The sequence below is a fragment of the Diadema setosum genome, chromosome 9, assembly GCF_964275005.1.
Source record: "Diadema setosum chromosome 9, eeDiaSeto1, whole genome shotgun sequence".
In the NCBI taxonomy this organism is placed as follows: Eukaryota; Metazoa; Echinodermata; class Echinoidea; order Diadematoida; family Diadematidae; genus Diadema; species Diadema setosum.
This window is the reverse complement of record NC_092693.1, coordinates 7,058,767-7,202,945: the sequence shown is the minus strand read 5'-3', so window position 1 is coordinate 7,202,945 and position 144,179 is coordinate 7,058,767. Positions and strand designations below refer to the sequence as shown.

The 144,179-nt window shown below is 37.5% G+C and overlaps 3 protein-coding genes across 5 annotated transcripts in view; all 3 read right to left on the bottom strand.

Moving 5' to 3' along the window:
• Positions 1-50,148, bottom strand: part of LOC140233116 (guanine nucleotide-binding protein G(o) subunit alpha-like) — a 50,443-nt gene extending 295 nt beyond the window's left edge. The window contains exons 1-9 of one of the 3 annotated variants that reach the window (XM_072313231.1): positions 50,009-50,148; positions 43,180-43,322; positions 39,468-39,510; positions 26,565-26,706; positions 18,934-19,094; positions 9,141-9,269; positions 6,799-6,928; positions 3,854-4,007; positions 1-1,888 (exon numbers count right to left, since the gene is read on the bottom strand). The exon at positions 1-1,888 is cut by the window's left edge and continues 295 nt beyond it. In XM_072313231.1, the coding sequence (XP_072169332.1) occupies positions 1,701-1,888; positions 3,854-4,007; positions 6,799-6,928; positions 9,141-9,269; positions 18,934-19,094; positions 26,565-26,706; positions 39,468-39,510; positions 43,180-43,297 (1,065 nt within the window). In that variant the 5' untranslated portion in view covers positions 43,298-43,322; positions 50,009-50,148 and the 3' untranslated portion in view covers positions 1-1,700. Of the gene's footprint in view, positions 1,889-3,853; positions 4,008-6,798; positions 6,929-9,140; positions 9,270-18,933; positions 19,095-26,564; positions 26,707-39,467; positions 39,511-43,179; positions 43,323-43,564; positions 44,262-49,777; positions 49,898-50,008 lie in introns of those variants that run through there. The other 2 variants (XM_072313232.1, XM_072313233.1) reach the window with 2 other exon arrangements.
• Positions 50,149-64,197: 14,049 nt separating this feature from the next.
• On the bottom strand, positions 64,198-92,532 carry LOC140232632 (uncharacterized). Its single transcript, XM_072312733.1, has 9 exons — positions 90,607-92,532; positions 84,311-84,412; positions 81,859-81,926; positions 75,063-75,125; positions 74,306-74,436; positions 72,826-72,834; positions 67,889-67,934; positions 66,027-66,095; positions 64,198-65,422 (listed from the first exon to the last, which is right to left on the bottom strand). Exons 1-9 carry the CDS (start codon positions 92,459-92,461, stop codon positions 64,817-64,819), a joined length of 2,949 nt encoding a protein of 982 aa, XP_072168834.1. The 5' UTR covers positions 92,462-92,532; the 3' UTR covers positions 64,198-64,816.
• Positions 92,533-103,626: 11,094 nt separating this feature from the next.
• Positions 103,627-129,059, bottom strand: LOC140232542 (deoxynucleoside triphosphate triphosphohydrolase SAMHD1-like). The gene is made up of 16 exons (XM_072312639.1): positions 128,871-129,059; positions 123,514-123,686; positions 122,987-123,053; positions 122,522-122,600; positions 121,698-121,858; positions 119,321-119,436; positions 118,380-118,450; positions 115,679-115,825; positions 113,317-113,538; positions 111,804-111,895; positions 110,966-111,025; positions 109,950-110,145; positions 108,112-108,204; positions 107,411-107,515; positions 105,368-105,505; positions 103,627-104,445 (listed from the first exon to the last, which is right to left on the bottom strand). Exons 2-16 carry the CDS (start codon positions 123,671-123,673, stop codon positions 104,329-104,331), a joined length of 1,824 nt encoding a protein of 607 aa, XP_072168740.1. The 5' UTR covers positions 123,674-123,686; positions 128,871-129,059; the 3' UTR covers positions 103,627-104,328.
• Between the last annotated feature and the right edge of the window lie 15,120 nt (positions 129,060-144,179).

Sequence of the window (144,179 nt, the reverse complement as noted above, 5' to 3'; positions counted from 1 at the left end):
AGATTCGTTTGTGTAAATGCACGTTGCCGAGTGAGTGAGTGCTATTGTGTAGTGATATCGTAATTTTCGTAACGTGGCCAATGTCACGTACATCCACAACAGAGTGATTTCATTTAGAAAAAAAAAAAGTTTAAGAGCAACAAACAACGCTACATATTTTAAAGATACCTAGAAATTGAAAAGTTTTATATCCAGACTGCAAAACACGCGCATTGCTGATTCGACTGATACCGCGCTTTGCTGCCGAGGATGAAATTTTAGATGAGTAAAATATCTTTGATGTAACCTTTTTCGGTCACAGGAATGTGCAGTTCATATAAAATCAACAATACAACAGCAACATTTATGATTGAGTTGATTAAAAAACATATTCACTACGTTGATATTGATATAATACAGGAAGGGTGGATTAAAATGAAAGGAAGAAAACAAGTTATCAATATAAAATTGAAGTCATGACCAACTACAGTTTTTTTTTATAAGAATCATGTGATAAGTGTAGCAGCAACAGAAAAAAAAAATATGAACAAATATGACCTATCGTACATCCATCCCATTGCAATATGCACCATACGAAATAGCTGACTTCATTGGTACACAATGTGTGTATACAATTATAACAACACCAACACTTATAATATGACCCAGCCACTCAACAAATAAATGTGTTTTTTTTTTCTTTAAATCTTTAACCATCAAGTTCTTGGTCCAATACTACGCTACGGTCGAAGTTTAAAGCTGTCTTGTTGCCAGTCATGACGTAAAATGAGGTCAAGTCGAACGAAGTTGGTTTGGAATCTAGCTCTTTACAGCTCTTTCGTGTCGGAACTGGAGTGGTCCTAGAGAATCAACTTAAAGTCCCCTGGTCGATGCGAGAGTTAAGTTCTCTCAAAGTCGGTGTACGTGGCGCCAGATCGTGACGCCAAGGTGAGGTGAGGTGGTACACCAGTACATAACATGTCAATACGTTCAGTGATCTCCATAGAAGGCGTTAAACGTTAAAAGTCGTAGCAAAATATATACACATTTCTGTCCATGAGATCGTACGACATGACGTCATAGTGTGACGCATGGATATGCTTATAGAAACAATGTTACAAAAGGTTGTACGCTATTTACCCATGAAGTCGCAGGCCCAATCACCAAAAACGAGTAGAGCGTCGTTTCATGGAGGCTTGCTAGTATCATGCTTCGTTTTCGCTCGTGAGGCTTTCATCGCGAGATGATACGGAACGCAGAGGTAACACGTGATCAGTATTAGCCAATCAAAGTATGGGACAGGTGAGTAACAGTTCTTTCCTCGCATTTTTTAATACTATCCTTTGTGTCAAGCTGGGGCGACTGACAGTTGCCAACAACGTTGTTTACACGAAGCAAACACTCGTACATTCCATGTATCCAGACACGATCAAATGTATCACATCCATGTCTCCATTTAGATTCCTCGCACCTGATTAAACTGCGTTATGGTGCTGATTTCTCCTTGGAATTATTATGAAAGACGGATGTTTGCACCTGTCTCCGTTATGTGCACCATCTCCAGAAGCAGGAGCGACTGGGTAGAGTGATAGCTGCATTCTCTCCGCTAACCTTTCCATTGGCCGAAGGAAAACAAAACAACAAAAAACATGATAAAGAACACTGGATGAAAGGCTGGCACAACTCACGAGCAAGCCACCACGGATGTCTACCTACTAGTCTCAGTACAAGCCACACCCTCGTAGATTGTTGGCTATTATCGTGTCAGTGACGGCATCAAATACAAATTGGATATTGTTGGTGTCCGTTGCACAGGTCATATGCGTATAGATTTCCTTGTTGGCGCTTTTGTTCAGGGCTTCGAATTGTAACTGGATGTATCCCGCAGCAGGTAGATACTCGTTAGCACCTGTAAGGACATTGCAAAGGGATTAAGAGAGGATGCTTCTAATGACATGTGTGGGAAACTGGAGTAAAGGCCCGTTTACATCCAGGGTTTACATCGAGCACGATACGAGAAACGGGCCGAGTTTTTGATATAGTGCGCCAAAAGGAATCATGGAATTTTGTTACAAAATTAATCTTTTGCTGTTGATTTTGTTGCTCTTGATTTTGACATAATTTATATGAATAACATTTTGGGTGAATTTGTACCGAATTATTACTGATTCTTTTTTAACAGAACCAGACATGGTTCCTTTTGGCGCACCACAGCAAAAACCCAGACCGTTGCCCGTACCTTGCTCGGTGTAAACGCGCCATAAGGGTGGGTAAGGAAAAATAACATGATCGGCAGGGTAGAATATCGTGTCAGTTATTAATTGTAATTTCTGTTAAGAACCATAACAATATCACATATTTTCTTACAGAAATTAATCTTGTTACATTTTGTAAACATTTTGAAAACATACATTTTCGACTATATTGGCACACTTGGGTCAATTCTTATATTCAACAATAACGACACAGATAAACAAACCTTTCTCTTAAAAATGCTTGACTATACATTTCAGTAAAGCTGACGGTAATATTGGAACATTTTTTTTTTTCAGCTACCTGCTGAATGAAAGATAACAACTTACTTGACTGACCTGAGGTTAAGACAACGATGAAGGGGGTTAAAGAAAAACAGTTAGGACATAAAAGTTGATGGAAACCAATCAAAGGTTTTGGCAGGGCTCATGCGAATGGAAAATTCCGGTTTCATTTCCAAAAAGATTAAAGGAGACTTTAGCACTTGAACGTCTATAAATTGGTTATAGAGGGTTTCAGAATTTACAATCATTGCGATGATGAATGGCAATGTCTCAAAATTCACAAAAGTCACAATAAAGGAGAATGATGACATATAATAGCAGCTTCACATAAGAATACCTGATTGGCTGCATGCTCATGAAAGCAGAACGAAAGAAAGCGAGCATGCATTCTACACAGGTTAAGTTGTTGAGCAAGTGGTATGGTAATGAATTACATTGCTATATTACTGGGATATGTGAGCCTCCTATGTCATCATCCTTTTTCATTGTAATTTGTGTCCGTGAGTTATTCCTTTTAAGGGTAAGGGTATTGGTTTATCTGCTCAAGGATCATAATAGATTCCACATATCTATACATGGCACTTTCGATTTTTACAACACAATGTGAAATTAGGAAAATCGTTTGGAATATCCTTTTAGCAAGGGACCCTGTCGTCTAGTGGTCACCCGAGCATCGCAAATTCACCTTCTGCATGCTAACTGAGAAGAACATAAACACATATATTCTCACGAGATAGAACTCGAAACAGACAGCGCCTTTTTGCATTTACAGAAAGTTTTTGGAATAGATCACCCACGAAAGTCAACCTCCTTTAGTGCACAGAACAGAATTCGGTTGTTTACTCTCAGTGCATCACGGTGTTCTATGCATCAGAGTTATGATGCGACAGTATCTATATACACCGTTCATATATTGATATGAATATATATATATATATATATATATATATATATATATATATATATATATGAAGAGTTCATTTGCAAAAGGGGGTAGATCCACTTTTAGTACTTTGGAGAAAAATTGGTTTGTTTGTGAAAATTTGTACACAAGTGTATGAAGAATCTAAATCTAATTCTGCGATAATTTCTATTCAAACAGCTGTCTGGAGTTGAAATTTTCAGTGTAACTAACTCAAATGGAATTCTGTGCAGTGATGCTAATAACTAAATTTTCATCAAAAATGGATCTAGCCCCTTTTGCAAATAAGCTCTTCATATATATATATATAGCCTCGCAGACACACACACACCCAAGTACTAATACGAGATAGAATATATATATATATATATATATATATATATATATATATATATATTCAGCGCTTGTTTCTTACCGGTGTATTCTGGAAAGCAGATGACAAGGGGCGACTTTTGGATCTTCTCCTCGAACAGGTCCTTCTTGTTTAGGAAGAGGATGATGGAGGTATCGGTGAACCACTTGTTGTTGCAGATGGAATCGAACAGCTTCAGGCTTTCTTGCATACGATTCTTCGCGGGAAATGAGGGAGCAAAGTGCAGACGGGAAGATAGTAAATATCAGCATGCACTTTCCTTTTTAACACCCCTATCAGGCAAGTAAGCACACGCTTTCTTTCACTCTCTCTCTCCCACACACACACACACACACACACACACACACACACATACATATATATATATATATATATATATATATATATATATATATATATTGGAATTAAAGTGTGTAATATATGATATTAATGATTTTTTTCTCAGATTATTCAACATATCAATTTTCAGTTGTCTATCTTACATTCGGTTGTTCGAAGTTTATTAAAGAATTCTGATGAATTTCAGGTTTTATTGTCTTCTCTAAATCATGAATTCATTTTTATTGCTGTGTCGGAAATTTGGTTTACTTCCTCAACTTCAATTGAAATATATGGTATCTATGCATATGTTATTCAAGTATGCTGACAAAACTGAACAGGTGGCGGTATCGCCCTGTATGTAGAAGAAAAGATGTTGAATGTGAAATCACTGTAAATTTGTCAACTGCTGGTAATGATTTTGATTTGACTGGTCAATCAAATAAACTGCATGCACACGCCGTTTTAACTCTCAGTAAAAAAGTAACAACTTTTTCAAGTTTTTACTTCTCATAGAATATTTGGTGAAAGGTTGATGTATCTAATACCATATGAAAGGTAATTTAATTGGCTATCAGCCTAGTAGGTCAATAAAAAGGGAAACTTTACGCAAGAGTGAACACATTTACATTCCTCTTCCAAGGCGCAAAAGTAAAAATTGCAACAACAACAAAAAAAGATGAAGGATTTGTCATTCTTGCGTAAGTGCTCTTCCATGTAGCAATAAACAATAAAAAGATTAACACAATAAAAAACGTAAATTAAGTTGTAAGAATAAATTTATAATCTCTATCAATAACAGATCAATAAAAACTGAAAGATAATGGAAGAAAATGAAGAATCTTCTGTCAAATTCAAATTCAAATGAATTAAGAGAAGAAGCAATATAAAAAAATGGTAGGAATTTGAATTAATTTCTCAAATTAGGAAAATTGTAAATAATATTTGGTTCGTGAATTTGTCTCATGAATTCTTAAATTACTAAATTAAACAATGAAATAAAGATATTCTGTTCATTTATTCAATTTTGTGCCCTTACTGTCTACTCATTCGAGATCTGAGTTGACAGAAAATTCTTATTTTCCCTCTTAAGCACGTTTTCCATTTAAATTTGATTTTGTTTTAGATTATAGAGAGATAAAGGGAATGAAAACTTATTTTTGCTATTTCATCTTGTCTCTCATTGTGTTAAACTTGTCTTTTGTTATCATTGTTATCTTGAAGGGCATTTGCAAATGAAAGACAAGATGTCAATTTTTGTAATTTTTACTTTTATGCCTTGGAGGACAAAAATGAATGTGTTCACTAATGCTTAAAGTTTTCCTTTGTGTGACCTATTAGGTTGATAGCCAATGTTATTACGTGTAATATGGTATATCCAATAATACATATGATTGTTAACGTTTTCTAAACCAATGAATAAAGACCCCTAAATATACACCCGTTGTTAGATATGTCTGGCATGTAAGCTGGACACTTGCTGAACAACTTTTATTACTTGTTCTACATGCGTGATCCTTTTCTCCCATGGGTTGACATTAGTCTAGATAGATTTACTGTTGTAAATACACGCGTGCGCATACACACGCTCACGCACCCACCCACCCACCCACACACACACACACACATATATACACATACGGCAAGTTATCCAGTTAAATGTTTGCTTTAAACACAGTCATGTTTCTAGCGAAGACGGAACTACTACAACTGATTAATTTAGGATTACACACTCAACACAATGGAAATCAACACGTTCACGGATTAAAAAAGAAAAGAAAAGAATGTTTTGAACTGTCGTTCATTGCCCCTTTAGCTACATTTCAATACCGACAAGTATACCGGATATTAAGAATTTCCCTAGCCGTCAATTCAATGCATTCACCGCCTGAGGGGTAGCGAAGGGAACAATAGATGCGGCTTATCTGCCGCATACATGATATAAACACATCCATGTACTATACGTAATGTATAAAAAGTGCAAATATACATAAACGTGTGTGTAACTCTGTGTGTGTCTGTGTGTATGTGAGGGTGTGTGTGTGTGTGTGTGTGTTGCAAGTAGACGTGTCTGCTTTAAGAAGTGGTGCAGTTTTATTTCTGACTAACTGCATCTACAGGTCCAATCGGTAAAAAAGAAAAGATATTATAATCATGTCACAGGTCAATAACGAAATACATTACTGTTATACACATTTTGTCTACAAAAAGCCCGATAGACAATACAGAATCAGTTTCAATGCTACATTAGATCCAAGAGAATTTTTCCATGATTCTTTTGAAACAGCAAAAATATATTTCTTTTTACAAACTAGAGGAAACATGACGTCCCATGTTTTCTAAATCATGAAACATGGCGAGGGAAGTTGTGATAATAATCATATGGTCCATGCGTTGCGTCATGGTTAAGGTTTAGTCAAGGCCATGATTTACAATGATACATTCTTTATTGATATTTTGACTTGGCAAAGGACATGTATATCTTTTCCTTTTCTTTCTTTTTTTTTTTTTTTTTTGAGGAGCCATGAGCACCGAAAGATGGACCTGTGCGCTATACCAGCAGCCACTATTATTATAATTATAATCATTATTATTATTATTATTATTATTAGTAGTAGTAGTAGTAGTAGTATTGTTGTTCTTGTTTTTGTTGTTGTTGTTGTTCTTACCGTTACGTCATCCTCCAACAGTCGCTGGTCGTAGCCGCTGAGGGCGACACAGAATATGATTGCAGTGACGTCTTCGAAACAGTGTATCCACTTTTTCCTTTCCGACCTTTGGCCCCCGACGTCAAATAACCTGGAATATGAAAGTTGGTCAGTTTCTGAATGATGGAATAAACTCACTCCAATACAACACACAGATCCGAAAGGCACGACTTCCCCCAGTGCGTACCCTTCCTCTTCATTGCGCAATGTACATGATCACGTGATTTACGAAGTGGGCGGTAGGCGGACTAACAATAAGATTATCGTTAAGATGACTCAGTCTGAATCTATTGCGCATCAGATAATTGAAAAAGAAGTTACATGCATTGAAGACATTTCAAAAGTCAGAACACCTGTAGTCACTATTAGTACGCATAAAGCATTCATGGCATAAAAGCAGTAAAAACACTTCAAAGAATCCATTACCGTCTGAATTTAAAAAAAAAAAGTGTTAGCGTCCTTGAAAAATACACGCCTCAAAAAAAAAAAAAATGTGCTAAATTTGTTGCACTTTTTTGTTGAAACTAGTAATGGCGACGCTATGCCACCACCGGTCTATATTGTATTTTCTCCCAATGAATACAGTGTATAATACATCTTGACAAAAAATTGCGAGACGAAAGTTTTACTTGACTGGCAAGAAATTGAAGTGACATTATACTTATGGGTTTGAAGGCACAACCCCCAAAATGTATTAGTTCAACGTACATTCCTTGAACCTAATTTCATTTGAATTTGACCCTTCACCTTTGACCCCATGGCCAACACAGCTCTCTTCCAAAACTCACTATCAAATATGATATAAACACATATTCTCGTGACGATACTTTGAACCATTTTACAAAATACGGGGAAAATAATGATTTTTAATGCATTTTACTTGACCTTTCACTGCATGGTTCAAATCTTTGCATACCAAGCTCAATCACGTGTATACACTTTAATAGTCACTGCCTACAATGAAAAAAGACGTGTAATTTCATTATTAGATAGTAGCATTTTAGTCTGACCTTCGACCCTCGACTTTCGACCCCATGATCCAAAATTTCAAAGAATCATTGTCAAACAATACATGTATATTAATAAGTTTCATGATGATAACTTGAAACATTTCACGAGAAAGGGACAAAAAAGTGAAATTTCATCATTTTCACTTGACCTTTGACCTTATGGCCCAAAACTTTGTCTAATGAATGTTTATATGGTATAATATATGATGAGGTAATTTTGTGACAATACCTCTAGGCATTGCAGAGGCATGGAAGTAGGGAGGGTACTAAAATTTTAGACTTGACCGTAACCTTTAAACTTTGATACTGACAGCGTGCGCCCACAATGATAGGAACACGTTCGTCCAGTCATACAAGGTTAAATTATGCCAAGATTCATCTGAATACCTCAAACGGTTCTAAGTTGAGTCGCCCACAAAATCGATAAGGACGGACGGACAACTCGAAAACATTACGAATCCAGCAAAACTTTTACGGCGAAAGTATGAAAAATAACGTCTTAAGGTGAGGAGACGTAGTCAAAAGCTGTTGATAGGGTATACGAATTGTACTACTTTGTTACTGCGTTACTTTTATTTTGAAACAAAGTAAAATTGTCCAATTTACGGTGAAGAGAAATAGTCAAAACCTGTTAACAAGAATTGGACTTGCGCTTTAATGTTGAAATTAGGTAGCAATGTCCAAAAGTGGAGATAATTAGTCAAAAGCTGTTAAAAGGGGTTCATCTATATCTGCTTATCAAATGTGACAAACACTTGGGCTTTTATAATAATTTTGGTTACTGACCTCCTCTTATTTTTTTTAATAGCCAATAATTCTCAGGCCATGCACAAAACACATCAATATTGAACAGATTGATGATCTTACAATATAGGTTAAGGCTCCAACCAACTTTTAATACTTTTTGCTGGCTAGCTTTCGTCCCCTCCTGTGGACTTCCTCAGGCCAAGTGGTTACACCGTTTCTCTTGCACTGCCTAATTGTAAAACACACACACACACACACACACACACACACACACACACACAAACTACACGTTGGCAGAAGCCTTAAACTGTTATTTTGTGATCATCCCCCACTGATTAAAGTTTTCTGTATCAGGTTGATGATCTGCTCTTGATGAATTGCAAAGCAATGGCCTCATATCGAACTTTTGTGTCACAAAGCATCTTCTTTTAAGAATAAAGAATTAGAAAATACATGTGTATTTATTTAGAAAATTCAGGTGTATTACATCCCTACTGATGAGTATGTGCTTGTTTTCCCCCAAAATCACTGTATTGTAAAACTTACCTGAAGTGAAGATTTTTGAAAGTGAAATGTGTTTCTACGATTCCTGTAGTCTTTACTCGAGTCCTCAGGATATCCTGTTCATTGGGAAGGTAGTCTGGTGAACCAATTCTATCAAGATTATCTAGAAAACTGGGAGAAACATAAAAATGAAAAGCATTAACTGACAGGCATCATATTCCGGCTTCGGCATCTCGCATGTTTTTTTTTGTGTTTTTTTTTTTCTGAATCATCGGCATAAGATAAATATTAGTGAAGTCATTTTTTATGCACAAAATAGAACCTACAGCCATATCTATATTTCCTCCTATCCTACCATCATGATTCCAAAATGCACCTTGTATGCAAAATACATATGTTTCTCTTTTGTTTTGTTTTGTTTGTTTTAGCGAGGCCCTGTATACTAGCGACATGCCAAAGTTCTATGATTTACAACTTCGTATATTTTTTATGCGATCGTGGCACGCTAGAATGTCGTAAACAGACAACGAAAGAGGAACAGCCACATACAAACGGTTCAATTAGTTCACGTGATATCAAATATCACAACTAAACCATCTGCCGTGTCTGTACGAAAACCATTTCCTTTCACTATGAAAAGAAAACACTACGATAAATTTCCTTTCCCCAGAACCACACAATAACATGGAGGTTAATGCTTATTGTGTCTGGTGTTTGTCGTGAGTGGATGATGGTAAAGAAATGAATTACAAAAATGTTATCTGCAACGAATTTGTAAAATAATTGCGTGTGCCTATCAGAAAAGCTTTGCTTAGAATGTCACCAAGTAGACAGGGGTACACCAGCAACAAATCTGTTCAGTAATGACGGTTTGTCAGTACCCCAAATTCTTTCAAAGAAACATCATTGCTTTCAAAAGTCTCTACTGCATTCAGGAAAAAGTCACAGATCGATCATGAGAGACCTGCATTTAACACTTCAAGAAATACAGCTGCATTTGAATCTCTATGTATGTCCTAAAACCATCCCTACTCTCTTTATGTGTTTATCCCTGTGTGTATGACTGGTGAATAGAGGAGCTACTTGTTTCTGCAACTCGTCAAACGGCCCATGATTTTATTCGACAATTCCATAATTATGCAGGGGAAGCGCAGGAAACAAAACTCCGTCCTAGGTGAATATCTCACAGAAAAATGTGCGTCTGTCCTGTGTCTCATCAATAGAAGCGTGCAAGAAACCCTTTCCGACAAACTATCGCGTGAATTCCTATACTGCAAAGCATCTTAGGATTGACGTCATAAAGAGTGCCGTGACGTCATGTGGAAAGATTATCGCCATTTAGAGCGTTCTTCTCTGTTATGGCGCGATTTCTTCGGCAGGTGACGGCAACGAGAGGGGAAAGTTGATTAAAAAACGAGAAATTCGAGCCATGCGGATGTTAATCTTCTTTGTGCACGGGTGTTAACCTTAGCGCATGGCGCATTTTCTGTATATGACAGCCCATGGTGAATTTACGGCTCTTCGTTAATTCTTTAGATGACAGCATCAGAAAGACTGTTTTACAAATCACTGGACGGTCCTTAAAATTAAAAAAGAGAGAGAAAATATGAAAGGCATACTCTCCCATCAAAATCTGCTTCATCACGCCATAACCTCTCTCCGAATCAAATAGGATATCGCTTTTTTTTTTTTTTTGAGGACTTGCTTGGAATGCATTTGATATTAGAGATTCCAAGCCATTGTGGTCTTAAAATCGTCGGAAAAGGTATCATAGTGACATAACCATTACCATTCAAGCGCATATACGTTGATATGGAATTAGTGTCAAAATTTGTTCTGTTCAATCTTGAAATCAGAATATATCAACTAAAGATTGAACTTGATAAAGTGCTACTTTAAAATGATCAATGAAATATAAAACATGAACAATTCTTTCTGAGCCTTAAATTTCTAGTCTATTTCTCACTAAATTTCTTACAAACTTGTGAGACTCTTCTATATAGAAAACGAAGAGATAAAAAACGGATGAGAGAGGAGACGAATATGATGAAGCAATATTGTATATTAATCTACGACCAAGTGAATTACGGTTCCTTCTACAAGAGTTACTGGTATCTGAATAGATGACATCGTGTATAGACTCAATATTGAATTGCACTTGTTTGTCTAAGTTCCTCTATTTGTATTATGTTATTCTACCAATGTTTTACATGCAATGTACATACTTTGTGAAATCAATTGTGATTCATAATTTTACTGAATGAAATGTAGATTCCATTAAATCAATCAATCATCATCATTATTATTCAGGATAATTTTACACCCATCAGTTTTAATCTATCCATCATATAATAATCTGTGCATGTATATCCACTTTGGTCACTATATAAAGTCAAGAACGGAAGAAAACAGGCCTTTGTACTGATCTTTGACAGAGTCTTAGAATATCTTCAACATTACAAGTTATTCAAAGATAAACATGAATTTAATGAACTCCACTTCTTTATCCTTTTTACACTTGCTGAGGACGTTACAGGTAAAATACGTATACTATTCTGGGTAAGTGTTACGCCATGTTTGTTAAATTATTTGTGCAACTAGGATATCTGAAATTAAGTTATGTATGTATATATATATATATATATATATATATACACATGTATATATATATATATATATATATATGTATATATATATACATATATAAACATGTATATATATACATGTATGTATGTATATATATATATATATATATATATATATATATATGTACATATACATGTACATGTATAAAGACGTAGTTTTCATATTGAACTACGGTTGTGAATCAATACTTTCTTGGACTCCGAGCAGAAACTTATTGCTTATATATATATATACATGCATGTATAGTAATTCCTTTACGTGGTCCTGTTTATCTACTTGCTCAGAATATTTCAGCTAAAATTTGCACTATTCTGGAAAAGCAACCGCACACATACTTTTTTTTGTACTTGTATATGAATGTATGTACGTACGATTGAATGTTGCACTTATTGTATATATATATATATATATATATATATATATATATATACAGTTGAACCTCTCGTATCCGGACAATTCGGGACCGGGGCTCATCCGAATAAGGGATTTGGCCGGATACGGGAGACTCAATGCTTTATACATGTACATATATACATACACATGTACTGATGTAGCCCATGTAGTACCACATGTAGTAATATGTATACTGCAACCTTTTCATTGTTACATTTGGGGATGTTTGGGGATGTTAAAATGTCTGAAGGTAAGCAATTTGGAAGGAAATTTGATGTAATGTATGTTAATCATGTTGGAAGTAATATGTAATTCATGTGTGTTTGTGTAGGAGTTCTCAAGGAGTTGGGAATCCCCCTTTCCTCCCGTAATTATAAAAAAAAAAAAAAAAAAAAAAATCACGGCGAGATTGCGTCCGTATGATAGAGAGATCCGGATAAAGGGAGACCGGATAAGAGAGGTTCAACTGTATACATATATGTCTATACTCATTTATCTATATTTATATACATAATATATAATAAAGATTTATTCATAAAACTTAAATTCTTTTTATACATAACATTAAACATAAAAGCACAATCATGTTAAAATGAATATAAATATCATTAAAAGCCCTGTATACGATACGCAGGTCCCTATAATGACAATGTGTACGCGTTCATGTCAATGACGCAATATAAGGAAAAATAAAACGGGTCTCTTATTTCGTAGTAGTATATATCCCAGCATCAGGTACCTTCCTATACGAACGTTTCTGGCAGAGGAAATAAGCATTTTTCTATCAGAATTTACTAAAGACATCTCTCGTTTTTTAGCCACACAGCTTCAGACAGCTGGTCTGTCGGGTAGAGCCAGGAGTTCATCTCTTGGCGAGGCGAAAAAAACAAAACAAATAAAGAAACATCAGTTCTGTCTCGAGGCGAGGCTACAAAGTGCGACACGACATACATAATGTCTTGTGTTTATATGATGCTCTTGCGTTTGCGACGAACTTACTAGTTTGTTTGGGTTTTTTTACGACATGAAGAGCACTTGACTTCTGTTAACTTCAGCATAGCGCGAAGTAGTGACGTCACAAATAAATGTCTTAACTATATGAGGACATAGCAAATACAGTGATGTTTCTCTCTTTACTTCTGAAATCATAATGTATGGCATTTAAGCTCCCTCTGTTCATCGAAAAAAAAAATTCAGAAAGCTCTAAGACTGCGTCTTTATTTTTTCCCCAAAGAAATGAATGACTTGGTTAATGCTAGTTTAAATTTCATGAGTGTCATGCACAAAAATTTTCAAATTGGATATAGTAGTTCTACTTCGCGTTTACTCTAGTTCGGAGTAATGTACAGCGCTTTGAGCCAATGGGAATGGTGCAAAAGTACTAACTGTAATTATGCATCATGTATACATATGTCATGATACACATAATCACTATCATGTAGGCCTACGTATATTGTGTATGCCCGTGTGTGTCGATATAACTATGTAAACGTAATCCTAGATAATACGCAGGTGTGTGTTTGAGTTTGCATGTGGAGTACAGAGCATTAGCACAGTACAGATGTGTGTCACCAACAAATAATAGGCCTACTCCGTTATGCTTTGCTGAGTTCTGAGTTTATCGATCTATGCAATGCTGCGACAAGAGCTTTGAATTACGATTGATATACTTTGAGGAGTCAACAATCCATTCACATTATTCTCAATTTATGAAATCAATTAGAAGTATGCGTGACATAAAACATTTCTATGCATACCTACATAATATGAATGGATCTATCTACACGTGGACACACACACACACACACACACATATATATATATATATATATATACACTTGGTGATTCTATCCTTCTATGAAGAGTGCTCGATATCCTCAAAGGAAGAGCTTTAGACAGAAGTATTGGAACAAGTTCACTCGGTTGACAGCAGGTTCATCCGTATTTATTGCTACTCGGAGTTTCATGCAACCTCCATGAGGCGCAATCATCAGGCCTGATGATTGCGCCTCATGGAGGTTGCATGAAACTTCGAGTAGCAATAAATACGGATGAACCTGCTGTCAACCAAGTGAACTTGTTCCAATACTTCTGTCTATATATATATATATATATATATATATATATATATATATATATATACATATCATTAGTACATAAATTAGCATATTCAAAGGCATTTGACATGTTTATTCGTATGATACTAATCCCTTTAAAGTGTGTTTATTGTTAGGTAAACATGGGGGAAGAGCAAAACATGGCTGCATTACTATTAAAAAAAAGACTCTCCGTGACTATCGTGAAGGTCAACAAAACACAACACATCACACACAAAGACATATACAGACACACACTCTCACACGTTTGATATCATGTATCAATATGATCATATATATATATATATATATATATATACATATATACATATATATATAAATATATATATATATATATATACATATATACATATATATATATATATATAATATATATATATATATATATATATATATATATATATTATATACATACACTAATCTGTACTGTGCAAATGTTCTGTTTGTACTCCACCTGCAAACATAAACACACACCTGCGTATTTCAACGTTTATAGTTTATTCACACACACACGGGCACACACGGGTACGTGTGATAATGATTATGTGTATCATGACTGTATGTACGCAGTATAATAAATGATCGACAAAAAAAAAACCCCTCACAAACATAACAAAGAGAAACAAGATGACATTTAGATGACTGTGTTCCAGTAGGTGTGCATAATATAATTTGTAATTCATCTATGAAATTATGTATATCTCTCAGATTCCATAATCATAATATCAAGTATGATTTGAGCTCAGTCGTCCTGTTGGTGTGAAAAAAGTAAATAATCAGTATGCAACATAACATGTTCGACAAGCGTGCTCCAATTTGATATTGGCGCATCTTCGTCTTCGCTTGTCTTGCTCAACGCTTCGACACTTAGGCGTGATATGTTGATATTTGTGTGATGCCCTTTCCTGCATGCCTCTAGCACGTACGCTGTGGCGTCGGCCAGCGAGAAATGACAGTGTATGAGTCACTGCGCCGTTCGTTCGTGAGCGCGTTTTCTAGCTTTCGGGTCAGGCTGAGGTTGAATTTCGCGGAGCCGCCGCATTATTTAAGACATTCATATTACGTGATTTCCAGTGCTTCGCTGCCATGCGGAATACATGACCAGCGACACAAAGGCACGCCACGCGGCGTGAATTTCGGGTTTAGGTCCTATTGCATTACCATAGCATTTTTTTTTTCTCTTTCCTCTCTCTCTTTCTGTCTCTCTTTCTCGTATTTATCTTTTTTTTTTTTTTTCAGGCGAACATTTTCACCGAGGTGCGGAAGTGAAGTGCTGATTGTCGGTGAATATTCAATCATTAATTTCAGACCCGTCGACAGCAGGGAGAGAAACCTACAGGTCTATGACACCATGGAAAACATGCTTCAGACGTCAGACAGATGGCAACTAACTGCCCATAAAACTCCATTAGACCCAACTCGGCTTGTCATTATACAACATACTGTGGGAAGCTGTCATGTCTCTCTCCCTCTCTTAGCACCAGACCTATTTTGGTTTGACAAGTTTTAGTGAATTGAATTCATCATTTTATACTACCTTCGTATTTTCCAAAAGCATACAAATTTACATAGAAATATTAGAATAGATATTGATGATACGATACGAAGGGGAAGGACCAAAGATATTAAAATAATGTGTGATTTGACAGACATGCATGGTACATCTTGAACACACACACACACACACACACACACACAAACATCGTTACATGTAAGTGGCAGAATGTTTCATACAAACAATGAAGTATAAGGGCCTACACGTATCTTTTGTGAATCAATTCGTGGTAACTGGTATGCCATTTGATTATCAACAGATATCTGTTATAACTTCACCTCAGGATTACAATCCGTTAATGTTATCAAATATAATATCAATTTGTGCTTTGCTGCATTAATTATCTTTTAAAAGACTTGTACGATTCCAATCGGTGTCTTTTTACAAGGCCGAAGGGGGATCAGAACGAACGATTATTGCAGCTGTACAAAATGCTTAATAAACAATTTTACTGCTAAAAAGGAATCATTGTCTAATACATTACATTTCATTACAATATCTCTCGTTGAAAACCATAAAGCCATCCCAATGGTATCGCTGAAGAAGTTGAAATCAACCATAATGTAACCATATGGGACCTTATATGAATGTACTCCTTTAAAATTTGTGTTTACGTGTGACTCTATTTCTCTACATAATCTGTTCAGTATCAAACAGCATATTAATGTGTGATATGAACCAAATGTAAATATAGATATATACAATGTTCTTCTACATAACAGAAAATGAATAAAACTCATTGAAATCAATTAGGATTTTGGCATGACTCAAGGCGGAATTATGGACCCTTGTGATAAAACAACGCTGCGAAGTTTAGTTTCGGTACATCAATACGTATAGGTTATATCTAATTGGCTGCATTTCTCATATCACCATCTTTTGCTTCTTTATATTTTGTGACATAGATAGCCTCAATGACAGAATGAATACATACATCGATTTCTTTTTCAAGCCTGTTTGTGGGTGTGGCTGTTTGTATTTGGGCCTAATCATAAGAATGGTATAGAAACATTGGAATAATTCTTTATTGCACGTTTGACGTATATTGATCGCACGACATTCATATCTACAGAAGATGACGTTTTGTATACGCTAGGGAGGGTCGGGCAACGCGATTACAATGGTGAGGAAAACATGTCTTGCTGTGTTGTATTCTGTGGCAGTAAATTTCTTTTTCCTTTCAGGAGTAAAATAGTAATCACACTTTAAGAAAGTAATAATAACCAGGAGATTAAGGTGTGGTGTTTGACATATAAACAGCGAGCATAATAAACCGTTTCCTCACCCTGTAAGTGACGTCCATTCAACATGCAAATTCTACGTCAAGGCAACGCCTATATGAAAACAACATATACCGCTCTAAAATCTTCCGCTCGCATTACGTAAACATAAACCCTACACTTTTAGGTATGGGATTTTGAAATCTGTGTGTTTTTGAACCTGAGCAGATTAACTATAATTTTACCTCTATTATTTTGGTTTTTTTTTTTCCTGATATGTTTCGGGTGGGGGGGGGGGGGCAGGGGCTGTGTGTGTTTTGATTTTTGTTTCTAAGTAGACGCTGCATGTCTCTATCTTTTTTTCCGAAAGATGGAATGATTTATCGCGGGATGTACTTACTACATGATCACTGCATGGCTGGCTTGAGTTGTGTTTTCATTGCACGGTGAACATAAATTCCATACATGTTATACAAGTGTCTCTATTCGTGTAGACATACATGGTACATGTATATCAAAAGCCAAGTGTCTATCACTGTCCAGTATCTTACTGCTATGCTGAAATGCATAGCTGCAAATATAGATCCATATGTATTCATCCATCTGTATATGCATGTATATATCTGTATTTTCATTTTTGAAGCGCCATGAGCACTGAAAGGTGGACCTGTGCGCTATACAAGTAGCCACTATTATTATCATTATATGTCGTGTAAAGACTGGATAATACGAATGATGGTCCATTTCTGAAGATTGTCTAGATTGTTTCTAGAAACCTCAGCGGAGCTTCATTATGGGATTTTGTTAGCATCGTTTCACACAAAGGAGGCTGCATTTTGTTTATACATGGGTGATGTACAAAACGAAAAATAATCACTATTTTATTCAGCAAAATACAACTTATATACTATAACACCGTTCAGCAATGGACGATTCACTATTAACATATTAAGTCAACTGTGCATATAAAAAAAAAAACCTTCAAAATGACCGTGTATATTATATAGAATTGCTGTGGTGATCTACTTGTCAATTCAGTCAAAGACAATAATAATGCAAGGGATGTGCTGAATTCATTCATTCATTTCTAAAATTCTTTTGTTTTAAAAAAAAAAGTCATTACAAAAAAGTTATCTACAAGTATAACATCACGTTTTGCGTTACAAGAACACACCATTAAAAAAAAGGTTGGGAAGAGGATGTAGTTATGAAAACAAGACACCGCATCTATACAGTATAACCAATGGTGTCTATAGATCGCGCAAAGTACGAAATAGACGATGTTCGATATCATAATACGGAAGACGTATATAAGTGTATACTTGTCAATACTCTTAATATAGATCAAACGATAATCTAGGGTTTCACCATAATTTTGCAGTTATTTTGTTGTTATTGTTGTTGCTGTTATTTTGTTCTCTCTTTTTTTTGGGGGGGGGGGGTGGGGTCCCTCACTTTCAGGACAGTCTTCTGTTTAACTGTCAGTACATTATTTGCCTACCCAAAGTTGCCATAATGAAATCTCTGGGATAGTATAGCAACATAAAAAAGATGTACATAGACCTCGATGGGCATTCCTTTTTGATGGCCATGATCATTATAAACTAAGGAGGTGGTACATTTAATAAGCCATATAAAACTATACTAATTTATGTCCAGGGCGTTGACTATAGACCATCTAATATACAAAGCTTCTGAAGTGAGCTATAATGCTCCTCAGGGTAGAATTCCAGAGGAAGTGGATAAAACCAGGGCATGCATGCTTGACCGATCCGGCTGAAGGGTTCTGGTTGTCGTTTCTATGTTTCTTATGTATTTATTCATTTATTTTTGCTGTCTTTGTTGTTGTGTTTGTTTACATTGTTGTTACTTCAAAGTAAAGAAACATAAGGTAGGTTACTTACTATTTGGCTGAATCGTTGAGTTGATATTCCCGAGCTCTGCTGAAAATCTCTTGGAGCCCGCTGTCTGACCACAGTCTTTGGAGAGCTGATGTAAGTGCCGGAGTGTACGGCTCAGAATCCTGAAGTTTGCTGACTGTATCATAGACCAGTTTGGCGTCCTCCTGCAAAGTTTAAAAAATAGCACCAGAGGTAACTTTTATCGCCTAATGGAACTTCATGTGTGTGTGTATGGGGTGGGGGTGTTTGTTTGTTCTCGTTGCTTTTTTTTTTTAGTATACAAACTTCGTTCCCTTTGTCGTATTCTCCTCTTTCTGCTTAATACCTCGTGCATTTGGCATTGTTTTTGTAAAGTACTGTTGGTCTTCACTGAAAAATTGCAAACCTAGCTTCTTCCTGCCCTTTTTTTATGTTCCTTAATTGTGAAGTCCAAAGTATCTGTTTGTTCGTTTGTTTGTTATGTATATGTATGATTTTGTTTCGGTTGCTGAATGAAATGTCTGAATTGTGTGCTGATTGTGCACTACAAAACAAGCAGAGTATCCAAACCCAACGGGCGATATAAAAATATGGAACCAGCCTATTCAGTTATATTCGGGCCATTTTCATAGAGACTACAACATGAAGTAAGAAAACAAAACAACTACCCGGTACAGGTTGGTAGAAGCCTAAATCTCCTATTGTACGATCTACCCAACTGATGAAAGTTTTCTGCATCATCATTGTATTTCTTTGTGAGAACTTCAGAGATCATTGGTTTCCGGGTAACAGGTAAAGTATAAGTAAAATGATTTTATATCGGCATTACAACAACACATCCAAAAAACTTTCCACAGAGACAAGAAGTTCCATCATCAAAACCCATGTATTTATGTCTTAATCCCTCTATACCATTGTTAACATTGCTCTAAAATCCCGAAAGTTTTTCTTTGTTTGCTTCATTTTCCATCTGAGAAGATGACTGAATATGGCCCATATTCAGCTGCACTAGCTGGTCTTCCATTGGGTCCAGCTGGATGTGTGGCGGGAGCACTTTACAGGGTTATGCACCCTGCTCTTTGCGATTAATGAATGAACGATCCGAGGCGAGTTTTTTACGTGCACAGGAGTTGTGAATCGTTCCACACACGGAACCGTTATTTTATAATGTTCTATCCGAGGTTTGCCTCTTACTAGAATCAAGATGTTTTCAATTTCAAAATCGAGCCTGTGAGAAGCATCCGCAATTGCGAGCAGCAGGAAAATAATTTGTACAGTTTGAAACATGATCTTCATAGTGCATGGCGCTTCCATTCCATAATGTATTCAAGAGATTTATCACTCCAGGGTCAAGCTCACATTTTCATACAGTAAATACCAGAACAAAGCTACATGACGCAGCAGCGGCACTTTGTTCGTGCAGACTATAATGTATGCGGCAGGATACTACGACATAGAAAAACAAGCACAGATAATCGGATAAACTTTTTACTCTCGACCTCACGTAAAATGCTGATGTATCAATTTATACAAATCTGTATACATTTCACGTTTCGCCAGTTAACTGAACACAAATGCATCGGGAGTGAAATGGATTTTATGAGTTGGGAAACAGTGTGAAAAAAAGGTGCCGCACTCGATTAGCATTAAAGGATTTCTCTTCTGGTTGTTATTTCTTCATCACGACTATATTTAGTAATGTCATAACGTTATGAGTTAAAGTTGGGAGAAAAATAAAGTTCAAGGTCAAATCCCCATAAAGCTTTTATGAACACACTGATTCTCTGATACAATGAAATAATACAATAACCTATTAAAATAATAATTACTGTATGTCAAGAAAATTGATCTTATATTCTCCTTTAGGGAGGGAATGCACATCCTCAAAAATCTGACTCCAAAACAGTAACTATAGGCCCTTTATCTTTAATGAATATTTAAACATACATGAGTATACTCAAGACGCGATATGATAAACTTATAAATAGCCTTGTTTAATGTATTGTACTTAACTTAAGCCGTGCAATATTTGAGAAAACCACGTTGAAACACCAATCTGTGATACACGAAAGTTATACCACCATAATAACCATGACTAAATTCCGAATCAAAATGATCGTGGTCCTAATTGCAGCAGCTTTCTTAGAACTTAAGTTGTATTTTTTTTCCCTTTTTTTTTTTTGCCTGTAGCATGCAGAAAAGACGTTTGACGTCGCAGAACGTCCTTCTACAGTGTTTACGTTCCATTGGTCAGGAACGCAGCATCCAAATTCGTGACAGTTTGTTCATAAAAAACAACAACAAATCATAATGGAATAAAACTGAATGATAAATGTTGATATTTAATTTCCAATGCGTCCCTTAAAAACAAAAACGAAAAACTATACATCGCATTGAAGTTCGTTTAAAGTATCGATGAGTCAGCTTCTCCGCTTCAAATTGAGAATGATTGCGGTACTTTAAGCGAACGCCGGTTTGACAAACGTCATTATTCACCCAGTATTGATTGTGCTTTTTCACCTTCAGTTTCTCTTCAGACATATGACGTCACGTGAACGTTCACAAATACTACACAACGTCTCCGTGCTCGACGTCACTAAGGGATGAGTTGAAGATGACGTCAAGATGTTTACATCGTCATGAGATGACCTGAATACTTGTGCAGGACAGCACCTGCAGTATACTTTCTCCAAAACTGAAAACAAAAAACAACACGAAGAGCTGATTTTCTTTTGCAAATTTGAAATACTTTCTTGCCGCTTTCTGCAAATTTGCAGATGCGAAGATATGTCTACCTTGCGACGTTCGCTAATGTAGGGCTTTTTGCTCAACACAGAGCCTGGCTGCCCGCATCCTTGATGAACTTTCCGCATTGCTTACACGTTCGTACAGGGGGGAAACGGCGAGCTAAATATATCCGCGGTCATTTATCAGTGTGCAGTAAAGTCTGCATCGTTGATAGATGACCTACTACACAGAGGATCGTGTGTGTAAGTGGGTGTGTGAGTGTACGTGTGTATATGTTAGCTTACGACCATACCACTGTGTGAATGTGCGCACGCGTGTGCGCACACACATACAGGTTGCATGCCCACAAACGCACGCTCGGAAAACAAAAAAAAAAAGACACAAGCAGCAAACACACTGACATAGACACACATGCAAACAGAAGGACCAAGAACACACAGACTCACACTACACACATACAGGCGAACACACACACACAGACACCAGAGCTGGTTATTTCTGGCGAGCATTAATGACGAGCCTAGCCAACTCACGATGAAAGCGAAGGTGTGGTTACACACGGCGCTATTCTTGACGCAGAGCAAACATGGCGACCATCGATCGTCTGCTGTGTACACAGTGCATAAAGACGAATGAGATTGAAAATAAGATGGTACTTAATAATCGCTGAAATGGATCGTTTGACATATTTTTTTTCTGAAGGTCATTGATGTTTACGTGATGTGTATTTGAGAAATAAGATGTGTTAGCTATACGTGGTAAATTGCGCCGGTTTTGGATTTTATCTCGTCATGCATTGATTTTCGACATTTAAACAAGCAACGGTGAATTTTAGGCGCTGACTGAAGAGATCTGTTGTTGTCTTTGTCTCTAGGCATTCTACGGTGAAAGAAGCATCCCACCTCTACATAATTTGTATTTTGTTTTACTGGGCTCCACAAAACCATCCGTAAAATGAACTTGAGCTTTAAAAATACAAAACGCTTGAAACACGAAATTGTACAGCTTTGTTATGAGTTGTACCAGCTTAGAGACATGACTGCAAATTCATGCAGGCATCTCTGAGTACGGACAGAGCAGAGACCAATACTTAGTAATACGCGGAGTAAAATACATCATCATCTGAAACAGCATGCCGCATATAGCCACGACACATCGCATGATTCAGAGATAATTCGCAATTCAAGCACAATCATTCGGAAAAAACTGCAAGGTATGACTAAAGTGTGTATGATGACCACTTCCTGCATATGGGACAATGTGTGTGCGAATGTGTACGAGTAGGTGCCTACATCCCTCTCCTTTACCATCGTCACAAAGTCAGCATTGGTTTCGTAAACGAAGTGATGTACAACGCAATGCCCATGTCCACTAACCTTGATGGGCCAAAATGTTCAACATAATAACAACTTACTTGGCCAAAATATTGCATCCAATTCACGAATGGAATAGTCAGTGACTGCATTCTTGTTTCTTCTAGTCAATTGTCACTCAAAAATATGAAACGACTCTAATCATCACTACATAATAATGTAGGGCAAACATCTATTTCTTTGTTTTTACATGATGAATTACTTATTCTTCTTTATTAGATTATCTTTCTTCTTTTAGTGTTGTTTCATATCAGAAGGTTGATTTGCAATCATTTCATAAATCAGTTTTAAATCAGAATCTTAATTCTTTTTCACTACAGCCTCTACATTTTCAAGTAGAAACACGAGGAGCACGAACATATTGTTTGCAAAGACACACACAGTCTAGTATTCTCTTCGCCAAAACGACACATGACTCACATACACACATACGCGCATACACGCACAAATTATGTGCACATACCGTTTTATTATGCAAACACCACGTACACATGCACATCCAACTACACTCACATACACATACACACATAAACATTTACAATCACAAGATTTATATGGATATGAATCTACACAAATACTCTACTAAAGAGCTGCACATCCATACACGCACCCTAACTTACCCTCGTATCATGCTCTTTTCTACTCATTACTTCCCCCCCCCCCCCATATATACAATTTAGCATGATTTGCAATAAAAAGTTGACCATAATTGTGTATTCTTTTCAGACGCCTTCATAAAAATCAAGTTCCCGCGCTTAAGATGTCCGTCTTCATTTATTTTGTTCATGATAATTTGATCGAATTATCTTTAACATTGCTCGTGTATTACTATAATTCAAGAATACTGTATATCTATATCTATATCTATATATATATATATATATATATATATATATATACCAATGTACTTTTTTCCCAATCTACACCAGTAATTATTTTGGAAGGCGGTTTTTTTTTTTGTTTTGTTTTTTTGTAACGTTGCATTGACTTTGCATTATTTTACACTGCATATGAACACCAAATGTTATATATTGACATCATTCTATATAGAAGAACATCTAGATGTATTGTAAATAATTGAGCGTAACGAAAGAACGTTCGTTCAAAGTATTCATAGGCTAGTATAACGGTTGCTTAGGTATGCAGCTGCAGTACGTATCAACGTTCAAATCTGTGTACCCGGGAATAGGAAAAAAAAAAGACGAACAATCCGGACAGGATGACTTTCTTTATACTACTTTAATTAGGCAGAGAAAGGCCCTATCAATGAGATATATAAAGTTGAAAATCATGCAACTTGTATAGATATGGGACCACGGGTAAATTTGCTATCATGACTTTGTAATCATATTAGCTGCACCATTCAGAATGACTAAAGATGAGTTACAGGCAGGACATGTTACTTGTACACAGGCGACTAGTTAGATAGGGAAAAAGGTTCGGTGCATTATGAACAAAATAAATTGCGCGATACCAATTACCGACAATCTTTGTTACATGAACCTTCAGCTGATACATGATTTCACGTCTCTGATCAAAGAAAGTTTCGGTTTCCTTTAGGGTCTTTTAATTTACTGCCATGACTATAAAAGTAATGGTTAATGAACATCACTTAATTTTCATGGCACATATTATGTCGCGCTTATGAAGACTCATTTGTCGTAGTCTCAAAATCTCAGCCACTCTCAATGTGTCCAAATTATCTCAGGGGTGGTTACACATCATCATTGTAACGTGCAAACATAATTCTAAACTTTGCAAACTTACAAGTGTGGATATGCAGACTATACTGGAATAACCTCCATACATTAATATCAAAACAAGATTAATAAAGATAATTGTCATGTATCCCAACAGCAGGATTCTACCCTCTGAGACACTCGAGTCAATGACTCTCAATCTATAGCCGACTTTTTCACATCCATCACAATATATCAATTAAGTCCAAGTCATTAGTCAACGACAAGCGATGTAAGGCACATGAATTGCGCAACCAATCATATGCATTATGAATCATTCAGAAGCCTATACTTCCGGTAGGACATAAAATGGAGGTCCCGTGTTTGGGAGAGTCAAAACCTATATACGCAAGTAAAAGATCCCGCTTTATCCATTCATCACAAAGGGTAGGGTATACAACCCGGTGAAGTGATCCGCCCAAGACACTCACAACTGGACCTGGCAGACTCAGCTATAGTACAGCTGAATATGGGCTATTCAGCCATCTTGTCAGATGGAAATTGAAAACAACAAGAACAACTCTTGACAGCGAGCCTAAGGTAGTCATGGTTTAGCATTCTCTGATTTACCACAACTATAATCCCACCAAGCTTTGAAACATATTTCACGTTCTCATTCCACCGTCATTTTCTATAACTTTTTGTATTCCATGAACAGTCCAATATACCTGACCACTTTTAAAATGGTTTCATTGAAGAGTGAAATACTAATCGAGGTGGAGCTTCTTCGTTACAGGAGTTTCAGGAAAATCAGACAAAAGTTATTAATTTTTGAAGTTTCATTGCCGTCATCGCTTCATGGATGAGAAGATTACTACAGCTTGTGATGTCATGTGTAGAAAATATATTGAAAATATTGAGAAAAATTCAACATATTTTCATTTTTCTTGCATGATGAAAGAGCAATTGACTTGCCTGTTTCAGAAGGTAGGGGAATGATATTATGAGCCTTATAATACGTCAGTAACAAGTTGAGGAAATGCGTACATTACTTTTTCCCTAAAAAAATGAAATCTGTGGAATTCTCTTTATATTTTCCGTCTATCATTCTATATGCAAGTGATATCATAAACTGTCGTAGTCTTCTCATCCGCAGTGACTGCGCAGAAACTTTTAAAATTCATAATACAACTTTTGAACAGATTGTCTGAGCTTCCTCCAGTTTTCACATATGGTATGTGTTCTACTGATACTGCTGCATTCACTCAATTCACATGCATATGAAGATGAACTTGTCCCTTAATTTAAACAAGAACAACCAGGGCCCCATTACATAGAAAGTTGATATGATAGCAACTCTTGCTGGAATGGCAGTTGTCATGGTAACGACAAAAATCTAGCTTCCTGACTGGCTGTTGCTGTGGGAGGTTGCCACTTCAGAAAGAGTTGTTATCCTAACATCTTTTATGAAATGGGGCCAGAAGATTCTTGGGTAAGTTAGGGTTCTCCGTTTGCTCTCGATACGAGTGGTCTTACTAGAATACTGGCGGTCCAAATATTTGTACATAAGATTATATATTATAGGCCTATAATATGTATATATATATATATATATATATATATATATATATATATATATATACGTATATAATCATATACACCTGTATGTATATAAATACATGTATATATATATATATATATATATATTATATACGTATATAATTTATGTATATATATATATATATTTATATACATATATATAATTATATATAAATATATATATATATAATGATAATAACATATATTGCTGTGTGTGTGTGTGTGTGTGTGTGTAGACAAAGATGTTTAAACCTACCTCTCTTTCTCCCTCTTCAAAGTCTGTGCCAAACTTCTCTCTGGCCCGAAGCATCGACACCATAGATTGCAATGTGTTGCTGTAGACAATTGGCCTGTAGATCTTTGAATCTTCAGCCGTGAATCCCTCTTCGTGTATAATCCTGCGTGGGGATAGAACAAGAGAAAACACAATACGTCATTTACTTCCATTCATTTCCATGGGGAATCTGTTATACTCAAGGTTCATGACAGTCTGAAGTTTTGATCGGGAGAGGGTTAAGCAGTGAGTCTATAAGTCTGTTTGTGTTAGCTGCTAAATCACTTCATTCATAGTACATTCACAAGTATATTTTTTCCAATGTTATTTATTTTAATTCCATTCAAATCGTAACACGCCTCAACTTTGATAAATCCCCATGCAAACAAAGACGCACTGTCACCTTTTTTTTTCGAAAATAAATCCTACATTGGATAGTCCCATGATGCCTCTAAACTATTTCATTCCTCAGATCTTGCTTTGCGGAAAATACAGACACACACACACACACACACACACACACACAAACCCACACACATACACACACACTCACACAATCATTAGTATTCATATATCAATAGGTGTGCTGTGTGTGCGTGTCGTTTTTATTTCTTTGCTGATGAACCCGCACAGACACTCTCATGTCATCAAAAGACGGCTCCCATTAAGAGGAAAATCACATTATTGAGCAAGTTTGAGTTCATCGGGAGTGTATCTGTCTCTATGGTTTTTCTAAAAATATGCCTTGTTGACCTGTAAAACTATTAGATTAGGTATACAGGAGCGTTTTCTCGGTGTCATAGTAACCTCGAATATCTTATGCAATCGAGGAACAATCATCTATGATAATAATGGCGATATTTACGGCAAAACAATATCTATCAATGAACGCGCAATCCCAAAACAATTTAGCATAATTATCATAACAAGTCTCACTTCTAAGCTTCCAAACGAAGAATGTAATACTATACAGAGCTAATTTGTCTCGAGAATAAATCCATTTAGATATGTGCCATGCATGATGCCTCCACAAATGAACTGAAAAAATACATAATTCATGGTCTCCGCCGATGGCAAAGCTTGCTTTGAGGAAGATGTAAGTCAAAAATATGGGTGAGAAGTCGAAAGGTATATTGTACTGCTCTTGATAGCAAGTGCTTTGATTGCTGTAACCTTATACATCCTAGTCTACTTGAGTGCAATATGATGGTATAGAATTTTACACGTTTATGAGAACGTAATGAGAGAACGTTTATGAGAGCATAATTATTTATAATTATGCATGTGAATTTATACAAAGAAAAAAAAGTAAAATCTTACAGTAAGGATACATTACAATGGTTGGTAAAGTAACGAAAGTGAAACATACACACACACACACACACACACACACACACACACACAATTATAATGTGTTTTACTATTCTAAAATAAAACATGTATGGGGGTGACATGAATTGTGTATACAGTCGAGATTCACATATTTGCCTTGAAAACAGCCTGTGGGATGGTAGCCATGCATGGCGACTCCATCCCACACGCTGTTTTCACGTGATTTCTGAGACTCCCGCTATTTTTGGTGCACCCATGGACAAAGATGATTTTTTTCCTTCTCCCATGTCTCCCTTATGATGGTATACAGATATCTATTAGTAAACAGTACGAAAACAAACCCGTATGCTTCTCACTAACGAATGCATATTGCTGACAAAACTTCGGTGTTGGTAACTTCAGCAATATGTAGGGTTATTACCATTTTCATCGTCACACCCGGTGTCATAATGTATATAGGCCCTATATATATATATATATATATATATATATATATATATATATATACATACATACATATATACATAGTACCCATGGTAAACAGTAGGTGTTCATATACATGCATGCGCACGCCACATAAGATTGAAAGATATACACGCATTAACTGATACATTATGACGAATATTAATTTCTCTAGAGAGATAGACGAGTGCTCACGTGAACGCACAAGGTGATACACATCTTCGCTCTGTGCTATATCATTAAGGATTAAGACGACCCATAATATAAATACAAACAAAAAGAGATGAGAGTACCTTTGAAAGATTATGTTTGTATGCCATTTTCCCTTTCTAGACATTGATCTCATCTTGGCAGAAGAGAGCGAGATTGTCGGCGGAAAAGGGCGAGATTGTTGGCGGAAAGTGCGAGGGTGTGGGCGTACTGGCTCCCGAGGATTAACTCCGTCATTATTATCGGCAAACTGTTTGTAAACAATTCCACATTGGCATTTAGCCCTGGTGGTCTACAGAGGGTTAATCACGGATGTATGTGTTCATTTAGGGACCACTGCATCCACCTGCCGCATGCTATGCTTACTTCGTCTCGCAGAGAAAGCCGTTAGGACCACCCATTACCTCACACATCGCCAAACGCTCGTTGGAAACGCGCCTATCCATACAATACTATAAACACACGAAAAAGAAAAGAAAAGAAAAAGAAAGGAAATCCACTATCCTTACAAGCCACCTTATGGGGCATTTTAAGGGAGCGCAAAAGACAGTAAGACTGGAATTTGGATATCTTGGCGGAGGGCTGTTGAAATCATATCGCTTCTTTCAGTACCATATAAGGAAGGGTACATGTATCTATAATGTCACATGATTTAGAGTGTCAAGTATACACAACAGAAAGCTCTCTGAGGTCAAAATCGTGAAAGTGGAAGCACTATTATTATCTATTTTTCTGCAGGCACACCCACACATAAAAACGATATATACATATTTTATATATATATATATATATATATATATATATATATATATATATATATCAGTGTGTACAACTCTAAAGAAGATCATGTCTTACAGTTTTTGTTTCTTTGGTTGGTTGGTTGTTGTGTTTTTTTGTTTTTTTTTTTGTTGTGTTTTTTTTGTTGTTGTTTTTTTTTTGCTTATTTAAACAACTGACGAATGTAAAGTTTCATTTGAACGTCAAGAAATGTAAGTGTGAACTCTTTACGAGTTGATTACGTCAGATAATAGTATCATTACATTATTGTCGGAGACCATACATTGAAGTTCAAGTTTAAGCCTTTCTTTCACTCCGCAAAGTACTTCTTTCTAAGTTCTACATGATTTTTATATGTACCTAAACATCCAAATACATTGCTTACCTAATTCGTACGACCTATTAAATACATATATCTATCTTAAGATATGAATTTCGCAGTAATCATTCACAGTTGATATTTACGATTTCTTGATATAGTAGTATTGAGTAGCAGACCAACATTATTAAACAGAGATGTTCCAAGAGCAGTCAATTGACAAGGAATTCTTTGAATACAAAGAAATAACAACAATGATAAGATGCAAGGGGGAGGAGAACAGCGATGAAATGCGAGTTGGAAGATAATATCAAGCACATCATAATAGAAACGCGCGCACACTGTATAAAGAATATGAAAATACCCCAGGAAAATATGACGAATGCTTAGGAGGGAGAAAAGAACGAATTCCGGAGAAAAGCGGAAATGAAAGACAGAAGAACGGAATAGAAAAGACGGTAGGTTGTTGCAGCACGCCTAAAGGGTACAGCGTCGAAGGCTGTCAATACAAAAGTGATGTTCAGCGCGCGGGCTCCGTCACTACGCTTCTCTTTTCGGGACTGTGTGGGCGATAGGTCATTCATGACACACACTGCTCTCATACACAAACACGCGCGGCCAACACACACCAACACCAAACTCGTGATGACGTTTATGAGCAATGCATAAATTAATAGAAAAAAAGCCGGCCAGCGTTGCAAATATGATTCATTCCACTATTCATCTCGATGTTGCCGGAGCTTACATGAACAAAGTAAAGCTCTTCGCAGATGGATGGATAGCATTATGGTGAAGTTATTGGAAGATCGTCAGGCCATAAGTTAAAAGCTGATATAAGAGGGGGGGGGGGGGATTCAAACAAGTTGAATGCCCATTTCGCATTGCCGCCTTGTAGACCCTATATTCTAATGAAATGCTCATAAAACTCTTGGCCATACTTCTTTACTCTAGCTTTAGCAACATGTGAATAAAAAAAAAAAAACATTCAAGCTGTGCCTAGACTTGCTGGTAGGCCATACATTATTCTTTCTTTCTATATTATTTCATAGTGCTTTTTATTAGGGCCTTCTGGTGCCACAGAAGAATCATTGATTTCGAAATCGAGAGAGTGATAAATCATCACCATGCCTGTACATTTTATGTGCACAACAAACGCTGCAGGTTTTAAGCCGTCATTTCCATCCATCCACTAATGGACGTATTCACTGCAAAACCGCAGGATTAGAATATGAGGATTTATCGAACTTGTGCGCCTGCGCCGTTTTCAAGAATATACCCGTATTGCATTGCACTGGGCAGCATATTTTCTACCAATGTTTCCTCCAGCGAGTGCTGCAAGACCCACAACACAGCTATTGATCTCACTCCGCCGATGAGCAGGGGTGGCTCCGCTAAATTTGACCTTGTGAAATATTTTTGCATCGATGCGATGATACATTCGTCCGCCCCCCCCCCAAAAAAAAAAGAAACAAAGAGATTAAATCAGAGCTCCATTCGCCCTCTTTGTTTTCTACGTGGCCTAATGGTCGCTGTATTTGATGCCATATGGAGCATCGATTTTTTTTTTTTTTTTTTGGGGGGGGGGTTGAAGTTTGATTAGAATAGTTAGGGCCAGCAGTAAAAGGTCGGAAAGGGTCAAGTTCATTTGAATACAACACTTTGCAACTACAATCGCATCTCCCTATGTTCAATATGATTATGTAATACTCACCGTCATTAGATCATACTAAAGGTTTCTAATTTCAAATTGTTATACTCTGCTGGCAAAGCACCGTGGAAAACAACAATGTATTCTGAATGTAATTAATCATTTGGATGGACTAAAGTCATTGCCTGCTATCATAAATCTTTCATGGAGGTAATGCACTCATTGAAATGACGTTATTTATGATTGTTCCGATTCATGTTTAACCTTAATATCATGCACTATACTTATAGTTTCCTAAAAGCTTCTCGAATTTGCCGACAAAGGAAGGCGAAAAAAAGTGTTGATTCTTATACATTCTTTTCATCATTGGTTTGTATTGTTTCGTCTCTGTTGGGAGATAGCTTTTTCCCCCCTCATTCCACATTAAAGTTAAAACCGCCCAACTGATCGTAACCCTTGATGCAGTTTCTTAAACTCAAGATTTTCTTTTAGAACCATAATGCAAAGTATAAACGTTCTTCGTACATTTCATGGCAAAGCAAAAAATAATCAGGACCCCAGAAAAAAAAACCACACAACATAAAGCGTAGGCCTATATACATACACATTCCCTTTAGGTATATATAAAGATATATATATAATTTATATATATATATATATATATATATATATATATATATATATTATTATATATATATATATATATAATATATTATATATATATATATATATATGTATATATCTTGTATATCCTATCATATAAATATATATTATATATTTCTTTTTTTAAGGAAAACCCCGAGTATCATTTCATATTAGCAACGTTATGTATCTCTGATGTGAAGATGAAAACATCTGCAGCAGTACGTCGTATCCTACAATGGGCTATACATGCCTACCGGTATTTATCAATCAGTCTTGCACGCTAACCTTTGATAATGACTAGCAAACTATGTTTATAGAGACGGCTTGAAAAAAACAAAACACACACACACAAGAATTATTTCACCTCCTGTTTGTGAGTTCTTTGTCTTTGTCGCTCGTTTCTTTTGGCACGATTTGTTTTCATTATCTGATAGTGTACTAATGTTCGCAACTCCTCTCACTTGAGCGAAGGCAAAGTCATTATGAGAGTTGCATTAATAAGACGGATGATGTAAGAAGACAAGTTACACAATGCAGGCCAAAATGATAGCAATTAAGGTATCTATTTTGATTGCAAACTGTTGTAGGCCCTTGAGAGCGATTTCGATCACCCTGTTAAACAATCAGTCATTTTTAATAGCTTTGGCTATTTTCCCTAAACAAGCTCGAGAATTCCCTCGGGTAACACGAATAGTTATCATTGTCTCTAAATAGGCATGAGCATCATCCTCTTTTGGTTGGCAATTTAGAAGGGGTGTCATTAGGATGAAGTCATGATCTTATTGAAACTTTGGTGTTTTTACGGGCCTTTAGCCGTAAATTCGCCAGTCTCCAGAAATGAAAAGTCGTGTTGTAAACAAATGCTAGGTTGTTTCCAACTTGGTCACTCTTTTCCTGAATAAGAAGTTATTTTGGAGACGAAATTCTATTTTCATCCTCGTCATTCATATTTTTTTTTAAGACTTAGGAAACGAGAGAGTTTCCAGAGATATATTATGAATTCAAGGACTCATTATCGGACTTTCGAGGTTAGCACGCACACAGTCATAGGCCTAAATATTCTGTTTTGTTCAGCACCCGTGCTTCTTCATCCTAATGTTAACATCAATGCATGTCTATTTCAATCTCTTGAACTTTATAAGGTAACATCTTCCTTCTCATTTTCCATCAATTTTATAAAATCCTAAAGAGGAGTTGAAAACAATGCTGTCGTAAATGTCGACTGGGACTGGTCGAGTCAAATGATTCTGTAGTGGCAAAAGAAAGGGCTGTATTACTTACTTGTCATCATAGACTCAAATAGTGTTGTTCTTGTGTATAACTGGCGTTTGAAGCTATCCCATTCGTTTCGTAGGTCGCTTTGTAGAACGTTCACGATTCTTGGTGTTATTAGTTAAGGGTCACTTGAAATGAATCATCATTTTGTTTGTATTGTAGTGATGAGATATAAAGGACAGTCCCCGAGACAAATAGCGCTTAAACTGAAGAAGCAATACCCTGGGTGAATATTAAGTAAGACCACGCTGTCGTTATTATTCCTTGCAAAGGATCGCTCAAATTCAGTAACTTCGGATCAAAGTAAATCACAATCACCTTCTCTAAATAGTCGAGGTCTGTAATGTGCATTAGTCGTGGTGTTTCCGCTCATTACGAGCCTTGACCAGTAAAGCAAGACGCGCCATCACCAAATTTGGAAAGCTCGCCAGTAAGGGAAGCAAGGCCATCAGTCTAAAGTCGTCGGACTTTCACCCTCCGACAAGATGCTAGAACTATCTCCAAGTAAACTGTCGCTGGCGAGGAATCCACGGTCAGTTTGAATTCTTTTCTTTGCTGATTGTGCATGACGCGTAACTTTTTTGTTACAACACAATGTTGAAGACGGTCGCAGGTCTATTGTAAGATAATCAACTTAATGGGGAAACGTGGTGACAATAAAACTTAAACTGGGAATATGTATGAGTCGTTTCTTTCTCTGAAGTCTTACAAAGATACAAACATCTCAATACATGACGATACAGCTGCACATTAATTTTTCGGTTGGAAGATATAATGTACTTTTGCTAACCGACAAGACCATTAATTTGCACATCGTGAATATTAGTGTTTTATTCGGGAAAGCTATGTATATACGCGGTATTCAGGGAGTTAAGAATATGTAACATTTTACCCATGTTGACGTGTGCGTCATGTAATATTCAACTGCCAAACATATCTTGCTTTTAATAACTCTAACTAAAAAACACATCTACCAGCGAAACGCATCACATTTTTTTAATGACGAAACGTTTCAAACAAAGCGATAAAATATACCTCACGTCAAATAGGATGGTAGAAATGTTTGAAAGTGTAAGGACACATTCCGTGAGAATGCCGTATTTCGATTGGCACGTTGTGAATGGTGTAAAAATTATGAAGGATTGTATCATACAGATTATATTTTTTCGAGCAAAAACATCATGTATAATAATCGCAGTGTGCTTCGGCCTAAAGAAAAATGGTCCTTTCTTGCTGGGGACGTTTCGGGCCAACCTGTAAATGTTTATCAGTTATCATATTGCCCATTCTTACAGCATGTTAGGGCCTATACTAATTTTGTCAAGGTGCGTCAAACATTAAATATTATATATATATATAAACATATATATATATATATATATGTGTGTGTGTGTGTGTGTGTGTAAATATTCATTTTATCTCAATTACTGTACCGGACATTACATGACTTGTAAACGGAAGGAATATTATTTATTGCGTGCTTTCCGTTTCTTTATACCGTGGCGAGGATAAGAAACTGGGCAGGAAATGATATCCATATGATCATAAATTTAAGACAGGATGAACAGAATGTTACCATTAGTTTTGTAGTCTCGACGCAATGACTGCTACTAGAGTTGTTTTCATTGTAATTATATCCTTCACCATTGTGTCCTGTGTGGTCTTTATGCCCATGCGTTCTTAAATCTCTTCACTAAATTTATTTATCTCTGCATGGTTGTCTTCCGAATCACATAAGAGCCTAAAAAATATTTGTTTTTGTTTTTTTCAATTCCTTGTCAATATTCATCGTTGTATTGTAAGCAACATTGTGTAAACCAAAGCATTTGGGTACTTATGACATCACACCACACGATGATAGCTATACATGTACTTATGTTCATCACCGTTACACTGGAAAGGGTATATGCGTGTATACCCCTGACGACATTCCGCGAGCTTTGGATTATGTGCAATATGTATATACAGCACGCTTACTAATCTACTAAAAGCCTTAGAAGTGTGAGCTCTGTATAGAAGCGGATCGATATGATTATTGATCCACTCTTTGAATTATTGTTTGCCCACAACTTGTGGCGGGCAAACATAGCACATCGTACATGCTGCCTGCGGAAATGTGAAACTGGGAGCAAATATTGACAGGGAAATAAGAGGAATACAAAAAATAAACTCCTATCTAATCGTTGAGAATTCAACTCGAGCAAATTGGCAACACAACAGAGGTTACATTTTCAACAGAGGGACAGAATCAATGTAAAGCAGATATTTGAAGAAGTCTCAAGCTTGCAATAAAAAATTCAACAATCGAAACCAATTTACAGTTCAATGACTGGAAAAAAAATAACACCTACATGTAATTTACCGAATCACAGATTTGTCTTTTTTTTTTCATTGAACGAATTCGTCTAACTCAGTAATCTGTTTAATGACTTCTCGAAGTGTGGTTTCAGTGCCCCAGCGAGGAACTTCAGATGATAGTATTGTGGTACTATTGAATACTTTGAATTATTGAATTAATGATAAGTTTGAATCGTTTTGAAAACATTAAATGATTGTTTTGCTCTGCATCTCGTGACTTTTCTTTGTGGCTCGTGATTTTGAACTATAGCAGTGTGTAACGCCTGAACTATACTCGCAGCATGAAGGTAATCAAACAGCTTACCAAATGGATATTAACATAGTTGGATTAGTTGCGTAGTGAAGTACGAGATTCCTTGAATAATCCCCCCCCCCCACACACACACACACAGAATTGAAAATTTTGGTCATATTCGTGTTACATTTGTTACAGCCATATAAACGTGGTTATATTGAACATCGCATTCGGTATAGCAGCTTTCATATTAACGCCGATTACTGCCTGAAAAAAAATGGAACAGTTCTGGTTCAGGAATAATTATGTCACTGAAGATTGGAGTCCCTGTTGTATTATCGAAATTGGCCTGTACCAACGAAACTGGCTGCATTTTCATGTTGAGATGTATCCACACTGTGAAGGAAGGTGTGACAATGTGGCAAACTGTATTTTCTCTCTGATTACAGGATCACCGGGTCGACTTACTAGGGCATGTCGTTTCTCTATATATTATTACCAGGCTGTGATGCACTGGAAACAGTGTTTTATTCCTATTTCAATAATTTGCGGCAGTGTGACATCAACGCAGTATAATCCTGATAATTCCACTTTAAAAGTATACAAATGTTGAAGCCTTTCTCCTTGCAGCTTCTATAGAGTCTGTGCAAAAATAAGGGTGTCCACAATGCTAAAAAAGAATTTCCAATGGCAAAAGTTTGGGGTTTTGTTTGTTTGATTGTTTGTTTGTTTGTTTTTGCCATTGTGCAGTGTGACGAGGTGGTCCCTGCCTGCTTCTGTAATATAGAAGACAGCGGAACATAATATGGTCCCTGCCTGCTTCTGTAATATAGAAGACAGTGGAACACATAGAGTTGTGTTATTTCCAAGAGTATAACATTTCTTGGGCACCACTCTCACGGCTGAGTATATCATGTTCTTCCAACTGAAATTCTGACTGAATTGATATGCTATTCGATACCCATCCCGCCCCCCCCCCCCCCCACAAAAAAAAAAGAAACAGAAAACAATCCAGAACACTCTTCATCCCTACATAGCAATAACTAGATGTGATGCAGAATGCCAGTAAAACTTAGATTAAATCTTGACAACCTTTCGACATAATGAATAAGTAATCAATAAAAAAAACATTTCGCTTATAAGCGTACGTCAACCTCATGTTGGAGCTGATTTTGATGAATGAGGTAAAATCATGCCAACAGAATAGTGAAAGTTTAAGCAATATCAAACTATCGATAAATAGAAAATTACGGACTTCCCAGAAATCACATGTCTACACGAAACAAGGATATCATTCGCAGTCATACATTGTATATGCAAATTATAGAGATAATGATGAGATAATGATGGCATGACCTCACAAGACTGCCATTCTTCTACATAATTATGTACATGATCTTCACATTTCCATTTTTGATGTGAACTAACGAAGACTTTGAGATGATATCACCAGTGATCACTCGTATCAAATAGTTGCAGAGTGTCAATGATCTAGCAGTGCGGACTTCGCAGATGGAAGGGGTCGAAGTTATCGATTTGCTAACAAACAAATGATTTTATAATATCTGTATGTTCAGTCTACTAGTATTGGGTAAGTTGTTATTACATGATCACCATGTGTAATTTACATATCATACGTAATTACGTATGATGTCTCCTAAAGCATGCTGACATTTGAAATTTTCTAACTTTTCAATTTTTCGTCTGATTTTTACGAAACCATACTGTTCCCACCCTTTCAGCACTTTACTTTCTTACTATAGAGTTAACTTTAATATGGAATGGAATTTCTCTTTAATGGGGTGGTATGGAAGGTCACTGACATCTACGAGGTTTGCCCTTGATGCAAACTGTCGGTGCGCACTTGAATCCGAAACGGGGAAGGAATCGAGCCCGATGCATTCCATCTTGGATTGGATAACGACTCCCAATTTGCACAAGGAACAGACTTCGTTTCGTACTCATTAAATGATTAGTGCAGTCGATCCAAGGGGTGCACACAGGGTCTATACGTCATGTAATACCGCATCATGGTTAAGTATCGCATGACGTTCATTAAAGGGTTTTTATATAACCAACTGTTTCATACAGGTAGAGAAACAGACTTAATTCTTTCAGAAGAAACTTACATTGAAAAATATATACATGTTGCTTGAAGTAACTTGAAGAACATGGTGAAGTAAATGAAAGTGAAAGGTTTACTGTAGCACCATGTTTAGGTAGTCCTTGTCTCTTACATGTAAATGTGCACATGATACTAACAGGTTCTTATATTTGATCATACATAATTAATACAATGCAGTATCACAGCAACTACAGGACGTACTAGTACATGACATATACACATCCATAATCATACATACTAGTACATGACATAAATTTTTGAATTTTGTTCGCTGATATACGCGTTAAGACTTCAACTACAAAGAAAAACACGTAATTACGCTCACGCCTCTCCCGATCAACAGACACGAGACAGAAAATGGACCCTGTCAAATCCTGGAATACAAACATTGGCTGATGTTCACAATAATTCAATGTATATCGTTCCACGAGCGTGGGCGTTCGTTTTCTTTCGTCATCGACACGTGGTGCGATGCGCCAGTCCTAATTCCGTATGGTAATCAACATTAATTAGAGTATCAACTCGTATTTGCTAGAAGCAGTTGTGATATCTGTACATACAAAGTAATATGTATATGTATATAATACATTCACTCACATCGATATACAAATAAGATATACACGTAAATGTGTGTATGCAAATACAAATGTATATAATTATGTACAATGTATGTATAAATGTGTGTAAAATATCTGTGTGTGTGCGTGTGTGTGTGTGTGGTTAAGTGTGTAATTTCTGCGAAATTCTTTATGTCTCTATTTATTTAATTTGAATTGATTATATTGTGGAGCCGATTAAATATAGGGCCGCAAAACATCTCAGCGGAGTGAATAAAAACACATCACACGTAAAATTAGATGAATGTGATTGATTACTAGTATTATGACTTGGTGACATTACAATTCCTGCATTATCCACCATGACACAAAATTCAGGGAAGAGAAAAGGGTCCCATCAGATGTCTTCATCTATTGTTCCTGACATAGCATCTACATCAATTCGTATTTAGCACTGCACAGATGGACGTAAAAAAAGTTATCGTTAGCTTTACTCAAAATCAACTATAACGACATAATGATTATATAAAATGGGAAATAGATCCATTTCGCCGGGTGATATTTTTGTATCGATACGATATACCGATAGTAACAGTTTGGGTGTATGCTACCTGCACGCTGAATGCGTGTATGCCTATACGCAAGGACACTTTTCTAATGACAAATTAATCATGAGCGTACCACTATTTGGATTTAGTCAGTGAAAATTTGATATAGCCTTTTTTTTCTGCTTATGTAAAATTATTGTAAATCATTCCAGTAATAAGACATGCCTACTTCTCTCTCTCTCTCCCTCTGTATCTTTCCCTATATACATATGATATATATATATATATATATATATATATATATATATATCATGTGTGTGTGTGAGAGTGAGTGAGTTATAGATTCTCATTTTTGTTTACTGATAACGTCATGTGAATGAAATACAGTACTTACTTCATCTGTTTGACTATCGTACTCTTTCCAGATTCCCCTGCACCTGTATAGTGGGGGAAAAAAGAAAGAAAAATATACATAATGTGCGTGCATATGTTTGTCACTTACACAGTATAATAAGTATATCATTGTTTAACACTGTCACAAATATCTTTGTCACATCATATCAGAAAAATGCCCCTATAAAGAATCAATCGCTACATCATAAACGATCATCGAATTTCACTTTGAAACAAACATTTGTGAATGTAATACATTTGCTGAACATCTGATTTGTATACTACGAGTAGTGTGCAGAAAACTGATAACATATAACATCTGATTTGAATGCTACGAGTAGTGTGCACAAATAACATATAACTTATACATCTTCAGCTTATGCAACGTGAACAGAAAAACAAACTCTGTGCATTTGAATTAACTAATAGCGTGCGGCACACTGGTGACAAAATTCCACATTCTACGGGGATGTCAGTATAGACTAACGGATATGACGGCATACGATTGGCAAGAGCCGCTTCGTTTCGTAGTTTCTTAATAAACTGCTTTAATAACTGCAACAATTAACAAAACACAAAACACTACTACCCGTTACATGACGCAGTTATTCTGAATATTGCTCTTAGAATAAACTTTTTTCATGTAAATCCTCTTGCGTTCAGGCAAACAAATATTTTCATGCAGTTCTAGTACAGTTTTTTTAATCATACCCGACCAGCAATATTGTCACATTTTGCAATTCACTTTGCTGTCGCTGTTATGTCTTGATGCTATGTCGTCTTGTTGATTTTGAGCTCTTTAGCCTTCGTTGTATAATGACATATTTAGCAGTATGAAAATATGACAGCCTTGGAAAAGAGAAATGTTCTTTGATTTTGAAAGCATGAATTTTTACAAGCTGATTCAATTTTGTTGCTATCGTGATTACTATTTTATACATATGGGCTATAAGCATAATTATATATAGTCATCTTTATTGAAAACATTCTGTTGTATACATTATTAGAACACGAATTTTCATCATGAGTAAGGTAGATTTTCATGAGTAAGGAAGATTTTCGTGAAGATGGATGAAGTGGTAAATCAAAATTCCTCATATCACCCTAAACTCTCAATAACGAAAATGTCTAGTTTGGATGTGACGAGAGAACATTGATCTAAGTATACATTCATGATCGCTGTATTATAACTTCGGTGGCTTCCGAGACCTACATTCGGTATTTGGAGAAACCTTATAACTATACATAGAGTCATTTGGATACTGTTGTCCCTCAAAATAACACCATACACGACAGTATTTGAGTGATCTGGAAGGCATATCAACAAGATCGTTTCGTTTCCTGAAAATATGTTGAAAATTTAATATTTTTTTTTTTCAAGTGAGATGGAGGGGCAAAATGGATGGCGGGGACTGAAGGTTGGATTCACAATTAGTACTGACTTCTTATTGATGTTTCATCTACCCATCCATAATTATGCTGAAGCCACGTCAACATCGCCCACTGAGGCGAAATTAATAAGACTTTCTGTGCAGTAAAAGAATAACACTGGCAGCAGGAACTGCAGTAAATCAGAAAACCAACTCTAAAGGAAGTGTTGTTGGCATATTTCGTGACCAAGAACTTGGCCAATTTAAATCTAGGTGGTTTGAAAATAAGCTTTCCATGGCACGGCCAGGATACGGAACAGGATCTCGTACAAGTTTCAATGTATGTCTCCTAATCATCTTTTATTTGCGTTATTTTATTTGTATTCTTTGTAGCTATCATCCTGCATCAGGGCTGGCCTATTTAGTTGTATCTTTTTCCACAGGCGCAGTTTTAATGGATTTATATACCATGAAAATACATGGAATATAATATTATGTTCATTAATTACACAAATCAGTTCTGTCAGTTAAATATACAACTAACGAGTGAATCAAACCAGAAGAATGTATATCATGAAGACAGAATATCAAATCAAGTAAAATTCTAAAGCCTTGCAACATCTTTTTTTTTTTTTTTTTGATTAAGTATGAAGGGACGTGCAATTGTGAACATTACCAGGGAGTGCATTGCACAAGATAGAAACGTATCGTAAATGATTTTCTGTTATACTCCATCCTTGGATGGAGTGTTTGGAGGGAACAGTTTATTGAATATTGATTTCTATATGGTGATGCGACGCTATATTTTGTTTACCAGTGTTAAAAATAGGTTGGTACCAAATGATGGTGAATTTTACAAGGAAGAGAACACAATATTGGTATTTAACACGCTCTTCCACTGATTACCATTTAGTGTGGGCAACAAGTTGCACATCATCACAATGTTATAACATTGATATATTATGTGTATATACATATTGTAAATTGTACATATAACGTACAGATATATAGACATATTTTCATACTATTAATTCTACGTCACTGAACTAGGTATGTTAAAGAGTAATTTTTAGATAAATACCTTCAAATTGAGTGAGCCGTCTCATCGTACATGGAATTAAGAACATTACATATATATATATATATATATATATATATATACTTTTCCACGTATTGGCAGTAATAGTAATAGAAATAGTAAAAGTCACGATAGAAGAATGCATTAAATGCTAATTGGTTTATATTGAAAATCTAAATTTTCGGAGGCCTCCTCCTTCGTCAGGGATGAAAGTGTCTATCTTATATATATATATATATATATATATATATTCATAATACAATATTCATATACACATATACGCACTCATAAATGTATTATATACGTCTGTGTGCTTGTGTCTGTATGTATGTATGTATGTATGTAGAAGGATCTTGACATTCAGAGGAATTCATTTATCTTTGGAAAAGAAGAAGAGTATTGCGGAAATGTTTGCTGAAGCAAAAATCCATGCATGGGGCGATAGCTAAAAGGGAAATATATCCAGTTACGGTATATAGTTAATAATCAGTATCATTAAGCAGCCGTTTTATTGTACTAACGCATGTACTAATAGCCTTCGATTGCCGTTTCCAAAATGTCATTTTTTTTCTATATCAATTATCTTCTAATTGGCCCATATGGACAATGTTACCACAGTGAAAGGTTGCTTTTATCATTCCCTCATTCCGTTTTCAGGATCGCCCAATTAGATAATTTGCTCGATACCGACTATTCACCGCCAGAATCATGATGGCGTGACGAAGGTCGAGAGTGATATAGTACCCGAGATAGTGATTAGTGTTGCATTATGCGTGAAGGGTTAGGAGAGCGGACCTGGATTTGCAGGTTATAGTATATAAAACAAAACACACGAGTTGCCTACCACGGCCGAATGGATGCTAGAGTAACGTTAGCTATGCATGACCGAGTGTAACGTTTCGATGCATGAACGGGTGGTTGAAGATGCTTTCTCGCTAACGAGTAATTAAATTCCATGGAGCAACATTGCAGAAAGGGATATTGCTACTAAAAAGGAGGAACGAAACAGATGTTAATGGGGGATGCGGTAACTCAGTGGAAGAACGGCTACTTCGTGTCATCAGCCACTCGTAATGGATAATGGTGGAAGATATGCACCAGGTAACGAGTGCCCATTATTTATGGTGACTGACTATAGGAGCTGCTGTGTAAAGTGATACATATCCAACACACACACCGAGGATTATCTGCGATCATGATGCCCACGAGGATATGCAAGGAGTGGTGACAATGATGGAAAATTATTTGACAGTCTTGGTGCTTACCTAGCAGAAGGAGCTTGACATCCCTGGCAGCTTGAAGTCCATCTTCTTTTAAGTTTTTGTCGATCTGTTTACTTCTTTCCTGCGCCTGTCGATCCTCAGCGCTCATGGCACAACCCATGTTTACCCGTTATCCCAAGGCACGGCTGCCAAGACAAAGTAAAACACAACTCGTCTTTAAAAGATACACCTGTTTTACCACACACAAAAAAAAATATATGAAAAAAAAAATCCAAAATGAGTGTTATTGTACATGCACGGGAGTTAGCTTTTTTTTTTCGTACTCGGGCGTGCCGAGTTGGAATGACGTGTATGTATATTGGGTGCGTGCGTTATCCCCAATCCTGTGTGCTGGTTTTTACACACACAAACCTACACACATACACACGCTGTTGAATAGAGCAGGGCTTGGTTGTGCTGCTCTCTCTCCCCTGGTGACGTATACACACTCTCAATTAGGTCGGACGTAGTATAGTAGTGGCTGCCAACACACGGCTGCTTACAACAATGGCGGCTGCGTGGAGCGCAAAATGTCTAAGTGGGACATTCACTTCTCACACGGCAGCATGTACCGCTCTCCCCTATCGCCCGTAGATGTAGAACTCTCGCCGTATGAAGCTGTCCAGATGGAAAGCTTTTACACCCATTCTGCGTAGATCCATAGAATCCAAACGTAGTCCAGAGATGCGGGACGCGTTAAGATGCTCTGTAAACGAATCAAACTGGTGGTTTGCATAGACGCGGGTTGGAGAAAATAAAATAATCAATGGCAAAGCAGTGCGTGGCACTCCCACCCAGCGAGCCCAGTGCGCAACGGATGGCGGTCATGTGGCATACGGCACTACCAACACGTTCTCTGCCGTCATAGACATTGTCGTCTGGTCAATGCCGAAAGACACTGGTCACAGTATGAAGGCATGGTTTACTCGTCGACAAAAATAGTCGTAATGTAGCGAAAGTTTGTGCAAATAAATCCATTGATTATCCAACACGATTGCTGTGAATAGATCCTAAGATCGTAACTCCACCACCTGTATCGCTGAAGAGGGAGTTGAGGGGTTTGATACTCGTTTGCCTTCACACAGGCTGGTAATCACGGAATATATCTGTGATAAGCCTAGCCAATTAATCAGCCTGCATCAGGTGGCTCGCATTCTCCCCTCTACGTATCCAAGCCACGAATCGGCAGCTTTGTTTCACATCCACTCCCGCGGAAACTCGATTGTAGTCTGGATTCTTCCACAAACGGTGTAAAGAGCCCCGAGGACCGAAGCGCGTGATGAGATGGCGGGAAAACAAGTCGAGCCTGCTTCGTCGCGTGGACACGGCTGCTCGACCGCTTTTGGCTCCGAGCTCGAATCTGTTTCACGCGCCGCGCTTCGAGCTAAGCCTAGCTCCGGCCACGCCAAAGCCCTCTCTACTCCCGTGCCCGTTCAGCGGTAAAGAATCTCATTACGATGCGTTTCATCTCATTCCCTCCAATTTATCTTCCATGCGAGATAATCTTATGCAAATGGAGCAACCCGGGTTGAAACTGGCTATTCGCGCCGTGAGTGGAAGGTGGACGTGCCGTACGCCAATCACTACAAAATAGCACACTGCACACACACACACGAGTATATCGCACGGCGTTGGGAATAGTAGATCATGCACAACACAAACAGGAGCGCAAGCCGGTGGAGAAAGATGCGTCGCTTCACTCTATGTACCGTAGCTTTTAGTGTAGGAATTAATATTAACATAAGATTTTAATACGGGTCTTCTCAAATTAGATTTCCTTCATCCCTCGTTTCGCGTGTACATCGCATTGAACCGAGAACATAAGTGCAACCACGTGGGGGCGCTATTCATCTCATATTTGGTTAAAGATTAGTGTTTTCGGGTACGTTTTCCTTCATGGGTATCATTCCACACGTCTATATTATATAAATATACTTTGCCTTGGTAGTTTCTGGTTTGAACTGCGGTGCCTGCAAAATAGTACTTTCTTGGAGGCACTGAGCCATTTAGATTTGACCAGAAACTCGAAACTAGGCAGGATGTATTTGTTTTCTATTTGGGATCAAAAATTTAAACAAAAGAAGGGGAAAGTATAAAACGAGAAGTCGTGAGGTGGATCCGATGTTGTGGATGGATCCTCAAGTGACCGTACGAAGCTGCAGGGTGTGATGTCATTATTGCTTTGTTACATTTACAGAGTGGCCTTACGAAGCAGCGCGCGTTGTCAGGAATGCTTTGTGATGTCACAATTACTTCGTTATATTTCACAAAGTGGTCGTAAGAAGCAACGCACAATGCTACAAATGCTTTGTGATGTCACAATTACTTTGTTACATTTCACAAAGTGGCCGTACGAAGCTAGCAGCGCGCGATGTCAGAATTGCTTTGTGATGTCACAATTATTTGTGACATCAATTCACAAATAGTGCACTATTTGGAAAATGTCGTCATAAACGTCAAACAGGCCAACAATCTGAAATAGTTTAAAATATATCACGTGAAGGCTCTTTCAACCGATCCCTAGATTAGTTTTTATCCAAAATATAATACAAATATCATTCGCGTAGTCGGTGGTAGTGCAATGCTATGATATTTTGCGAAAAAAAAAGCATTTATCATCTTTATATTTATTGCAACAGCTTGTCCAATAGTAGTGTTGTTGTTGTTGTTTTAAAGAACGAAAGAAGAGAGAGAGAAAAATGGGGCCCTATACAAATAATTTGCCCCAGACAGCACTTAACATAAAACAAACCTTATAAATCTTAGAGAGATATAAACAAGAATATTAGATATATACCATAATATATACCATAATATATACCATATGAGAGGCTTTAAGTCCAAGTCGCATTCACTATATAGAAATCGATCGGGCGTGAAGGACGGTAGAGCAAAACAGAAGAAAATACAATTTAAGGGTTTTGCTATCTCCGCTAATAGTCGAAAGGAATTCAAAGTGCATCTTTACAACACAACAAAGGCCATAAAGATCTCCAGTATCAACTTTAACTGTTTAAAGGTTCATTAACGCTTCAAGTTGCTCGCTGATAATGATAAAAAGATAATGCAAAGATTTCCCACGAGCCATCTTCTCGACGAAAGATCAACTCCCCCTCCCCCTGGCGTCGAATCAATTAGGACCTATCATAATTATGATTATTACAACAACGGATTTATACAATCAGTGCAGCGAGAGGCTATCAACGATGCCAAACAAGAGTGGTACTTTGTGAATTTCAGGATAAGAGCTTTTTAACTAGGCTTGTTTCAAGTGTTCCCTTTGTCCACTGAAATCGATACCAATTTCAGTTTATTAAATTGCATTAGCTTTGGTCGAATATCCTACTGCACAAGGATGAATCATGAACGCGAGGTCATTAAATGGTGCAAAATATGGTTTTAAATGACACATTGCATCGAATATCCTCGAGTCACGTTTCACCTCAACGTATATCTCAGCTGTACAGGCACTGTGTATCGTAGCCATGCAAAGTTTTCTGTATCTTGGCGGTTTTCCAACATTGTGTTCGATGGTGGCACTCCAAATGAGAACAAGCACGTCCTCGTGTCGTAATCATCAACCACACAGCATCTTATCACTTCGTGTTAAAAAGTAACTTCTATTACAAAATTTCTCTGTATTCCAAAAGGGCATCAGTGATTTTTATTTCTGTCTTATAAAGATTTACTTCAATTAAGAGCCTATTTGGAAAGACATTCATCGATTCTAGACAAGCTCAACAAAAACTATTTGAATTGTACAAATGAATAAAAATCAGGAAAAATTAATTTCGTCTAGCCCAACGTATAGGAATGACATAGGATTATGAATTGACACAGCTTCGGTTTAATGTGTGACCGTGTAGATGTGTAGGGAAATAAAAAGGCAAGTAATACATACGCTTCCTAGAATTATCTCACTATTCAAAGAGTGTGTAATCTATGTACGTTCATTATTGTTGAAATCAGTCATATTGATACAGAAGAGAACAGAAAGTAATAAAGCACAAAACACCCAAACTAAGCATGGCGGGGAGTGGGAAATGCACTTGATAGTTAAATAGTAACATTATATCATAATTTGTGCAACAATATAACATGTAATGCTGACTGCATCGTTTTTTAAATTCATGATATATATATATATACATTAGCACAGACACCAGAAACCAGAAAGTCAGACACCAAATTCTTTTCTTTTTATCGTCCCAGGAAATACAAATACCATGAGGTTATTTTGACAGGAAATCAGAGGAACGTGATTATTTGCGCGCTCTCTTTTTTTAATCACGCCTTTGGATGGATGTCAGTAACATTTTGAAGGGAAATCATATTCTGCCATTGTTTCGCCAGAGTTGCTCTCGCTATTGTTGTTGTTATTATTGCTTTCCCTTTAAAAGGGGTCGTCTTTTTATCACTTCTTTTGCTATCAGTTGAGGACAGTCTCAACGAAATTTCACGCACGTGCCAACAGCACCTCTGAGACTTGAGACCCGGAAGGAACGGCCTTCAACCGCGCCGGATGCTGAGGAAAATTGCGGATCCGCGAACCACCTTGATCCAGGTTTCACATTTCTTTCTTTTTTTTTTTTCTTTTTTTTTTAATATTGCGCTGTTTCTTCACGCACTCACGTTAAATACCTCAAAGAATCGCTGTCATTGTCTCGAGGCTTCATGCATCACCATCCACACTGGCATGAACCGTGACAGAAATGCAGAAATATCGCTAGTGAAACTGCACACGACCGATCTAAATAAAAATCATTGCAATTATGATTGTAATAGCTCATCTCAATTTCTGAACGTTCCTCGCGAATCGTCTAAAAGAATAAAAAAACAACCTCAACAACAACACACAAACTCTCTCTTTCTCTCTTGTGCGGGTCACGGTGTGCGTTGGCATCACTTCGTTTATGGACATCATTGCAAGCGACCCATTCTCTTGCGGGATATAAGATATAGCTGAACTTCCGCGAACATGACACTCTTTCCACCTTTCTACACCGAACAATAGTTTCCTGTGTCAATGCACACTAAGGTTCAGAGTGTCCTATTACTGTTTATGTATATGTTTTATATATACAAACGATTTCCTACTCCAGTAATGCCATTGGTGGCAAAAACAGATTTAAAGTATCAAAGATGTGGAAGAGAACAAGGTTATCGATGCATCGACATTATTGAACGGTGCGTCTGTATATTGCTTTTGGCAGAATATTGGTCCCGCATGCTCATGGTTTAAATCATGAGTACTTAAAACTGTTATGACATCACCCAAGCGCGTTTCATAATATATATATATATATATATATATATATATATATATATATATATATATATAGTGCGAGAGATAGTTCCCTTCCCAAACGTGCGATGTGCCTCATTTTGGGTAGCATAAAACTGAAAGAAATTAGACTGAGGCGGACTGAATAAAAGGGAGACTCGTGATCAAGATCGAGAGCACCGTCCACCTCAGTCTAATTTCTTTGAGTATATATATATATATATATATATATATATATATATATATATATAATGAGCATGTGTACATTATTTTCATCAAATAATGTTCTTCAAGAGCACACAATTTAACGATATACTATTTAGTGAAATAAAATAAAAAGTGAAATGCATAAATTTCGTGAAAGATGAATTCGCTGACATATACATGGTGACGAGAAAATATTCATTAGTCTTATCTCAAAGCCACCATCATACCGCTTCATACACGATCTCGTCCCCTCCCCTCCCCCATGTCGATGTGTTGGCTCAGTGAGTAGAGCGGTTGCCCTCCCAATCGGGAGGTCGTGGGTAAACCCCGGCCGCGTCATACCAAAAGACGTTAAAAGATGGGAGTTGCTGCTACCTTGTTTGCCGTTCAACTGTTAAAAAGGTCAGAGCAACGTCGATCTGGCGCTGCTCAGTATATATATATATATATATATATATATATATATATATATATATATATGGGAACATTATATCATGAAGTAGTCCACGTGTTGCCAAATGATATGAATGGCAGGATAACAGAAAAATATTTCCGGAAACCCATCATGCTGCGTACACCATAAAAATGAACTGATAGTGTACAGCACGATAAATTTCGTGTTTATGTTCTCCTGACGAATATTTGATTATTATATATATATATATATATGTATATATATATATATATATATATATATATATATATATATATATATATATTCTGTCTCCTGGTGAACTTACTGCATAAAGGCACGTAAAGTTGTCAAAAGAATGAGATGAGAGTATGCAAATGCATATGAAGTTGATTCCTATGGTTACTCATAAATCACAGTGGGATAAGTTCATCGAGAAATCTAGCATTATTCATTGTCTTTGAGTCTACCTATATTCAAAACAGGAAGATACAAGTAAATATACGAACGGACTTACATACTAGCACGCATATATATATATATATATATATATATATATATACATATATATACAGATGTGCAATCGATGTACCAGTACACGCATTTTTTTTTTTCTTGTTATATACAGTTTTCAAACACAAGAACATTCAGTACATCTTTCTCCTAACATTTTTAAATTTCTTGGGAAATCTTCGTACCTTTGTCAGCAATGACCTGGCTAATGTTACATCGGCAAGAGTATAATCCAGTTATTCCAGTGGACTCAGAACTTCCCAGGGTAAACGAGGTGCTTAGGAAACATATATCGCAAATAAATTATCAGGATGAGATCATGCAGATTTATAGTTCCACACAATATTACCACGGAGTCACTACGTGACACGGTTGAGTACAGCAGCAAGTCCCATTCAAAGAGCCAAATAGCCTACCTTCAGTACCAACAGTCGAATGCACACCAATTGGCCGTTGATAATCACCACAAACAGATGTTATTTTCTCCCCTGTGTTACGTTTGGTCCTGTGCCGATACTTTCAAAGATCTTTACAAACGGTAGACGCCTTACTAGCTAATTGGTGGACACCCACGCAACGCCAGCAGTACTTCAAAATGAAGCAACCGGGTTTGGTTAACACAAACACAAGCGCACACGTACTTCGTGCGATGTTACATTAGGAAATAGCCCAGCCTTAGCCAAGTACAACAGAAACTTTGCACTATCATCGCAAAGTGGCATGCGAAACCAAAAGCCTCTGGTGTATTCCATCGACTTGGCGCATAAACGAGTTCAATAAAATTCATAATCGATGAACGTCACGTGGTCGCGATGATAAGTGAGATAATATTTTGTTGTTGTTGTTGAGTGTATAGAGTCTTATAGAGTAGAAACATACTGTGATGATATGGGCAGTTACGATATTGTTCCTGTTGTTGTTGCTGCTGTTGTTATTACTGCTAATAATGATGAAACTAATATTAAATGACATGAATGTGGGCAAGAATAACAATATTAATAACAGTTGATAGAAGATCATATAATTATGATAAACTATAATTAACAGAAATTTCGATATAGGCCCAATCATATACATACATTATAATTGATGTACATGTGATTATATTCAACGCATTACAATGTTCTCTCAATATTTTTTTTTTTTTCAATAATGGCTTGCTACATGAGATCTGTTAAGCTAGGCCCATTACGTCAGTTTCAATGTACAGCAATATTCACATGAATACGACAGCAACAAATTAATTCGATACAGCCGATTAGACTTTGGACAGCTGTTGCCATGGTAATGGCGAATGTGTAATAAAATGGAAATCAATATTTGCGATAACTTGTGTTGTGGAACCCTCGTCTCTCACCAGACCTCAAACTACCAACAAAGTGAAACAAATTGATAGAGTTTTCGCCTTGACAGACGGAAGCATTTATTACGTAGATCAACATAATAGAACTGTCGTGACAAAATTTAAAAAAATCACCAAACGTCGTTGTTTTTTTGAAAAAAGTATTTTTGTATAAATATTATACGCAATCGCGAGTTTATGATGTACCAATAATGGTGAAGTGACAACTAAAGTGGTTACAACAATAAAGATGACAAGATGATGGTATAATGACAATAATAATGATAACGACAATAAAATGAACAATCGTATAGTAAGACACATTGGTTCGACAGATCAATGTTTTGATGGTTTGATGTACTATATATTCTTCAGCACTTGGGTATAAGATTCGAATTCAGGATGTTTGCCTGAAAGTGGTGATATCCACACACACACACACACACACACACACACACACACACACACACACACACACACACACACACACACACACACACACACACACACACACACACAAACACACACATATATATATCATCAAATACAACAAATACAAGAATACAAGACTGATACAAAGTTCATGCTGTATTCACCAACAGTTTATATCGGCACACAAATTTTCAAGCGATTTGCTCTTTCTCAAGTGTTTGATTTCACACTTGAGAAAGAGCGAATCGCTCGAAAATTTGTGTGCCGAAAAAAAAAAAAAAAACTATTGGTGAATACAACATGAGCTTTGTTTCAGTTTTGTTTTTGTTGATAAAAATAATCAAGCCAACACGTGGACAACTTACTCAATATATGTACCTGTAATGACAGGAGCTTGATGGAAGTGTAGGTGACGTTAAGTAGGAAGTTAAAGTGAATTATATCCATGATAATATGATAGTATAACGTGACTCTCTGCTCCACGAAAATCATATTAGTGCGTCTGTATTGCAGATTCTTATACATTATGGAGAGAGACAAAAGCACGGCGATCGACGATAACAAAATGATGCCGGCTGAAATTTACAGATGAAGTAATCTGGTTGTAGGTGAATTACGTATCAAAACCATCATTTCATATCAATGAACAGAAATAATCGCAAAATCCCATTACCGCTGTCTCTGTCTGCGCTGCCCTTCCCTAATAGCCACCCCTCCCTCCTTATACTTTACCCGCCATTTCAGCAGGCTTATGAATAAGCATTCTTCTCTCTACTCCCGATCTGCCAGGAAATTAGTCAATAGTTGTTTTCATTTTTTCTCTTATCACAGTCACGATGATTACCACGTGTCATTTCTCCCATCGACTGGTGACACATGATCTTAATCAAATATGCACAGAGTCACGAGCACCCTCGAATATAGAATGCAAATACGGTACAAGCGAATATTATTGCGCAAAAATAGACTGCAATGTTGCACGGTTGTGCTCCTACGTAGCAGGGAGGAGGGAAAATTCCCACCTCCCCGTTTGGGGTTGGGTTCGCCGCGACAATTCGCATTCATATCTATTTTGAAGAAAAAAATACAAGTTTATCATTCCAACACCTGTTTGCTCAAACATTCAATAAGAGCTTATCGCTTTACCTTTACTCAGTGGTTGGAAAACAGAAGCTGTTTTGATGTAGTAAACAGACACCAGGCTCGTACCAAAGTCTTGATAAACCCAACAAGATGAAGAAGACATGCATATCAGACAGACTATGACGGATTATCAAACTCCCAGGCCAATTCGATTCAATAACTTACGATGGCTTTGAAAGAGAACCTATAGTGCGTGTCGGATGCGAGAAAAAAAAATCCATAACTTTGCTTTTAAAGATGAAAATATGCAACTGACAATACGAAACCGAAAATTGACCCTAAACACAACGCCAGTTTCCTCGCAACAGCCAGACTATATCAGACTTTGCTGACGATATATATACACCGACAAAATGTCAAGTGAATAACTGACATGCATACATTACTTTTTTTCCGGGTGATTATTATGTTTTACTTTACTTGTGTAGCTTGAGTGGAATTATCTCGTGACAAATTAGTATTTTGTTGTTTCTTTCACAACATTTGTGTATGCATTATATTTCAGGGGCATTTTGAGGTTGCATCGGCGTCATGCTGTTCAGTTGTGCAAAGTCAAATTGCAGTATAATTAGAGAAGGTCTCCCTGACCAAAATTCAAGATTCTCGCTGCATGTAGAGACGACTTCGAGCAAATACGGTTCGTTGAACAATCAAAGTGTATACTCATTAAGATTTGTAAACCGCGCGGCTTCCAGATAGCTATTCTTGTGCTATGGTTACAGTTGTATTTACTGTCCCCTCATCAGAAATTTTATCTCCCAAAGGTTATATGGTGGGATTTGGACGGCTATAAAAGCAACAGATTGCCTGCATGGGTCATACTACACTGCTCTTTCCTCGTGTATTCGATGTAAGACGTTCTCCATTCGATACACCATCTTTATGAACTATCATATACTGTGGTCACTGCTCATGCCCTCTTGTTTGAAGTATCAAACAACGTTAACCGCGAACATCACAAAACGTGTATGTGAAGCTCACGAACAAAATCATAACCTACATAGAATTAGGACTGCCCCCTATAATATATTGTTTGCTTCTGGCGATTGAATGAAGAAATCAATTCAGCTCCTTACTCACAGCCACTGGATGCGTCATGTAGGAAATATTAAAAACCTTTCATATCTCATTAGCAATGGGTCAATAAGTTGTTCGGCCTCTGGTTCCTATGTTTCTAAAAACTTCGACGTGTTGATTTTTCGTAATTGGACATTACCGGTTGCTTGTTAAAAGAAGCCTTCTATCTTGTAGAGCAGAACGTTAATGTATGCCATTCACAGAATTATTATAATTAATCCCCCTTGCCTTCCATTCTATAATTATCACAAATCTTATTTTCACCCTGCAAAGTTAACAGATACTCAAGTAGGGATTTTTTTTTCCCCTGATGTAAATGAATCAGTCCTTTTAGGAGGCTTACAAGCAAGTACCGTTTTCATTGATATCGCCAGACTAATGTGAACTGAACTGATTAAAAGAGAATCAGAAAGCGATGACGAGGAACGTATTGAAGGGACATCATGTTGCTAGGGTAACGGAGGCATGGCGGTCGGTAATCCTGAATTTATTCGCCACACGATGTTTACGCTTGCATAATAGTCTTCCCATTTGTATTAGTAACTGCCCAACAATTGTAACATTTAAGCGATTATTGTTAAACAATTAGACTGAATAAGACTCAATGGTGTCTATTTTATGAACAATTCAAAGATTTTGTCATGTATGATGTTTGTATAATTAATGATTATTTTGATTTGTATATCGATTTTTAATTTGAATGAGAAGATAATATTGAATATCATTATTGTTATTACAAGACGATATTACCCCCTTTCCTCCCACTTTTTTTTTCTATATATATTTTTTTTTCTTCTTCTTTTTCTTCTTCTTCTTCTGGTCCCCATGGAAGACCAGTGACTCTATAACAGTGTCGCTGAATATGGGTTTTCCAGCCGTTTTTCCACTATCTCATCTATCACTTTGTCTTTGTTATTATTGTTTCGGTTCGCTGTTTGTAAACTCATACTCGTACCGTTTAATGATATTAATTTTCTCTTGTTTGTATAGTTTGTATAACATTGCATTTCTGTAAACTCTGTATATTTGTAAAGATATTTCATTTGTATGCTTTTTATGACGGGAAATAAAACCAAACCAAACCAAACGCTTGGCGCCCCCTACGTTTTATCATCACAAAAATCCATGACAACAGATGTGTCGATGTAGTTTTCATGCCCGCCAACAATTGAAATAGCCAAGTCCTGTATGTACAATCCAAACGGCAAAAAATAAAAAATAAAATAAAATAAAAAAAAAATAATAAATAAATAAAAAAAAAATGAACAAATTAACAAACGTGAGAAATCATACAAAATACAAAATGGACCGTGGAGATTTGGACTTTTTGATCCACCAAGGACGATGAACCGCACTGCTTGAATTGAAACTTATAAAGCCTTTGAAAATCCCCGAATAATTTTGCCACGAACACATAGGATTATCCAGGTACAGATCGACAAACGCTGACACATTGACAAACAAAACAAAAACAAAGTCTTTCTCCATTTCCCCGTATGCTCCTGTAATTCACCAACATGCCATGGGACGGTCGCATAGTTACAGCTAGCGGAAATGTATTCCTGCTTACTTCGAAGGCAAACAATCACACATAAACTTAGCCCAAGACATGTCATTCATTTTTATCAAACACCACACATACATCATGCACACACCCTGGATCTTTATTGATTTCATTCTCAAATCATACATAAATAAACAATCCGTTCTGGATTCAAAGTAAAACATTCAACTACAGTTAAAGACAAAATCAATTATCATTTTGCAGTTTCTACTTCCATTTTTCTCACTTTAACATCAACAATGTAATAAATAAATTAAAATCCCACCAACTAACTTTAACATCAACAATGATGATACATTAAGTCAAACCAACTGAACAATACTATAAAAAAAAAATACTTTGCTAATATGTATTATATTCAACTTGAATATTTGCATATTCCATTTGAATATTTTGACTTCCAAAATGACATTCCTCTTGAATAATATAGTATAATAATACTAATGATAATAATGATAATAATAGTAATAATAATAATAATGATAATAATAATAATAATAATAATAATAGTAATAATGATAATAATAATACTATAATAATAATAATGATAATAATAATAATAATAATAATAATAGTAATAATGATAATAATAATAATATAATAATAATAATAATAATAATAATGATAATAATAATGATAATAATAATGATAATAATAATAATGATAATAATAATGATAATAATAATAATGATAATAATAATAATAATAATAATAATAATAATGATAATAATAATAATAATAATGATAATAATAATAATAATAATGATAATAATAATAATAATAATAATAATAATAATGTCTTATTTATCCAGGGTAGCCTCTTCAGCGTTGCCACTGCTCTACCAGATGGCCCTGCCATTATTATTACCCTAGCGTTGCCAGGTACCCATTTATACACCTGGGCCGAGAGGGACATTGTGGGTAAAGTCATCTTGTCCAAGGACGTAAGCGCTGAGCGGGACTCGAACTCAGGTCCTCCGATCGGGGGTCGGGAGTCTTATCCACTATGCCACAAACATATAACTCATATTTCACCATTAAATGTGCAAAAAACTACATAATATAACTCAAGAGTGAAATTTTTATAAATGCCCTATCATCCCCCCCCCCCAAAAAAAAAAAACAACCAAATTATTATCTATCACATCCTGACTAATTATTCAAATCCTAATTCCACCCCCACACACAAAACAAGCAAACCTGCACAAACACACACACACACACACACACAAATATACGCGCACTCAACCTGATACCGCTTTCAACCCTGATGAAACATGACTAGTTACCAATCTACTGTATATGATTAAAAAAAAACAACATAGATACACATCATAAATGCATGTACTAACAAAAATACAATTGTAATAGTGCAACGTAATAACTACATATATCAAAAGAAAAATGTTCAAAAATTACCTTTTCCTATTTCATCAAATGTAATCCTACCTCATTTCTCTTATAAACACACATACCCACACATACATACACACATTTGCACAGACATGGAAAATCATTTAAGTTAAGTTACGGGAATCTAAGACTGCTAGGAAAAACTTGGTACAATGTAGTATTATTCCTTAAAATCAAAACTGCATCACTTTGTTTGGTGCATAATAATATTATGTCGACACAGGCAACCAATACCCATACTAGGCCAAAAATTTGATAAACTTCGTGTGAAGATATGCTCACGGCCACTTTGCATGTTTTACTGAATTGGTGGCAACACCTAGCTCTGAATACCTTGATCATATAGATAAAGCAGGACCAAACTATACAACTCTGACAATCTCATGGACTATTCCATTCCGACTGCAAAGTTGCAATTACAAATCCACACCAGAGCAGCAACGAGCAGCAAACATTATTTACGAAGCACACACACACATCACGAAAAGAGGGAGAATCACACAATCTTTCACACTTCATTCCCATCAACTCGTTCTAACAGTGTAGTCAGCAAATGGTCTCATTCACGCCCATGGCACCACACGGAGGTAAAATATCAGTCTTAACATGCAGACTCACCAAAATACTGTCAAGTCGAGTGTGGTATCAACAAGTTTCAGAATTTTATTGTTACAAAATGGTTAAGCATCTTTCATACATTTTCTCTGCTCGATACACCCCATAGCAACATATGTACACTAGTGTGAGTTTAAAATCGAATAAAATCGATGGCAACAAAGAGTAATATTACATTGCATAATGTATTTCACCTACCGGTAAGTAAAACAGAAAAATGAAGAAGAAACATCCTAGAATAGTACAAAAACAAATTTATACTGTAGGATAAGTGCCGAGTGTAAGATTAGGTATGCTTTTTCTTTTGCTTTTTTTTTTTTTTTTGCAAAGGAAATAAGACTCATCTCATGTGTGAAATTACATGTATACAAACAACAAGGATGATGACATAAAACATGCCTTGGTAGCTAAGGCAACAAGTTGCAAAACCAAATTAAAGGGAAAAATCCTCTACAAAAGCATGAACAATTCCTTAATGTCTCTTCTACCGTGCCGTGCTTACTTTTTCATTAAAAAAAAGAAGAAAAAGTACAATGTATTTCACTTTATAGAGAAACAGAAATAACAGTGTAAATTTACAAAAGCCATACAGAAATAACACAAGATTGAAACCAAAACACCCTCCATGTATGTTTGCATAAAAAGATTATCAACCAGCCATTGATCGAGAGGTCATAATATGTCAATGGAAGTGGACTGCACACTTGGTCACAGTGCTGTTTTCTGCATGCAAATAAATTCATGTCCAATGAAAAATGCACCGACAACAATGATAAAGTGTAATTGTCAGCAACTTTTCCAGCTTTGTTTGTTTGTTTATTGGACTTCTCTTAGATAAACATCAACTCTAGTATTCTTGAATAGTATTCTAGTATTCAATTCTTAGTAAAACTTCACAATTTCATTTCTTTGATTTACAGTCGATATTGATAAAATTTTAATCGTTGCACTCCTTAACTGGTCTAGAATTTCCCTTTAAGAATCATCCCTACTTCTCATATGTTTGTACTGCTGACCATCCTGAACTTTTTCAAAATGTGCTCTTTGCAAAGCTGTGGTTGCCCTGGTAACAGTTAAAATACGCAGAGGTGATTGGCTGCTACGTGGCTGTCGTCAGAATTTGCTGCAACCATTGTGCATTGCTCGCACTCTAAGTGCCAGTTTTAAGGGAAGAGCACCAGTAATTTTACTCTCTTCAGTCCAAGCAATTACTGTAAAACATGATATTTTAGCGGCATGAAATTTTCGCAGATTTGGAGCCAACAGTCTTTTTCACGGCACAAAATTTTTGCGAAGTGCCTCTGGTATTCAATGCATATTGTGTAGACAAGAGCCTTCACGTGCATTTTAATTTCGCGAATCTTGGCTCTCGCGAAATTCGCATGCACGTGAACATTCCTTGTTTTACAGTAATAACTGTGAATACAAATACAAATCAATCTTTCGATATCCTTACAAACACTATTTGAAAATAAAGTTTTAAAATAGAAAAGCATTCCTATGCAACTGCATAGCATACTACAAAAAATATACCAAGGCTTCCAGAACTACAGAAATCTTAATGAATTCTTTGGTAAAAGTGAGCAATATTTCTACTACTGTTTATCGACAAAGACAAACAAGATTTAAGCAAACCTTTCAGTTTAAGAGAAGAGATAAAGAAAGGCAAAGAAACAGTGAAGCCAACCTCCACACCACCAATCTAATACTGCTCAATTTTTCATCTGTAGCCATATTATTACTATATATGTCTCTACTGTCAGATAAACCGCCTCTTCCTATTACAATGTGCACGTAAACATATGCCCGAGGTAGGAGTACATGCTAGGCAAACAACCTCTGCCTGCCCTAGAAACCTTAGGGAAGAGTATATAGCTAATAGGTTGCACGAGTATGTTTGCCATCGGCAGTACATGTATTATACTGATGCAGTCATGATCTATGCATAGCTATATCATTTCTGATCTTGTATCACAAAATCAACAGTCATTACATAAAATTAAGACAAAAAATAATTTTATGTGATGACTTTATTTTGAGATACAAGGTCAGATTGTGACAGAGGGAAGCCTCAGTTTTAATAATCCATGTATCAATTAATGAAATTACAGTCTCAAAACAAGATGATAAGTAAGAACAGAGTGACTAGCACCAAAGAGTATATGATGAGAGCAAAAATGAGACAAACATTAGCACTTGACACACACCAGCATCAATAAGGTGTGTGACACTAAGCTTCAACTCACTTCGTTGCAATATGATGTGGGTGTGTGTACTGGTATAATATAACGGGGGGAACAAAGCAAGAATCTTTAGGTGTGCAAATTCAAGTCTGCTAACTACTGTTCAAAGAAAAAAAATAATCAAATCAATTGCCAAAAAGTAGCATTCACAAAAGAGGTATGACATAAGGTGGTGATGGCATGTGTACACAAAACAATAAAATCAAGGTTTCCACATGTAAAAATACATTTACACAGTGCTGACTTTTGAGCCACTAACTTAGCACTTGTTACGAAACATTAAAGTTGTAACAGCCCAAAAATATGCAAACTTACTTATCAATATATCATGTTTGTCTTTTCTCAACATGATTGCTAGGAAATATTTTGACACATTATGTAACGTAAGAGAACCCCACAAAATAAACGCAAATAATCCTCTACCCTTTGTGGTTGACTTTGAATATAGGAAATTTAATGCTTTGTAACTACAGTCAAGCAGTTACAATTTTTTAAAATCAGCCCAACCAATTACGAATGTGTGAAGTTTAAAAGAAATCATGTGAATGGTTGTTAACTTACACTTGAACTTTGTGAATACAAGTACAGAATGTGCAAACTCAGCTAAGCATATTTTGTCTTTGTGTGTGTGTGTGTGTGTGTGTGTGTGTGTATTATCATCACACATGATGAATGGGTGCCCCCCCCCATCTTTGAAAGGCAACTTTTCAAACTCCAGAAATACCACACCAAATTCCGAAATAAAGCTTGACATGAATAAATGAACACATTTGAAATCTTTAAGAACCCAGTTAAGGTGGATACAGCACTGGACATATTTTCATTATTTTTTTTTTCACTGATGCATGTATTTGCTGACTACAGTATAATGGAAGGAATGGCATACAGAGCAAAAATGGGGTTAAAAAAAAGCACATACACGCCTTAGCTGTAAAGTGAATAACTTGAATAATGCCTACTGAATACACGACTGCAGTGCCTCCATTCCTAGCGACAAGACACTCCACTGTCAGAGAAATTGAATGTATTCATACCTACTGGCATTTTGCATTTAAGCTGAAATGAAAGGAACTAAATACATATTTCAAATGTACTAAACCGTTATTTCAAGGTGTCTTACATCTGTATACAAGTACTGAAAATGTATAATGATAAAAGGAGAGTGCATAAAACTTGGCATTCAGCAAATCAAAAGACGAAGAAACACAAACACAATACTACTTATAATCACCATTACTACTGCATACCATCTTGCCTCTATTTCAAAGGCTTATACATGTATGTACTTTCTAATGGTGGATACAGACAACAAACCTGCATGACAAGGAATGCAAATGACAAAACTGCAGGAATTTTGATGAGAAATTTTGGTTAGCAGTGTTGGTTTGCTTTGTTTAGTAAGGTGTGCTTCTGGGCTTGACTTTACATGGACTTAGCCACAAGGCACAGGCACTATTTCATATCTGATGAACTTTCAAGTTACATTTTCATGGTTGAAACAATGGTACTGGTGTTGTTTTAAAAGAAAGTTAAAAATAATGCTAAATTATTATCTTAAGTACTGGTCAGTTCTATCTCAGCAACTGCCTCAAGTGTGATTAGTGTCTTTTAGAAGATGCATTTAGAATATTACAGAAAGGATCATACAGAATTTAAGGAATACAATCAAAACAGTACAAGGTAATACAGTCTCACATATCCTGGGTAGTGTCATTAGCATTTACACTTCTTTTCATTACCATTATCCCAACACTGCCAGACACTTGTCAATACATCTGGGTCGAACAGGAACCATGGGTAGAGAACCACACCCAGAGATGCAGGCCTACCAACAGTCACAAATCCAATCAGAGAGGTTAAAGTGCAAAGCAATCATAGAATTGTCTGTTTACCCTGCATCTCCCAAGGGCAAGAGGCTTCTACAATCTCTATGTAAGGACATGAAGAGATATCAAAGCTTTCGGGGAGCCTCACGCAACATCGGAAAGATTTTGCGGCTGAGGCAAGATGTTCACACCAACGTGGGACTTGAACTCAGGACCTACTGCTTTAAAATCCCAAGCCTTATCCACTGCATCACAGTGCTCCCATCTGACAAGTATTGAGGAATAGAATAATGACCTGCTGGTAGATATTTTGACAGTCCATAAGCATACAGTCAAGCATGTACAAAGCAATATCATAGATCTTTATCATAGACTAATAATTGCTTCTAGATATCTACTAGCTTTTTTTTTCAAATATAGCTCTACGGAAGACAAAACTTATTCTCTAGTTCGGAGGCATTTACATTCCACAAAGATCATGAAAATACAACACATTTTGTAAGCATGACAAAGCTCATTTGAACATGAAAAGCATAATACTTCTATGCCACACTGGAAGCCCATATACTAATCATAGCACGACCATACATACACACATCTACTTGCAGCTAATGCATTTTTCTCAGCATATCTGATTTTTACAGATAATTCACATTTGACTATGGGACCACCAATTTGTATATAAAATATAGTTTTCTGTCTTTGATAAGAAAGTGACACAGCCTCTGCAATGTAAAATACACCATATTTTACTGACCTATTGGTAAAAAATCATACGTCTAGATTATTCGAAGCATGTTCTGTAAATTTTAAAGAAATTATGATACCAAACACATGCAAGTCCTGGCACGTCCTGGCTGTAGGGGAAATCTACAGTTAAAGGTCCAGTTTACCTTTGGGAGCAGCGATTTCAAAAATGTTCAAGATATCACATTTGATGCATATGTGTAGGTCTGTTGTATCATAAAACATCCTACCATATGAAATATTTGCAATAAAACCTAAAATATAAGGAGATATCAGGGTTTTTCTCAATAAACCGAAACTGTATACGGTTTAGTCTAGAAACATATTTTATTATGACTATTGTTCACATTTTGTGTATTTCACAACACTTAACATCGATTATACGGATTCAAATTTTGACAGTGGTTGTTTCTATCCCTAACTCACATTTTAGAACTATTTTAAAGCACTAATGCTAGGTTTTTGTTTCATCTGCAAATCGTAAATTATGCCTTTAAGATACCAACAGGAAGCAGCTACCCACTCCATGCCTAGGTCATCGGGGTTTTGCACTGCTGTTAGATGAGACCAATTTTAGTATTGGAAATAAAAACAAAACAAGCAAACAAAAACCCTAAAGGGCTTTTTACACTTGTAAATTTTTGCTTAGTCCCGTACCAACGGTGGGGCTAAGGGGGGGGGGGGGGGGGAAGGTCTTAGCCCCACCGTTGGTACGGGACTATCCTTAGCCCACTTTCTGTTTACACTTGTTTTTGCCAAAGTGGGCTAGCCCCACCGATAATCCCGTACTATCTGGCCCTGTAAAATAGCAGGGTTAGCACCGCAATTGCGGTGCCAAGCAAGTGAGTGTAAACAGAACGAAAAAATAATCTGGGGCTAAGCGACGGAGACAAAGTCCGACCCCCACTGACCAATCAGAAACGAGGTAATCAAGTGCTGCCGGTGCGTGCGTGTACGTGTACAGTGCACAGCGTAATCATGAATATTCATGTGTTTGGAAAGTCCGGGGCTAAGAAATATGAGTGTAAAAAGGTCAGTTTTCTCCTTAGCCCCGGACAAGAGATAGTACGGGACTAATTGGCCAGTGTAAAAAGCTGAAAAAATTGGTACGGGACTAACGATAGTCCTGGGTCAGAGAAAGTCCGGGGTTAAGAAACACAAGTGTAAAAAGGGCTCTAGAAACCCCTAAACAAACTTCAAATGAAAGGAAATATCACATGATGACAATTCAAAACCACTTCAGTCTAGGTGCTGGTAATGCAGGTAACTGCCCTCTGTAGATTTGTTTTGTTTTGTGTGTTTGTTTTTTTTTGTTTTTTTTTTTTAGATGTATGTTGACAATTACGGCACTATGACACTATGGCATGACGGCCTCTACTTTCAACAAACTATGGAGTTCTGTACATGCATGAGGGAAGTGTGAATTTGTCATTACCTTTGAAACCTAGCATGCTTTCTAATCTCTCACTTTTTTTTTTCACTCATATGAATGCTGATAAAATAAAACCCAAAATATATCATTCTAAAATTTGTCATTCCTATACATTTTCATGTGCAAGAATGCCCCCCCCCCCAAAAAAAAACAACAACAGCGAAAACAAAAACAAAAACAAAAAAATCCTGTCAATTCATATTTGTTCCATCAACTATACCTGAGCTTATCGATCACCTTGCAACTGTGGGCATGGCACACTACAATTCAGTTTTCAATACTTAATATATCTCCATATATACCATGCTAATTAGCACAAATATCGCATATCAATACTAGCATTTTGAAAAGTAGAAAATTGACTCAAATCAGCTTTTTAAAATGAAAGCAGATAAAAAGGAAGATGGTAAAAATGAATTTACCAAAAAAAAAAAAGAAGAAAAAATCTGACAAGCATCAGGAACAATTATTCCATGAATGTGTGTGAGTCAGTCTTTCAATTTCTTAAGTACCATATGAAAGTCTAAACATGCAGCCACCACTTGCATATGACTGCACGTTTTGTAAACACACCAATCCTATACTTCATTGATGAATAGCAACTAATTTAACTCCTTTAGTATTTTAAACTATTTCCTCAATTTGCTTTGTGGTAGACTTTGTGATCTCAACCCTTCATATTAAACCGTAGCATTTTTCAAGACAAGGAAAGTGCACTTTCATGCAAATCCACAAACAAAGATATTTGAATTTATCATTATAATTGTTTACATATCTTTTCTTTTTTTTTTCTTTTTTTTTTGTGGAGGGGTGGTCGTAATTGAAATTTGCCAAATTTCAAGCATAGATAGGATGATAATTACTATGCAGGTGTAATGTCATACTTCTGTGACAATACACTGTAGGAGCTTTAATCATATACCTGCCCTAGTTAGCCTGCCCATCTCAGTCCACCTACTCAACTTCTACTGGTCATATTTTTTCCTTATAGATATAATATATAAATCACATATTTTGTGTTTGCTCATATTTTCAGAGAGCATTCGTTTACTGCTGTCATGACAAAAGAGAATCATAAACATAGCATAATGTCTCATCTGAGGCTTGAGTTTAAATAAATTTCTATGTACAGAGTAGAGGAAGAGAGACAGGGGGGAAAATACAAAATTCTGTCTCTATTCTATGGATTCTCCACACCACTGCATTGTCCAATACTGGTGGGCTAAAAACTGAGCCACCATCCATATGTACATATCTGAATGATATGACAATACTTTCAAGAACCAAACAGTAGTCTGGAACTAGGGTAAGAGTCACCCTTCTGATATTTTCAGTGTCACAAGAGACTCATCCTCGACTAGGATGGAAGGATGTCGACTTCTTTGCTTTGTCACAAATCGGTCACCATGTATCCACCAAGAGAATTATCCTCTATGGTCTCAGGTTGCCTTGTGTGGTTGCCGTGGTGACTGCTTCCATTCATGGATCGTCCTGACGATAAACTGGACCTGCTGCCGTAGCGGTAAGAAGGATGGTCAGCAGTCGGGGAGGACCGTTTGGCCTTGAGAGGATCATGCGGGGAGTAGGGAGGGGGATCCGAGGGTGGCGGGGAGGACCGGTAGGTGGGCTGCCCACCACCAAAGGGCGGGGCTGGGGTGTACTGAGGCGGTTCCGGAGGTAGCGATGCTGATTTCACAGAGGGGTCGTACGTGGCCCGGCCGGAGAATGAAGCTTCTCTGCCGTGGTGTGGGGAGCCAGACTGCGGCGAGATGGGTGGGCTGGCAACAGGATAGGTGGTGCTGGGGGATATCTGAGGTGAGTAGGTGGCGGCGTCTTCTTCAGACAGGGGGCCAGATCCTGTGAAGGGGAGGCTAGAGTTGGATGCCACTCTTGAGCTGGGGGCAATTCTGGCTATGTGACAGTTGTAGCAGAGGAGCTTATCACCGAGAGGGTAGCAACGGCGGCTGTCATCGTCAGACAGCTGCAAATTACAGTCCTGTTAAAAGAGAAAAGAGCATGGCACATGTATATCATCACGGCGCCGTCCTCTTAGTTTTGTACCACATACATGCATCTGGGACATGATATCAAATAATGCTGTTTTGTTATGTTAAGACCCTTGCCTGCAAAACAGTTTTTTTCTTTCCTCTGAACGTCTGCATGGCAAAAATCAAATATTCTCTATCACTGATGCAGTGGACAAGATAAGGTAGAAGCAATAAGCACCAAATATATGAGTATCATTAAAATGTACAAACAGAAGACAGTCATACAGAGAATTCATACACTTAATAAGTTCTGTAAAACATCATTCCTTATTTCTTGATTTTTCTCTTCACAAAAAAAAAAACCCAACAATCATAGCCATGCTATACATAACATATTACAATGGAGTGTGTTTTTACAGCACAAATTGATAATCCAAAGTCTTCCTTATCCCAGCATTCCCCTTCAACAAGACCTTCCTTCCAGGAAGCTGATCAAGAAACGAGACTAGCTCTCTAAAGGTACGGGGGCCTTGAACAGTGAAGAAGGCTAGGGAGGGAGGGAGGCTTCTAACTCTGGCACTACACAGAGCAGCACCCCTACAAGGTACTTACTATACAACGGTAGCATTCAACGTGGAAGTCTTTGTCCATTGAAACCACTCTCACGGTTTCCATTGTGCCCTGTGGGTGAGAGAAAGATTGAGAGAATAGATAGAGAGAGACAGAGAGAGAGAGGGGGGAGACATTGAATGAGTGCCAATGTACAATATGGACCACTTTTATCAGTAGGGAAAGAATCATACAAAAGGAAGGGGGGCTAGACGGTACAGAGGTTGAGGTGCTGAATAGGGGTGGGAGGGGTGAAGGGCTGTACTGGAAGAGGTGCTGTTTTGGTGTTGGTCTGACAGATGGGGGTGACTGGAGTGGGTTTGTAGAGATGTGCTAAGAGTGCCTTTTCTGTGGCATTGAATGTGCCTTTAAATAAATGTGTGCATATAGGTGTCTGTCTGTCTGTCTGTGATGCTGTCGGTGCACACACGGACAAATATGCACTGCTAAAATGAGACTGAAGAACACTGACTGCGTGAGAAGAAGAAGAAAATAAAAACGTATTGTATGGCTGGAGAACATGAGAAGGCTATGAGCGTAATGGCATGAAAGTTGTGCAGAGAAATGAGGAAATCACAGCCGTAAAATTTAGGATCTGGATGGCATTGGCTGAAAAAGGACTGTGGAGGTACAGCAACATGTGACACCCATCACAAAAATTAAACAAAAATGGTAGTGGAGGTGTAGGGCGAAAAATATATTCAAGGCCTACACAGGTCAGTCTGTAAAGCATCAATTAAGTTTTTTATTGTACATAACAAATGCACATCTGAAATATAATGATGTCCAAAAAGAGCCAACCAAGGAGTGCCAAAATATCAAATCTAGAAACGAGAGTAAAAATACTGTTGGTTAGTTGAAACTGAAATACCTTTTGCCAAATGATCAAGAATATATTCACAATAACCCCAAACGCTGATCATCTCTTTATTACGTTCTCTGCAAGAGCCCACTGCACAGACATATGAATTTTTAGTAGAGTTGGCACATTTTTTCTTGTGGGTGAACTGGTATTGCATAGAGGGAAAGTGATTAATGCCAATCGGGAGAAATCTGAGACACCGACAGAAATTGACTACAGAGCACTTAATTGCCACCTGCTGCTGTTTTTGACATTCAAACCACTCCACTACACTCTATTTCCCCCTCTTCCCTTCAGTTAGCACTAAAAAAAAGACAACAATAACATGTGATACAGGGCTCTTAAACTTCAGCGGAAGGAGACCCATGGAAAGCGGTACGAGAACCCGATCACGTACACATGCGGGAGTCTCATATTTCCATTTAATTATGGCTGGTATTGGTAAGTACCAATTGTCATCCTTGGAAAAACAACAAAATGAAGTCACTCAAAATATAACAGGGGAATGTTCACTCTACCCTCAGTACAAGTAGCCATACACATACATACACACACACACACACACACACACACACACACACACACACACACAAACTTCTTGTAAAAATGCTACCATTCAGAAAAAGAGAGCACATACAAAACATTTCATGACATCAGGAATGTGGCTTACATGACACCAGTATGGTACGTGTAGAGGCAGCTTCTAACATTGTTCATAGTTGAGGCATGTGGTCTGGGCGAAATGCACGATCTAGTCTGCCAACACTTTACAAACTCAACACTTCTAAATATGAAGATGAATATCTTTACGACAGATCTATGCCCAACACCAGCAATGTTTAAGAACTTGCTTTCTACTTTTTTTTTTAAAATTTGGTTATTTGATTTCTTTCAAAGCTGTAGAAGAAAAAAAAAGCGCAAAATAGAATCTTGAAGAAAGAAGATGTAGTATGAATCTGCTGAAGAGTTTGAGTCATAGCACCATGATGAGAGAAGTTCTTACCGGTGTTATTGGCTCATTACAGGCAGCACACTTTGGAGCGTAAGTCCTGGAGCAGCAGATACAGACAGGAAAAGAAGAACAACAAAGAAGGCAATTTGCTTGAAAATGCTATTTGAAAATACAGTAAGAAGAAAGAGAAAAAAATGTATATTTCAAATGCAGCAAACTAAAACTAGTATTCATGCAGGAAGCAAAAAACGAACAAATTGCTTGTTGACATCATACAAACATACTTCCAAACATTGAAAAGCAATACTGGGAATCACATGGAAAAAAAAAATTATAAGATTTTGCAGCTTTGATTTCACAATGTTAGGAAAACATCATATTAAATGTCAAAATGCTCCCAAAACATTAAATTTTTCAACAAAAGCATGATAATAATATCCTATACAATTAACACAAAGCATGATTTCTGTGTATTTGTGTTTTATGTACATTATCTTCAGCAAATTTTGGCATTCTTTTCTCCTTTTTTAAAATCAAAACTGTCACCTTAAGCCATGGGATTCTCATGGGAAGTTACACAGGAATTTGTACAGCATCAACAAAATGAAACAAAATCTGGTCAATTTCACTCTTAATACTTAAAGTGTAGCCCATATTATCAATGACTTTGGACAATAAGCTGTAGGTATTAAGATTTCAACATCTGCTATCATGATAAAGTTGTACACTAACACATGTGCAACATAATGCCTGCTGTACCTGTTTGAGAAAGAAATGTGTCCATATACCTTTTCAATCATAAATGGTTTTCCATCAATATACCACTCTCTTAGAGCTATATACATGTACCATTGCATATCACTGTGTATGAAAACTTGCAAATGCTGTGAATAACATTGTGGACAGGACAGGCAATGGGAAGGTTGACTGCCGTGTTGCCAGAAATGCAGTTATGAGGTGCCTGTGAGTCAAAACTAATCGAGAATGCCACCGCACCAACAATGCAGAGAAAAGCCTTCAAACTTGTTGATGATTGTGCAATGGATAAAGAAGGTACCAGAAAATGCATTGTTCTGAGAAAAGAATCAGGGTATAAACCACTACCAGGGCTGAGTGAGCAAACTATGAAATGTTGATGACAAGACTGCAAGAATGCTACTTTTGGCAAATGTATCTCTTCTGCAGATCACTTTCAAAATGAACAAGAAAGTAAGCACAATTTACAGCTGTACATGTATCTAAGCCCAGACCAAAGAAAAATTACAAAGAAAGCACATGAACACACTCTTGCACACCTACAAGCACGCATTCACATAGATACGGTACACTGAAATCTTCATTATCAAACCTCATGTGGGCTGAATTCACTTCAATCAATTTATTCGGTCTGAAAATCTCACATATTGTTGTTGGTGAGACTTCCTATTCTCGAAAGAGATACCGGTAATTGAAATCTATCTACACTGCCATGCGATATGAAAGAAGAGACACCTTTCTTTCACCAGCCTAGGCGGTCTGGGTATGTCTTACCGCAACCTGAGGCTGGTTTCTTTTCACAACCCTAGGTAGTCTGGATTTCTTATAACACAAAGAGGAGGTACACCTCTGCATAGCTTTTCAATGCAATATTGACAAGACAATGACTTCTGAAAAAGCTATACAGTGTATGTTACATTGGAAGAGAGAAACTAGCATATAAATAGCTATAATCTTGGCACATGACTTGCAGAATGGCATTTAGATATTCTTGAAAGTACCCATCTGTAAAGAAGAAATCACTATTTTTAAGTGCACAAACCAAACCATACATTGCTGGACATGTTGACAAAGGTTTCAGCAAATGATTAACTGTAGAAAATGCATTTGAAGCAAAGCAGGGTACAATTAATGGGGCTTAAATCATACATGTACATTATGAAGAACATGGAAGTATATGGGGATAAAAACAAAAATTTGGCCCATTTACAGGCTCATGCAGTTTGCAAGTAATCACACAGCTACACAAACTGCACAAATAACATTTCAGCACGACATTAATACACACTTGGGTGTCATTACAGTAAAAAAGAAAAAAAAGGGGGTGGAGTTTTCAGTTTTGACTCCTTCCTGTTCACTTCAGTCACTCCCATTCCCACCTCCCCCAAAAAAACCCTTCAAATCCAAGATAATCAGAGAAAAACAAACAGAAACAAAAACAAAAACAGACTATAAAGCTTGGCAATCCAGATATTCTCTTTTCATTATATATTTTTGGCAAGGCTTTATATCTAGACTAAGCTGTACACTTCCCACTCTGCATCCAATCTAAGTTTGTGGATTCACAAACAATTCATCAATCATAGAAGAAGAAAAAAAGGTGAACAGCTGTGCTTAATAACATCTGTGATCAGCCCAGTATAAACAAATGAAGAACTTCAATATAATTTAGGTTGAATCACACTGCGTAGAAATATATTCTGTACCTTGAATTTGACAAATGATTGCTTTCTTCAAAATAATCTTCTTATTTGATGCCTTAGTTTATGCAATCAACCTATTTACCTTTTTTAATGAATGTGTGTCATTTTAAAGTTGGCACTTCGGGCAACTGCTAGCATCAATTACAGAGTTAAAATTCAATGTATTGTCTTCACTGAAGTTTCACAGCATTAAACTCATCAGCGTATCTTGTAGTTACTGAGCATCAGATGTAGTATATCACTATTTTGTTATATTAAACCCAGTTCAACAACTTTCCTTGCTTCCAAGTTCCATACCAAAAGGAACTAGAAATGTCACTATGGTGACTGGTACATGTCTCCACCATAATGCATGGTTCTCCTAATATCTCTGTAGTACAATGTCTTGGCAATGTGTGATGACAGTTTCACATAATTGACAAAATATTAAAATGACAAGTTTGTCACAAATGTGTCGAATGACTTTCCTTGAACTAGGTTTGATTGGCTGAATAGCTACTGTAAAACAAGGAATGTTCGTGTGCATTTAAATTTCACGAGTGCCAAGAATCGCGAAATTAAAATGCACGCGAAAGTTCTTGTCTACACTATGCATTGACTGCCAGTGGCAGTTCATGAAAATTTCATGCCGCAAAAAAGGCCGTCGGCTCCAATTCGCGAGAAATTCCTGCCACAAATATATCATGTTTTACAGTATATTGTCTAACAGTGCAGGTACTTGGGGATTTGAAGAATTTTTACTGGACTTTTGACCCTTTTATAAGTTTATGCATTGAGTAATTTTCAAGGTGCCAGTATGGACAAAAAGTATAATTTCAGTATAAAATGATAACATTTTAGCATTTTAACCCAGTCTTTGACCCCCCTGACCTTTGACCCTATGATCCTAAACTCTAATATTGAATGGGACTCCATGGGTACTTGCCAATCTTATGCATATTACTTGCCCAGGAAAATAGTGCACTGGCCATATAACCCAAGACTTGCTTGATGAGCCACAACACTAAGGTGTCCACTTAAAAAAAGAGTATTTAATGATATCATGAAAAGAATATTAAAGTTGCTGAAAGGCAACAGACGTCTTGATGCTGTAAGGTCATATATATCTTAAACAGCAATTACTGTTATGTTCACACTTCAGTATTGTTCGTAGCTTCTTTAACAATGCATACATGGTACATGTACTTTATATCATGTCTAGACTGGATTTCCCCCTTTGCCCACAGTCACCTGGCCAACAGCAAAAACCTGATGCACTGTGTACCCATACCATAATATCCATATACAACAGCCACCATGGACTCACACAAGCATAAAAACATTCTGATGAATAGTACAGGAATTTGTATAAATCTACTATGTTAAAAAGAAACCAACAATAATGTAAACCACTTTGGAATGCTGAATTTTTGGATGAGCAGGTTTCTCTCAGGAAGTGCCACAAAACCACAAACAAATAACAAATCCAACACCCAACATCATGCAGTCTATAGGTGTCAACAAGAAAAAAAAAAGGAAAAACAAAAACAAAAAACAAGAGGATTGGTGTACAACCCACAATGGCATTCATTAACAGATATAACAAAAGTAGCACAACTGACTACAAATTTAAACAATGCCTCTGGCACCCTTCGGGTGGAGGTATAAAAAACTGGCGATACTTTGGCCTCCTAAAAGGCAATTCTTCGCCATGTTCATGTTCAGTTTGATAAATGGGGTAATACCTCATGAAGAACATTGGAGGTTTCATCAACATTTAGATCTAATTATCAGAAAATTATAAGATTTGTAAAGCTTTCACATATTTTCCTACATAAACATGAGAAAAAAGACAGAAGTTTAGAAACTTGGCTGACTTGTATGTAAGAATTTTATAACTTTTCTTCTCTGACATGAAATCAGTAATGATAAGTTGTATAATTCCCCATCAAATCCTAGATCTTTTTCTATAGAAACTCTTCTACTTTTATGAGGAAAAGAACCATAGCTGCTTTATCTTGACAGTTAAAATAATTGGCACTGAACATGCTATTATGATAAGCAATACAACTGCATCAAAATGACTCTATATCATCATCCTTATTTTTCTAATTTGTTTCACCTCATTTTATCAGAATATCTCCTAAGGTACATGAACTTTTCTGTAGATACATTCATAGCAATTTCAGAACACTGTTGATGAGAGAAGAGATTTTCACGCAATACTGATGAATCTGCAAATAAAAACAAAGCTTCACAATTCAGCGACAAGACACACATTTCCAGCAGATGAATTATGTGCGGCGAGAAAAAGCGTGAGGAAGGAAATCATGCAAATGGAACAGGATGGAATGTGTGTGAGGTTCCTCTGCTCATCAAACAACATTCACTCATCTCGAATAAAGTAGATCAAGAAAGTTAGGCATTCAATAGCCAGTGATCTGGAAAAGAGGCGCATTTGTGGGAGTAAATACAAACGAATGCGGAAGACCTTCCATATGGAAACAGCAAGACCCCAACAGGGTGTACGGGTGGCATGCACACATTTACCTTTGCATTCTTCAAACATGACGAGCACAAAGAGGAAAACAAAAAAATTGTATTTACGTTTTCCCTGACTCGAGGTAATTCAACCATTTCAGTACACCGTTTTGCGCAGATGTTTACTCAAAGTTTACCAAGCATGAAATCCGTAACAAAAGTCTAATTATTGATGCTATAATTTTCCTCCTTTTCGCCGATTCTCCTTCTTTTAAAGTAGGTGAATTTCATACACATACATGCATACATATACATCATATACTTCTACAAGGACTATATGTTCACTGAGTTCTTCATGATAATCTACTTCCACTCCCCTTCTCAATATCTATTGCACCTGTCTGATATAAAAGTCAAACCTGATATTACACCTACAAGAGTTTATGCACAAATGGCAACACATTTTATTCCCTCTGCACCAATTTGAATAAAAATGGGCTCGCTTGTAATTCAAATATCAGTGAATGTCATACATAGACAGATATGAATACACATGTCACTACAAGAATTACTACTATATGTTCGCTGAGTGTAACACAGAGCTGCCAACTTTTCGCCTTTCAGTACTATGATGGCTGAAAATCAGTAATTTGCACCTTTTTTGAGTGAAAATCAGTAATCCTTAACAGTGTTACAGAATTCATCACAGACAATGATTTCTAAAATCAGTAATTTGCTTGTAACCTTCAGTATTCTTGTCCAATTTCAGTAGAAATTACTGAAAATCAGTACTAGTTGGCAGCTCTGGTAACATGATTATTTACTTCCACTCCCTTTGTCAATCCATACATTGCACCTGTCTGACAAAAGTCAAACCTGATGTTACGCCTACATTGTACAAGAGCTTGTGCACGAATGGCAACAGAATTTGATTCCCTCTGCACAAATTTCAATTAAAATTTAAATGGGCCTGCCTATAATTCACATATCTACTCTCGACATTCACTCTCAAGACCCCCTTTTTTATTTTCCCCAGATGGTGATATGTGCAGATACAGCATAAGTCCATCACACACTGCATTCTGCTTTTCACAGATTTTGGGGAAAAACATGACCCAAATTGTACAACAAATGATCGCAAATTCATGCACATGTTTTACACAAATAACATGCTACTATTCTACTTTGTCTCAAGAAACATTCATAGTGATGAACACCCTTTATATGCCAGGTCTATGACCTGTAAAACTGGCACAAAATCACACAAACATACAATGGCACTAACTGGCACTAACTGGCACTAAATACTTCACACAACCACACCTTTGATTGATATGTTACCAAACAGCTTTGTCATCTCCACAAGAAATGTTTCTGGCAATCCATTAATTACATAAAATCCATTTTTGAGTCATCAGTCTCTAAAACTGTCAGAACTTTCATCAGATCCACTGAGCTGACTAAAATGAATAGCCTTTAAAAATTGCTCATGGTACACGCCACTTTGCCTGTGGCAAGGAAGGGGTTAACACACATTCTGCACCCTTACTTGTGGTAATCCTTGACACAGTAGATCTTCTGATCCACATCGATGGTAAAGGGCACTCCATCCAGACACTGGTTACACACCACGCATCGGAAGCAGCCCGGGTGGTAGGACTTTCCCATTGCTTGTAGGATCTAGAAAGATACAAGTATTATTATAAGGTGTAGATACAGACTAATCAAATCATGTTGATCCCTAGTATAATGCAGACTACAACTTACCAAATTTTTATTCATGGTTTATCAAAACAAGATCCATGGTTTAGACTACAGCACCTCATAATTTGGTCCAAAATTTAGATACAGATTAAAGCATCGACATTGATCAAAGATTTAGATACAGACTACAGAATATCATAATTTGATCCATGATGCACATAGATAAACAGCACATTTTATGGTGTACAGCCACATACAGACTACAGTCACTTCACAATTTGATTCATGGTTTAAATACAAACCTCAGTACAGTACCTCATCATTTGATTCATGGTTTAGATACAGACTACACCATCTCATAATTTGATCCATGGATCAGATATAGACTACAGCACCTCATAATTTGATCCATGGTTTTGATACAGACTACAGCACCTCATAACCACTGGACAGCACATCACGGTGTTAAACACTGTGCATTTGGAGGAGAATTTTAATCACTTTCAGGTTATATTTTTGGGTTGCTATCCTGTAAGGGGAAAAAAAATGTTCTTCGTTGATACATCCTCAGTATTAGTGAAAAGCTGGTTAAACCTGCTCACCGTGTCCATAATGAGGTGACCACAAACGGCACACTTTTCAGCTGTCTGCTGGAAGCCAGAGTACTGAAATGAAGGAAGGGGCAAATAAAAAAACACACCCATATTAATTCACACTTACTTTCAAGAAGAACCCTATTGGTGAATTACATTTAAGAAGTCATGATTTCGTTAAGGACATACAACAGATATCTTTCTTCATCAGTTAACAAAACAATTATCACATCAAATCACAAAACATTATAACTACACAGGCCTATATAGTTACGTTATTTTATGCACTTTTGTTTTCCAATTCATGCTAGTTTCTCCACGAAGTGGTGTAGGCAAAGTCAAATGCAGAATAACGTTTTCTGGCCTGAATAAGGGTTTATATATCTCAGGACTGTTGTAGATATTTCTTTTTGAGGTTTTGTGCTATGAATTCACACCTCTTTTAGAATATGCTCATCTTGATATTCTGCCAAGATACTGGTGGCACAGATCTGAAGAGTGGGGAAGGCAAAGTCAAAATGCAGAATAACGTTCTGGCCTGAATAAGGGTTCAAAAATCTTAGGACTGTTGTAGATATTTCTTTTTGAGGTTTTGTGCTATGAATTCACACCTCTTTTAGAATATGCTCATCTTGATATTCTGTCAAGACACGGGTGGTATTTCACAGATCTGAAGAGTGCTAGTATCAGAATACATTGCAAGTTCTACACACTTCTGAAAAGTTTGCTGTTTGCTAGAATAAAGAAACCAGCTTCCTGTTTACACCAAATCAAAAACGCATTCCCTAAATACAAACTCAGAATTCAAGTAAGGAAGATTGGTACCATCTGGAAAAAAAAAAACCCAAACAAACAAACAAACCTTTGGTCGACAAAGGTTGCAGAAATATGTTTGGCTGGCCAAAGATGCAAGAACTTGGATTTACAATAATTCAATAGATCCTGTATGCTATTGGTTGCTGGATTGCAGGAAATTAATTCTTGAAGAATTTTCTGGATTTGCAGGTACAAAGTGCAAAATATCTTATTTTCCCCTCCTACGACAACAAGGAATAAGTCAAAGGTCATATTGGGCCAATTTCACAAGAGCAATACATTTTTGTATGCCTCACATATAATCTTTGAACCTGGTAATAAATCACAACTCCTCAAATTCAGTCTGACAACAACCAGACGTAAAGGGAAGTATTTGCCGACTGCTTGGGTCACAGTCTCACATACACTGTATACAGTCACACAAACCCACCCACCCACACACACATGTAAATTGTATCCAAAGGCACTTGGCAAGAACACATAAAATTGCTTTCAATCTGATGAATTCACTTCTCAATAGTGAACCCAAATTTCAAATGTTATAAATGGGAAAAATAGAAGGAAAGAGAGATCTACTGTAAGTTTAGATAGAAAGATAGATTTAAAGAGAGAAAGGGGAGGGGGAATAGAAAGACATGAAGGTACTGTTCCTGCATACACTATTGTATTTTTGAGTACTGTAACATTTCATTTAGAATAAGAATATCAAAAATATCAACCCATTGAGGATGGGCTGATTTTGCTACAACACGAATTTCACATTATAGATACTTGTCCGAATATACCAGGAACCCGGGACTCATCTTCAATGGGTTAAGATATTACGGTACTACATAATGTAACACCCAAAGACACAATGAAACCTCCTTTCTGTTACACTGCAGCTCCCTATCACAATGAAACACACAATATAAAGTCGGAGGGAGGGTAGAGGAGAAGGGTACAAGCTTGAGAAAATCCCCAAAAGTCAAGCAAACACAGGTGCATTCATGTTTTTTTTTTCTTTTCTTTTCATAAAGTACACTTGTATGGTGTGCATTGTGAGTATACTTTTGTAGGCTGTTCCACCATTTCATCTTGTGCTCAAAATCATTTGACGAGAATTATTCAAAATATCAATGTCAGTAACTCTAATACCACCATCTTCTGCATTTAAAAAAAATAAACAAAAAATCTGACATACATGTAGGCCCTACCAGTACCATGTGCGTGATATACACAAAACAATTTTATTAAGCTCTGAGTTTATCTGAAATTGTAAATTACAACATTTATATGCCTATGTGTCTAAAAAATGATACACATTATCTGGTGGATCTACATATATGGTTAAATACAGTAATAGCAAATACAATTGTATATCCAAATTGGTAGGCCTAGTAATAATTATGAATCAATATCTACGATTTACATTGATATCAATTTATACATTTACTGTAAAGAGGATCCTGTCTGATGGATCTTCATCCAGCATCATTTACAATTATTAAATTGTCATGGTAAAGACTAAAATGCTCAAACTTACTGTTTTTTAACAATTTACTGTCTTGACTTTACAATTATGGTATATACCACATTAAAACAAATGTAAAATCCTCTGTCAATGGGCCTAAGTAGACTGTAAATAGCCAAAGGTTCAAGTACATGTACCCTGGTATGTGAACTGTATGTATAGTATGCCTTCAAGGAAGAAAGCAAACACACAGCCCTACATGGTGTATCATATGAGCAGTTACAAAAATACAGTACAGTGGTACTTGTAAGTGCAAAAAATTTGATACAACCAGTGTATTTTTACAACAGAGAGGCATAAATACACATAAAAATTGCACAAAATTATACATTGTACAATATGTACTCACAAACACACATATTGCCTGAGGGCATGTTTCCTATGTATATATAGGCCTACAACTACAATGTATTCCAACACGCACAGGTGTGCATGTGCTTAACATCATCTTGTGCTGTGATTACCAAACCCCTGCCATATACAGGCAATATTTTTCTCATCTAGTAAATACGTAATCACAGTTTACTCCAGGCAGCATGCCCACTGAGTCACCAGTTGTAAACGACTAACAATCTGTAGCAGATGTTCATTCCTAGATCCTTGCCTAAAAAAAAAAAAAAAATGTAAAAAAATAAAAAATAAAAAATAAAAAAATATAAGTTTCTGTTTCTCCTGTCTCCTGCTGAATTAAACATTTCAACATCAATGTAACATCAATGTTGGGTCTTGAAGAACATCATGGTACATGCCTCTGCCTAAATTAGGCATACCAAAAAGGTGCTTCGTAATAGGCAAGAGAACCCCATAGTTCACCATCCCAGGGTGCTACAAGCCTGTAGTATAAGATGCACTTGCTCACTGACCCAGGGCCACTAGAACTTACTGTTGGGCAAATTAAACTGAATGGTGTTGTCCCCTCACCATAATTCCTATTTGGGCAAGGAAAATTTAATTTTGCAAATCAAACATCTCTCTTGGTTTTTAATTTATACAGTATATATACACGTATATTGTATGTGTGTAAACATAATTGTACATATTAACCCGTTGAGGACGGTTTTATTTTGCTACAACACGCATTTCCCATAGATGCTTGCCCGAGCACAATACCTGGGACTCGTTCTCAACGGGTTAAATACCAATTTCTTTCTGCACATTGTGAACCATCATGGACCAAGGTCAGGTAATTTCCAAGTCTTGTATTCTATTAAAAGATTATACTTGTACAATGTGCACAAAGTTGTAAAACATCCCTCACTCAGAACTACCTACTATCTTGTTTGCTCTCCAAAGAGTAAGCATCTTGCTAAGTTTGCTCTCTACGATAAAAACTCGCACAGTCGACCTCTCACTGTAATCAGCCCTGAAAACGCAACATTCCAATGTATCTTTATTTTCTGTGCTACTGCTGGGAAAAAAATGAGGAAGAGGGCTTGCCTAAGACTCTTTTTCCTTTCCTTTTTGTAGCCTGTTGGTGACAATAACTAGTCTTTTATGCTTCCCTGTACCTTGGGGAAGTACAGAGTAAACACATATAATCACTGGTCAAACAGGGCCGTATATTGGGCGATGAGTGCAAAGAAATTAAACAATGGGTTCTTAAGAACCGGTATATACTACACCCTGAAAACACAGGTCTAGTCTTTAATGGTACACACAAATCACAGACCTTATGATATATCTGTAGTAAGGTATTGGAATTTTTTTCTGTGTCTGAACATTCTGGCAATGGTTCTTGATTTTTGTTCTCCATTACTGTGACTAGTGTTATAAGATCATTACTTAGATTAGAACGGGAGATTCAGATACATTGTAATTATGAAGTTAATTCAAGCACACTCATTCCAGAGAGGTAGCAAGTAACACCCCCCCCCCCCCCAAAAAAAAAAAAAAAGAAAGAAAGAAAGAAAGATAAAATACAGTTGCTAAAAAACACAAGCCTTTCATGCAATGGTAACAGCTACATCTTTGAAACTCAGTAAAAATATCCTTTCACATGCTGGACCACATAGACTTTAGAATAAACAACCTGCAACTGCCATCTTTTGAAATCAGACAAATCTAAGACCACTTTTTCAAATTTACAAACATGATCACATTTAAATGAATTTTTTTGAGCTTATTCATTTTTTTTTTTTCTACAGTATCTACTTGTGTAATCATGCCGCACTGTTGTTGAGTACCTATGTGAGGTGGCTTTAAAACTAAAATAAATCACTGATATTACCGTTGTTATCATCATCATTATAATTACTATAATTATACTATATACTTTTTATTATCATACTTTTAATTACACTACATAATTTATCTATCTATCTACTCATTTAGGCCTATTCATTTCAATATAATACTGACAAGATAGCAAGATCTACATGAGAATGCTGTGTCATGTCAAGGCTATCATTGTAAATAGCAGATGCCTTGAAGGTACATGAAGACATTTGTCATGCACCTTTATGCATGCATACTCTTACTTTACATCAAACAGAGGCCTATGTCTACACTAATTCCCTTGTCAGTAAACGCACCAAATAATAATACAAATTACATGTGGTACATTGTACGTGTGGATGTGTTTTGAGGGAGTAAAATTTGTAGTCCAATTTGTGACAGTTCTGGCAGTGTTGTCTAAAGTCATCACGCTATTCAGAAAGTACAAATTTCCTTTACATGCTTGTATTAACCATCATTCCTATGAACTGTCTACACTGTATATGCCATGCAAGTCAGTATTTTTGCCATAAACAGGCTACTGTATAGCTTTCTCAAATCCCTTTAGTCCATTGTAACTCTACAAATACATGCTCATCCATCATTACTGTATACCTAATGGTACTACAGATTTGTACAGTGCATCTGAGATTACACTTCAAATGGGAGTGTGCATAAAATCCTTCATACTATCTCGGCATATTATTGTTCTCAGATGAGGCATGACTTTAATATATCCCCCAGAAAGCTTTATGAGTCCTGTCACACCTACTCACACACTTAACGATCCAAGCAATCCTCAATTTTCAAAACTTTTGTTTCCCATGTGTGCATGCCATATTGGGACTGTGCGGCAAATAATGATGGATTTTGCATATTCTTAAAAAGACACCATCTCCTCTTTTCTTCCTTTAAAAAATAAAATAGTTGTTATCAACCAATTGAAGACTAGTCCCAAGTATACTCAGGCAGATGTCTATGGGAAATGTGTGTTATAGCAAAACCAGCTCATCCTCAATGGGTTAAAGAAAGGGAGAGAGAGAGAGAGTCAGTTCAGCCCTCAACATGATCTGTACTCACCAGCTAAATGCTATACACATGTATGTACCACTCTGTTCTTAATAGAGAAGCACTCCACTCTTGTAATTAATCCCCTTCTCTGCCACCAGCCCCCCGCCCCCCCCCCAAAAAAAAAAGGGTAATAAAATGAATATGAGAAACGAACAAAGAAAGACATGCAGAGGAGGGTTCTTCTCTTTCACATTTCTTCATTCTGGCATTTTATCAAAAACATCATTCTATAAGATGCTTTTGAAAGCTATAAGATGTATTTGTAATATAATGTATGTATAAATAATTTTATCCCTCAGAAAGACGTTAAAGTTTTCTGATAAAGATGACTTATGCTCATTCCACTGATTAGATGTGATCTGATCCTGATCATAATCTGACACAGGACAATGTCTATGAACATATTTATGTTGGCCTCTGTCTGTTGTTTATGCTACTGTGCTCCAGTATACACATAGTGAATGGTCACGAGTGCGACGGTACATATTTTGAAAAAAATTTGCACGAACTGAAAGACAGCGGCACTCCATTCAAGGTGACACCAAGTTGAAATGCGCACCTCACCTTTCAGTGAGTGCGAAGTCTGTTTCCTTGCACGAGTAAAGACCATACACAATTCATTTTATACAGCGGATGTGGTCCACACTGATACTCAAATTTAGTCCAGAAACAGCTATAATTTTTTCAAGAAAGGCGAATAGAAGGCACAGCACATGTGCAGATCATACAAGGTGATGATTTCATCACCTCATGAATATATCGGTACATGCATCATGTAAATCTCACAATGACCTGCACACAAGTCTACATTTCCTATTTGCGATAAGAAAACCCCTAAAAACTTGGATCAGTTACACTATAGATCAAATTATTGTGACATTGTAATGACATCATTACCCTGAAGGGAGATTGTTGTGTGTATGTGCATGTGTGTGTGTGTGTCATATTTGGACCAAAAACATGATTTTACAAAACTTTGTTTGCAAGCCGATCAGTGTTGTAAAGGTATGCAGCTGTGATTAATATGTTTCATAGACCACATAACGGTAAGTCTAAATTAAATAACTTCATGATTTCGCATCTGACATGTGACCAGATGAAACTACTACCATTAACTTTTTTCATTTTACATTATTAGTTAAATCAACATGGACTGGAATTGTACTTCAAAGTACATCTATGGACACTTACCAAATAGTCTTCTTCGCAGTAAACTTTCCCATGAACGTTGTAAAATGCCTTCCCGCGTAATGTCCGACCTGAGGAGATAAAGCATGTTCAATGCCATCACAAGTACATATTGCATATATCTTGATTGAACAACATATTGAAAATACACACATCATCAACATGATAACGTAGAACATATATATTGCAAAAACGAAGAAAATATATATGAATGCTTGCATTGTTGTTGTTGTAGTTTTGTGTCGGGTGGCATTTCCCATAGAATATTTATGCCAAACACTACTTTCCTTTTCTTCTTTTTTCTTAACGTATTTTCATTCAGTCAGATCTAGTCTTTGTCTATGCACTCTTAGAATTAAATATTGTTTCTTCATCTGTGAATACAGTGGCAACATTAAGATTGTTAATGTGCATGCCACAGAGCAATAATTTTTTCTGCGCAGCTGTCGTATCCACAAAACAGTAATACGAGAAGTGTTATCTGCCCATGAGAACAAGTAATTAGTCACGATTCAGAGCGGTTTACACCTGACCAAAAATGCACAGCTGAGACCTCCACTATTAATCTCTCCAAAGCTAAAAAAAAACAAAAAACAAAAACAAAAACAGCAAACTTACTTAAGAATTCCACTGTCTATTTAAAGACTCTTTCAGAGTAGCTCTTCTCTCTGTCTATTCCGGTGTATGTTGTATACTGATAGGCACAACAAATGCAAGTTACAATCAAAGCTATAGACTGAAAGTACTATGTATCGGTATGTGGCCTTCAGAGGAAACTATGCATGTAGGTACATTCCAACAAACAAGAGGAAATGCACATGGTCCCTCCATTTCAGAGTGCACATTTCTAATTTGATACTTTGGGGTGGAGTAGGCCTATTTATTATTCACTTGTTTGTATCAATATTATAAATTTACCCACGTCTTAAGGCCAGGTAAAAGTGGACTTCTGGGTGCATTATTACAGCCTGAGTAATATGAGCTGGAACCAAACATTTCTTGTAAAAATGATACTTCTGGGCCCTGTTTTATGAGGAGTTAAAATTGATTTCTATCATACATGTAAGTCTCTGGCTGCCTGTGTGTTAAGGAAATTTAAAATCGATTACATCTTTTGATAAAACAGGGCCCTGCCGCCCTAGGATGTGCATAATCAAATGCACTCTTGTATGGAAATATAATGAAAGTCACATATTTAATTGATGGGTCTTGAAGTTTGTGACTCAGCTACTACATGAACTGTCAATAGCAGCAGCAAAGAGACCGATCGTCATCCATGAGTGTCTAAATATGATCAGAAATGCAACTAGACACAAAAAATTTCTCTCTTGTCTGAAAACCTTCCGATGTCTCGTCTCTGTCCCCGGGGTCTTCAGTGGAGCTAAAATAGTAATCTAGGATCGACATTCAAGAACTTGAGCATTTAATGTCAGGGAGGATGTCTAACAGGCATGGGGATGCCCATTCCAGATGTATAGCAATTAGTCCATTTGTTCCCCAGCAATATGAATTCCGCTGCCACGGGACTGACAGTCCTGAGCCGAAAATGAGCTATCCCCTCTGCGTGGCTGGCAGGGCGGAATGCAAGCAATGTGCAGTCCATCATCCCACCAGGGAATGAAAAATTTACATGGTATCTTTCCACCAGAATGGTCTCAACCAAACTGGTAAGCTGGTCATGGAGATGGTTTTTCCATAGTGCAATGAGTATGACATTGAAGTGATTTCGATGAATTCTCGTTACTTACACAGCTTGAAGGAAGTATGCTTGGTCGCACTAAAGCTCAATAAAAGTTTGCCAAATTTTTGACAAAGAACTGTTTTTAATTCCAATATCATATCATTATCAATGTCAGTGTTATCTTCTATAGCATGTTCTTGAGTCACAGTTTGCTCAAGAACAAGATGACTACAAGTTTTTATGAAAAGTACACACTTAGAATTGGTACTGACATATATGGGTAATATCATTCTCCTGCTTTCTGAAAGAGGTAAGTGCCCTTTCATTGCATGCTAGAAGAGTGAAAATATGTTGAATTTTATTCTCGTGTTATGCCACAATAAAAGGAAACTTTGCATGTTGATGAAAAGCATACTTAATAGTCCCCCCCCCCCTCCACACACACACAAAAACCCACCCTAACACACAGTGCTTGAAAAGAAATGAAGCTAACATTGATGACTGACCCCCCCCCCCCCATATGGAAGCACAGACAAACTTGAAAGACAGCAAAAAACAAAGGAACGACGCTTATAAGTACACTTGTACAAACAAGAAAAAAAAAAACTTTAAAAAAGTGCAGGGAATTTGTCAAACCTTGGTGTTTTTAAAAGCAAGTACATGTATCAGGAGAATTGAGAGTGGAAATGCCTTAAGTGAATAATGCACAATCATACATATATGCATTTTGTGATACAGATGAGAATGGACAGGAGTTTAGATTATTGTACTTACCACAGGAGCAGCACGTAAAGCAGGTAGTATGGTACAGATTCCCCATGGCTTGACAAGCCTGCCCTGCACCTGTCACTTTCTCTCCACATTTCACACAATAACCTGTAGTCATGGACAAAGAAATCAATTACAACCAATTAACAGAATATCATTCAAAGTACCATTATTCAAGGCATTTGTTGTTGTTTTACTGCGATGAATGCATTTTGCAGAGGATCTGTTTTCATGTGCTCCTCATAGTACACTAGTGTAGTGTGTGCCAAGAAAAAGATTTCTTAGACCCCGTTTACAGTGCGAGGCTCGGCCGTGGCCGAGCCGCGGCTGAGCCCAGCCCCGCTTCAGTGTAAACGCGCAAAAGGCCAAATGCGACGCATTTGGCCTCGCTCTGGAGGTGGTCTCGGCCGCGGCTCGGCCGCGGCCGAGCCCGGCCTCTTCTTGGTGTAAACGCAAACTGGGCCAAATGCGCGGCCAATTTTAGTCTGGCTTCCAGACCCTCTGCCCGTACTATTTCGCTATTCACGATATTAACCCCCTCAACGTGGAAAACTAGTATAGTTTAGGGTGGTTTTGTCCTGCAAAGGATTTTTCCTTCGGCAAAGGCCTTTGCCCGAACGGCGACTTCGTCGCCACGGAATCCAGTTGGCAAAGGGTCTGAAAACCAGGCTATACCAAATTGCGTTTGTTTAAGAGCAGAGCGCCACTACGACAAAATATTGAAAGGTTTGAATTAAAAGCGCGGCCGAGCCCAGCAGTGTAAACGGACAAAATTGCGAGGCTCGGCCGCGCAATTGAGGCCGGGCTGTAAACGGGGTCATAAACTCTCTAAGCTTGAAAAGAATAGCTGTAGTTGGTGAAGATTTGTGCATTAAAAATGATGTGGTTTAAAGTGTTATTATTTATGTAGCATATATCTTTACTTTGTCAAATTCCATATTCTTATTAATTGAAATGCGATGCATTTGATCCTCATGCTGACCCCAAGCAAATATGTAATGGTAGCATTTTTCATCAAATTGGTCATAAAATACCAAAGTTATGGAACTAAAAAGGCTTGCATGCCTTGGTAACAGTGATATTGGTTGTAACTGTGAGCAAAAATTAGATGAGGCTTGTCATTGCCAGATAAAATACCTATCGACCTATTTTGTTTTAAAACACTGTAACTTTTGTTGGTCATAATTGGGGGCTTCTAAAATAAGAAAAAAAGATGACCCATTGGGTTATGCAATGAGCCAGGGTCATTGCTATGTCAGGGCATACATCAACTGTTGGCAGGCATACTAAAGCCTACCCCAAACAGCACCTAAACCTAACGGTCCGAATTCACGAAGGTGGTACAAACAAAACCATGGTTTAAACCATGGACAAAAACCATGGAGCGCCAAGTGTCGCACAGAATATTTCGTTACGAAATTGGTCATTTCGTCGATAAAATGACAGGTTTCGTTAACGAAATTATCATTCCGTGGACGAAATGTTCATTTAGTTACAAAATAATAATTTCATCGACGAAATGACTGATTTCGTGACGAAATATTCCATGCGACACTTGGCGCTCCATGGTTTTTGTCCATGGTTTAAACCATGGTTTCATTTGTACCACCTTCGTGAATTCGGGCCAACATGTCTATATTATTCAAGTAAATTCTGGTCAATTATTACAGCTACTGCACCTCTCTGCAAATAAAATTGATCATTACTCTATTATCATAACACAATAAACTTTTACTACAAAACACACTTGTATTCTCCATATGATGCAATATTTGGTACCCTGGGGTACCAAATGAAAATTCGCCATTTTGTTGAATTAATAATTTTTTTTTTCAGCGCTGTACCCTGGCTTACCAAAAAATGTGTCAAAATATTTTTTAGTATTATTGTGCACAAAAATGTTTTCTTATTTGTGATTATGCAACAATTAATGCATGCAAGTGTACTTCGAAAAACACCTATGGTGCTAGTTCATTGCTACGACTTTGCCGTATCCGAATTCGGAATCGGCGTATCTGAATTCGGATACGCATTATAAAATAATGGGCATGAGATGGCGCTGTACAACGCGGTACCCCGGGTTACAACGGTACCCCGGTGTACGGCGTGCCGAATCATATATGACTTTTGTCATTATTATTCACAAAGGAAATTCAGTAAACACTAATGTGCAGGTAAATGGGAGATTTACATCAATTGATATGACATTATGACAGAATGCACATAAGTTGCATATATGGATGAAATTGAAAATACTACTACCCTTGTTCCACAGAGAAAGAACCCCCCCCCAAATAAAAAGTAAATAAATAAATATGAAATAGTAACAATATACAGCAAAATAAAAAGCAACATATAAGAACCCCCATGTTCTTACTGCACTCAAAACACACACATTATAAGGACATAATCAGGGTGCTACATAAGCACTTGCCCGACTGCCCGGGGCAAGTGAAAATCAAATTCGGGCAAGTGTTTTTGAACAATGACAACAAATGCTTGCCCGAATTGGGCAAGCAAAAAGTTTTGAAGCCACCTCTTTTTCACTAATATTCCCCCAGCAAACCCACAAAGTCAACCATACCATTCCAGTCCCAAAGACAATGGCTGTTTAGTGATTCAGCACACTTTATATTTCATTTCAGCAACTTTCCAAGACTTATTTGAAGAAGCCCCAATGCAATGCAACAGCAACACTTGATCGGACCAAATTTGTTACTCCATTGTGAGTGTGCAAATCACTGTGGGCAATTTATTCAAGTGATTATGCTTTATTAAGCCCTTGACTAACACATGATTTTCTATATTATTTCCTTACATTTCAGACTTTCTTTTTTGGGCAAGTAAAATGAATGTTTGGGCAAGTGTTTTGCAGCAAATTTGAAAATCTGCTTGCCCGACCGGGCAAGTGGCAAAATAAAGTTATGTAGCACCCTGATGATATATAGACATATGTAATATGACTGAATATGTGTATCATGATACAATAAAATATCAACCACACTTTATTTCCAGAAAGGTTTCAGCACCTTGCTGTGGTTTTGGTGGTTTCTAGTGTGTTTTTGTATACAGAACCACACAGAGAGCCTCAAAAGGGAAAATCAGGAAGCTTGCCGTTCACTACTGCGACAATTCTGACCTACCGAGTATGGGGCCATTTCAATGATTATTGTTTCCCAAATCTCAACACAGTTTCTGTGTATATCCAAGGTGATCCTACCGTAATCTGTACAGTTCGCTAGGAGAACAACCCCCTCCGCCCTGAGAAAAGCTCCACTAAGGTGATACAAAACAAAATTGATTAACTGCTTGACTGCCCACTAACAGATTCTTGTACAATAGTTATGAGGGGAATGAATGGCCTGATTGTTTGGCCCTGGAGTTGGCTAAAAAAAAGGGTCTATTTCAATACATTGCCAGAGCCAGCCAACTCACAGAGAGTGTGAGTGCAGGGAGTAGTGTGTTTATAGTGTTGCAAATGAGTACAGCATACACCCACCCCATTGAGGATACATCACGGTGTGTATTGCTGTTCCCACACAGCTACCCCCTGCTTGTCCATGGCAATTACACAACTGCAAAGTGAGAATGTACTCTTTTAGCATATTTCAAGCATACACTTGTACCCCAGCAAATTCATGGACATATTTTAACTCTATTTTACTGTGCCATCTCCTTTTCATGTACATGGCTTCTACAGCTTATGAAATAAAGAGACAGAGAATTATAATGATCTACTTTGATCAGTTTAAATCTCGCTCTATTTAATATGCTACAGAAGAGATATTTGAGGGTATAGCACTAAAATAACAATCAAATAAAAAAAAATTAGTTGTAAACACGAGAAATTTCTTTGGCTTATATCTACAGTAGGCCCACTTCATCATATTTAATGCATGCAACACTTTTATCTTTTCATTAGCCCACAATGTGCTATTTTTATATAGACCTAAAGTTTTTTATTTTCCATTTGAAGGTACAATACTACCTAACTTTTGATCAAAGTGTGATGAGTCCTATCTTACATTGTACCTCCATAGAAAACTCATTTTGTGTCCACAAAACTATTGACTGCTGTATTGCACAGAATCCAGACATCCTAACAATAAACTACCATGCAACTTGATGACTTTGGTCATTTTTCTGCTTGATCTTGCAATGCCTGAAAATATGGGTAATGTTTGTGGGCAAAAAAATGATAGTCATACATGTTTAATATAGAGAATCTTAATCTGCATTCTTATTACACAGTTAACACTGCTATCAAACTAGTTCCTATACCACACTTTCATCCATACAATATCTGTTATTCCTTGAGAAAAATTTAAACAAAAACCTTAAATATATCTATTGATATGCAATTTTATGGACTGCTGGATCTCAACATTTTGCGGTATTATCTGCTCACTAAAAGGCAAACATCCAAACACTGAATATTTGCTTATTTCTTGGTAATTGTTGCTTCTCTTGTTGTTTGCCATTGCTTATTGATCTCTCTAGATTTATCCTCCTTTCAGTTGCAATTTTACACCAAGCAAGATTTGATATCTCCAAATGTCACAATGTTCTGCAGTCACGATCATGCTTGATTATAACAAGATATGAATATAAAATATGACGTTAATGCATTTGTAAATATTCTCAGTAATTTTTAGCATGTCTCAGGCACTATTATTTTTTGGCTCTTCATGTTCATCTGTAAATTAGTAAACTAAGATCTACATGAAGTATTATCTTTCATTTCTGGTCTACTTTCATGTACACTTTTTCTCTTCCACTTACTGGTATACAGTCAATCTTGTTTTTATAGTCGACCTTGTATAAGTCGAATAATCACCTAAGTTGAAGGTCTTTTCAAGTCCTCTTCTCTGTATATTTTACTGATTTTAATCCCCCATGAGTCAAATTTTCTCTAAGTTGAAGCTACAGTATTTCTTAAGTAAAAATATATTTGACTTTGGCAAGGTTGATTGTATTTGAGTCTTATTTGATCTATATAATTAAGGAAGTGTTTCGGAGCACGAGATGGTAGGAGATGAGCACAGGAGATGCTTTGTGTACAAACTATAAAAACAAAGCTCACCTTCAACGGATCTTTCACACTATTCACGTATAAACATCCATAGCCTACACATAAGGAGAGCGATTTTCCTTTTATAATGACTTGATTGGAAATTAGTCTACTGGTTGTTGTTGTTGTTGTTGCTTGAAGGCACATCATTCTAGGTTGGATATTATTATATTTACACCTTTATCTCTGTCAATAAATTCACAATCAAGCAGTTATATCTTTAGGGGAAAATGCAAATAAAGGCATAATTTACCATTTGCAGGTGAAACAAATACCCAGTTTTGGTGTTTCAAAACAGTTCTTAAATGCATGAGTTAAGGATAGAAACAACCAATGTAAAAATCTGTATCATATCAATAAATACACAAAATGTGAACAATAGTTATAATAAGAATGTTCCCAGACCAATGTCTACAGTTCTGTTTTATAAATTGAAATATATAGTCCTAGTGATATATCCATATAATTGAGGCTTTATTGCAAAAATTTCATATGGTAGGATGTTTTGTGATCAAACTGACCTCCACATATGCATCAAATTTGTTATCTCGAACATGTTTAACATCACTGCTCCCAATGTTAAACAGGACCTTTAAGCAGTTTATACACATTCTGGCACAGAGAGCAGTCTGCTTGCACATGGTAGTAGTGTGCCATCCTTTATACGTTCGCATACTGACAGCAGTGTACTAGGTGGTAGTGTGGTGGTAGTGTTGCATAGGTTGGCAACGTGGCATCCTTTTGAATGTTCTACTTGACATCTTCATTTATTTCTGTAACTGCTCAAATGTTACAAATGTGTCTAAATGTCACAACAGCTATGGCACAATATATCATTCAAGCAGTTACAGAAATAAATGTTGAAGATGTCAAAAAAATAAAGGGAAATTAACATTAATCTAAATCCTTATCTTTCTCTGCAATTTGCCTGATGTGGTATAAAATATCTGTAACAACAATCTCACTTAATATCAACAAAAACATCAAAAGAGACAATGACACATGACATGGCTGCTGCAGTACTGTACGAGCTGAAATTTTCGCGGTGGTTTTATTTTCGCGAATTTCGCGAATCGCCTTTGAACCGCGAAAATAACAACGCGCAAATAGTTACGTTCAGTTAGACCGTCGCAACCGCGAAATTAACAACACACGCAAATGTCCTCAAAGTAGCAATTCGCGAAAATATCTGTACGCGAAAATTTCAGTTCGTACAGTATTGTTTCCATACCAAATTCTTCTCCTTCTGGATGCTCCTCCAGTTCTTTTTCTAGCTGCTGTGTCAATTCTTCCAGTTTCTTCTCCGCTTCTGATGGTCCCTTGGCTTTGGGTGGAACCACTTCGTAGCGCAGGAGGGGGTTTCGTAATCGTTCACTGCTGGGATTCAACAGAGCACTGTGTCCGGAGCTCGTCTTTGGCCTGACACTGGCCTGTGGCTGTGACTGTTTGTTGTAGCCAGAACTCACGACAACAGAGTTTTGTGTGGGAGTTGCAGGAGTAGCGAGGGAAGGCGTCCTGGCGGCAACGCCCGCATCATACCCTCCTCCCTCTGGTCGTGGCATACTGTAACTGCTGGACTTGACACTCTGCTGCTGAGGACGCGTACTTTGTGACATGTCACCCTGCTCCGTGGCATATGACTGGGCAGCCCATAGATCCTGGTAGTCTGTAGCAACACGAGATGGTGGAAAATTCTGCTCGCTCGAGCTCGAGTTTGAGCGGATTTTGGGGGCAGGGAGATAATTCTCAATGTGGTGATGTGCAGAGTATATGTCAGGTGACCCAGTTTGGTCTCTACTTACAGAAGCAGACTGGTAATGTTGGTGTCGAGAAGACCTTTGTGACAATTTCCGCTCTGACCCGTGACCCCCCTGGTTTCTGCTTCCATGTGAAGAAGCAGTGTCTCCAGAACTGTTACTTGATATAGACGATCGCTTAGAACCGGCGGGTGAACCTCTTGGTCCAGAAGAAGACAAGCTGGAAGAGCGATACTGGTTATAACCAGGCGGGTATGGAACTTCTCGATGGCTCGCCAAAGACGGATCTCTCCTCTTGTCGTCGACAATATCGCCTCCCAAACTTAGCTCATGATTAGACAGGGACGTTCCCGTTGTGTGCGTCGCCTGCAGTCCCCCGACGCCGCTGTAGCCACCGCTGCTGGCACTAGCACTGATATGGTCTCGCGCTTCTTGCACGGGCCTATGCGATGGAGAAACCAAATCATCGGTGATCCATGTAGATCGCGCTTCTAGTCTCGTCTGTGAGGAATTTCTCGAAATCAGCGACCTGTCATGCAAGTCTTTGCCACTAAACTTTGACTCCAAGGGTGAAGGGTCATACACAGATGTCGATGTTTTCCCTTCGTTCGCTCCAAAATTACGACTTTTCGGCTGATGGTCGGTGACTAATGTCGGAGGTATTTCGGTGCTAGTGACAGAAAGTCTTTCGTTCGCTTGCGGATTGGCCGCCGCATTTGACCTCACAATCCCATATTTGGATTCTTGGCTGTATGGCGGGTAACTAGACTTGACATTGGAAGGCGATTGCCCTGCATCAAAACTGTTCCTACATTCAACTTTGGAACCAGGTGGTGGGCTATCCCAGTTATGGCGATCAAACTGTCCGAGGGACGAATGTCCGTTGTGATTGCGGTCATTCATTTCATTGGCGAAACCCTTCGCTCCCGCTGTGGGTTTGCCTAATGCTACATTGCTCATCCTCCGTCTTTCCTCCTCAAGATCCAAAAATCCAGCATTGCCATCCATGATTTCATAATCTCCAGCCCCAAGACCAATATTCTCAGCTCCGACTGGCTGTCCAATCCTTCCTCGATATTGATGGTTTCCATAAAATCCATCACTTGCTAACATCACATTAGTAGATGAGGGAAGATGCCCATCTCGGAGCTCTACTCTGTTGTTTGCTGCATATTTTTCAGATGGATATCCGTGTAATTTTTCCTTATGAGCTGGATTGACAGTTCCCATTTGACCGTTTGAATTGTGGAGTGTAAGGTTTCGCATCAGATGGGTTGTTTCGTCGCGAAAATGCTTGTCATTCCCGTCGTAATTTAACCACGATTCCATGATCCTAAAACTTTGTTTCTCTCCCCAGCATTCCCACTGCGGGATATACCACCTATCTCCCACGCTTTTTCCGCAGCATCAGGCACTGAACGCTACTGCAATAGTTGACTGATACCACCACGCCGTCGTGCGACCAGTGTGTGTGAAAATCGCTAGTTTCCTCCTCCGAAATACACCTGTTCGCATGGCATGTCAGTCGCTTCGCCCGTCTTCCTCCACTAATGGCGCGTGGGCGGATGAATACGGATAAACAACAACACGGACTCAGTGATATGGAATTTCAACCAAGCTGAGGGAGGACATTGTACTGAATAGCTTAACATAATTTATTCAAGTTTGGAAACAGTCTTATTGTAACCAAGAGCGTCACAGTCGAAAATGGAAAAAAAAATCTTTCCCCCATTTCGGTGCTATGTTTTCTCCCGATTCCAGTGCGTATTGATACCAATCGCCTGTTTGGTTCAGTGCACTTTGGTCAGGGTGCTTGCGGGAAAAACCTCAATCAATGACTGGACAGTGAGGAAAACAGTAAACAAAGCGCGATACATGAAAACCCTTTATCGGCGAGTTGTTTACCGCTGAAGTTTACATGGACGGCAATGCACTAATGTAAAGTTACTGCGAAGAGGAAAGAGGGAGGGGTCCTTGATTCACACAGGTACCAAAATTGAGGAGGTAAAAGACATGAAGATAATTTGATTGTCATGTGGAATACGTACACTATTCTTGTAGGTATCAGTTGTCTCCAGCGAATACATCTTGTCGCATGCGAAGTCACAGTTCAAACTTTCCAAACTCATCATGCTCATTGCTCTATCATCTGAGAGGCGTGGGACTAAGCCTCATACAAACAAAAATGTATGCCGTTTTGGTCAACGGATCGATACTTCGTCGGTCGCTGGGTTCACAGTGTGTCACCGACCCAAACAGCCTCACTAATGACCGTACTTAGGTCCTAAGTTGCTACTTGTACAACAACAAAAACAAATCTATTATCTACTTCAACCTTGCCATTCGCTTAATCTGGTGTTGTTCTACGCAATGTTGTAAATACAGAATACAAGTGTTCGACAATTAAAACAATATTGGAAAAAGCAGAAATTGCGTCTACAAAAATAATACACGCATTATACCAAGTAAGATATAGCTTAACAACACTTCATGTCATGTGTTTTTTTCTTCAACTGATTGTCCTACTATAAAGTGTTAATTTCTAGTGAACAAAAACAATAGCATTGTATCGCTTGATGAGGATAATCCATGTATGGTCTGGATAGATAGATAGACAGATATATAGATATAGATAGATAGATAGATAGAGAGAGAGAGAGATAGATAGATACAGATAGATAGATAGATAGATAGATAGATAGATAGATAGATAGATAGATATAGATAGATAGATAGATAGATAGATATAGATAGATATGAGTCTATTTTGTAGCTGGATATTGACGGATAAGAGGTTCATATAGAGAGTTATAGTTAGAAAAATGACCATTTATAGATAGATAGATAATTATGTTGGTAGGCAAGCAAGCTGGTATAAGATTAAAGAAGAAATTTACTCCAAAATTCTATCAATTTCATAACAGATATAAATTCACTGCAGAACAGCGAAAAAAATGAGCAAAATCGGATAAGAAATAAGGAAGTTATGACATTTTGAAATTTCAAAATTGTACGGAAAACGCTTATTGACCAGTCGATATACATCCAGTTGATAATGTCATGCTTTTGCAATTTCTTATTCATTATTTTCATATAAAGAAATTACAAAGATCTCATAGTTCAGCTATATAGATATAGAACTTGCCTGAAAACCACACACAATAAAAAAGAACAAATGGTAACTGATAAATTTTGGTATGGAGTTTTGCTATTACTTGTATTAGCTATCTAAAACAATTTTTCGAATTTCATATACATAACATACATGAAAAATTGTGAGGGCATGACATCATTAACTCGCTCATTTGAATATTCATAAGGACTAGTAAAATTAGAAATTTCAAAATGTCATATCGTCCTTATTTCTTATTCGTTGTTTTCTTTTTTAGGGGGGTCATTTTTTGGATAATTATGTGGGTTTTCCCTCTTTCTTTTAATCTTAATTCATTTTGGGGTGGGTTTTCTCTTTCAGAAATTATAGTGGTTTGAAAACACTCAAAGACACAAACAAACACACACACATACACACACGTATACACAGAACCAGATAAACATAAAAACTCGTCTTGTCTGTCCTCGTGTGGCATGAAATTACACGCATTTGTAACTGCCGTGATAATCTATTTAGTCCGAGCCCGGGGTGAAGTGTCTGTTCTTTCCACTTCCCGTCTCAATAACTCACCTTTATTGTGCGTCAGAGCCAATTGTGCCCCTGTCGCTTTTCTGGAATACTTGTGTCGCTGACATCAAAGGCATCCACGCACTATTCCAAGTTTAGGTTGGCGTTGACAAAAAGTGGAAAGTATAAAAAAAAAATGAAAATATAAAATGCCCCCAACCCTCCCTCCATAAAAAAAAGCGATATGCTAAATATCACATGTTCTATATTACCGAACAGTGATCTTGGGCAAAGTCATACAAGCTATAATTGGAATAGGTGTTATAGGAATGGTATATTTATGGTTGAGATGGGGATTCAGATTTAAATTTTTGCGAGATAGTCAGAAACCACTTATATATTAAGGCAACATCTATGAGATATTAAAAGTTTATTTGATGAAAATCGGTTTTGAAATGGCCGAGATCTCCAAAAAGAAAGTAAAACTAAGTGGTCCTGATGTAAGGGTGGTTTCTATATATCTCTCAAAAAGTTAAAACCTGAATCCCCATCTCAACCAAAACTATACCATCCCTTTAATATATGGGAACAAAAGGGTCATATTGCACGGTAACTTACATGGTAACTTTACAAAACGGTAATTCAGGAGTAAATGGTTTAAGTACCACACAATAGCAACACTATTCCATGTCAATCAAAGCCCAAACATCTCTGTAATAACGGCTATCGTCGATTGCAGAGTTACCATTAATTGTAAAGTTACAAAAGTTAATCATGTTTATGCAGCGGGGACAAGATTTGTTAACAAGCTTTTATAGTCATCTGGAAATTAGCGATTTACTATAAATCACACCTCACTTTGATGTAATATTTTGACCGATATTGCTCAATGCACCGTGAAAGGATGTGATTTTTTTGCCATTCTAAAACTTTGCTTGTTCTCTGAAAACGTTCACCCATTCGTCTCTTTTAATATGTTACTATTACTGACGGTTATAGTAAATGCCATATGACTATATAAAGCGGTTTACCCCCTCTCAGGCTATAACTGCGCGGAAAGTGGTAACGCTTCCACGTCCAATATTGGAATATAAATGACATATTTCAATCGTTATAAAGTTAGCGCAACATTATTGTGTATACATATCCACTGACTGGGAATTGTGTTTGATACTTGGTTTGTATGTGTGTTGCTTCTTGTGTGTGTTTGTGTGTTTTATATTCTTTGTTTTGTTTTGTTTTCCTTTTACACGAAACGTTCATTCTCTGTTATATCTAATTGCGAGACTTCTTAACCGAATTATATAAAGCGTTTTAGTGGTGACACTTTGACAAAAGTATAATTATAATCAAAGGTTTGACGGGTAGCACTAGAAAAAAAAAAAAACTGAAAAAGAAAGAAAACCCCAAAAATATTTCCTCAAACTGGACGGGAATAACAAGTGTGAGACATACGCGTTTTCCAGGCTATAGCTGTGGGGAGAAAAACAAACAAACAAACAAACAAACAAACCAGATGTATGATGGAATATATAGATTATGACCAGCAATTATAAACATGAGAAATAAGAGAATTTAACTCGTTTCCCCACATGATAAACATGTTTTACACCACGTCACGCGAGCAACGTGCAACTCAGTTGATATATGAAAGAGAAGCACAAATTTAGCCACAGGTACACCAAAAAAAAAAAAAAAAATGACATTCAGTACACATTTAGTAAATCAATAAAGTCTAACATTATAGGTACAACTCATTACCTGAATGTCTAAAGGGCACCAAGTCTTCATTCGATCATTTTTAGGTCGGTTATCAAATGAAATTTCAATGTCAATTTCAAGATTTACTCATTCTCATCTTGCTCGTTATTTCATGTTCTATTTGATGTAAGCATTGCCGGAGACTTATACCATTCGCTACTATTCTCTTTGGAGTGTTTCTCTCCTCCCCCCCCCCCCCCTTCTCTCTCTCTCTGACAAGTAGGCCTTAAATCTGCAGATAGGCACCCTGGGTGTTTCTGTTTATTCCCACAACCCGTTCTCCGCCACTCGTAAATGATCTATAGGGTCATCCAGTCACACCAACATACCACCGCACAATTCAACAAAACCAGCAAATTTACTAATGCATTTGTAGTGGTGTGAATTTGCAAAATATCTGGTTGCTTTACAAGCTACACTGTATTTGCCAACCAGGTACGTTTAGATACGGGTCAGATCTTTTTACATGGTTGCATCGATGTGTACATGTACATCGAGTGAATGCAGCAATATTATAGTAGGACGCATGCATCACCGGAGAAAGTTTGACGAAACTGGACGGTCCGTTCAAAAGTTAGGCATTCTTAACCCTTCAGCAACTGAGGATTCTTCACATAATATTGCATATGGTACAGCAATATTGCTCTCATTTCGACAACTTTCTAAGTGATGTAAAATAGCTCACTGCCGTGTTTATTCTTGTCTATCGCAGTGTATAAGTGATGTTAATTTGAAAGCCCATTACGATTTTACCAAGAGAATGGTGTGTTACGGAAACTTATTCTGATATACACTGATTTTGCTGACATTCGACCTCTTTCAAATTACATAATTATACATTCTTTATGAAAACAAAAAAGAAATGGTAAAGCATAAACTATAGAAAGAACGGACGGACGTAATAAGACGGGCGGTTTCGGGCGTTTCAGTTACTAATAATGGGTAAAAGTTTAAGAAAATTCCTCAGTTTCATTTTCTTTAGAAATTATGCATTCTCTTGACTTGTCGCTGACATTATGTTCTGGGTACGACTTATTAGTGCCCTAATGTCTAAAAGATGTAAGTCAAGTGCTCTTTCATTGTGTCAGAAAAGTTAAAACATGTTAAATTTTCTCTATATTATACCTTCATATCGTTTTCCACATGAGGTCAAAGAGTGTTGTAGTGTTCTCATCCAGTGACAGTTGCATAAAATCTTTAATAAAGATTCATAACTTTCGGACGGATTGTCCAATTTTTCTTAAAGAAGAAATCCACTCCAAAATATTATCAATTTCATAAGAAAGAGTAAAAATTTCCTGCATAACAGTGCAAAAATGATCAAAATTGAACAAGAAATAAGGAAGTTGTGACATTTTCAAATTTCATTTTTTTTTTCCCTTCGGAAAACACTTTTTGATCATGCAGTCGTTATGAATATTCAAATCAGCAAGTTGTTGATGTCATGCTCTAACAATTTCTTACTCATTTCGTATACAGAAATGACAAGTCTTTCATTTCAGCTGTATGAATAAAAAAAAAATGGCTTTATAAACCACCCGAAATAAAAGTAAAAAAAAAAAGAACAAATGTTAGCTCCCATATATTTTTGGTATGGGAATATGCTTTTACCTGTAATTTCATACAATTGTACAACATAATAAATGAAAAATTGTGAGGGAATGACATCATCAACTCGTTCATTTGAATGTTCATAAGAACTGGTCAAGAAATGTTTTCCAAAAAAATATGTGAAATTTTTAAATGTCATTTGTCCTCATTTCTTATCCAATCTTTGTCATTTTGGAACGTTCTATGAGGAAATTTATCTCTTTCTTGTAGAGCCTTTCTATTTTTGGGGTGGATTTCATCTTCAAACTTTCACTGATATATTCTACTAATGTTGCTGCATTCACGGAATCCACAAAAATTATGTATCTTTTGGCTGGGTAGACGCAAATTATTAAATAAGATGGTGATTGCTCCACCTTTTCCTTAACATAGCTTCTCCACACATAGATAAACTGAAGTGTGAAGAAAGAAAGAAACACCTATGTACCCAATGGCCCAAATTCACAAAGATGGTACAATTGAAACTATGGTTTAAACCATGGACAATTTGTATGGAGTGCCAAGTGTTGCATGGCCTATTTCGTTACAAAATCAGCCATTTCATCGAGGAAATTATCATTTTGTAACAAAATGACAACATTTCGTCGATGAAATGATCACTTCGTTAACGAAACGAACATTTCATCGACAAAATGATCGACGAAATGACTGATTTCGTAACGAAATAGGCCATATGACGCTTGGCGCTCCATACAAATTGTCCACGGTTTCAACCATGGTTTCAATTGTACCACCTTCGTGAATTCGGGCTAATAAGTTTACATTGGTCTGTCTGTCCTTCCATCATTCTCGTCCTCTACCTGACATAAAATACTGTAATGTAGTAGTTCTGTAATGTAACATTCATCTACACAACCAACACACCACAATAACCACATGAAAATCCAGTGCATCATTTGTTATTCCAAGCATTATAATTATGCTCGCTGAGTTATTCCACCTGCAGCATGATCTGCGAGTACATATACAAGGTAAAAATCAAGATACAGTACATTCTTTGAACTTTAATACACACCAAACTTCTTTGTTTGGTTGTTTACAAGTATGGCATAAAAGACATTTTGGGTTAATGTCACCTTGTTTTCCATGTGTGAATAGACTTTGGTTTCATGTTAAAACAAACAAATGAATTTAAAAAAGAAGAAGAAAAGTGCTATGGAATGTAAGGAATATGAACACTAGACTATCCTAAAATTCATCCTAATATATTCAGGCAATTAATATTATATATACCATTTTTACCATTTGTCAACAAGACTTATGTATCATTCTGAGTCTTAAAAACGTCTGCATTGCTGTTTAATGAACCACTATATTCTCTTCTAAAAAAATATGTATATACATGTATACAAAATATTTAAAATAAAATGAATAAAACTTGACAATCACCAGCTGCTAGTGAGTTCATACACCATGGCCCTTTACCAGAAAGTTAGATAATTCTTAAGAAAGAAGTTAAGTTAACAGCAAGTGCCATGTTGCATAATCTCATAACACAATCTCATAGAGACTGTAGAATAGTGGTTAAGACTCAAAGCATCCTCATATACAATTGATCACACTGTTTTTACTGGAAATCACTGTATAGAACATTGGCCAACCTCTTCTGATTTCAAAATGCATTTGCATGTTAAACAATCAAATACACATATACACACATGTGTATGGCTGTATACAAATTATTGATACAGTGTATTTAATTACAGTACTGCATAATTTACTAAATGGATATTGCTCTGGTCTCGAGATCACTAAAAATCTGAACAGTTTCTCATATCTTCCCAGAACAATTTCAGTTCCCTTTGAAGATCGAGTACTTGATCTTGTATTGTGTTTATTTTAACTTGAGCCACTAACAACATTTTGTCCAAAGTGTGCAGTCATTCCCAACCATACCATCCTTCTATCTCCCCTTCCCACTTCCTCCAAAGACAATGCACATGTCGGTCATTATTCCTTTCTCTCTTTTATGCTGTGTGTGAGATTTTTTATGTCCTTTGAGCACTCGGACTGAGTGGTAAAGGGCATTTTAAATACGCCAATTATTATTTTTATTATTATTATTAAATCATACTAATACAATAAGTGCACTGACATTCAGTGTAATGCATGAATAAGAGAGTGATGGTGCACTGCCAGTGATGTCTGACTGGTCTGTTGACAGCCTCCAACCCTACTTGAAGAGCATCATGAGTAAGTAAGCTAAAAAAGGCCAAAAACACTCTTGGCTTTCACTCTACAGCGGCAAGACAGTAGCAAAGTATTGGCCATACTCAATCAATGCTCAAGCATTGATATGCAAGCATACTGTTAAAAGCCATGGCATAGTTCCTAAAGTGATCGAGTCAGCCCTCTTCTGAATACACTGGGGGAAAAGAGAAAGAACAAAAGAGGAAGAACAAATTGAAAGTAAACTGAAATAAAGTGCCTTGCGAGAACTACCCCTTCTGCCAGACGACTGTTGGACCTTGGACCTTGAGAGTGAAAGTTCTCAGTTATATCCACTGAGACATAGCAGCTTCCTTATATTCTAAAACAAAAGATCAAAGACCAAGCTATACAACTCTCCATCAATGATATCTCCTGTGATTATAATAGCTGGCCTCCATGACTGCATCACTTTAAAGTGCAAAGGTGCAAACTGCCTGTTTTTCTTACATCGGACCCGTCAACTGACATTGTCTTGTTATGAAGTGATACAAAATATGGGAAGTGAACCACTTCCTAAATGTTGTCAATACAGTCAACCTCATCCGAGTTGAATCCAAGAATGCAAAAATCTTTCGACTTACTGAAAAAATGGGCATTTTTGCGCGATTAATTTTTCCCGCTTGACCACGTGAGATGAATTTCACATGTTTTTGATTCTGTGGAATCAGGACATTAACTACTGGAACATATGGCATGCAAAACTATTTGCACGCTTTTATCCACATTGTGAAAATTTCCACTTTTACAATACACAAATTTGACTTTCACAATTGAATGAATGCATGTTGATATTCTTTTTGGGTAAAATTTTCCTCCCCAATTTCTAGAGTTGTGGGAGGTCGACCTAGGTGAGGTTTACTGTATTACCAATTTTGTCTACTCAGTATTCATCATCATGATACACCTCAGCAACATGTTTGCACCTACAAAATATCTGAATTCAGACACTAGATATAATAGAGAACATCATGTCATCACTCACTGTACCCTTCAAAACAATATACACAAATATAAAGCAGTATGCAGAACTTCTGCAAAATGACGCTGATCAATGCATTCCCAATGCATTTGAGTGCATGAAAATACCTCTCGCCGTCACAAGCCTGCACAGTCGATAGACAATATGTAGATGAGCTTACATATACAACATAAGTCATGTCTTATTAGAGTCATAACAGTATATGCTCTTTGTGATAGAATATTTTTTTCAATGAAAACGAACAAACATAGTACAGAAAAAAAAAGAAACATCACTGAATTTTATAAATGTATTCTTGTGAGGTCTGTTCTGTTCAAGGACTCTTGAACCAATATGGCAGCATGGATGAAAAAACATCTGACCCGTCATGGCAGACACAAACAACAAAAAAACTTTTCTCTTTTCCATGTCCTCCACGTGATAAAGTCCATTCCATTCCAATTGTTATACTATTCCATGATTAAAGTGACACAACACCTTTGGGTCATGGAACTCATTTTGACAGACTTTAGACTTTGCCTTAAGTGTGTTTCTTAATGACCTAAGATAATGAAAAGACATAGATACCAATAACGTACAGAAATTGTTGTGAAATCATTCAGCAAGCAAAAACAGCCATAAAAACTGGCAGAAAACCATGCATGTTACGGAGATGGCTATTTGTGACTTACACCACGAAGCAGTCAAGTTAATAATATCATGGACCTACTACACAATATGAACTATGAATGGAGGTCTTTGCTTGATCCCATCATCACCACCACCACCTGATTATGTGCATCTTAAGGAGTACATTCAGGTGCTTGGATAATGGCGATTGTGCAATCGTGCATTGTCACTAACAAAAGAACCATTTCCCTCATTGCAGTCTTGTTTCACTGATGTGCCTTTTTCAGACAGAAATTGTCTTTGAATAAATACAGACGATGAGGAGCAGCAAAACCTTAGAACATGACAAATTTTGTGTCAAAAGATGGATAATTGCTGATTCGCACATTTTCACACACACATAAGACCTTGCCTAATGGCAAGATATACCTGTTCTCTACCATTACCGTCCCTTTTTGCTCTGGAATAAGCTGGAGAAAAGTGAAATATTGAGATCACAGATGACAATCATTCTTCCAAAATGTTAGCTTTCTTTTAAAAACTGCCTGCTTCTCCCAAGTGAAATTGTTTGAGGCATGATTTCCTAACATACACCACAACTGCACATTCACTTTACTTGATTTTTGTGAGTTATTTTCTTCTGCGCATATAGTCTTGTTCTTCTCCCTGCTTGCTGGTGGTGACGATGATGGGATCGAAGCAGTGAAGCATGTTAAAATGTCTTTGTGGCCCTTTCCAGATGTATAGGTGCATGAATTAATTAACGATACGATGAATGTCCATGTGTGTAGTAGGTCCATGATAACATACAGTCCTTTGAGCATTATTGTTAAAACGTCAGCCATGCATCTATTCTACAGATACAATGTAAAAGATTAAAATGGTACAGACGCTATAGTTTAACAGCATCACATGAATAAATATAAACTACATGTATCACATCTATCTGCTACAGACACCAAATGGTTTAAAAATTGAGAACCAGAAGTAACATCATTTCCTCTTTCACAAATCTGACTTAATTCATCAGAAACATATTTTTTCTTTTCTTTTAATTTTGTTTTGTTTGTTTGTGTGCTTGTCACTTTTTTGGCTAAAGACGACAATTTGTGATTGAGAAATTTTTGCATATACTTTCTGGTACATCGTATGAGACTATCCCAAAGTGGTGATGTAAAGTGAGATCATGTATTAGCACTATACTAAGTACTGTCTATTTTGGGGAGTAGCTATACATAACTATTAAAGGCAGCTGAACATTTTTTTGTTCAAGACCAGCTATGATGTTTGGAAAGCTAGAGCTGCTACCTATACAGGGAAACACGGTTATAACAAGGTTGCCAGGACCACTGGTTTTATCCAGTTGGAACTTTTACCTTGTCATTAACATAATAAAAAAGAGACCAGCAAAAATGAACAGTAATGCAAAATCAAGACCACTGAATTTCCCTTGTTCAATGCAGAGCCTCATTCTAAGTGAAGTTGTTAAACAGGGTTTGATGTTTAATTTGATTGGAATGGTTTAGAGGCAATTGTTTAGTTGAATGGCATTTTCCTGTTTGATAAATACACTGCTTCAAACATACATTCAGGGTGTGTCCACCAAGCATGATTCTTTTTGTACATAAATTACAAGTAGTTGAAGGCAAGCATAAAGTTTCATATTTGAATTTAAAGCACTGTCCAATGTAATAGTGCCATCCCTGCTTATATCAAAATCAATAGTTGCTCTATATAAGATATTTGTCTGCATAACATGAATGGTACATGACTCAAGCTCTAATCCATCTGTTCACCTCGGCAGTTCCAAAAATTACAATTACAAAATTCCAGACAAATGATCTATTTGTGCATTTGAAATGGACAATCTTGTGTGCACTGGCATGACACATAGATACTGAGGTACACTACTATGAGGTAAGCGGTTACATATTCTAGGTTCTTCTGAAGTAGCAAGATTGCAATACGACATTCTGACACTAAGGCATGACCTTCTCTCCCCCTTTCTCACTCGCAACATAGTTTTCAGGATCGCATCTTTAGAAGGCCTTTGAAATGTACAACTAAGGATTATTCTTTGTCATAACAAAAGCCTGCTTATTGTTTTCCTTTCTCGCTGTCATAAACATGATAAGGCGATTCTAACACCACTATATGCAGGTGCAATAGATGTTGCTGATACATGCCACCATGCATTTGCAGTGGAAGAAAAGAAACCAGAATAACCATCACTACAACAAAAGCAGAACAGAACTCAATTCAAGTACAATGGCAACAGAAGTAGCACCATACTGATTGAAACTTTGACAAGAAAAAAAAAAAAGAAAAGAAAAGAAAAGAGTGAATGAACAGGATGACACAAACTACAATAGAAGGAACAAAAAACACAGGGATAAAACAGCATGGCTAGAATTTGTCCACAAGGTTCGTCTTTGACTTCTTTCTAGGAGGTTGATCTTCTTCGTTGTTTTTCTCTCCATCTTGCTTGAAGGGTGTCATTGCTGGATCCAACATATTTCCAGGCTGGAATATGGGAGAGAGATAGAGAAAAGTGCAATTTTTAATCAGAAAATGTTATGAGATTCAACACAATTTGCTTCTCAAGCCGTTACCTTGTAAAGTTAGATGCACAATATTACCCACTGTTATATGCACAAGTGGTATGAAGCTCATTCTAGGGAATTTGAGGGAAAGTAGACCCCAGTGCAAAAAAAAAAAAAAAGTTGATTGGGCAAAATCAGTAAAATACATGAGCCCCTGGGTGCATGATGCTCATTTGTGTTTCAAGACAACTTCAGCCTTGATGCAGACTTGGCACAACCTTCCTGTAATACCACTTGATGATATGTAATAAATTGAATTCCAAGTATTCCTTCAGGGGCTCCACATATATCTAGAAGTATTCTTCTCCTAAATGGTGTATCAAACAGCCACCACTGCTGCTGTCGCAAACTACTTACATTCTTCATCTTCCAGATTGTCCAAATGCATTATGACTTGGGGTGGTGAAACTTCTTGATCTGGTGAAGATCTGCTATTTGATTTTACTAAATTTTGGGTTTCATTTATGTTTCATAGACAAATCATGTAAGTTTGATACACAATGAGAACAATGGGGACAGAAAATGTAATTTTGTCGGTATAACAGATTTGTTATGCAATGCCTGACACACACGCATACACCCACACATACACACCGGTATATGCGTGTGTGTGTGTGTGTGGGGGGGGGGGGGGGTGGGGTGTATATATGCATATGTGATATATGAATATAAAGTGGAACCTTATTGTACAGAGGCCGGGTATAGCAAAACCCTCATTTAACATTGTAATTGCCATAGGTTTTACCAGGTAGTTACTCATTATAACAAGGTTCCCCTGTATACATTATTTGTATATCAGTGTAATGTAAGAAGTTAATCTGAATGCAGTTGAGGAGCGGTACCTTTGGCTTTCCAAAGCCTTGGTCTTCACACCACTTGTAAAAGCACCTCTCGGCTTTTTGTAGGCTCTCTGCATCACGGTGCTTGCAGTAGAGACGGATGTAACGGTCTACAAAGTTCTCTGGCAACATCTGAGACACCTGCAACAAACATGGAAACAAATGTAAGACAAGATGTAGGACAGACAAGCTAGGTTGGACACACGACCAGATGGACAACCAGAAAAAAAACAAGAGACCCGCGGGTCTAGCGCTCACCTGAGTATCGCAAGTTCACCTTTCACGCAGTCACTAATCTAAATTATTCACAGCTCTACTAAAATTTGACCAGGCATTCTCAATAGAAGATGAAAATGTACAATAAGGGCCCAAATTTTTTAAGATTCCTTAATTTGGGGGGATTGGGGGCCTCCTGGGGCCCTCTGGGTGGGGCATGGTGCATATTTTGATAAATTGAGATCCTGACCCCCTAGGGATGCTACCTGCCAAGTTTGACGAAAATCCATCATAAGGTTTTCAGGAAGAAGATGAAAATGTACAATTCAGGCCCCCATTCCCAACCCCCCCCCCCCCCTCCCCTGGGTCCCAAGGGGGGCACCCCTGATTCTGCCATGAACAAACTTGAAACTACAGTCATCAATGTACTAACTCATAGTATCAACTTAGCTCTATCACTTCTGGTTCTAGAGAAGAAGATTTTTACAGATTCCTTAATTTTTTTTTTTTTGGGGGGGGGGGTTGGGCCCCCCTGGGGCCCCTGGGTGGGGCATGGTGCCCATTTTAAGAAATTGAGATCCTAACCCCCTAGGGATGCTACCTGCCAAGTTTGGTGAAAATTGGTCGTGGGGTTCTCAAGAAGAAGATGAAAATGTATAATTTAGGCCCCATTAGGACCCCTCCCCACCCCCCTCCCCTGGGTCCCAAGGGGGGCACCCCTGATTCTGCCGTGAATAAACTTGAAACTGCAGTCATCAATGTAATAACTCATAGTAATAACTTAGCTCTATCACTTCTGGTTCTAGAGAAGAAGATTTTTACAGATTCCTTAATTTTGGGGGGTTTTGGCCCCCCTGGGGGCCCCCTGGGTGGGGCATGGTGCCCATTTTAACAAATTGAGTTCCTAACACCCTAGGGATGCTACCTGCCAAGTTTGATGAAAATCGGTCTTGGGGTTTTCAAGAAGAAGATGAAAATGTAAAAAGTTTACGCACGACGGACGCCGGACGCTGGACGAAGGGCGATCGCAATAGCTCACTTGAGCCTTTGGCTCAGGTGAGCTAAAAAGGAAAAGAGGCCTGCAGGACCCTTCAGGCCAAGGTATAACAATGATGCAGTGTGGTACAAAAGTATTGTTTTTCTTATCTCATCTATTCCTCAATTTATTGTTACTCAGTTCTGTGTTCAACAGTCCAGTAGATTCTTAATTCTTTCTAGCAATGATATTTTTGTTATTGAAATACCTGTTAACCACTTGCTGGTAGTTTACATTAATCCTTTATAAGGCACACTGAAATCAAGCCTGCATTTTACTTTACATATTTTCTTTAAATGATTTTTATATCCTTTTTTTAAATTCTTGAATCTATACCCCCAACGTCAACCAATCAAAATCACAGATAAATCAAATGAGGCATATAATACAGTAAAAGTAGATATTTTTGCGCGAGTAATTTTTCATGCTCGGCTGGGTAAGATGAATTTCACGTTAATAATTCCGCGGAATCAAGACATCAACTACTGGAACATATGTCATGCAAAAATGTTCCCATGCTTTTATTTTCATGCTAGCTTCTGAATGCGCGAAATGTGCGAATATTTCCACTTTTACAGCAGTGTCTGGCTCAGGGGGACAAGCACTGTGGCAGTATGCATTCAAGATGTTAATTCCCTGCTTTGAGCACACACTGCCTGCTGTGCAATAATTTCAGGTTTCTCTCTTTGCTCTCTTGTTGTTGCAGTTGTTCCTGTTCTTTAAAAATCAATTCCACCTGGATTCCTATCCCACAATGCACACAAAAGTAGATTCGCGACGAGAGTTTCCCCTACCTGGCCTTTGCGGATCATGATTGCCTTGGAGGGATCCTCCTTGGAGTAGAACCGAACATAGTCCACTGGGTTCTGATTCCCCATGCCGTAGTCCAGTTTGACCACCTGTGAGAGGCCATTGGAGATTTTAATGATGAGGTCAAAAGACTCAATGGCTTATAAAAAGCGACATATCACAATATCATACTAATCTCAGTTACATGTGTCTGACTTATAATGATGAATGTCAGCTATTAAAAATGTGACTACTACACATACACAAACACACACACACACACACACACATATATGGGCACTAAGCTAATATCTTCACATGCATGCATGTACATATCGATACAGTAGTTTGTACTAGTAATATTTGGAATATGTTTCATTTTTCTGCAAACCATTTCTTCTAATAGCATCCTACACACAGACAGCATGACCAACAACTTGTAAAATCCCATTTCTGGGATTTCTAAACTGCTCCAAACATATTATACCTTTTTTTTTCTGCAAAATTACAGGAGGTATAAATTGTAAAAACAAACTGCCTATTAACATGAAGCAGTTGAAATTAATTTACTTTTGGATGCTACATGTAAACAAAACAAGTGTATGAACATCTGACTTCCAGGAGCGGCAGAAATCATGGTCTCGAATCCTCAGCTGCTCCCTACTCTGTTCTACCCACTACTCATGCCTCGTGCTCCGACACTCACATGAACAATCAAGTCATCGAGGTCCAACTGGGGTCCACCAAGCTCTTCATCAGACAGAGCAGTGCAGATCTGCTTGCAGATTTCAAATTCACTCTGACAAAGAGAGGTACAAGAAAGTGAATGTTTGTCATGAATTGTTTGCAAAGGGGCAAAAATAAGTAAATTGGGAGCACTAACAGATGCACAGACAAAATGCAACTAATCTTTGAAGTCGCTGCGGACAACAGGCTACTACAGATGGTGGCCACTTCACTAGCAGGCAAACTAATGAGGGGGGTAGCAAAAAAAAAAAAATTACAGAGAAAAAAAAAATCTTCAAAATGACGAATTCTCTGGGAAAGTGAAATATTCTTATGACATTGTAACAATATGATCACACCTACATTTGCAATTAGGGACTCCCTAGTCATTCTTTATTATAACAGTAAGGTTTACAAAATGTTATTAAAGTCTCTGACTTTAAATTCCACAGAAATGATATCGTCGCTGGGGTGACAAAACCTCGTATCTCAAAATTGTCAAATGTTCAGGAGAGCGAAAAAAACATGGCGGCCAAAGCACTATAGTGAATGGGAAAGCTTTCTCTTTGACATGTCATGGTGGCTTCATTTTTGGAGTAAGACAGTTAGGATTTGGCCAAGACATCACTTGACCCATTATTTGACCATTAAGCTAAAAAAATTTTTTGGGACATTTTTGAGATACGAGGTCTTGTCACCCCAGCGACGATATGTGACCATGATATGTGTCAAAGCATACGTCACTAACAACCCCCCCCCCTTAATCTATTGTGTCCATTGGGTGATTTAAACACTTTCTTATACCCTGTAACTCCTCAAGATGTGAGGGATCAGCAATGCCTCTTTGATCTTCACTGAAGATGACCACAACAGATTTGATAGTGATAGCCAATTCAGGATATAGGCATGCATTTACTTCATGATGGCCCCTTCACATTGTTTTTGCATGCGACTGTGTTTATATCTTTCTCCACTAGCTAAACATTACTGTAAAGAGACAGAATGTATACATACAGTAGAACATGAATGTGATATAGGTAATATCTCCATTACACCATGGGGTTTACCAAGAGTTCGTTGGAGCAGAAAAAGACTAGATGGAGATTTTTTTTCCTAAATATCTGTGGCTGCAAGATGTCAAGGGGTAAAATTCAAGTGCAGGAGGTCTACGACATAATGGCATGGAGTTGATTATGCGTTGGAAAGACAAGTTTTAACTCTAAAGACAAATCTGCAACCACGTAGGACGGAAGGGTTAGCAAGCTATCGTGTAGTAATGGCAAAGCAGTGTGATACTTGAAGCGGACATCATGACCAGTGTCATGAACTGGATGCAAATCACGTAGCACTTCAGCCGATTAAAACAAAACATTTCAACTTCTTCTTTGCACGGCACAATGTGTCTGGATAATACTGTTTAACCATTGGCAGTCACCTGGGGCGAACAATGAGGGGTTGGCATCATGCCCCCATTTTTGTTGTGAGGGTAGGTTAGCACCAGGTTACCAGCTTAGCACCCTGTTCTTTGCAATGAATGAAAGTGGGATCTTTCACATGCATGAGTTGTGACTCTCTCACACTCGTGACCTCTATTTAATGTCCTATCTGAGGGAAACAGTACTTTGCCCCTTACGAGATGGAATGGTATGATTACAGACAACATTGCTCAATCATTTGGATTGGGAGGTAGATGCATTTCCGACTGAGTTAAATCACCACCAGAAGGACTTAAACAATAAATGGTTTCATTAGTCTTCAGGCCATCAACTGCGGTACAGTTTGTTTAAGATTGACACACCTATGCCATGCTTGCCTTACCTCCAGTTTCGTGGTGCCAGGGGGCTGTGACTGGCCCACACACTTGTACAGCTGTCTGGTGAGGACCTTCTGGATGATGGCGCGTGATTCCTCCAGCTCGGGGGAGCGAGAAAATATGATGTGCTCGAGGACACTGTCCGTCACCTGGGTATACGCATGCATGTCGTCCAGGGACTCCGACATCGTCAGTAGCTTCCTGTTACATGGCAGAGTGCATGTAAATATAGTAATAGTGCAACCTTGAGCAGGTTGCTACCTGTTTATATCTACATTATACGGATGGTAATGATAATCATTATCACAAGTAAGAAAATGATAACAATTCTAGTACTAAACATTCCTTTGATTAAATCCATACAACTGTATTTTGAGACACTTTCGAAAAATGAAATGCCCCCTCCCCTCCCCATTGTAATCAACCACATATTCATTTGATTTGGCTTTGCAAACTAGTGTAAATCAAATGAATGTAAATATCATTATCTTGACAATCATTTCATTGTTAGTTGATAAGAAATTTGGGGTCAATTTGATGAATGGGTAATTTTGCTGTTACTGATATTGCTCAGAATCAAAGACCAGGTTAGCATGATGATATCAAACCTTTGCAAGTTTCAACATGTTGCACTAACAATTACACTATTCAAAGTGTGATTTTACAACATGCTCACACCAACTTCAGAATTTTGGTTTGAAAAGTTTTCTGTAGGCATATCTAAGTAATCTGACGAAAAATAGAATCTTTTGATAAAATGGCATGCAATCAGACATTCATTCTGTCACACAAGTAATGTTGAAGGTATCATAAATCAACAGAAGTCAATACATATTTGCGGTGTATAGGTCCTTTAAAGTCAACATAAACATGGAAGGGCATTCCACTCTGAACACATGCGAGGACATCCTGCCAGCAAACCTACAATGTAACTAATTCTTTGTGTCATGAATATTCAACATCTGTGCCACACTGCATATCCTGGGATGAAATCAAAATCAATAGGACCTTGAGAACGTACCCGTCTTTTCCTGGAAACAACCTCAGGTGTGAATCAGCCTTGACTAGGGCCTCTACTATCCTGAACACATACAAAAACACACACAAATGAAAAGAAGTAAATATGAAACCTCACACCATACACACTGGGGGAAATGATAGTGTAGGGAGTTTAGCATACTTACCACACAGATATCTGTCACTGCATGTTTTGACCTCCATCAGAATTTGTTCTGAAATAACCAGTTTTCTGTTAATGTTTTGCTCATTTACAAAGTTCAAAGAAACCAAACTCTTATTGCTCAATTCCATGAAAAAAAAAAAAAAAAAGACTGTTACCTCATCTTCTGTTCAAGCCCCAAGCTAGATGCTATTTCAAAATGAGTGGTGAATTGCCTTTAGTATACTGCGACAATGGCCCATGCTTTAAAAGATTACATCTGAAATAATCACATGTACATATCAATTTCAATAATTTGAACTTGATCTTTTCAATTCAATTGAAATGAAATTTCATTTCCATAACACATGTTGTCGATACAGATTCATTAAAAAGAAAAACCTAATTCACACATAATTTCATCAGATTTTACCTCACATTGAAATAATATATAGCCATGTAATGACATTTTCCTTATCTATTTTCCAAGTTTGATTAAATAACTTCCAAAATTGGGTATCCAAAGGCATGTGCTTGGAAGGCATTGACCTGTCAGCAAATTGGATTGCCATGATCACATGATAGTGGACCATAATTAATTATCAAGTTCTCCAAAGAACTCTCACTCGTGAGGAAAAATTTCTCCAAACAATGCATGATTCACTCATAACAAGGTCTGGCAAGTGACATATTTACTCACATGGTCTCTATGATTTTGTTCACTTTGTGCTGGTATGCTCTCCGGTGTAAGGTATTCCTTGTGTGGAACATGTCATACAGATTGCCCACTTCCTGCATGGAGTCAGAGAACAAAGAAAGCACATATCCATCAAAAACATACTGATGCGTTATGTAAAACCAGACATTTTTGCATGCATGAAACTGTTGCAAATTTTTGCGAGGGGCCAAGATTAGCAAAGCAAATTGCACCACGAAGTATTGTCTATACACAATGCATTGAATGCCAGTGGCAATCGTGACAGTTTCATGCCAATAAAAGGGTAGTTGGCTCCAATTCATGAAAGTTTCTGGTTTTACAGCACTAGGTTCATTCATTTTTTCATATATTTCACATTGAAAAAAAAATATACTTGAAGAGAGTGTAGTTTTATCTCTCACATTGATATATTACGTTTGATTTGATTCATATATCAATATAAATCCCTTGAGGTACTTAGAAACAAAGTGGATGATAATTTTCTGAGCTTTTATCTTCCTTCAAAATCACATGCCCCATGGGATGCCTATTTTTTTAAACAGCGATGCAGAATTCTGCAGCCTGAAAAGGTGTATTTTTAATGGAAAACCATATTTTCCCTTTCCTGCAACAGACATGTGTAGTAACAAAATTTGGGGGAAAGAGTATTATTTTTATTATTATTTTTTTTTTTTTTTGGTGGGGGGGGGGGGGGGGGGACAAAATACTGCAAAAAAAGTACCAGTTGTGGCATCTCTGTGCATCCCTCTCTCTAAGGTAGTGTGAAAGCAATAACTGTTAAAGGGAAGATAAACCCCAAGAGCAATGTGGATTGAGTGAAAGCAGCAACATTAGTAGAACACATCAGTGAAAGTTTGAGGAAAATCGGACAATCGATGCAAAAGTTATGAATTTTTAAAGTTTTGATGTTGGAACCGCTGGGTGAGGAGACTACTAGAGGTTATGACGTATGAGTGGACAACAATACCAAGAAAATATAAAGAAAATTCTGCAAAAATCCATTTTTCATGAAAATTACAAATTCCATCAACTTGATATTGACATATGTTAAGGGTAGCAATTATTCCCCCTGCTTTCTGAAAGCGATTGGTCCATTGCTCTTTCATGATTGTAGAAAAGTGAATATTTGTTGAATTTCCTTTATATTTTCTTTGTATTGCTGTCCACTCATACGTCATATCCTCTAGTAGTCTCCTCACCCAGCGGTTCCTACACCAAAACTTTAAAAATTCATAACTTTCACATCGATTGTCCGATTTTCCTCAAACTTTCACTGATGTGTTCTACTAATGTTGCTGCTTTCACTCAATCCACATTGCTCTTTGGGTTTACCTTCCCTTTAATTGTAGAAGGGGAGGTGCAGAAGTGGTTCAGACTTCTAAATCGCCAGCAAAAACCACAAGGGTGGCTAACATTCTTAATGAGACAACACAGAGTAATAGTTTTCTGACTTTACTTTAAATGGATTTTCAGGGTAAAAAAGACTGAAAATGACCTTGTCTCTGCTACATATCTGCATCTCTCCGTCCACTTCAAGGACCCTGGCAAAGGTCATGAACCGCCAGTGATCGAAGCTGTTGGCGATCCCCAGGTTGTGACAGTCACGGGCGAAGTAGTCCCACTTGTCCACGTCGATCCCGTTGCGCTTGTTCGCCACGATCTCGTAGAGGTAGCACTTCATCTTGCCCCGTCCCTTGTATGCCCAATTCTCTGCACCCTATCGAATGCAGGGAACAATGGAGTGAAGAATTACTTTGGTGAACACTATTAAGATCAGGGTATTTCTGAAGTTCTTCATGCTTCAATGTAACTAATATGACTAACAAAAGGCATTGCACAGAAACATGCAAGTTATGCTTAGTCTAGGGAAAGATGCATTTTAAATGTCTTTTTTTTTTTTTTCTTTTTGGCAAATGATTGCCAGATGAGGTCATGAGTAGAATCTTGGTGTGGAAGTTTTTTTTTTTTTTTTTTTTTTTTTTTTTTTTTTTTTTTTTTTTTTTTTTTTTTATCACATCCAAGTGATCTGAAGAAAACAAGGAAAAGTAGAAATTACGCGGTGCGTAATATATGTCCTCGCCGGAAGTAGCATTCAGTAGCAAAATGTACAATATAGGTAAAAAGATGAAGGTCAAAGGTCAAAGACGTCAAAGGTCAAAATTCTATGTAGAAGTTTTGAAGCCCTCACCTAGTGCCATCACATAAAGCAAACGGAATCAAAATCGGGTTAGAAATGGCGAAGGAGTAGCATTTTGTAGCCAATGTACAATATAGGTAAAAAAATCAAGGTCAAAGGTCAAAGAAGTCAAAGGTCAAAATTCTGTGTAGAAGTTTTGAAGCCCTCACCTAGTGCCATCACATAAAGCAAACGGAATCGAAATCGGGTTAGAAATGGCGAGGGAGTAGCATTTGGTAGGAAAATGTACAATACAGGTCAAAAATCAAGGTCAAAGGTCAAAGAAGTCAAAGGTCAAAATTCTGTGTAGAAGTTTTGAAGCCCTCACCTAGTGCCATCATATAAGGCAAACGGAATCAAAATCGGGTTAGAAATGGCGAAGGAGTAGCATTTTGAAGCAAAATGTACAATATAGGTCAAAGGTCAAGGTCAAAGGTCACAACTGAAATTCTGTATAGAAGTTTCAAAGCTCCCATGTAGTGCTATCATATAAAGCAAACAGAATCAAAATCGGGTTAGAAATGGCGAAGGAGTAGCATTTTGAACATTTTGATCACACACGGACGGACGGACACACGGACGGACGGACACACGGACACACACACGTACGGAGCCCGTTTCATAGTCCCCTGCTCGAACTCGTTCGGCGGGGACAAATATTAGATAAATCATTACGGAATGCATGCACATATATCCCTTTGCTACATATGAATATCGTTGAGGGTATTATCATCAACAAAAATCAACATGTACTGCACTGCACAGGTCCTTTAATACGAGAAATATTTTCCCTTGTGCCTGTAAACATGCAGGTTTGTAGCAACCAAATCACTAGGCAGTCAGACGTAATGACACGAGCAAGACATTTGGCCACAGTCACAAGCAAACGTGGCCAAGAAAACGTTTGTTTTTTAATCAATTCCACTGAAGTATTCTATTGAAATGCTACCTGCAAGGAATCACATTATCATGCTTGTGATTTGTCACATACAATCACAATACAGTTGCGTCTTAGTCAGGATGTCATGGAAGCCAGACCTTTGACCCGATTGTGCCCATAACAAGATCAGAAATTGATGAGCCAACTGTACTTCGCATGAACTTCAAAACATGAGCGTATATCAGAGCGTATATCAGATCTGAAATGTGTCTCATTTCAGCATTGAAAAAAAATGTGCTTCAGGATTTTTTTTTTTCCATCTTTATTCTTTTAAGTGTGATATCATGCAGTTAAAGGGACTGTACAGTACTGGTTGAGGTGGGGATCCATGTCTTGAACATTGCTAAGTGAGATAATGAGAAACCTCTTATGAAATATGAAAGAGCATGTAATTTTAAGAAGAATCCAATGTTTATTTGATGAAAATTGGTTTTGAAATGGCTGAGATATTTAAAAAAAAGTGATAGTAATAAAAGGTGACAGGCCACGCCTTTTATTAGGTTCTCTTTGTTTCACGTTGTTTTTGGATATCTCAGCCATTTCAAAACCGATTTTCATCAAATAAACTTTTGATACCCCTTAGAATTGCAAGCTCTTTTACTTCTTAGAGAGTGGTTTCTGAATATCTCACAAAACGTTTAAAACTAAATCCTCTCCTCAACCAGAACTGTACACACCCTTTAAAGGGATTTTCTGAGTCCCTACCACATACCAGCAACTTTACACACCCCTTTCACACACCTGTTTACCGCCTTCTTTTTGTGGTCCCTCTATCTGCTCTCTGATGAACACAAGGTCATCTTCATCCAGTTCATACTTCTTGAACGCGGCTTCAAGTTCATTCTCTTTGATGAGGTGGTCAAACATCCGAACTGACAAGTGTTCATGCTGTGGTTGGGTAATGGGGAGACAAATGGAACAGATTTTTTTTTTTTTTTCTTCTTTTTTTTTAGTAATGAAAGTATTTGAATGATTGGGAATAAGTCAATTTGGACCATAGGGTGAGTGAAATACATGACGACATGTATAGAGGTGCACGCAAAAAGCAAAATGAACCAAATTATTTCTAATTTCTTGATTACCATATATTATCTCAACATTATTCATGACTGTTTGTATATAGAGGGGGAAATAAGAAGAAATATACCATTGGCTCTCCTATCATAGTCTAATTCATTTATTTTACAATGTGCAAAGCTTTCTCATTTCACAGATTGTAAAATTTGTTCAAGGTTGTGAACTATTTGAGATACACCATGAATTGCAGATATTGAAACCTATCAGCTCAAATTCTTATGTCATTCATTAGGGTAAGAACATGAGTAAAAACAAACAAAACATGCAAACAGCCTAACACCATGTTACCCCACGAGACACCTTGTGGGAAAAATGAGCAAAGATGAAATGAGAATGAGGAGGAGGAGGAGGAGGAGGAAGAGGGAAGAACCTACTAATGCAGAACCGTAAGTAGTAAACTCTTAATGAGATAAAGTCTTCAGCACTTACTTTCTCATGGAGCCTTGTAAACCAGTGGTCACATTAGATACAGACTATTTCATTATGACAAAATCCCAAGAACCTGTGAAACTGTTCTTTCAGTTTACAGCATGTTATTTGAAGTGTGTCAGAAAAAACTAGATATATCGCTACGGCGACTGATATGCCTCCGCCATAATGCATGGTTCTCCTAATAGGTCTATAGTACAATGTCTTGACAATGTGTGATGACAGTTTCACACAATTGGCAAAATATTAAAATGACAGGTTTGCCACAAATGTGCTGAATGTTCACTTTCCTAGAACTAGGTTCAATTGGATGAATTATTCAAATGTCAGAGTGCAGGTATTTGGGGAACTGATGATTTTTACTTGACTTTTGACCCTTTTTTAAGTTTATGCATTGAGTAATTTTCAAGGTATTGAGAAAAAGTATTATTTCAGTATCAAATGGGAAAATAGCATTATCTAAACCTGGTCTTTGACCTTCGACTTCACAGTTCCACAGAGAATCACTGTTAGGTAGAACATGCATAAATATGTAAGTTTCATGATGATACCTTGAGTTACTTTCCGAGATATGGAGGAAAAAGTGCAATTTAGCACTTTCACTTGACCTTTGACCTTTTGGCAAGAAACTTCCCCAAAAATATATATTGGGTAATACATGCCATACATCAAGTTAAAAAAAAACACAAAAAACCTTCAGGCATATTGCATCTTAAGGAAAGTAGTGATATTTTGAGGAGTTGACCTTGACCTTTGACCCCTCTGACCTTTAACCCATGACCCCCAACTTCCCTAGATAATCACTGCCCATCGGTACAAGCATATATACTAAGTTCCATGAAGATACCTTGAACCATTTGCGAGATATGGAGAAAAACATGAAATTTCAATTTTTTTTTTTCACAAAATAACCTGTGACCTTTGACCTTTGACCCTGTGACCCTAAATTCCACACAAAGTATTATCCCCCAAGGATATACCCTCATACCAAGTTTGATGTAAAACCACCACACGGTTCTTGAGATATCGACAAAAACAAAACGGGATGGACGGACGTACGTACGGACGGACGGACGACCCGAAAACATAATGCCTCCGGCCACTTCGTTGCGGAGGCATAAAAATAATACACAAACCTTGGCAATGCAAGGAATACATTGCTTACAGAAACAGAAATCAATCGCTTTGGTTGTTTTACTGGGGTAGGTATGTTAAAAAAAAACATGAGCAAGTGTAAATTCTCCTTGAAACAAAGAAAAAAAAGACATATTTGCAGTTATACTAAGCAATGATTGCAATCATTCAATAACAATCTTCAACATACACTGCATAAGCTCTCAACTCCCCTCCGACAACATAACATAACATTTCAGTGCTCTCCACAAAGACAGCACACAAAATTTGGGTTTCTGTATAATCACCTCCGTCAAAGAAGGAAATAATGTTTTAATAAGCGTTTGGTTTGTTTGTTTGTTAGTCTGTGTGCAAAATAACTCAAAAAGTTGTGAACATATTTAAATGAAACTTCCAAAAAAAAAAATCTATAGTGACAAAAGGAACAGATGACTAAATTTTGGTAGTGATCCAAGAATTTTTATGGATTTTTGGAGGATTTTTTATCTTTTGGCATATAGGGTCAATAAACATGGCAGTTCAAGCTGAGTGTAATGCAGGTTTGCATACGCGCACCAAAGCACATTCTCTGCTTGGGAGAGGCGCTGCGTAGCTGGTAGCTGATGATGTAAATAAAAGGCTTCAATATTGAAAAATTGGGCAATTTTCAGTGTGCATAAAGTGGAAATGAGCTGCTGGCTTGGTGGAGGTCTGCGCTCTCTGAGTGCTTTTCTAGTTATTTTTTTGCAACAACTGGTGGGCTCCTCAGGGAAAAAACAAACAAATAAAAAAAAAATGAAACGAACTTTTAGATGTGGCTTACCTTCCATTTGATGTCTGGTCTGACTTTGGGGATAAAGAAGTTATCAAACATGTGGGAAAAAGGTCCATGACCTGCAAAATACAAAGAGAAAATTGTTTTAGTAACATTAACCATGAAGACAACTTGTTGACATCTAAGATCTTTAGAAAATAGGTACTTAATATTAATAATGCATCATTAATTTTTCATTGTAAAAGTTATATGTCCTGGAGAAGGAGTTACATTCATGTCATCTAAACCAAGCCAATTTTATATTTCAGTTACAAGCATTACAAACGGAACGGTCAAAACTGATAACATTAACAACAAAAATAATAATGATAAAACTAGTTTTAATAATGATTTTATATAACAAATTAGATTATAAAATTAATGTCAGTGTTTCCACTCCTTAGTCATACTGATTCAAATAGAACAGAACAGTTAAAGTTCATTAAAATCAGACAAACTATAGGAAAGTTACAGAATTTCAAAGTTTCATATGTTTTCATGAAGTGACATTGGATATAATAATTACATTGCACAACAATACATCACTAATGGATCACTACTGGAGTTTCAACATAAACAGCCCAAAAATGCAACTGGACCGAGAAATCTATTTTCTGTCAGAATGGTGATGGACGGTTACTTTCCTCTGAAATGTCAGCCCCTGAGCAGCTGCTCAGTTCCTAGAATTTTACTAAGCTTGTTCAACCTCTTGTTACAGCTACCCAGAATAAATTCAAACAGTCCTCCTCTTGACTCCCATATGGTGTCCTCTTCTTGACTCCCATATGGTGATACCAAAACCCTTCACAAATATACCCCTCACCATGGAAACTCGTACATTCAAACAACATGACAAAATTGTTACAGGATCCCCAGTAGTTAATACCATACAGCTAATTATTCCCCCCCCCCCCCCCCCCCCCGAATTGCACCGATGCACTTTAACTCACCCAAGTCATGGCACAAGCCGGCTATTTGCACGCACAACAGGTCTTTTGCAGTAATGCCCAGCTCTGGCTGTTTTCGCTTCAGAGTACGGACCAGCTCGCCGGCTAGGAAAGCAACCCTGCATATCATGATTGATAGCGAGACATGGAATAAGATTTACAGAAGTGAAAAATACCATATTACACAGGTCACATAACTGAGAGAAAATTTGAGGAGAGGGAGGAAAACAAGAAGGAAGAGATGAAGAGAAGGAAAAGAAGCAAGAGGAGAGGAAGAAGGGCAGAAAATGTAAGGAGCATTAATGTACATTGTAGTTATGAAATCTATCAAAGTTTGATTACCACATTAAAAAAAAAATATAAACCATATCATCTTCTCTCATCCTGTTCCGCTGTTCGTATTATTTTCAAACATTAATTGGCTGTAGCATTTGAGTAAAGTCAAACCTGCCTTAGCGGCCACCTGTCTATAGCGGCCACTGAAAACTCCCCCCCAAGAGAAAAGCCCTGTTAAAGACTCTGTGTATAGCGGCCACCTGTCTAACGCGGCCAGCAGCCACAAATTTTGTTTCCCGCGATAGATTTTAACCTGCCTATAGCGGCCAAAAACCCAATGGAGCCGTAGCCGAGCCGATAATTCAGCGTGTTTTTGTTTTGTTTTGTAGCTGTGATCGCCACTGCTGCATTCATCCCTCATTCAGTCATAATAATGCACTAGTGTTAAGCTTTCTTCACGACAATACACATACTACTGTGCATTCAGTGTGCAACAATTTCATATACACCGGCATGGTTAAATGCATGAAACACACGGTGTGTGAATACGTACACACATACATGTAAATGTAAGGATACAACGATGATACATGTACATGTAAGCAATGCACACAAAGTTGGATTACCTGTCTATAGCGGCCACCCATCTATAACGGCCACTTTTTCTGTCTCCCCTGGGTGGCCGCTATAGACAGGTTTGACTGTATTTTGAAGTGAGGCCAGGAGGACCTAATGGTCGCTATAAACCCTCAAAATACTAGCCCAGTACACACATACTGGCTCATCTGCCATATACGTGAAGTGAAAGCATACTGCTCTAGGTAAGAATATACCAGATATGATTCTAAATGAGAACATGCTCATCTCTTCTCCCCCATCAACATATGCTATGTATAATATGGGTGTGTAAACACATTTTACAACAAATTCAGTGGAAATCAATGCCATTGCAACATTCAAACTTATGATGTATTCATACCTTGGAGAATACTGTGCAAACAACTATACAACAGTAATACATCAATTAACAATCAAGTAGACTTAAATTTGGCGCACTTATTTTTTTTTTCCCCCCGAGTTTCTCACCAAAACTGGTTTCATTCCAGAACATATCTCAAACTGTTCACGTTTTGTTTTAACTTTGTGTTTTTTACAAGATAATGGTCTCAAATCAAATCAATGACTTAATATCTATGACCTAATATAAGTTATCATAAACCACATCTGATGAACTGCTGTAGTTCAGAGGGAGAGAGGAGACAATACTATTAAACCACTTGCTCCAGCAAAATAAATACTAATGTGCAGTTAAAACAATTATCACTTGTATTTGTCATAGTACTTCCACTCATATTCTTAATCTATGTCTTCCTCAATGTGCGTTCCATGAAGGTTATAATAATACACAAACATGTTTTTATCCAATATCTCCCCCCCCCCCACATTTCCATTCCCCCTTCCTTACTCCATCAATCCCCATCACCGATACAGAACAGTAACAAAGGTCATATTACTGCAAAATGTGCCAAAACATGACACTCAAGTTTCTAATCTCCCATCTTTGAAACACAGGAAGGAAACAAAACAGTAGAGAAAACACACGCTGCCTCGACCTACAACTTCCGCCAGCCTAGATTCGTACCAGGACAGCTGTTTTTGTAAGTGAGCATACTGGCACCGGTAGCATCCTTCCATAATTGAAGCTGGAAATGACATGAGTCAAATCACTCCTGCTTGGATTTGATAAATGCTAACCCGATACAGACATACTCAAAGTTAGGGGATTTTTTTTTTTTTTTTTTTTTTGGGGGGGGGGGGAGGTAACAAGATGAAATGCCATCTTTGGTTACATCAATTCTTCTGCTCTAGTTTGATAGAGCAAAAGTGTAAAATTCCAAGAGAAAAGTGCATTCACTTGTACAGTCAAAATTGCTTTATGTGCCACCTGTTCTGGGGGCGTCTGACCTTCCACAGTCATGACAAACACAACAAAACTCCAGGAGAATGATGAAGTTTTAAAATCAAAGATGACGCCTTATCTTGTTACCCCTATTGTCTACTATGTATGCTTGCTCTTGGAGTGCACAACAGCACACCACATTACCCCAGTGAGTGTTCAAATCTGTTGTGAGCCGCCCCGGGGAAGACAAAGTAACTGCAGCCCAGTTGCTTGATGAAACGCAGCCGTTGGAACTGGGGGGTGTCAATGATCCTGATCAGCAGGGGATGTAAATCAATGTGTCCATGCACAGGATCATTGAATACCTGATTAGTGACAAGATAGGTACTATTAGTCAGTCTAGGGTCTTATGTAGGGAATGTACTTTGGCATATTTTGACATACTTTGACAAATTACATTGCCAAGTAATATACAATTCCCAAACACACACAAAAACAAAAGTATCAACATGATGACACACTATGCAGTATACTGTCTCATATGCAGACAACTTTCACACACAAATCCCCTTGTTACAGGTAAACATGGATGTATATCTTATCATAATGCCTATTTCTCCCTCCAGGAGATTTGCATGAAAATCATGTCATCAGCTACCTGGTACGTTCTTGCCCCACTACAACGGTCCTATCAACATCTTTTATGTTGTTCTATAAAAGTATCTACCGGTATATACATTTTAGTCCACTTTTTCTACCTCTGAATGGACAGAAAATAATGCTTCAAATGCAATGGCTTTCAAATTTTAAAACCATGCACAAAGATATCATGATGTTCACTGCCTTGGTATTTGCAGATACAGTTTGTGGCAACTGCAAAATAGGAAAAGTTGGGCTAGTACACACATGTGTACGTCAGGAACACTGAGATTTGTAAAAACTTGTTTACAAGTGGCAGTCATGTCAGAATTTCTCAGCAACATGAAGGGGGGGGGGGGGGTGGGGAGGTAATGAATGTAAAGTCTCACCTTTATTTTCAGTTCCTGGTCTTTTTTCTTGGTGAGTGAGTTTATTGCTTTCATGATCTTAATCCGATCTCCACAGGCACTGTGTCACAAAAACAAATACAAAACAAACACACAGGACTAGATGTTATCAGGTCTAAGGCAAGATATTCGCATGCTATACAGTCGAAGCCCTAACTTTAAAGATCTGCTAACCTTCTTGTTTCCAATAGAAATGAAATTATTACATTCCTTCAATGGTCTGGCTCCTGACCACATATCTTCGAGTTTTATGACAATCCTTGCCCTGAGTAAGAGAACTTCCCCTTTCCCGAGTCATCTGGTAAATTCAGTATCCTCAATTAATTCTCAATTCTTCCCCAACTTGTGCTCGGAACAGAAGTCTGAATGGCTCAATCTCAGGCATCATCTTCCCTCATGCAAGAAAGAAATCAACAGATGATAAATCTGAAGCGTGTCGCATCTTACCTGATTCCCATGCTTTTCAGTCTCTCATCTGTGACATCAAGTAGTAGGCTTCCTTCAATTTTTTCTCCTGGAGGAAGAGTGGATTGGGGGGATTTAAGAAGAGTACAGGTATTCAACTAAACTCAGAGATGGCTAAAGTATACAACTAATATACATCAGTGCAGGCATAAGTAAGAATCAATCAACCACACAAGGTACCTTTGGAACAGTCTAACATCTTACAAAGGTACCAAGTATGGTAACCATACTAATGCCTGAACAAAATGTTTATTATAAGATAATGAAGCAAATCCTCGTCATCGAAAGAATTTCAGAATGTAGGCCTTATAAATTCAGTGTCAGCCATTTTCGAGCGAGAATAAATAAAATGATTAAATCTCGCCTCATCACAATCGCGATATTAAAGTGCTAATGGCTGGTCATTTTACTCTATCAATTACTGGCCATAAGCAAAAATTAGTGTTAGGAAAAATAAATGCCTGGTCCTATGTATGCTCTCAACAAATCGGGTGACTCGTAATACCTACTTTTCATAACTGCTCCCTCATCATTCAACCCCCGTGACTGGAAGAACTCCTGCACTTGATCTGGACTCCATGCTCTCCAGTTGTTTGAAGATGAAGATGTCCCATCATTTGACTCACTGTCCTCCAGCTCTGGACCATGGCTCCTTCGTGATGTCTTCATGGCTAAGAGGTTTCTGTTAAATGAACACAGAAATAGCAAGAGAACAGGTTCATAATTATTCCATGCTCTTACTCGCAGTGGGTGGAATATCAAACCAGAACACCCTTCTAGATGTTAGACATACCCACTGCTATCCATGTTGGTCGATGCACAGGGTACTGAGCAGGAATTCGTAATTTTGTCGCATTCCTGCCTGCAATCTCCGGTACTAATGAACAGCTTCTCTTGACAAACCACCTTAAACAGTAGAAACTAAGGACACACACACAATACATTGTACCCTCAGCTTCTACAGTGATATAATGCAAGGCAGACAGAATGCCATGGTTGAACTAGGAAATGACAGCATGGCCCAGAAAACAATGTGGGGGTGGTTATTCAGAGTACTTTCCCTATGTGTCATCTAATTTAGGGTCTGCAGAACACTTCCACAAGTCCCAGGAACCACATTTTTTTTTTTTTGCTTTGCTGTTGCATTTTTTTTTTTTAAATCAGACTTTGATTATTTATGGTTACCATTCCATAAGGTAGAATAAAAACACATCTTTCATTTAAGTCATGCATTTTTTATTTTCTTTCTTTCTTTCTTTCTTTCTTTCTTTTTTTTTTTTTGGGGGGGGGGGGGGGGGGGGTGGGGGTTAGTGTCTACAGTGGGGTCAAAGGGGATTTCTAAATGGTTTATCCAACCCTCAATCTGGATACAGGCAGCATTGTCCAGCACTTCATGAACAAATCCCTCAGTCGCACACACGTACCAATTTCATGTGTGAGTGTGTGTGTGTGTGTGTGCGTGTGCACTCGCCACAAGAAACATCTGATCCAAAGATGAAGTAGTGCTTTTAGCCATTATGTTTTCTTTCTAACTTCTTTAGGGGGCATTTAATTCACGATGGTCCACAAAGATGTTAAAGGGATGGTATAGTATTGGTGGGGATGAGGATCGGGCTTTTAACTCTTTGCGAGATACCAAAGGTATCATAATAAAAGGCGGGTCCCATCTTTTATTAGCATTGCTCTGCTTTGGATATCTCAGCCATTTCAAAACCAATTTTCATCAAATAAATGGTGAATTACATGCTCTTTCATATTTCATTAGAGATTTCTCGTTATCTCACCAAAAAATGTTAAAAACATAAAGTGAGGCCTTGACCAAATCTATTCAATCCCTTTAAAGGGATTGTATAGTTTTGGTATAGTTTTGTTTCTAATAAAGTTAATTCAAAATTTTATGTAAATTGAATGAAATGTGAGCAAGTCAACAACTCCAGTCACTTTAATAGTAAATGTCTGAACAACTCTGGACAATACATTCAATATGGTCTATTTGCTGCCCTCTCAAGTTCATAACCAGTATAATTGATGAAAAAACAAGCTGTCACTTTGTATGACTCCCTTGCTGATGGATTCTCTGGGAACCTTCTACTTGATGAAGACAAATTTGTAATCATCTTCTTTTAACTGCAACAATTTCAATGATCTACAGTACATACTGTAAGTTGGTCCAGAATATTGACTCAATTTCCATCAAATCAAAAAATAAACAATCAAAGCCAACAACAACAAACAAACACATTCCTCCCCCCCTCCCCCATGGTCTGATAATGCCAACATGCCAATGCATCATTTGCACAAAGTCAATTGCCAACAAATCCCACTTTAGAACTACAAGCTACTGATACTGCATCGTCATGCGTCGTTACAGAGCAGATGTGTAAATGAACCATGTTTAGTTTGGTTTGTTTTTTGTCTCTTCGTTTTTATTATTTTAAAGCTAATGCCACTTAATCTCACGAGTACATTTTTGTTCTATACACAAACAGCCATGATACGCAGGTGGCCGATGTCAAGGTACCCTGCCGATACGTGGTACCCTCAGGCCTTACCATACTCATTCTATACTCCAGAGAATCTAGTGTCATAAAGATCACATCTGATCCTGAGTGGGAAAAGCTTCAAGTTGGTAACTATACACATATCAGCTACACACGTCTGGTCAGGCTACAAGATCGTACTTGTAGGAGAGTTGATCCTATCACCAGACACTTTCTTTCGTGGCTCTGAATTCCGTACTCAGAAGACAAAATTTCGGCCAAAAATAGTGCGAGTTATTCACAAAGTTCTGACAATTACAAATTCGGCAAAATTATATGAAAATTATTCGCTCCGCTTTTTTTGAAAATAGACTTCAAATATACCCCCCTCCAAAAAGTTGTCTTTTTGCATGGTGTAAAATCGCATTATAATTTTGGACAAGATTTTCATAATGAAATAATCAACGTCTTTTGCACCTTGTCCTTGCACCAGAATCACAATTCATCCCACAAATCACTGTACACATTCTTACCGAGCGGAAGACAGAGAAAAAAATCAGCAAATGAGGCTCAAATTTCATATTTTATGGTAAAAATGTCTATCTTGAACATTTCGACCAGTTCACATGATAAAAAATTGACAACTTCTATTTTGCAACTGATTGACAAAATTGCCCTACATGGACGTAAATAAGCACTGAATTGATCAGTGTTTATAAATAATAGTTAGCCACGAGAAAAAATCATGGGCGTACATACTCAAGCAGGATTCGAACCTACGACCTCCTAATCACCAGACAGGCGTCATCTCCACTAGACCACCGAGCTTTCGCCTGACAGCAAGTGTTGGTTCTAATCCTTATAGCATGCAGCGGGTACTGCGTAATTATTCAAATTCATGAAATTCTTCCGTCGAGATGTTTTCACTGCAACTGATTGAGGGCAATTTTGTAGGGCAATTTTGTCAATCAGTTGCAATGAAAACATCTCGACGGAAGAATTTCATGAATTTGAACTTCTAATTTCTATTTTACGTGCTTTGTCTATGGGAGCGCAGGTGACGAGTTGTGGGCCCCTTCCTTAGCGCACAACTAATGCATCGTTCGCGTTTGAGGACGTTAACTGCAAATTTCCGGTATGGATCAGTGAACTTGAGGTTCTATTGGAATCTTCAGCATTTTTCCTGTATGTGAGTGGGATTTCATAGAATTTCAGTGATGAAATGTGATTCAAACATGCCTAATTATTGACTATGACAAGGTGAAGGTCACTCAACTATAATCTGAGGTAAACAAAATGTGAATTTCTTCGCGTTTTTAGATTTTTATGTCACATTTTTTGCGATTTCAGTCCACACAATGCTCTGTGAGGCTAATCTACAAAGTATCGCGCATATTGAATGTCATTTAGTACGCAAAAATGTGCGTGTCCGGAATTAATACCATGCTGTCCAGTGCAGTAATCAATGGTAATACCATACCTGTTATATTATAGGCCTTAATCCCCAACTCATTTTCATGTACAACAACAATTTACAAATACAAAGAATATCCCATGGTCTTATACCATTCACCAAGCAATTCAATAACTTCCTGTATTTTCCAGACTTTTGACAAAGACTGTCAGCCAGAGAGCCGGAGAGGTACATACAATTGCAAACTTTACATTGTCATTGAAGTACCAAGCCCCTGGCCCTGCCCTGGTGGGCCCATGGGGGGGGGGGGGGGGGGCCCGAGTCACCCTTCTTGGCAGAGGTCTAAATTTACAAGGTACTTACTACAAGGAAGGCGCCTACCTGTAGATTTCGAAATTAAAAATGGTATTGGTAGTTGTGAGTATAACTCCCGCTTTTGGTCTTTTGGTCTAATGCACTTGTCAATGTAATGACGCACCCCACTACCCCCGGACATGGGTGCGTCATGGTCATTTTTTGACTGACCACACGGGGTTTTTGATGGACACCACAGTCACTTTTTTGACGGACAAAACGCTGCAAGTGACGAACACCACAGTCACTTTTTTGACGGACAACACGTTGAAAGTGACGAACACCAAAGTCACTTTTTTGACGGACATCCTCGGTACATTTGACGCACCCCCGAAAATACTGAAACGATTTTTGCATACGTTTTATTCAAGCAATTTCATTTTCTTTTGGTTCGTAAACATAATTTGTCAAAGTTTCGGCAAGTTTCCCTTACCCTGGCCCTGTAAGCACCGTACCGTCATTCACCGTACATCACGCTGCATGCTATTACGCTACGATACTAGTATTCCGTACATTTGTAGTGTGTATTCTGTGCATGCAATCCATACATGACAATCACATGTGTGCAGATGCGCTGTGTGTGCGCGGCCATTGCTAGTCCGGTGGATGCATACTGCAGCGCAGTGTCGCGCGTCTCGTCGGGCTAATCCCGCGAGCAGAAAATGGCATGCGGCAGGCAGTTTCTTCTGCTGCCGCTTCTTTTACTGTCAAAAATTCGCCTTTGTCACCACAGAACATTATTTAGAAAATGTGAGGAGAAAGGGTGGCTTTTAAATTATTTGTTTGCCAGATTCTGGCAAGCATTTTCCCCTCTTATTCCAAAACGCTTCCCGACTTTCACTTGCCGCGGGAAAACGCTCACTGTAATTTCACTCGCGGTACTATACGGTACTGGTAGCGTGCAAAAATGCGTGCAGTTTTCCATAGCAAGTGACGCACCCCTCGGTTCAGAATAATGCGTGTTATTTTCCATAGCCAAGTGACGTACCATGACGCATCCCTCGGTCAAAAATTTGACCGACAATGATGGGATTTTGACGCACCCCTCGGTCAAAAATTTGACGGACAAAGCTGGTAAAATGACGAACATCTGGGTCACAAATTTGACGGACCAAACGAGGAAATGACGCACCCATGTCCGGGGGTAGTGGGGTGAGTCATTACATTGACAAGTGCATAAATAGAACTAGGGGCCTAGACCTATTAAACTAAAGACAATAAACTTTTAAGTGGGACTAGGCCTAAGCTCACTTTACATGTCCATGTCGCTCTTCACTCGTAACAAATTAGACCATGTAGATTTCTATGATGTAACGTTAGGTCCTATTTATTAACGTTATAGATCTAACGTTAGACAGAAAAAAAAAAAAAAAAATCTGTCTGTCCGGCCCGCCCGAAGGAGTTTTTTATCATTTTTTTTTTTTTTTTGACATTTACGGCTCTCCTCCGTGTAGGAGGAGATTCCCTGCCCTAATCAGTGCTAACAGTTACTGGTAAATTACTGATCAGGAGACTGTTAGGGAAGTGTAAATCAAATTTAACAGTCTTTCCGAGGAGCTGCCAGCCAGCTGGCTGCGATTGCGAAGGAGCGAGTATTAGGTGGGCCTATTGTGATTACCGTCAATTCAACGTAGAGTCTACCACACTTGCCACAGCCACACTGATGTCTCGCAACCGAAAAAAGCCTGAGGAAATCTGCCGAAGTCACTGCACTGGAAGTAGCCACAAAAGGTCGCACCGCCTCCTTGTAGAAATCAAATGTTTTACAAAACTGTTGTTTCTGTCCTAATGATCATGACAGATCCCCTATAATATGTTGATAGTAGGCCTACAGGTCATTTTTTGCAGCTTTGATGTCCCGATGTCTCGATCGAATACTCCCGATTTCCCGGCCGATAGCTAGCTGTATTGTGGATTTGGTCGGCTGCCCATCCGCGACGCGACGAGTCTCGAGTACACAACATGTGACGTACAATGTACGTGCACGGAAGTACAAGTGTATATAGTGCAGTGCAGCAGTTAGTAGGCCTACATGCATTGTTTATGTACAGTTTGTTCTTCACACGTTTTTGAATGGTGGCGGGCAGCAGCAGGCAGGCTTGGTCGAGTCACCGAGTGCGTGTGGCGGAAGGTAGTAGAGGGCGATATTTCAAAAGGGTTCCGGAGTACCAGGGAGTATAAGTATAATTATACCAAATAATCTCTTTGGTATATACCAAAGATCCACTCCACACTTTGGGCAGAGAGGTGGAACCAGTGCCGTATACGGCACTGGGTGGAACCACAGAAACCTAGAGTTCTGGGTGGAACACCTCCCCGCTTTGGGGTATACTAAAAAAAAAAATAATCTCTTTGGGATTTGGCACTGATCTCTAGACATAGAGATCAGTGGGTATTGGTCAAAAATAATAGAATAAATGTAACAAATTGTGACATTATAGTACATCTAATTCTAGAATAACTATACACAGCCCAGTCGCTGTACATGGTACGTCGCGATAGCGTAACAGTGTCTGGTCGGGCTAATTCTAGAAAAGACTCAGTTCTGACATTAGAGTTGCAGATACTAGTACTAGTACATGAAAGATTATAGAAATGAAGAATATAAGATATACAAGAAGGAAATTGGGGTGCATTTACAAAAAACGGGAACAGATCGGTGTTTGGTGGGGTTTTTTTTAATTCTTTACATTTTTTTTTTTTTTTTTTTTTTTTTTTTTTGGTGGCCACAGATTAACAGGAATTGGATACATACAGGGTGCTTGTGTGTATGGATGTGTATGCGTGTGTGTAGGATTGTGAAGTCTATACTGTGATGTGCATGTGTCCCGGAACATAATTAATGTGTGTGTGTGTGTGTGTATTTGCCTTTATGATTTTAACGTCTGTTCTTTTTTTTTTTCTTTTTTTTTTTTTGAAGCTGTGTGTGCGTATGGGTGTTTTGTTTTGTTGTGTCTGTGGATGTAGGTGGTGGGGGTCTTATGAGTTTGTTTTGAGTGTTGCTGAAAGGTGTTTGTGATCAGTTAGGGAAGTGCAAAAATCGTAGGGCCTACATAATCTCCCTTCTTTGGGTATTAGTTATTGGGTGGGGAAATAGGCCTGGTTATGATATGTCATTCCGCTCGACTTCGATCTAAGATTATATATAAATTTGAAATTGTTATAATCATTGGGTATGATTTATTAAGGTATTTTGCGGATTTTTTTATTCGATGATTGTTGAATATAATCTATATAGAATATAGTATATGAAATTATAAAGATAATTTTTCTCCGAGAATTAGACAATCAATTCAGTTAAACAATTGAGTGTTTTTCCATTAGTATATTCTGTAGGCCTATATGATCATTTTTTGTTATACAATGTAACAATTTTGCGTTGAAAATTGTGTGCATCGTGAAATTATTATCATTTTGTGTATGGTGAATGAATATATGGAAAGAGGAAAAAATAAGAAATTATTAAAAAATAATACAGACTATAGGTGCTTTTTTCTTTTAATCGAAAACTGGAACAGGTGAGTGTGGTCAGTCGAACCAAGTCGAATGTGGAAACATACATGGCACAGATATATCTGACTGAATTGAGAAAAGCACCAAAAGACTATGTAATAAAACCACCACCACCACCACCACCCACCACCATCACCCCCACCCACCACCACCACCACCACCAACAACAACAACAACAGCATCGACGACTGTCTTACACACACTCACCAAAGGATAGTACATGTACAGGTTTCCCCGGTTAATTTCGTAAAATTATTATCCGTTGTCGTTTTATGTGCATTAAAATTCGTGTGTTTGAAATGGTTAAATGACTACGGTCAAACTATTTCCTGTTTTGTGCTTTCAAATTAATTTTTAGCCACCCGAATTCATGGGAATAAAGTTCAAAGTCGGATGTTGGCATTCAATTTCGTGATAGTGGTATGAATTTCCAACTTTTATGTTTAGTCAAAGTCGGCTACAAGGCACTTTCAATTTTTTTTTTTTTGAGCGACCGATTTGTCACAACTGAGCATTCAACTTCATACAATGTAATGCACATTACATCCTTTACATAAGCAAAAATGACTTTGTTTATTCAATCGTTGAATGTGATTAATTATAGGACCTACTCTCTAAAAAATTGAGTGAAAATATTCATTCTTAAAGGAGTGAATACAAAAAAAGAGTGAATTTAGAGTGAAATTGGAGTGAATTTTGAGTGAAAATGTTCATATTTACTCGTTTTAGAGTGACCTCAGGGATCACTCCAAAATCTTCGAGTGATCCTTGTGTTCATTCCAAAATGAGTTTGGGTTTTATTTATTTATTTATTCATGGGAATGAATGTGGAATTTGAGCTGCGCCTATAAAGAGAAGACTGAGACCAAAAGTCTTATATCCATAGTAGCAGTCATGGCTTGCATTATTTTTTTTTTGGTTTCATTTTACCATACAGTCTAAATGTGTATCTGTTTATAAACTACGCGCCGTATTCAAAATCAACATTAGTAATTTAGTAAAGTAAGAGCAGTTAAAAGCTTTGCACTGAAAGCCGAACTGAATGTCAAAGTGTATATGGACGCCGCACACTCCATTTGATTCGACATCAAAATACGCACCACAAACAACGGCTGCTTACTTATATACAATATAATATGTGTAAGCCTACTATTGTGATGATTTTGTTTAACTCTAAAAAGACTGGGGGTTGGGGGCTGATTGACCCCCCCCCCCCCGGACATTTTTCACGATAAATCCGTAACATAAAACGGCCGCGACGTTTCCTGACTTTTTTCTTGTGATACCAAATTCGCGACGCCCGGGTTCGCGGTTCCGAAGTTACGTAATATTTTGAAGTGCATGTCAGACCAAAATTGCTGAAAAACGTGATTTCATGTACAAATCCAATGCAAATTCTGTTTCCAGCCAAAATTCATAAATGTATCATTATTTTTACTTTTACTGATTGAAATCAATTAATTTCATGTTGTTTAAGATCGGAATAGTGTCGTCCATGATTTACATAAAAAAAAACAAGTCGAGAACAATGAATATGAGAAGATTTAAAAACAATAAGATATACAAAGAAGAAAATGTTAACACAGACATTTTTTTTTTTTGGTGTACATTCAATAAGAATTCTAAGAGTACCTAAACCCAAATTTAGAACGGACCTTTATTTACAGATTTATAGCCATTTTTTTTTATTTCGTGCATGAATTAGCATAATTGATTTATTAAAAATACATTTGAATAATTGCGGAAGAATTACCTATTCAGTTCTGTAGATTTATACGTTGTGGGTAACGCGCGTGCCAATTTTCTTTGCGATCACGCACGATATTCGAGTATGATACAATTTCAGATTTAAACAAATGGTTGGAGGAGTGACAGTCTTCAAAATGTCAATTTACCATTTCATTTTTAGAGTCTTGTTGACGTTCTCTTGTGCATTTGCGAGAACTTATTTTGCACGTTAACAGTATTTTATCATTTATGTATATATATCAGGTAAATAAAGGTAACCATAGCCTCCTAGATGTGTTTTGATCGATTGAGAATACTGAAGTTCATTCTTACCCTATATGAGACAAAAGATTCTTTTCATCTCTCGGATCTCGTCATGTACTGACTGCATGCTCTCCGTAAGCGCTGATAAGTGAAACTTAAATACACTGTCAGGACGGATAATGCCGGGGAATAATTAATGACTTTTTACTTTCTTTCTTTAATTTTTGATTCGTCTGTCACGAGAATTGGAATGCTCATTATGCACTTTATTTCGTCTCCTTCTCTCCCTCGGATCCTTCTCTCTGCCTCTCTATAAATTCTACCCAGAGCTTAGCGGCAGGCACCAAATGACTACACGTTATGTAGCTGCATACATGTCACTCTTTGTGTTTTGCTAAACATACCCTTATCATGCTTATGATAGTTTTAATGCAACAACAGTTTGGCACGTATACCAAAGTAGACCCTATCGATCTATTTACGCCTATGTAAATCATGTCCTATCACTTTATTGGAAAGAAATGATAGCTCGGTCACAATTATGATTCACATTTTACTATAACAGTATAATTTTCTTTTTCTTCTCCTTTTTAATCACAATAGACATACCTCGCTTCCCTTACCTGGTATCAATTAAATCACCTGTCTGAACTATCCGTGCATTTTCAGTACGACTATTTCTCAGGGAATTTTCAACTGAGTATAAAAAAAAAGAAAAAAAAAACGACAACTCAAAACAAAACACACTAATAGGCCTATACACATACACATAAACACGGCACTGGAAACAAGGATGTAATTTCTTATTATTGTATGAAGATTTGGTATGACCCTATTCGATCAGAATACGCCCACATGCAGTATGGAGTCCTCATTCGAAAAACAACAACAACAACAACAACAACATACTAGCTTTACTGTCCAAAGAAGAGCCATAAAACTGGTACCTGAAATAAGAGCTCTCTTTAATATAAACAGAGATTGGATACCGGGCCAGCTAGAGGTGATATAATTGAAGCATTTTAATTATAGAGGTAATATAACTGAAGCATTTCAATTACTATTTCATAAATATGGTCAAGAGTGTCTGATTAACAATGTTAGGTCTGATAACAAAACGCACGAGAGAACTGACCCCGAGAGAACATAAAGGCAAAGCAAAGCAAAGCAAAGACTATACCATTGTACATTGTACTTTTTCTTTGGTAAAAAAGTAGAGCTGAAGCCCCATCGTGCAACACGCACGTGCTGTGCAATGTGTGTTGCGAATTGTGCATAAAATTATAGGCCTACACTACGCTGCTAGCTAGCCGAGTACAGCTGCTTCCAGTTGGTTGTTCATGTTGTGGGTGAGTCGAAAGTTGAGTGTACGATGTGACTGTGTTCAAAGGGAGTAGAGCAGAGCTACTTTGTGTTGGACAGACGCTGGCAAACAAAAGTGAAGGATTGTTTCTTCGGCATCCATGGTAATTATCAACAGTTGATGTAATTTGGCATGTAATCGTGTAGTTTTATATTTTGTTCGTGGCCACACGCCCCAAACTTTCCTCCGGCTCGGCTACCAAGAGTATGAGACAGTCCCATCCATTGGGACTCGTGTAGAGTGGAGTGACGTGAGACGATACATTTGTATGCAGAGACTCCAACCCCAAGCACCTTCTGATCGGTGGAGATTCTCCCGCCTGAAACCCCTAGCAAACGGGAGACTCCAACGTGATGTGCGCGAAGCGCGAAGTTCCTTGTGACCGGGGTCCAGCTCTCTAGGGATAAATGTTATCTCATGCTTTCTAAGGCTTATTTTTCGACATACGATGACTATGACTAAGTTAGAAATCATTTCAAGCGGGAGAAATTATCTCAAGGGGGTAAAGGGGGAGAACAGGAGATTTTGCAAAAATGGGCTTTCGGCGGGAGATCTCCCGTCAAAAGCGGGAGAGTTGGAGTCTCTGTGTATGTAGACCCTAGGTGTAGTAGTAGCAATGTAGCAGCGCAAGCAAGCTTGCGTGTTGTTGGAATTGGGTGAATGCGGCCCCTTGCCATGCGGATTCGCATGCATACATCAATGCCTCATGATGCATGCTGCTTCTTACCTTACTACATACTAGCTGCTTGAATTGCACTCTTCTCTACTGGGCAATCCAGGGGTTTGGGTAACTATACACAGCCCAGTCGCTGAATGTAAGTAGCAACAGGGCTGTACCGACGTGACCGACTAACACGAAGAGAGTTCAGTGATCGTATGCGATCACTTTGAATTTTGATACTTTAGATAATTTTTTTTTGTCACCTCAAACTCATCTAATGCGAGTCTTCAATAATGAGGCTTCATATCTATGCTATCAATATTGAAATGCACATTTTACAACTTACCGAAAATGATGATTATATGCAGCATAAGCGAACGGTACATCGTCTTTCACGCCAGGCCATTTTGAATATCGGGTGGTGTAATCTCCTTGGTAGTAGCAGCACGGTCGACAGCGCGACTTTTTGAAAGGGCATTCAGATCATGTGACCTCCCGATATTCAAAATGCAGAAATAATATATAAGCCTTATCATCATCATCATCGTCTCATCACATCTTCACCAACTTAAATCTTTATTTGGCTGTGTGCCCCATACCCCCCCCCCCCACCACCACCTATTTATAATCAAAACCCATCTTTGCAAAGTTATTATAAACCATTTTCAACATAAAACAAAAATTATAAACAAAAAATTCTACATTTTTTCAGTTGCCCATTCATCCGTGATATTACAGTGTACAACTCTATTTTTCAACAATAAGCTCATCTCAGCTTTCCAAACATATCATTTAACCTCAGATTCCCTTCCCTCCCTTCTCAACGGAAACAAAACACAAAAATCTATGTGTAAAAGAAATCCAAGCCAGCCTGTGAGCCGCAGTGACAAAATAAACTTTCACCTACTATCCCCATCTCCTACCTGCGGCTACCCTCCTCCTCCTCCCCCCTCCCCCCCCCAAAAAAAAAAAACCCCAAACAAACGTACAACCAATACCACATAATTATAAACCATGAACACCTGCGCTCATATATTATACAAACAATTCTATATCAATTATAATATACCTCAAACAATATTCTGAAATTATATCACATACATCACATACAAATAAAATGATAACGAAGAGACGGACTGACCGGTATTCAAACATATTGCTGTACTTCCACTTTGACTTCAAGGGGAAAACATGGTGGGTGTGAATATTGCGTAACTAATGAAACCCTATGGATCTGGGTGCCGTACCTTCCACCAAGCTCTCTCTTTTATGGCATAGAATATCGAAAAAGAGGAGAGTAGGCCCTATGGGAGTTTAGAGAGTGTCTGAAAAAAAAATCATTCGGATGAATCTTGGAACTTGTTGTTCTCAAAATTTGTTTTAAGTGGCTTTTGTTACCATGGTCTATTAGGCCCCTTGCACCAACTTCTATCGCATAGAATGACACTGAGTAGCCCTTATCCTGGATATCCCGCACAATTGAATTATACTTTTCTATTTTCCTTTGATGTGCATCCTCGAGGTTCATTTTAAAGGGAACATTAAGTTTGATGATCATGATATTTTCTTCTTCTTCGCTTATGATAACTAGATCTGGGCGCAAACTTGAAGTGAGAATATGGGGAGGTATGGTGCCCCCAGCGATTGAGTGCCCTTCTAGATCAGTGTAGATCGTCCCGTTGGACAGATTTTCAAGAAATGTTTTATGCATATACCTTGTGCAGATATATGCCATATGCAGATTATTATGTTGCCACTCGTATCTATCTAAAAAAACTGGGCAATTTGAGAGTATATGATGCAAAGTGCCTGTGGTGCCCAGGCAGAAGACACATATATCACTAAGGGGTTTAATCCAGGTGTGTAAATTTGTGTAGGAGGGCAGAGAATCTATACACGCATTGATGATGAAACTGAGAACTCTTTTGGGGAGATTATACATGAACGATTTCCATGTTAGATTCTCGTTTTCCAGTAACAGTAATGAGGTGAATTTCCCCTGCACTAAGAGTAGCGCATTCTGCTGAAATTAGCCAGCAAACATGGCAAATGTGACTCATCCAGTTATGCTGGCTTCTACTGCTGTAATGATTCTGGTATGGCCCCGTCCCTGTTGCTAAAAACTTGACATGCATCAAATGCATGTATCACTCGCAACTTTTCCTGTGATCAAAATCAAATCATTCAATGCAACTTTGCATTTGATTTTGAAGAATGCTTATTCCAGTTACTGGTAATACAAGAATGTGTATTTGACTGTGTAAAATGTGATATGGGACAATACAGTGGTATATAAAAATCTTTGTACCAGACATTTAGGTATGTAGCAATTATGGCCATGATTGTTATTTCTCTTCTGATCTGTCCACAGAATTAAACATTAGTAACTTATCACCTCCCTCTTTCTGTCTTTCCTGTTTTACTCAGAATGAGGATAACAGTTTATAAAAGAAGTGAATGGAAGAGAATGTCCACTTACAAGGCAAGGAGCCAGTGATGAGGCACCTTGATTTTCATCTCTTGTGTCATGATGGTGTTTTAAAGGGTCATTCCAGACGAATTTTTACATTTCACATCATGTAGAACATAAATCGACAGCTCCATGGATAAATTTGTGGAATTTACTGTGGTCCTTGAGTAGAGAAACCAATACTCTGAAAAATCGTAAACAAATTACACTGAACAATGCTGATCAATGACATACATGTAGGAACCTCACATATTTCAGAAATGTAGAAGTGTAATTCCATTACAATACCCCTTCCTTAACAAGTTCACCTGTGCAGAATCTAATAATTCACAACATTTATATAGCGCATTATCACATGAAATGTCTCGTAGCGCTACGGGGAAAAAAAAATAGAAAAGGAAGAAGAAGAAGAAAGAAAGAAAGAAGAAGAAGAAGGTACAGTTTCAGAGACGGTAAGACATGAGTCATAGTCGTAGAACTACTCAATAAATCTATGCATGCCTTCTTCTTTTGTTCTGCTTCCTTGAGGCCCAACTCATGCATCCTAATGGTGAGGCTGCCATGTCATCATCCTTGTTCATTTCAATTTGTTATGAATTTTGAAAACATTCTTATTCCTCATCCCAATCACTATAAAGTCTGAAACTCTGTACTCAATGTAACTAATTTAAAGTTGTTCAAATGTTAAAGTCTAAAAATCATCCGGAGGTCTCCTTCAAAGTATTTTCTGTTGGTTAGAAGGCAAATGAACCCCCTCATTGGTCTGAATGGAAATGATTTTACATTTATTGTGATTGGAACCATTGGATGAAACAGCCTGTCTCGCCAGTGAAATCAGATGTTTACAGTATACATGATAATTATTTCAAATGAACACTATGGCCCCAGATGTTAAACACAGTCTGATAAGCTCAAATATAAAAAGTCATTTAAGCTTTAACTGATAGTTCAAGTATCCAAGGCAATTTACTGGCTTTTTGTTTTGTTTTGTCTTGTTTTGCTTTGAACAGCAATGTAATGGCAAATGAAAATAGCTGGTACCCTGATGGGACCATCTGAACTAAAAAGAACAAATTTTAGTACTCCGGATGATGCCTGGGTTTAATACCAGTAGTTTCCAGGTTGCGCCAGCCACAAAGAAATGCAGGCAGAGATCGAGGCATGTGAGCAAGTAAAAGATTTACGTTTGTTTCAGTTGTATGTGTGTGTATGTGTGTGTGTGTCTGTGTCTGTGTTTGTGTGTTTCTCAAAGGCATCTTTATCCCCATTGAAAGGCATGCAGGCAGCCTTTTGTAACTGTATTCAGGGGTTACATCACACAGCCCTTGTGCGGGGTTTTGTCTGTGAGGGCAGCAGAGCGTGGAAAAGACCTTCATTGAAGTAGAAGCATACAGACTTGATTTGGCTGTGGAGAAGTGTAGTCGCATGTGCTTCCACACGTGTCTCCTCCAAGAACTTTTTATTTTCTTGAGGATGGCTATGGGTTTACAAACACTTGTCTGCTAGAATTTTTGTCAGATGATCCTTTCTTTCATGGTTGAATTCACTCAGACATGGTAAGAATTTCCTTCAAGCCTCCTTTAATTTTCTTCGCTGAACCAATTTATATGTTGAATGTGTGTGCCTTCTTGTTGATGTGAGCAGTTGTTAATTGATATTTTGGGGTTTTGTGCATGTTTGTGTGTGTGTGTGTGGGGGGGGGGGGCATTCTATCAAAGGCTCTTGTGTTTGGAAGCCCTGCCCTGCCCACTGTTGTGTTTATAGATGACCAAGTATTAAATTTTCATGCTTTATTCACGGTGGCCGAGAGTGGCATTTCATTGGGTTGTGGAATGTTTGATCTGGCCAAGAGTGGCATTTCAGTAGGTTGTGGAATGTTTGATCTATTCAGCAGCACAAAATGAATTGAGCTCAGCTGTAGATAAGGCATCGTGATCTAGAAAAGCAGGAACTAAAGACTTAAGTGTAGACACCATTAAAGGGACTGTACAGTACTGGTTGAGGTGGGGATTCATGTTTTGAACATTCCTAAGTGAGATAGTGAAAAGCCTCTTATGAAATATGAAAGAGCATGTAATTCTAAGAAGGATTCAACATTTATTTGATGAAAATTGGCTTTCAAATGGCTGAGATATCCAAAAAAAGTGCTAATAATAAAAGGCGACATGCCACAACTTAATTAGGATCTCTTGTTTCGCCTTGTTTTTGGATATCTCAGCCATTTCTAAACTGAATTTCATCAAATAAACTTTTGATACCCCTTAGAACTGCATGCTCTTTGACATCTGATAGAGTGGTTTCTGAATATCTCGCAAAACGTTAAAAGCTAAATCCTCACCTCGACCAGAACTGTACACACCTTTTAACAAGCAACAGTCATGAACCATTAACCGAAAGTATACAACTGCATCTACGTGTTCAATGAGATTGAAGATATTTTTTGGATCACTTAATTGATAGAGGTTTTTTCTGTGTGGCATGTTGACTTCTCTCAAGGAGAAACATTTTTCTCAATAATTTTCTGTGAATATTAGAGTTATTCTCAGAAGAATACTAGGATTTGTAATGTATGTTTGACCTAACTTACTATAGATGTCAACATTGATATGCGTACCTGGTATATCTACATGAATACATATATATACCATTAGGGTAAAATTGGAAAAGGAACTAATTTCTGTTTGGGAAAAAAAAATAGATGAGCTTCATACATACTCTATAATGCCACTTCTTTATTTTGGGCTCCAGTTATATTATAGCTAGCAGGGCTCAACATTTGCAGTGGCCAGGGCCACTAGAAATTGATAGTGGGCCACCGAATTGCCAAAAATGCTATCTTTTGGTGGCCTGATAGGGCACTTACGATTCTAAATGGTAGGGCCTATGTTATGTCTCTGTTTAATTGAGGCAACTCATTTCCTTTTGGTTCACTACATTTCTTTTTTGGAACAGATTTCAGATTTCAAAATTGTAGTGGCCCAAATGGGCATCCAAGAAAGAGTTACTGTTGAACTCTGAGCAGGTGCTCACTTTTAGGAAAATAGAACAACCTTACAATACAAATAGAAGGCTTGACACAAACAGGGATGTATGACAAAAGAGATAAGCCATATCAAAGAAGTGACTAGAATCTATAAACATGATGGGAGTTGTCGAACAGTACATTCCCCTTTCCTGGCTTTTGATTGCTGATGTTTCTTTGTCATCGCCACTATGATGGTAGACTACATGTTGTGAAGTCCATACTTAGCCGCATCATCATGTGATTTTGTAGTGGTCTTTGATAGTGGATCTCCTGGGGTAATTTTGTTGCCAAAATTTGCATCTTGCCCTCATTAAGTTGGCAGTGCTGAATTTTACTGTGAGAGCCATTATGTAATTGGTTAGATTCGCCAAATCTGCACTAAATTTAAAAAACAAAAGAAAACCGAAAAATGTCAATTTCTTTGAGATAGTCATGGTATAATTGATTTTCTAATAAGATGTATGTGCTGATTTAAGCATCAGCTATAAATGTAGCATTTTTAGGATTTTGTCAATATCTAAACAAAAACAAGCAATGGTGTATGACCAGAATATGCCAACGAATGAGAAGTTTTTATTCTACCACATGGAATATTACTGTTACTAGCATGAATTATGAAAAAAAATTGATATCAATAAAAGAAAGTGACACCAAGGAAATGTGATTTCTGGGACTTTCTGGGTTGACTTGCAGTGCTAGGATCCGTGTGTAGGTTAGAATTAGTGAGGTAAGCTACGAGTGTGTGATCTCGTGGCAGAAGGAGCAATGTGTCCCATTACTGATGATTGCTGTCACCAATAAGGTTATGTGTACATATTAGTTACATTCAGACGGCAGGCCCTAACCTCGAGGTTTAGCTCTTGCTCTCTAACTACGACGTGTGTCCACACGACGAATCTTAACCTCGAGGTTAAGCTTCTACCCCCCATAACTACGAGTGGGTCCCACTCGATGTTAAACCCACAAAACCGGAAGTTTCAGCCCACACTGCTAACAAGGCGTCTATTTCTTCTTTAGTCCAACCCTGTCGGACTCCCGTATCGGTACTCTTTTTCCCACCGGCGGCACCAGCTTCCTCTGTCATGGTATGCAGAGATAGCACTGCACTGATGACTTTATGCTTTATGAAGATATTCGTCGAAAACAATTTTTTAGCGTCGGAGAAGAATATAGAATACAGTAGCGAGTTCGACGTGTTCAGTTTCAGAGATCAAGCGCATGGGAAGAAAAGATGATGTTGTTGTGATGTGCGTCATAGGTTTTTCACCTCGGGCGCACGTGTAGTGTATTTGTGGTGAACGTTTGGGAGGTTGACCCGGAAGCAGAGGGAAATTGTGGGGGCTGGAGTTCACGGCGAGGTCACTCTTAACTTCGAGTTCGTTGTTTTTTGTGTCCACACGGTGCTTAACTACGAGTGGGGACCCCCCGCGGCTCGTGGTTAGAGCGCTAACCATAAGATTTCTCGTGGCTCGAAACATCGAGCAAACCTCGAGGTTTGCTAGCTACGAGTGCGTCTTCACGGTCCCTAACTACAAGCTCTAACCTCGAAGTTTCCTAACCTCGAGGTTAAGGGCTCCCGTCTGAACGTAACTATTATCTGTATTATTACAGTGTCAAGGTCTTGAGAGTGATAAAGGTATGGTGTGAAAATAATTTCCCCATCCCTCCTTCCCCAGTGCACTTGCTGCATGGTGACACCAGAGGAATGCAAAGAGTGATAGATATGAAAGGGAAAAATCAAAGTGGGTTTTTTTGTTTTGATTCTTTGTTTGTTAAAGTTTGTAATCCTATACAGTTGTAGCTGTCACTTCTGCTTGACCTGTTTCCACCCACAGTCCATTTGTCCCAGAACAATTTGGGTGAAAACATGCCTGATTTTCTGCAGCTGAGGTGCTGTATATATGCCAAATATTTTGCAAGGTTTTTATTTTCATGAATTTTGCAAATCTGCTATTCGCCAATTTAAAAGCATGTGAAAATAGTAACTCTGATCTGACATCAATGTGACGGGCGTGCAATACCGTGCATACATTTCTCCGTTCAGCAATGTACTCCACAATTGCAAATATAACCACTCAAGAAATTGTAGGGAATTTCCAATTCTTGAAAAAAATTAGACTTGCTAGAGTATAGATATATGGCATATTCAGTAGTTAGCCATGGTAGAAAGTCAGTAGTAAGTTCTTGTAAAAAAGTATCAAAATCATGTGTCATTGGAATGAAATTTTTAGGAGTTATGATGAAGGACAATGCAAACTCAATGTGTCATTCATGCTCGTCAGACAGTGAGCACATAAGCTATTGGACAAAGCAATGGCTCAGTACTGTAGAAAATCTTTTGATTTAAATGTGATTGGTGTACAATGCAATGTCAACTTTTAATGGGGTTAACTGTATTTTCCCATAGTTTTATTAAAGTGAACCTTTCACTGAATTAATTGGAAGAAGGTTAGATACAATCAGAAGTGTGAGGCACTTGTCCCTTTCACAAGCAGATTTTTATTCATATGTTTCATATTAGGGATGTGGGTAAACTTGTGATATAGTAGTGCAAGAATATAAGGATGATTTAAATCCACTCAGGTTCATGTAATAAAGTTTATGACTAAGCAATCATATTATTGCATCCAGGATGACGTGAAATGTACATTAATCACATTTTGAACCTACGTGTAACTATGCACAGCCCTGTTGCTGTACCGAAGTCTGTGCTTCACATGGCATCTGGTCGGGCAAATTATGAACCTAGAAGAAGTTGATCTTATTTAGGAAAGTAATGAAATTTACTGAGGAAGAAGACTTGAAAGAAGCAAGGAGCATTCTCAGCAAGGAGTGAATTTCACACATTCCATTGGCATGTACAGAGTTCATATTTCTCATGACATACAATGTAAAGAGTGTTTCAGGAGATATTGTATCTCTGTTAATATCTCTCTCTCTTGCCATCAATGTCGGCGCTTTTCTGTCCCTCTAATTGTGTGACTTGGGTTGATTTGCTGACCAGGGTCCACTCCAAATATCCAGGGTTCATCAGGTTGTGAAATCCAGAGGTTGAGTCCTGCCAATAGATGAGTAATTTCCAACCAAAAGAAATATCCTCTGGGGAAGTTTGCATAGGTCTAAATGTTCCAAAGAGTGGCTAATCTGACTCTTGCAATATTCTTTCAGAGGAAATATCATCCTTGAATTGAGACTTAGCAGATAGCTGGCTCGCCTTTAATTTTTCCTGACTCCTATCCCCCTGGTTCTTCTTACATATATGTGCTTCTATAAGTACCATTCACTCGGGCAGTACAAAGACATAATGTCAGAAAGTTCATGACTTAACACTTTAACAGTGAAGTGCGAGCAGTATTATGTCAGGAAACTACATTGTAGTATGAATGCTTGCAAAATGTGAACCTGAGTCCCCAGGTATGTTGAAGAAGACTGTCTGATAAATTAATAATATGGATAACAAAACAAAAAAGTGTTTCTTACTGAAGGATTTACTCGTCAAAACCTGTGTGTGTGTATGTGTGTATTTTAATCATACATTCCCCAATATATGCAATAATCATGTAATATTTGGCACAATTCCCCTAAAGCATGTTTGTGAACACTTACCATTCTTGGCTGCGCTGTTTGCAGCAAGGGATAACAACTTTATTATTATTTTTTTTTTTTTTTTGCCAGTGATTTTGATGTTACTGTATATGACAAGTTAGCATATTTTGAAGATAAAAACCGAGCCTGTTCCTTGTACTGTACAATCAACTGTGAGAAAGGATGCACAGTGACGGACTTTTTTATTCTCAAAGTCAATTGTGCACTTTGAACTGAAACTATAAAAGCTGGGTCATATATCACTGTCATGATTTATAGAAACCGGTATTCAACAAGGTGTGCTTATCTCTCCCCTCC

Bases quoted from the DNA above. Each gene is read 5' to 3' on its own strand.
- LOC140232542 (XM_072312639.1), bottom strand. From the start codon at position 123,673: ATGAAGACATCACGAAGGAGCCATGGTCCAGAGCTGGAGGACAGTGAG. The intron at 108,205-109,949 runs GTAAGGCAAGCA...TCTCTTTGTCAG, and splicing joins CTGGCACCACGAAACTGGAG to AGTGAATTTGAAATCTGCAA. The intron at 105,506-107,410 runs GTAGGGGAAACT...TGTTTGTTGCAG, and splicing joins TCATGATCCGCAAAGGCCAG to GTGTCTCAGATGTTGCCAGA.
- LOC140232632 (XM_072312733.1), bottom strand. From the start codon at position 92,461: ATGGAATCGTGGTTAAATTACGACGGGAATGACAAGCATTTTCGCGAC. The intron at 74,437-75,062 runs GTGAGCAGGTTT...GTATCTTTCTAG, and splicing joins GTCACCTCATTATGGACACG to ATCCTACAAGCAATGGGAAA. The intron at 65,423-66,026 runs GTAAGTACCTTG...CTCTTTTAACAG, and splicing joins TTGAATGCTACCGTTGTATA to GACTGTAATTTGCAGCTGTC.